The sequence below is a fragment of the Nelumbo nucifera genome, chromosome 4 (genome assembly GCF_055504915.1).
Source record: "Nelumbo nucifera cultivar China Antique chromosome 4, China Antique-T2T, whole genome shotgun sequence".
NCBI lineage: Eukaryota > Viridiplantae > Streptophyta > Magnoliopsida > Proteales > Nelumbonaceae > Nelumbo > Nelumbo nucifera.
The window spans coordinates 83,559,125-83,703,303 of record NC_142652.1 but is presented as its reverse complement, the minus strand read 5'-3'; the positions used below and the strand labels follow the sequence as shown (position 1 = coordinate 83,703,303).

Below are 144,179 nucleotides of genomic sequence, written 5' to 3'. Positions count from 1 at the left end.
ACGATGACCCGGTTAACTTTTTTCATTTTTTATTGCATTTTTTGCTGTTTTCTCTATTTTTTAATGAGTCGATTTTATTTTTGATACTCAGCATCAGAAAAACACTTCATAATTCACCCGAAAATGCAAAAAAAAAAATCACCTAATCAAATCTGTTTTTTCACAAGAAAAAAAAAAAGGAAACAAATACGTACCTAGTCTATGCAAGCAAATTAGAGAATTGCTGAGATTCTTCTTCCAAGCTAAATCACATATGCTCAAGTGAATTCGAATCTGATACTTGAATAAAGTCAGACAGAAAAAGAAGAAAAGAAAAAACATGCATGGGAGTCAAACGGTTTTTGTAGAAAAACTTGGAAGTCCAAAGTTCCTAGGCTTCCTATAAGATAAGATTTAATGGCAGACATGGGCGGGAGGGGCTTTGGAAGTCCAAACGTTCCCAATAGGGTTTCTTGCAAGGAGAAACCTACTGACATGGCAGGACCGTTTATATATATATAGAGAGAGAGAGAGAGAGAGTGAGAGAGGGAGAGAGAGAGAGATTGGCGTTTATTGTATATGAAACCATAGTGTTTGGTATGGCTTTCATTTGGTAAATTTGTTTATTCAATAAATATGTGTTTGGTTCCTGTTTATGTTTGGAATGGTCGAGGATAACACTATACTTCGCTTCCAGGATAAGTTGGCAGATGGAAGAGTCTGAGGGGTGCTGAGGCTGAGGACCTATGGGGTCCGTGGGGTGCCGAGGCCGAGGACCTATGGAGAAGGGAACGTTAGAGGCCCCAGGCGCTAGCCCGAGGCGGGGACTCCGATGGTCAAGTTAGTGAGGGCATAGCAAATAGGGCAGACGAGGCCTGAGTAGAGTAGCTTAAACGAGGTCGCCTATGAGCTAGAGAGCTTGGAGTAGTGGGCTTCCAGCCCAGGTTCCAAATGATTACCTTAATACTTGAGACTGCCTAGAGGTAAACGGGCGCGGACGATCAGGATGCGATCTGGCCCAGGGAGTGCAACCATCCGAGGTTGCCGTGTGTGGCCACGCCATTGGTCCCGCAATACGCACCGTCCTTAGCCGCATGTTGGCATGCTACTAGTCTGCCTAAAGGGCCTACATCATTTGCCCCTCACTCTCGAGTCTGCGGTGGAAGTCTTGGCTAAGGACCTCGATTTTCGGGTGAAGAGAGTGTGTCATCCTTGCTAGGAGGTGCCGAGTGGTCTTCTATGGCGAGGGTCTCGGCTATGGCTGAGTTGGTGAGAACAGTCTTCTGGCATGGAGGTGTTGGCCTCGATTTCAGAGGGCTACTGAGGCCGGGGACCTATGGAGTTTGTCCAAGGTTGGCCGGGGCCGAGGACTGCTAAGGTTGATGACTTGTGGAGCCCGAGGGTTGTTGAGGCCAATGACCTATAGAGCCTAGGGATGCTAAAGCCGACGACTTGTGGGGAGCCTGAGGGCTGTTGAGGCTGATGACCTGTGGAGCCCGAGGGCTGCTGAGGCTGATGACCAATGAAGCTTGAGGACTGTTGAGGCCGATGACCTATGGAGCCTGAGGGCTGCTAAGGCCAATGACCTATGGAGCCCAATGGTTGTTGAGGCCGATGACCTATGGAGCCCGATGGTTGATGAGGTTGATGACCTGTAGATCCTGAGGGCTGTTGAGGCGATGGCATGTGGAGCCCGAGGGCTGCTGAGGCCGATGACTTGTGGAGCTTGAGGGCTACTGAGGCCAATGATCTATGGAGCTCGAGGGCTGCTGAGGCCGATGACCTGTGGAGCCAAGGGCTGCTAAGGCCGATGGATGACCTATGGAGCCCGAGGGCTGTTGAGGCCGATGACCTATGGGGCCCGAGTACTATTGAAGCCGATGACCTGTGGAGCCCGAGGGCGGATGAGGCCAAACACCGTATTTTGCATGAGTACGAGGTGCGCGTGCCCCCAGTCGTGTGCTTCAGATTAGCTGATGAGTCCGTGTGTGGGTCAGGCGTCTGTCGAGAGGTTGGTAGAGGGGGCCGCCGAGGGGTGTGGCCATTGTCCAAAGTGACGATGCTCTGTGCTGAGGCGATGAGGTTTCAACCGAGGAGGGGTGCACGTTTATCGAGAGGCAGGCAGAGGGGGCAGCCGAGGTGTGGCCTCTGAGGTGTGACCTAAGGGGCCAGCGAGGTGTGGCTGATGTAGTGTGGCAGAGGGGTTGCCAAGGTGTGGCCGCTGAGGGGCTGCCGTAGTGTGGCAGAGGGGGCAGCCGAGGTGTGGCCACCAAGGTGTGACTATTGAGGTCGTCGATGTGTTGCCGCCGTCCATGGTGATGATGACCTGAGCCGAAGAGGTGAGGTCTTTGGCGAGGAGGGGTGCGCACCCGTTGAGAGGCGGGCCAAGGGGCAGCCAAGGTCACAAGTTGCAAAAATCCATCGCTCAATAAGCCATCTGCTCAAGCACCCAAGTGGGCAAGGCTGAGGTCGATCTTTGCCGCCGAAAACACGAGGCTCCTTTCCTTGGCGAGAAGGAAGGGAAGCCACACACCTTAGCTCTCCTTGCTACCCTTCCCACGGGGGTCAAAGCACGTGGACCCGTGCGCAGTCGAGGCCGTGTGGAGTCCGGCCAGGGCCGCTGAGCGCATGGTCTTAGCGAGGTGGCGTTGTTCCCTTCAGCATGTCTGTTTTACAATGAATTGTGCTAAGCGGAGGGCCGATACTGGCACTTGAGCCTGGATAAGAACTTGCTCACTAGGAGGGTCTCTCTAAGGCCGAGACCAATACCAAGGGTTGCCCCATCAACTGCGGCCGAGGTCCATTAGATCCCTTGTCAAAAAGGGGCAAGCAGGCGTATGGCCTCGAGAGGGTCGTATGCCTTGGGTCGATGTCCGGTTCGAGCGTGTAACCTTGGTGAACATTGTATGCCGCGACCGGTCTGTTGATCGAAGGGGACCTGGCAACTAGGCATATGACCTCTAAGGGCCGTGTGGCTTGGACTGAGGTCTAGTCCGAGCGTGTAACCTTGGTGAAGGTTGCATGCTACGACCGCTTGAGCGGGACGAGAACGTATACACTGAGGGTTTGAGGCGAAGTGAGAGAAACTTGCTTTAATACAAATTTTGGGTACTTCTACGCCTTCTTGAGGAACTCAGCCTTAGACTTTGGTGTAGTTTTGGCCACCGATCACCTAAGGGCCGAGCCGGGGAGGAGGTCGTTGATGGCGACGTGCATGAAGACCATGGGGTCGAGGTCTTGAACCTCAAGCTCTTCCTTCTTAAAGCAGTCAATGTAGGACTGCAGACTCTCTCCGTGCTTCTACTTGACAGACATCAAGGAGGCGACGCTCTTTTGACACCGTTTGCTACTAATGAAGTGGGCGAGGAAGAGGTTGGCAAACTACTCCCACAAGCTGATGGAGCGAGGAGAGAGACTTGAGAACTAGCGCCGAACTGCCCCCTTGAAGGCTGCTTGGAAAGTTCGAAATGTTAGGGCGTCAGAGTACCTGTGAAGAAGCATGAGCACCTTGAAACTTTCTAGGTGGTCATTGGGGTCGGTCATCCCATCGTACATTTCCAACGTTGGGGCCTTGAAGTGCAGGGGGAGAGGCTCGAAGATGATATTCAAGGTGTATGCATCCATCCTCCCAAATGGATGGCTTTGGCTAGCCAAGGCTTCAGCTTGGCTTTCCTTGACTTGGCGGAGCTCGTCCTTGACGGCTCTGAGCTGGGCTTGTAGGTCCGCGATCCATGGATCGAGGGGGGCCAGTGCTCTGTTCTTGGCCTCGTGGTCTCAGTGGGGTCAGCCCGGACCCCAGAGTACTCATAGGTAGGGTCGTGCCCATTCCTTCTGGCTTGTCGTTTGTTCATGAGGTCTTGGAGGTCCGAAACTTGTGAGGGAGAGGCGCGCCACCGGCCCTCGGCCCTTGAAAGAGGGCTGCGGTGGCTAGGGCGCCTGCCTTCGTCCCGAGATTCCTCTCTTCTTTGGTGGTGGTGATGCTGTTCGGAGTCCTGGCGATTGTCGCGGGATTGTGCCGACTCCTCCCCCTTCGGTTGGGGGGTCTTGAGGTTCTCAAAGGTTGACTAGAGCGTTGGCTGTTGCCGGATTCTGAAGGCTCGACCCGACGGGAGCCGATGGGGCTGAGAGCTGGCGGGCCGAGGTTCCAGCGAGGCGGCCATCTTGAGGATGGCCTCTTGCCTGGGGGTATGCCTCATCAACCCATCGGGCGAGGTGATCTAGCCAGTCAAGGACCGCTTGGAGTTGTTCTATTGTGACTAGGTTCTTGACGTTCCTGGCGTTCCTCACCATATCGGTTAAGGCTTAAGAGAAAGTCCTTTTAGTTTTAAGTTGAAGTGAGGGAAATCTTAGCGATGTTCTCGCAGACGGTGCCAATTGTTGATGCTTGGAATGGATGACGACAACACTGTAGCTTCACTTCCAAGAAGAGTTGGCAGTTGGAAGAGTCTATGGGGTGCTGGGGCCAAGGACCAGTGGGGTCCGAGGGGTGCCGAGGCCGAGGACTTGCGGATAAGGGAATGTCAGAGGCCCCGGGTGCTAGCCTGAGGCAGGGACTCCAATAATCAAGTTAGTGAGGGCAGAACAAAGAGGGCGGACAAGGCCTGAGTAGAGTAGCTCAGATGAGGTCGCCCAAAAGCTAGAGGGTTTCCAGCCTAGGTTCCAGATGGTTACCTTGAGGGTGGGTTGCCCCTATTTATACTTGAGACGGTCAGGATGCAATCCATCCCTGGGAGCGCAACCATTCAAGGTCGTCATGTGTGGTCGTGCCATTGGTCTCGTGCTGCACACCGCCCTTAGCCGCGTGTTGGTGTGCTACTGGCCTGCCTAAAGTGCCTATATCAGTTCGATGTTGCACAATCTAGAAGCTCCCTCATGTCAAGTGACTCTGACTTCGATCTTGACGTCTACTTGGCTAGGTCGAGTTGTATGGGCCGAGCTAAAATATGACGAGCTTATGTTCAGATGACCAAGTTGAAGTATGCTGCAAAGAGAAGAAGGTGAGAGTGTCCGAGTGTCTTTCACCCGGGGAGGGCACTCCAATGCTTAAGTCAAAGAGTGTTTGAGAGTTCTTTGGGAGATTGAGAAAGCTCTAGAGTACTTAGTGTGCATACCTTCTCAAGTGAGAATAGGTGTCTTTTATAGGCATCGGAGCTCAGGGCCTTCTTGGTAACAAGCCTGAGCTCCTCACAAAGCTATTTCCGTTTTATTTGGCATGTTAATGCATCGATTACGAGGTCCTCGTGGAGGTTACAGTCTGCCCGAGTAAAGTTGAGGCGCATGACACAACAGACTGTTCTAACGGTCAAGGCATTGGTGCTCTTGGCGGTGTACTACTGGGGACGATTAACGAGCTCTCCCTTACAGGTCGTCTTGGATCTCTACAGCTCGGCTGACTTTTAGGACAGGTCGCCGCAATCTTACGGGGTCTGCTAGCTCAGTCTTGCCGAGGTGGAGGCCGGCCCAAGTGAGGTGCTTTGAGCTAATTTGCTGACTCTAAGATGAGGTGTCGATCAGAGGCCACGTGTCACCATTTGACTGGGAGGACCAAATTACCCCTCATCAAGTTCCGTTTACGTTTTTTCATTCAAGCTACATTTGTTACCCCTCATCAATTTACCCCAGTTTGATTTTACTGGCATTAGATAAACATGTAATTTTACACCGAAAATCAGTGTAAAATTACATTTTGAATTATATTTACATCGATAATCGATGTAATAAATACATCGAAATTATTGATGTAAAAGGTAACCGCTCTTTCTTCCTCTCTCTCTCTCTCTTCTCCTTATCTTTTCTTCTTCTTCCCCCTTTTTTTTCTCTTTCTGTCACCGCCGCTGCAACCAGTTGCAGCAACAAATCTGAACCCACCTCCAAAGGGAGAGCCGGAGAGGACCCATAACAAAGATTGTCCTCGAGCAATACCCTAACCTTGTCCTCCAAAGGGAGAGTCGGAGAGAACCCAGATCTGAACCACTACAACCAATTGAAAGTTGGTTGAGGACTAGAAAATAGACGCCACCTCTCTCTCTCTCTCTCTCTCTATATATATATATATCTTATCCTTCTCTCTTCGTCTTCTCCCCCCTTTTTTTCTCTTTCTGTCATCGCTAGTTGCAGCAGTAGATCTGAACCCACATCCAAAAGGAGAGCCAGAGAGGACCTAGAACAGAGATCGTCCTCGAGCAGTACCCCAACCTCGTCCTCTAAAGGGAGAACCAGAGAGGACCTAGATCTAAACCGCTGCAACCAGTTGAAAGTTGGTTCAGGACTAGAAAACAAACACCATCTCTCTCTCTCTCTCTGATAAATCTCCCACTACAACAAACCAGAAAACAAGGTAACCTCCATTATGTTGATGTAACCAAACAAGATGATTGTAAAATGGGCACAATGGCCGGTCCGTATTTTACACTCTCACCGAACCATCGTGTCTCAACTCTATCGGTGTAAAAGTGCATTTACATCGGAAACAAATGCAGTCTCAACATTTGTATTTTATTTGCTTGTAAAACCGAGAAAGGTAATAATTACAACCGTTTATGAGTGGCACCACATCAGCATAATAGTGAAAAAATGCCTAACCATTGGGGAAGCTTTAAAAAATAATTTCCCCAAACGGTAGGTGTGCACAGAAACCAAAGTTACCTTTTCCTATTCTCAATGCATACGGAAGAGCATGAGAGGGGAACTATTGAAGTGGCGCCTATGTGGCAACATTTATTGAATAAACACCCACGGTTCCAAACACCCTCTAAATGTTTATCTCGGTTTATGTGCAATTCAATCATTAGGAAAAGCTTTATTTTAATGTTTTCCCCAATACCAATGTGTGTATTTTATTGTTCCACTTATGCGGCACTTAATGGCGTTGAGTGGCTCCTAGCTGTCAACAAACAATAGAAAAATGTTTACCAACCACCTTTCTTTGGTTTTGAAGACAAATCAAGTACAAACATTTTTCAAATAAATGGAAGACATACCAAACATCCCCTATTTGGTTTCACCAGTTATCAAATAAATACCGAAAAAAATTGAAATGCTTTGATTCTTGTGTATGGGGCATTTAGGAAAACGTCAAGTTTTCATTTCCCCCAACACCCCATTATTTCTTGATACAAAATGCTTATGTGGCACACTTTTATGGGTGTTAATATGAGGTGGAAGGTAAAAAATGTTTAAAGTAATACCCAACCAAACAACAAAAGTAAGAAATGTTTAAAGTAAAGTCGTAAAAATAAACATTTAAAGCAATAAATGACCCATCTATAAATGCCCACAAAACCCAACATATACATCGTGTTTGATTTTGTGCCCATTTGCCATTTATTGCCATATAGGCATTCAATTTTCAAGAAGTTACTTATCTGAGCAAGTATTTCCCAAAAAACACTAATACGAGTAAGTGCATTTACCCATGTTTCTTTACTTTCCAAGTAAATAAGAAAATGACAAATTCCTAAAAATACCCTTACGGTTTTAGCTAATTGACTAACTCTACCCTTACTATTTACATATTATCTTAAAATACCCCCAAGTTTTATGACAATTGCCATTGCCATTAAGTACTAACGAAAAAAGCCAAAATGTCAAATTTGCTCTCTACCCTATTATTCATCAACATCAAACCCAAATGTTGAAAGTTTTCAATAAGATGAGGAAGTTGATCATGTTTCATGTAACCATAGCCAAAGACTGGGAAGTGAAGGCAGATAAAACTACAGCTGACAATCAATATAGAGATGAAAATCAGGAAAATGGCATTGATCGCGGTGTGAGTTTTGAACCTGAAGAATCTCAGGGTAGCTCTTTTAAAAGGATATCAAATTTTGAGTTAGATATTGACAGTTTGGCATCAAGGAGAAATAAGGGTAAAACCCACTTCACATTCAGGCATGAAGCTGCAATGCATACCATATCCACTAGGTCTCTAGTCTTTTTTTATGAATAATAATAAGTTTATTGATTCAGAAGCAACTTTAGAGTGAGTTCATACATCATCCCAAACGAGAGGCACGAGCTGCAGCCCCTCCTTGAGTCTTACAAGTAAACTAGGAAAGAAAAACAATAATCACAACTGAGCCCAAAATAATTCTCCCCTATTTTCCCCTTGCTTAGCTAACACATCTGACAAAGTATTTGTTGATCTCCCCACCCACTGTACAGTGACCAACATATTCCTTGTCAACCAACTAAATTTCTTCATTTCATTCTTGTATCGCCACATAGCCTCCTCATAATTTTTCAACCAACCATTTTGGGTGGTTGGCATAATTCTTCTTAGGTATCAAGGCCAAGAAGGTGGCATTAATTCCAAAGCTTATAGTGTGATTGTCTGCAAATTCCTTAAAGACTTCAGCTAGATCCTCTTTCAACACCTTCCAACAGTCTTGATAAAAACCCATTGTAAAGCCATCTGGACCCGGAGCCTTGGATCTATCCATTATAAAGACAACTTTCTTAATCTCTTCTTCCTTGAAATCCCTTTCCAGCCACCTTGCCACTCCTTCATCAATTATTGGCCAATCCACCATTTTCATGATTGTTTTCTCTCTCAAAGGCCTTCTATAAATCGATTTGAAGTGGTCCACAAATTTTCTGGCTATGTCATCCTGGTTGGTAAACACCTCATCTCCTATCTCTAGCTTGGTCACAAAATTCTTTCTTCGTCTCCCATTAGCCAAATCATGGAAGAATCTAGTGTTCCCATCGCCTTCCTTAATCCACTTGTGTCTAGATTTTTGTCTCCAACTGATTTCTTCCCTCAATAACACCTCATCCAAATCCTTTTTTAATTGTCTCCTTAACACTCTGTCCTCCTCGGTCAGCCCATTGTGAGATTCTTTTACATCCAAGTTCTCTATTCGATGGATTAGACCCAATTTTTGCTCCTCAATTCTACCAAACTGATCTCTATTCCACTCTTTTATTTTGGCTCTCAACCTTTTTAATTTCTTGTGGAACTTGATCCCCTTCCATCTTACCCCTCTCCTCCTCACCCCACCACTCCTTCACTTTTTTCACAAAACCTGGATGGGTAAGCCACATATTTTCAAATCTAAAAGGTTTGGGTCCTATAGGAAAAGACTCAGTACCTATTTGGATAGGACAACGATCGGAGGTGACCCTGGGTAATGCCCTAGCAACCAAGTTTTCCAAACTATTCTCCTAGGCAAGGTTAAATAAGAATCTATCCAACTTCGAGCACAAAGGGGTTTCCTGAAGGTTGGACCAAGTGTAACTGGCTTGCAGCAGAGGTATTTCCTTCAGATCACAATCCTCAATAAAACCATTAAATTTTCCTCATGCTTGTTGAGATTACCTGTTGGGGATTACTAGTTTCATCAGAGAATCTAATGACGTTAAAATCCCCGCTCAGGCACCAAGGACCATCCCATAGCCCCTTGTTTGCATATAGTTCCTCCCACATCTCATTCCTCTCTCTATAGGAATTAGGGCCATAAACATTGGTTAAAACCCATACACACCCATTCTCTACATTCTTGCACTTAATGGAAACTGAGAATCTGCCTATCAATTCTTCCACTACTTCCACCACATCCTCCTTCCACAATGTTACAATCCCCCCCGAGGCTCCCCAAGAAGGAGCCAAGCTCCAACCTAAACCTCTAGACCTCCAAAAACTCCTCACCCATCTCCCATCTAAGTCCATCAATTTGGATTCTTGTAACAGCACAATATCAGGTTTTTCCCTTTGGAGTAGGTCTTTGATCATCCTTCTCTTCCTTGCACTCCCTAACCCTCTTACATTCCAGCTAATAATTTTCATCGAAACAAAGTAGCAAAAGAACCCAATAAGAGGCCACATTCTCCTTAATTTAGGCCCTTCCTCCTATCCCCTCTACCACTGAATTCTAAATCCCCCTCAATGTCTAAAATTAGCCTTTACACTTCAGATCTTTTTTTCTTATTTGTTCCTTTTCTCCCCCCCATCCTAATACAACAATCATCCTCTTTCTTTTCTCCATCCTTTCTAGCCAATGTCTGAGGAAGAATTTTACCCTGCTCACACTTATTTTGGCTACAACATCTTTCTCCAAGTCCCTTCTTTTTATTTTGTTCCTCCATCATTGTACAGATCAACTCTCAAATTCTATCCGCCTCCCCCTTACTACTTCCTTCCAACACCCTCTCTCCTCCATCCACTATCACCCTCTTTCTTACATCAGAACCTCCAGGATGGGAAACTGGGATATCTGTTACAGGTAGAGCAAACAAGTCAGTACCTAAAACAGAATTGACACCCATACCTGATAGAACGGGGGTAGGACTAGAATCACTGGAAATGATTTGCTGACAGGCGACAACTGGTTTTAAAGCCTTTCCCCTTTTTGGACAAGGTTGTGAAGTAGACATGGTGAAAGAATCACTTCCTGACGACCTACCCACTTGGAAGACCTTTCTCTGTGTTTCCGACACTGGAATACCCGCATCCATCCTTACAGCCGATTCATGTCCCTCTCCACCAACATCCTGTAGTTCATTAGACTCAGGGTCAGCTCCCTCGATGAAGGGAGGAGGAGTTTTCACAGCTTTAGAACCATTTTCTTCACCATTTCTAGCCTTCTCGCCACCTGCCTCTTCAGTCTCTTCCTCTAGAAACAACAACTCTGTATGCAAACTTTTTGTTTCAAAAAAATCATTGTTGCTTTTCAGAGACAGACTTCCCAGATTTAGCGTTTCGTCTCTATCAGAATCGTCATTGCTGTTTTGTTCACTTGACCAGTCTTCAATCCCTGTTCTGTTCTCATCATTAGGCTTGAGGTATCTCGGGTTGCGCCTATCTGGTGAGAGACGGTTCGCCAGGTTGGATGGGACCCACTATAGAGAGCCTCGCGATTGCGAATCTGGAGATTTTTTTGCGCCTGAACTGTTCGAACGAGAGGAGGGGTTCGGGGTAGAAGAAGATAGACGCTTAATTTCGTCTATCAGCTCGTCCCTCCTCCCAGCCACGTGCTTACTTAAAGTACCCCTCGGCCCATCTATCTTGTAATGGGCCTTGGGCTGAAGCCTATGGGAGCCCACCTTTACAGCCTTTAATTGAGATGCCTTCTCCGGCCCTTCATCAAGTGGATCCACTCGATTGGGCCCTTCATTTCGTCCCACGTGACCACTTAAAAGGTCACGCCCCCCTGATTTAATGGTCGAACTGGAAACCTTCCTTGTCTAAGGTTGCTTGTTCAGCCCTCTCCCTTTCGAAACTAGTGAATTTTTGTTTGTTTCCCCTGACACCACCTGCGCAAATGATCTGCCATTTGTCATAATTTTTTTTGCTTTCTCCAGGTTTGACCTTCCAACTGCCCCATAACTTTTTGGCTTCCTAGAATTTGTTGGCCCTTTTTAGTGAAACATCCCTTTCCATTTGAATTAACCACTCTCACAAGTCCACGTAGTGCTTCTTCTTCCTCCTCCCCTCCAACCATACGAGCCTCCTTCCACAGCACTGCTTCAATGGAGGAAGCTAACCATACAGAGACAAAGCTCCCCTTTGTTCATACCTTTACCTTTCGTGGAATGTCTTCTGGCTTCACACCACTTAGCAGGATTGCTACTAAGTAAAGATCTCCCCAGAAGGCACCTTTCAACACAACTATAGATTCTTTTATTTCTTGTTTCTTAAATGCTTCGCATTCTTGAAACTACAAATTTCCTTCAGGGCATTTTGGGTTTGGAGCCACAGGAGTACACAACCCATGCCGAAAAGCAAAGCTATTCACACAAAGGGATAGAGAGAACAACACAGAAAAGCATGAATGATGCAATTTACCACCGAAAAATAGAGCTATTCACACACACACACACACACACACACAGAACAACACCGACAAGCAAGAACGATGCAGTTTGCCAAGTAGATCGAACATGCTGTCAATCGGGAATATCAAGTAGATCTGCTTGGATCCGGGGTTGGCCATCCCACCTTGTGGTGAGTGCATTGGAGATAATGTTGGTTTTGATCAATTAAGCATGGATTTGGATGATCTCTAAGGTCATTTTTTATCTTTGAAGAAGAGAGAAAAATGGGTTCTCTAGTAGGAATCCTATTGAGGGAGAAAAAGTCATATGGACGAGTCAAAAGGAAGAAATTCTCCATTGATTAAGAGTTGAGACTGCTTGAAGAGGAGTCACATTAGACCGAGAACCACAAATGATAATCATGGAGGAAAAAATGAGCAACTAATAATAGCGGGCCTAGCAACCATTGTTTGGAGGGAGAGGGAGTATACAGGTGAAAAAGAGTTGTTGTCAACTGAGAACGTCAAATTTGCCCCAAGCCAATAAGCTTATTTACAAGGTTGGCGACAATGATGGCCTTGTCAACCACCCCAAGCTTCTTGGCTTCGTTGGAATCCAAATCAACTTCTCGTCTGTCAATTGTCACACTATTCTTCGGATTCAATGTATGAATCTTGTATTGTTTAGGGTTAATGCTCAATTATTATCACGATCAATAAGCCATTGTGTGTAGTTGCAGCCTCTTCCAAGGGCCGAAGGGCATATTAGTAGTCGTTGTCGGATTCATCTAGATCTTCATCTCCTCAATACTATTATCATCGTAGACATGGCCATAGTCCAATTAATTGTTATAGAAGGTCTCATTATGAATCAAATCACCATCATGATCGAGTAGAGTTGATCGATCATGCAAACCTTAGGAGAAGACCTAGGTCTAGTAGCTTGTCCCAATTCGACCTTAGCGATCACAAGGACTAGGGCACACCATTTCTTGATAAAGGTTTTATGAATAGTATTTTAGGAATAGAGGTAAAAGGGTATTCTAGGAATAAAGGTAAACAAGGTATTTTAGGAATTTTTAAAAAATATATCAATCATGTGATGTCACATGAGATGGAAAGTTAATGGAAAGGGAGGTTTTAGACAATTGTCAAAAAACACTTGGGGGTTCTTTAAGACAACATATAAACAGAGGGTAGAGTGAGTCAATTAGTTAAACCATAAGGATAGTTTAAGAAATTTATCCATAAGAAAATGACCATTTTAGCCATAAAATCTATTATTAAGAGGGATAATTTTATCACACAATTTTGGCAACTTTCACTCCAGGTGCGTAACTTTTCCATGGACCCCACATAAATATGAAAAAAAAACATAGGTACCAACTTTCCCCAATCTCAAAATCCAAAAAAGAACACACCCAAAAATTTATTTGCATGATGTTTGGTTCAACACCCGATTTTTGCTCGGTCCGCTGCTTAACCCCCCGATTCACTCTGAACACCTGATCAGACTCTTCCAATCTCTCTGAAACACCCCAAAACCCCTACTTTCAATCTAAAAGCCATCAAATCCACTGTTAAATATATCCTATACCAATCCGATGGCTCCAACCAACCCCCATCTACACTTTAACCCTAAGATCAGACACCACCATTAGACAAAAAGACCTACCAAAATACTTATCCAGCAAATCTCAACTCAAAATTCCTAAGTTTACCCTCTCATAAAGCAAAGATTCCATTTTGACCCCTTACGTTAACCCAAAACACTTATAACCTAAATCCCCTTGATCCAAACCCATATGAGCCAATCAAACCATACAATTGATCCCTAAACACACCAAAACGCCTATCCATAAACTTTTAACCCAAGATTCCTATAATCTTGACCCCTGAACCAATCAGACATTACCACCAGATCCTAAATACTCTAAAATACCCACATGCAAAATTGTAACCCAAAATACCCTTGTTTGCTCCTCTATACACAGATTCCATTTCAAGATTCTAGATTGACCGAATTAAACCCCTTTTCATTTGTCTAATCCGGGCCTAGTTAGGCCAATCTAACCCCACCAATCAACTCAGAATGTCCAGAAACCCTACCTTACCAAATTTCAGCCAAAAATACCCTATTTACCCCTTATGCAAAAAAAATTCCATTTCGACCAATCTCACTAGCCCACACATGCAAAAACACTATACACACTCAGACCCATCTCAACCCTTCACATTTTGACCCAAAATCTTAGCCATCCATCCAAAACTCTCGGTTTGACCCCCTACACCCAATTTGACCCAAATATCTCATAATTACAAAAATGTCATTCGGAGCCTCCAAAATTACGAAAATCCCATTATTCCCTATTATAAATACAAAGGTAAATTTAAATTTTAACCTAATGCACTGTTCATTTCCTCATTCCTTCGAACCGAATTGAGAGGCGGCGACGATCTCCTCCCTTAATCTCTTCCCTGTTCTTTTCCCCCATCTCTTTCTTTTTATTCTCCCATCTATCTCTCCCACTTTTCTGTTATTTTCTGATTTTTATTTTCCCCTTCGTTCTCTCCCTCTCTCCCTTCCCATGTTTCAATCACCGTTGCTTGCAATAGTGGATCTAAACACAGCTGTGGTGGAGAATCTTCCCTTTCCTCCAATCTTCTCATCTCTCTCTCTGTCTCTGTCTCTCTCTCCTCTCCCTCCCTCTTTTCATTACTTTCCATTGTCACCAATCAATCGAATCCCCATTTCTCTTTATCGTTCTCTGGTAGAGCTGAACCGATGGTAGTAGCTATCGCCCGAAGCATCTCTTTATCGTCGTTCTCAGTCATCCGAAAAAGTCAAGTTCGTGAGGCTTTCTCGACTTCCCTATACTAACAATGCTCCACGGAAGTTGACTCTGTTTAAAGACCCATAACCAGAAGTTGAAGCAGACTGAAACTCCTCCTGCTGCTAATTGTGTTCCCAGGCCACATCTCCATCAGGTAACACTCATTTTTTGCTCAATCGACAACTGGTTTTCATGTGTTTTCTTTCATTGTGTGCTCCCCCTTTTTTTATATCTACGATTGGGAGGAGAGAGATTGGGCTAATTCAGCTCTAGTAACTCTCTATACTAGCCTGGATTGGCTTATTCGATTCCACTCTTTTCTTTTACTGTGATAGATATGCAGATTTCAGTTGAACCCGTTGGTTTATTTTGGTTTTCTAATCGCTAATGTTTTCTATATTTCGCAATGATTGTTCTAATCAAGTCTATTTGTTGAATCTATGGTTTTCAGTTTTCCCGCTCATTAGTGGCTATCATTGATTCCATTCGTATTTTTTGCTATTGCTCTGTTTATTGAAGTTCAAAATCTTGTCAAATAGAATAGTTGAAGGTGTTGAATACTAGTAATCATTCCATGTTTCTAGTTGTTCTATTTATTCTCTGTAGCTTTATCAACTAGTGTTTGTCGTCATTGCTATGCTTAAGGTGTATGCAACGTGTGTTTGTGTTCTTTTAATCCATATTGTTTAGTTAATATTAGATTTTGTTATGAAAGTTAGACTGAATAGCTGTCAGGTTTTCCCTTTCTAAGATAGATGAAAATCATGATTATGTGTTGATTAATGGCAAAGAATTGTGTAGATTAGGATGAGAGAAAGGGTGGATGGTAGGGAATAAATAAGATCTGAAAATACAAGGAATAAAAAAATATATACGATGAAAAAGGTGGTAAGGAATGCAGTTGTGTTTTTATTTAGGAAGAAGGAAATGGGTTTGGGGATAAATCCAGATGCTTGAATTTCTATAATAGATAAAAGGGCAAGGAATCGATTAACAAGTTATGTCCAAAGAAAATAATAATAATAACAAGAGATAGTATAATCATAAAAAAATAAATAATATAAAAAGAAAAAAGGAAAAAATTGAAATATATAAAACATAAAATAAAGCATAAAGGAGAGAAATAGCAATATTGTAAATCCGGTGTGGTGGGTTCGAATCCATGGAGTTAGGTATTTAGCTTTATGAATTAGAATCTTTTTATAGGAAGAAATAAGCCTTTAAAAGGGAAGAAATAATAAAAGTAAAAGCATGGAAATAAAAATAAAAACAAAAAATGATGATAAAAATATGGAAAATATAAAACATTAAAAAAATAATTAGAGAATAAAAAACAAAAAAGTGATAAAAATAAGACAAATAAAAATTAAAGGAAGTTTCCATGAGAAAATAATACAAAAATATGATAAAATTAAAATAAAATAATAATAATAATAATAATAATAATAATAATAATAATAATAATAATAATAATAATAATAATAATAAAAGAAGAAAATAGAATAAATAAAATAAAATAAATAACAATATAAATAGTGGAAATTTCCAAGGGTGTTTTGTTCCTTGTTTGTTTTGCTTTATTATTCTCTTAGACAATTGGATCTTCGTTTATTTATATTTGTACTTATTGGTATTCCATGTGGGCTCCACCTATGGGACCCAGGAGAGGGATGCCTAACCCCTTCACCCAAATTGGTGTAGTTAGTGCCTTTGACTTTGGAGTCACTACAAACAAAAATGTTTTTTTTTTTTTTTTATGTCATTCTTGGAGCTTCCATCACCTCCATCATAGACTTATGCATCTAATGGTTTGTCTGTCAAACAACACCATATAAATGTTTATCAACCACTTTCTTATTTTTCAAGATACAAATAATACAATATATTTATTAAATAGACGCCCATAGTAATAAATTGACGTAGGGTGATCATTTCAATTCTTGAGAATTGAGGTAGGAATATCGAATATTCGAAATCCATTTCGATAGGTCAAAGGCACCATTCATTTTTGAGAAGATACTTATTCAAGTAAATGCATCAACTTAATGACCTGTGCATTTACCCATGTTATTTTATTTTCAAGGTAAATAAGACAATGATCATTTTAGTCATAAAAAATCCATTATTAAAAGGGGTAGCTTTGTCTCATCCAAGTGTTCTCAACTTTCCCCTATGTCAGAAAGTTAATTATTCACCTAGGAAATGAGTATCACTTACTCGTGTAAGTGATATCTAGGGAAAATGAATTTTTCATAATATCCCATATAAATAAAAAAAAAATAAAGAACATGGGTATCCAAGTCAATGAAAACCAAATCCAATTGACTTACTTCCCCTCTCCCTCTCAAAATCCAAAAAAAACAAACAGGCCCAAAGTGCAAACACAAAGGCCATGTTTGGGAATAGTGCATGTTAGGGTCATGCCTCAGTTGGTTGAAGTCGCCACGTGGGTGTTGTCGTGTCCTAGGTCAATCCGAGAACATCGTATAGTCCATTAGCGAGAACCTTGAGGAAGCGTAATCTCGTACAGATAGACACCCTTGTCAGGGAAGGTAGAGCCTTCCAAAGGCCTTGGTGGGCAACCTCTTCCCTAAAATCCCACAAGGAACATGTTTTGAGTGCACCACGACACTCGATTATTTAAAGGCATCTCCACCCCCCAAAGGTTTGCTATATTGAGTTCTCTCACTACTTTTTGCTTCCTTACTCTCATTCCTCTTCTTTGGCTCAAACCAGCTCATCCTTAACAACTCGGCCCAACCGATCTCACCATCCTTTATTAACTTGAGCATCGAAATGCCTTCCCCGAGACAATATCCTCAAGCCATTGGCATTGCTTTGCTTACAGATCTGTTCCATGCACAAATTCGTCCTTCCACCTCAGCTCATGGTATGATTACCTGTTGCATGTCTTCCTCAACTATAGCTCTGATCAGATATTAGTGATTAAGTGCATATATGCACCAGGTCCAATTTAGCAGGTACTTGGCAAGGATGTATTTATATATTGATAATAGTAGCAAATACAAATTCCAATACATGTTTGTATTCAAATGATTGCAAAGATGGATGCAAACTTTTGCACTCAAGTTGTTCAATGTAAAAAAATGTGGATTTGAGTCTTAGGATTCCTGTTTGTATCTATCACAATTAAAAATTATTTGACAAGAATACAAAATTAAACTGACTTTGTATTTTTATGAACCAAACATATTTGTATTTGTAATGATTATTTGTATATCTCCCAAATGCAATGAAAAAATCAACATATGGTATAAAATTATAAACCAATTAACCAGTATCATAGAAGTCCACCAATTAGGATCAAATTCAGTAAATGGCATATGCGATACAATTTGATAATATGTGATATTTCATAACTAATGGAACAAATCGGGTCGTAGCCAAACAAATCGGAGTATATCCGAATTCAATCAGTTAACTAAATAAACTAAGTTTTCCAATCTGACCCAATTTGTTAAGATAAAGGGAGATGTCTAAATTCGGCTCTTATCGGGTTGAATTCGGATTTAGAAAGGGTTTGATCCCACTTATTTGAAGTCGTACCACCAATCATGTATTATTCATCGAACTTCATGGGACGTTTCGATTGTAGAAAGCTATAGTGACATCATAGACTTATCTAATAATTTTAAAATGCGCAAATGATTAGGTGTAATTTGGTTGGTTCGGTTTAGTTTAGATGAAAAATTGAAACCTAATTGATAATTTAGCTTAGCCATTTAAATCAAACCAAACTGGATTCAACAAATCTCGCCTAACCAAATTCGAGCTTTTAATTGATTTGGTCCATTTTTGACGGGTTTTAATTTTAGCACTCTAAGCCCAACACATAAGTTCACATTCATAAATCTTTGAGATTAGGCCTAAAACAAGCAAGGCATCCCCTCTTTAGCTTGTAGTCCGAGTTCGGACCTCCTACCCACTAGTGTCATCTGGGTAGGTGTAGGTAGGATTCTCGTGGGTAAGAGATCCGGTTTATAGTAGTTTAAGACTGCATTTAGCATTCCTTATTTTAAGGATTTTATCTCATTTTTTGCAATTAGAAACTCATTGTTCAGAGACATTTTATTTGCAAAAAGGAAATAAATCCTTAAAATAAGGAATGCTAAATACAATCTCAGTACTTGACAAGTGATATTGTTTGTGCAACGTTTTATCATACATTTAAGAATAACAAATCTAATAATCTATAAATATATCATATATGTTTGTATATTACTATTGATTATTCAACTTGTTTTCGGTTCGATTAAATTTTGCCTACCTAAACTAGGGTTTTTTTTTTTAATTTCAAACCAAATCAAACCGGGAACTAAATAAATTGAACCAAATTAGCATATTTGGTTTTTCAGTTCAATGAATACATGTCAAAGGGTCGGGTCTATCAAACTAATTGAACAATACCGGATTCCAGTTTTGTATTCTAGTTATAATTGGGCCAGGTCAATTTTTGTTTTTTCATACAAATTTAAAAATCTGAATCAATTATATAATTGATAATATATAGGGGCGCACGTCTGAGGAGCCTAGGAAGTGCTCGAAACTATGTATTGGGCATAAGGGATGAGCCTTGTCAAAGCTTGGTGTCAACCTAACCTGTCAAATTCAGTCCCAAATCCACACTAAAGTTTGATGCATTCAAATTGCGTTTTTACATGGGCTTAGCTTAGACAATCAATCGACACTAAAATTTGATCCACTGAAGTTAGGTTTGGGCACGTGCCTAGCTTAGATTAAGTCAATCAACACATACTAAAATTTTATATATATATATGCTTGCATGTTGGCATGCATGTATGTAAGTATATATGTATCCATGTGTGTATGTAAGTATATACGTATTTGGGGGTTTGAGATGGGGTTGAGCTAGCCCTTAATTGGGCTTGGGCTATCTAAGGCCTAAGCCTGAACCCACCCAATGATAGAAAATTCAAGACTATGTGAAATTGCAAGTTGGATTAGTCAATTCTAAGGTTGGTGATATATATTCTTCATATACACAAACTGAAGACATGTTGGGTTGGGGTTGGATTGGATTGTCTAACACTTCAACCCTAAACGCTGAAGTTGGACTTATATTTTTTAACACTAACCCAAGCTTCAACTTGAACTCACCCAACCTTGGGTTGTGTTTGGTTTAAAAGAAAAGGTAGAGAAAGAAATAGAAAACTAAGGAAACCAAACACAACCTATGATACAAGAAGGATGGTGTTTGGTTACGTTGCCATTTATTTGAAAAATGGTGCAAGTCCATTGCCACATAGGCATTTATTATGAAATGTTAATTGTTTGGTAAAATATTAATTAACTAAATTTTTGTCTTGGTTTGTGTGAGAGATAACTCTTGGGGAAAGTTTCATTTTAACGTTTTTCCAAATGCCAATTTGTTTATTTACTATTCAGCTTATTTGACACCTAATGGCATGTAATGGTACCTAGTTGTAAAACAACACTAAAAAAACATTTATCAAACAACTTTTCTCGTTTTTCAAGATAAATTTTGTGAAAAATGTTTATTAAATAAACAACTTAAATACCAATCAGCCTCTAGGTTAGAATATTGTTAATTATGGCCTTTAGTGAACTAGAAGTTAATTGATACAAAGATGAATATTTTGAAATCATGCGACTTACATGGGAATGGGATTATAAAAAATTGATTTTGTGTAGAGAGATTTGACCGAATGGACCTTAGTTTGGCTCTGTTATTTATTCATTTTATTTCTGGTGTAATGGATTGTCTCTATAGGCACTTAACACACTTATTTCTTATGTTTTTGGGTCCACCAAACCAAGGGCACCCATGTAATTTCTCTTTCATTTGTTCTAGCGCTTATATAAAGGGATTAAAGGGAGTGAGAGAGGGATGAATTCCACTCTCTTATTTGCCTATTTGCTTCCAACTTCTTCTTTCACGTGAATAGCTCATTCCCTCTACTTCCTTCTTATTTTATTTGTTATACAAGTAAGAAATTGTTAGACCAGTTTTCTTTTTGGTATCAGAGCAAGTTCCCACTTCATGCTTTTCTTCTCTTAGGCCCGTACATAGTGTATATGGAGAAGTAAGCTATTGATTGATTAAAGATCGATGCTGCTCGGTCAGGGGAGACTTATGGAGAAGATTTATCACTTAGATTGAGGCCTAAGATAGGTCTTTGAAGATTTTTCTCGAAAACCCTAGCTAACTAGAGAAATCGGAATATGGAGTTTAGAGGTTTGGCCAAACCCTAGGACTACATATTCTCCTTGGGCAACCTCATAGGAATTTCACTAAAAACTGATTGGGTTTTCGAGTGTCAATTAAACCTCACAACCAATAATGCTTTTGAGAGTGCTTATAGTACCTCAACCGATTCAACTCATGGGTGTCAACCAAACCTGAGTTGTGTAGGAAAAATATTTTTCTCCCTCTTTGTGTGAATCTGTTAGGAAACAATTTAGTAGAGTTTAAACCAAAGAACAAGCACACAACCAAATTTACGTGGAAAAACCTTTCCGGTGTGGGAAAGAAAAAACCACGGTCACCTAAAAAACTTTCACTATCACGAAAGTGGTTGTACAAGGGTTTTCTCTAGATAAAACTAGAGGCATACAATCAACAAATCATCAAGAAAATATGTTTCTTGGAAATTAACAAATATCTCAAGATAATGGAGAAATCTCATCCAAAACGGATGTACTGTTCGCGGACTTAGATCTCACAAACCAGTGAGCCAAACCAGATCTCCACCGTTCAGATTGAAGAACCTTAAGTCACGAACATGCCAACATGCCTGCAAAGTTTCAGCTCAATCGGACCACAAACGACCTTCGATCGGAGCACAAGATGAAAAACTGCAGAGACAGGAATTTCAAGAATCCGCTCATTTTCTCTCTCCGTTTTTGCACGGGATTCTCTTCCTTTTTCTTTTCTTCTTCTCCCATTCTTTTTGGCAATTAACACCACTAAAATGTTATTTCCTTTTCCTATTTTCATTTGAACAAGAATACCCTCATCCATGGGCTCAAAAATACCACATGGGCTTCTTGGGCCATCCTCCACATAAGAGGGAAACCCAACAAGTTGTTGGTTTATGGGTGCCAACAATTAACAATACTTAAATAGTTGGCTTACAGGTTGTGAGCATAAAAAAATGGCTCACTTAAGTTGAAATGGAGTTGCCACCCATCAATTAAGGAAATGGAGGTGATGAGACCCTTGATAATGATTCTCAAAACGTTTTAGTGTTAATAGTGACTCAAAAACCCAAGGCACCGGCTAAACCAGCCTGGGTAAGACTCAAATGGAAGAGGGAAGGGGTAAGGCACCCATCTCCTAGGTCCAACTGGTGGGGTCCACATGGGAACTCAAGCATGACAATAATCACAAAATATGCGACCAACCAAGCAAAATAATAAGAAAACATAACAAAGAACATGATCGAAAAACCTTCCCATTTTATTTTATTTTATTTCATTATATATTTTTATTATATTTGTTAGTTTTTTTGTTCTTTTTCTTTTTATACATTTTTTTATTTATCTTTTTATATTTATTTTATTATTTATTATTTATTATTTTATTATTTTATTATTCTTCTTATTATCTTTACCAATTATTGACATGTTTACTCTTTTTCTCTAAATGTTTTATTCTCCCTCTTTTTAATCTGCATGTACTCTTTCCATCAAACAGACCCCAGGCCTCTTAATGAGTTAATCTAGGGCTGTTCACGGGTCGGGTTGGGTCGGTTTACTGCGGTTTTTCCAACCGACCCGACCTGGTTGGGTTACCTAACTTAGAAACCTAAATCGACCCAGTGTTAAGCAAAACCAACCTTGTCGGTTTGAGTCGGGTTGGGTCGTTTTGGTTCTAAGTTCATCCCTGTGATAAAATCTTGCTAATTTTAAAAACAGTCATAAATTGAACATCATTTCAGCCATCTCCTATGATAAAATTTAAATGAAAAGTTAATCACAAAAGTTGTTCATTAATCACTATTCACTAATCCAAAGTTTCTTGCAACCATTCAAAAACTATGTGGCCTAATGGGCTTTGGAACTTCATGTTTGAACTACAAACTAAGTCAGTTCAGTTCAGGTCGATTTTGGTTTTCTTGTGTGAAAACCGAAACCGATCCGAATCATCGGTTTAGGAATTTGCACAACCCGAAACCGACCCGTGCTGATGAAAACCTGGCCGACTCGGTTGGGTCGGTCCGAGTTGGTCGGTTTGGTCGGGTTGGGCCTTCTTATGAACAGCCCTAAGTTAATCCCATTTGTTATTGCACATGTTTTAGTTTTCTGTTTTCCATCCATTTTATTTTATAACTCATATTTTTATTCTCACTACTACTACTTATTTCTCTTGTTGTTTTATTTGGTTATAGATCTTTCCTTACTTCTGTTAGCAACCTCCCCTCAAATAAATCTTGATATCTCGATAAATAAGGGAAATCACCCTTTCAACACTGATCTTTCTTTTAAATACAAGGGAAAACATGTTCCATAAACTACATCCCTTTACCTTTTTCCTTGTCCATTAACATATCTACTACTTCCTATTTATTGATGAACATATTAGTAATTCAGATATGTACTCCCCCAAGAACCATATCCCCGGCATTATATATAAAACAGAAAATGAGTCTAGTTCACAAACGAACTATTAAAACTTAGCCAACTATAGCATGTGGAGCTTATCATATCATATCATAAGCTAATGAGATTCTAAAACAAACAACCCAACCCACTTAAATCTTATGTAGCCTAACCCCTAGAACAAGCAGTTCAAAACTGAAACAGATCCTAACTAATATCCAACTCATTATCAGCATTAATTTCAAAGAAAGAACAGAAAGAGAAGAGAACAGAGGAGGTTAATAGCAACATAATCCCTACTGACGCTACATTCATCAAATTCATAAAGCAAACATTAGACTTCAGGTTGGGTTGGATTGAAGATAAGATCTACGGGAACAATTCCGATGGAACGGTTTAGATTATCTAAACGATGTTTTCACCTATTACTTGGTGTTGTGAATGGGAAATGCACGTGAGTTTGATGTGCTCCATAGGTATGGGTTAGAGATTATGGTAGGTCAACTGAGTCTACTTCCATCTTCCAAACGTGAGTGGACCAACGATAGCTTCTGCAACTTGTTCGATTCACGTAAAGCCCGTGGAATAGAGGATGCATCGGGTTGGCTGCCAAAATGCTAAGAACTGAAAATACCACTAGGAAATGAACGAGAGATGAAGAGCTATGCAGATGACAAAGCTCTCATCAAATCTATTAAAAGATGAAAGTTCCGCCACCGACTAGGTGACATATTTTCCGCAGAGAGGGGGTGACAATGACTGGAGCAAAGAGGATGGGAAAGTGAAAGAAAATGTATCGGGAAGAAAGTGAGAGATCTCACCATTCCGCCGTTGTGTGTCAAAGGGAGGGAGACGATGAAAAGTGTATGTCCTTAAATGAAAATTTAGGTTGGTTTTTATATGTAGGGTTAAGGGCATTTTGGTAAACTTGGAAAAATCTAGGGGTATTTTGGTAATTTTAGAAAATATGGTCAAAACCGGCATAGGGGATCAAGCCAGGGGTTCTAGTTTGATGGTGGGGATTTTTGGGTCAAACAATGGAGGGTCAAGATGGGTTTGACCGCGAAGAGTGGTTTTGTGTATACGAGCAAATGAGTTTGGCTAAAACAAAATCTTTTTAGATGATTAGGTAAACAGGGGTATTTTTGGATAAATTTTCACAAGACATGGTTTTTAAGAACTCTTGGTCGATTGGTAAGGTCAAATTGGCCTAACTAGGCCCAAATCGGGCAAATTTAGAAAAGCATTGGTTTAGTCAATTTGGGGCTTCATAATGGAATCTAGGTGCGATGGAGGAGCAACCAAAGGTTGAATGTTTGGGTCAGATTGGCCCAACTAGGCCCGAATTTGGTAGATTGGGAAGGGTATTGGTTCGGTCAATATAAAGCTTCAAAATGGAATCTAGGTGCGCTAGAGGGGCAAACAAAGGTATTTAGGCCTGAAATTTCACGGGTAGGTATTTTAAAGTATCGGGGATCTAGTGGTAATGTCTGATCGGTTTAGGGAGGTCAAGATTGTGGGAATTTGGGTCAATAGGATGATTTGAAACAAAATCTTAGTTTAAAGGAAGGATAAATTGGGATATCTTGGATGTTTTAAGATCGGTGTGGTCTGATCGGTTTGGATGCTTTAAGATCGAGGGAATCTGGGTTTTTAGGTTTAGGATAATGGGAGGGCTCAAAAGGGGATCTTGGTTTGATGAAGGGTAAATAAAGGAATCTTGAGCCGATATTTGCTATGTAGGATGATTGAGGTCTAATGGTAGTGTCTGATCTAAGGGTTAAAGTGCAAACGGGGGTTGGTTAGGGCCATCGGATTTGTATCGGGCAGATTTAACGATGAATTTGAGGGCTCTTGTTGCAAAATTCGGGTTATTGGGGTTTTTCGGTTTTTTTTAGGGATATTGGAAGGGTTTGATCGGTGTTCAAAGTGAAACAGGGGGTTAAGCAGCGAACCAAGCAAAAATCAGGTACTAACATAGGTGCCAACTGCACCTATAATGGTATTCCTCTCATGAACACCTTAAGCACAAGAATCAACGTATATAACAATGTAAACATGAATACAATACAAATGCCTCTCAACATGTAGATAAAAACAAGTATGAATCGAATTATATCACAACAAGAGAATGCACGATAACTACAAGTCTACGCTATTGAAGAGATTCAACAAATATCAAAGATAAATAATAAAGCCAAGAATGCTAGTAATTTTTTTTTCTCATTATTGGCAAATTTAGTATAACAATCTCTTAAGAATGTTATCTTTAACTATTAGGTTTTTACTTATAAAATCCTTGTTTCTCTTCAAGCCAAAACTACTGGTTTGTAGTGGTTAAGAGCATATGACCATTGGATAGCCGTTTTGGCAATGAATTAATCCATCTATACCACTTTAAAAAGTAAGAATAACCTCAAGAATATTTCTGGAATTTTGTGATGACAAAATGTACCCCTCTGTATTTAAATTTATTGATAAAAAATGAGGGCAAATAGGGTAATTAGTTATTGATATTAAATGAGTTGAAATGAGTTAATTTTAAGATATTCAATTATCTCTCATTAAATTCAACATTTAAGGTATTAATTTGCATTCACCTTCATTGAATCATATATTTAAGGCTTCTTTGTTTCTTTTCATCATGAAATTCTATAATTAAATACATACGTAATAAAATAATAATTTTAATAACATAAAAACTTATACTTTTAAAATCTACTTGAAAAAGAATAGCGTTTTCATCTAGGTGGTGGTAAGAAGTTAAACCATTTGGGTCAAATGAGCCAATTCATGTTGCCACAATTAAATAATAAAATTAAAAAATATATAAAATACAAAAAGTATAGAAATTAAAAAAATGAGAACATTTTTAACATCATATATTTGACATTTTAAACAATAATAAGTATGATAAACAATATTTTAAAAACCAACCTGGAGGCCGACCCGCTTTTGCCTTTTTGTGTGTGTAAAAATACATATTTTATCTATAAATAGTATAATTATGTTTTACATATATCATAGTTATCTTTTACATATATTACATATAATATATGTATTATGTTACATTTATTTATATTTTTAATTCCATTTAAAATTTTTATTTATAAAAAAATATTAAAAATTGCAATTTGGGGCCAAAGGATGTTTTTTTTCATGAAAATATCAAGGCAAGGCGCATAATGCCCTTGGGACATATAAATCTTGAAAAGTTACTCAAAATTCAAAAAAAAAAAAAGAAAAATAGATAACCCCAATTAGACATCAGAGTGCAAAGTTATGGCTTTCAAAAGTTTGCACATAATTAAGAGTGCAACCTGCAACTTGGTTAGTAGGTTGAACGGGTCAATGGTTGCACCACCCAAGTTAGACAGTTTTAAACCAAAATGGGGAGTTTCAACTGAACCAAACCTAGAATCAAGGTCGACAGTTCGAACGGTTCAATTGACTAGGTCAATAATAAGTTGAAAACATTGATGATAAATAAGAAATGCTTTTATTAATGATGGAAATAAATATAAAATTTAAAACCAATTGGAAGTAAAACTATTTTTCTATTATCTCTCATTAAATCTCATATCTAATGTATATTCTTTTATTAAATACTATATTTAAGATATATTTTTCTAATCATTAAATTGAACTAAATAAATCCACAACATTAATTTTAATAATATAAAAATAAATATTTTGAAAAATAAAACCATTTTCTTCCCTCTCGATGGTGGGTAAGCAATTCAACCATTTGGGGTAAAATCCATTAATAAATATTGCCATAATTAAATAACAAAAAACTAAATAAAATAAAATATATAATACAAATGTATAAAAAGAACTGGGCATGTCATTAATATTGTATATTCATTATACAGAGCAAAAATAAGTATGAATTATTTTTGTAAATGATGAAAATGGAATGCCAAAATAAAAATCAACCTAAAAATGAAATGATGTTGATGAATCAATTTTTCTGTGAGGTATCAATTTTTTGTGCTAAGTACCTCGTCATTTGGTCTGAGCTGGGTGTAGATTAGGTGCCGAGTTAACTGGGCCGAGCTGGGTAGGTTAGGTGCCGAGCTACCTGGGCCGAGCTAGGTAGGTTAGGTGACGAGCTAGGCAAGTTAGGTGACGAGCTGACTAGAGTGTTGAGCTGCCTATTAGGTGACGAGCTGACAAAAGTGTCGAGCTGTCTATTAGGTGCCGAACTGACAAGAGTGTCGAGATGCCTATTAGGTGACGAGCTGACCAGTGGGCAGAGCTGCCTATTAGGTGTCGAGCTAGCTGGTGGCGAGCTGGATTGATTGTTGAGCTTCGTAGTTCTTTAGAGACCTGCGAGGAACCAATGTCAAAGGACCCGGGGTGGCTAACCCGGCGAGGTCGCTCCGATGCTTAAGTCAGTACTCTCATAGTAGACTGCGAGCTAAAAATCACAAAGCATGAGAGCTAGAATATGCTTATTTGCCCCCCCCCCCATGTCGTTGGGGTTGGTGCCTTTGTATAGGCATTGTTTGACGTGGGCTTCACGCACCATATCCGAGATTTCTGAGAAGTCGTCTAAGTGGTCCGAGGTTCCCTGAGGCAACCGCCATGCACGTTGACCACCCTCCGGATTGTTCAGCACGTGGGCCAACTTCCAAGGATCGTGGGAGTGTTTGAATATGCATGCCAAATTTATCGATGAGCACATCTCGTAGGTCGCCATGTTGGCGCCTGTGCTAGGCCGCCAGGTCGGCGCCTGTGCCAGGCCGCCAGGTTGCGCCAGGGCCATGCCGCCCGGTGGGACACCATCAACTTGGCTAAGGCAAGTTGTTGCCTAAGTGGTTTTGGGTGTCACCTAGTTGTTCTGAGGTGCCATGTGTCACAATATCATTGGAGGGCCAAATCCGCCCTCATCATTTACCCCCCACTCCCGAGCTGAAAGTAACTCGACGAAGGGAGTAGATTGCTCCTTTTGGCCTGAAATGACTAATTCGATGAGCTCGTAAGCATCGATTCAATTCCTTAGGCTCTGGGCCGAATTTGTCGGCAAACACGTCTCGCAGGTTGCCAGGTTGGCGCCTGTGCTAGATCGCCAGGTCGACGCCTAGGCCAGGCTGTCAGGTCGCGCCAGGGCCAGGCCGTCAGGTCGCGCCAAGGCCAGGCCGCTAGTTCGCGCTTGTGCCAGGCTGCTAGCTCGCGCTTGTGCCAGGCTGCCAGTTCAGCGCCAGGGCCAGGCCGCCAGGTCGCGCCAGGACCAGGCTGCCAGGTCGCGCCAGGGCCAGGCTGCCAGGTCACGCCTAGGCCAGGCCGCCAAGTGGGACACCATCAACTTGGCTAAGGCAAGTTGTTGCCTAAGTGGTTCCGAGTGTCACCTAGTTGTTCCGAGGTGCCATGTGTCACAATATCATTAGAGGGCCAAATCCACCCTCATCATTTTCACCCCACTCCTGAGCTGAAAGTAACTCGGCGAAGGGAGTAGATTGCTCATTTTGGCCTAGAATGACCAATTCGATGAGCTCGTAAGTGTCGATTCAATTCCTTAGGCTCTGGGAGTGACTTGCAATCCACTCTCCTTACCCTTGATTTTGCCCATGCCGAGGAGGCGATTGGGACTTGTATGCCCATGCCGAGGAGGCGATTGGGACTTGTATGCCCATGCTGAGGAGGCGACTGGGACTTATGTGGTGCCGAAGTCTTTTATCAGCTCGACACCTTAGCCCTTGGGCTCTGGGAGCGACTCGTAGTCAACTCTCCTTGATCTTTGATTTTGCCCATGCCGAAGAGGCGATTAGGTCTTATGTGGGGCCGAAGTCTTTTATCAGCTCGCCAATTCGCGCCTGGGCCATGTAGGCTCCTTAGAGCTATGGCTGCGCTACATCAGCCTCGTTAGTGACGTCGTTACCCACGCCTACAAGAAGCTACTAGGAGCTCGACCTACGGGGGCAGCACTACTAAATTTAGGTCACCAGCTCGCACGGGAGCCTTGGAAGGCTCGACCAGTAGGGGCATCCAGGCAGTCTGTTGGCCGCCTACTCCTACGGAAGCCATGAAGAGCTCATCTTTGTAGAGGGTACCTCCCGAAGAGGACTAATGAGGCTTTATCCGAGTTGAAATAAAGTTGGTAGAGCTGCTTAGTCTGTTGGCCATCAACTTCCTGCATAGTCTTTGAGTTCATAATAAATGGAAACTAGAAAGTGAGAGCTTTTAATTTCTAAAAGGTGAGAACTTAGCTTTCTAGAAGAAGAGGACTTAGCCTTTCGGAGGATGGGAACTTATCTTTTTGTAGCGTTTCCCACAGACGACGCCAATTAATGATTCAATTTTTCGGTGAGGTATCAATTTTTTGTGCTAAGTACCTCGTCATTTGGTCTAAGTTGGGGGTAGATTAGGTGTCGAGTTAAGTGGGCCGAGCTGGGCAGGTTAGGTGCCGAGCTGACTGGGCCGAGCTAGGCAGGTTAGGTGACGAGCTGGCTGGGCCGAGGTAAGCAGGTTAGGTGACGAGCTGACTGGGCCGAGCTAGGCAGGTTAGGTGACGAGCTGACCAGAGTGTCGAGTTGCCTATTAGGTGACGAGTTGACCAGAGTGCCGAGCTGCCTATTAGGTGCCGAACTGACCAGAGTGTCGAGCTGCCAATTAGGTGATGAGCTGACCAGTGGGCCGAGCTGCCTATTAGGTGCCGAGCTGTGATTGTTGAGCTTCGTAGTTCTTTAGAGAACTGCAAGGAACCAATGTCAGAGGACCTGGGGTGGCTAACCCGGCGAGGTCGCTCCGATGCTTAAGTCAGTACTCTCATAGTAGACTACGAGCTAAAAATCACAAAGTATGAGAGCTAGAATATGCTTACTTGCCCCCCCCCCCCATGTCATTGGGGTTGGTGCCTTTATATAGGCATTGTTCGGCGTGGGCTTCACGCACCATATCCGAGATTTCTGAGAAGTCGTCTAAGTGGTCTGAGATTCCCTGAGGCAACTGCCATGCACGTTGACCATCCTCCGGATCATTCGGCACATGGGCCAACTTTCAAGGATCGCGGGAGTGTTTGGATATGCATGCCGAATTTGTCGGCGAGCACGTCTCGCAGGTCGCCAGGTTGGCGCCTGTGCCAGGCCGTTGGGTCGCGCTTGTGCCAGGCTGCCAGTTAGGCGCCTGGGCCAAGCTGCCAAGTCGCGCCAGGGCCAGGCCGCTAGTTCGCACCTATGCCAGGCTGCTAGTTCACGCCTGGGCCAGGCCGCCAGGTCGCGCCAGGGCCAGGCTGCCAGTTCGCGTCTGTGCCTGGCTACCAGTTCGCGCCAGGGCCAGGCCGCCAGGTCGTGCCTAGGCCAGGCCTCCAGGTGGGACACCATCAACTTGGCTAAGGCAAGTTGTTGCCTAAGTGGTTCCATGTGTCACCTAGTTGTTCCGAGGTACTATGTGTCACAATATCATTGGAGGGCCAAATCCGCCCTCATCAGATGTCATAGTCAAATAATAAAATTTTTAAAAATAGAATTACAAAATAAATATTATACATAAGATATAATGTTATATATTTGAAAAAAATATTGGATATATATAATATTATCCATTCATTATATTGAACAAAAATAAATATTATACATAAGATATAATTTTATCAATAATGGAAATGTAATACAAAATTTAGTGTCAACCTATAAATCAAACTATTTTTCTTTTTGAATCATGGGTTAATGGTTTGGGTCAAATGAATTAATTGATTATATAATAATTAAATAATAAATATTTAAAAAATAATAACAAATATAAGTAATCAAAAGAATATATAAAAAAATATATATTAATTATGCCAAACAAAAATTAAGTGTGATAAGTAAAAATTATGTATATATTGTAGGTGAAATATATAATTTAAAATTGATCCGAAAGAAAATATATTTTCGTATTTAAATGGTGGGTCAATGATCCAACTTTTCAAAGGAATTCATGATGTCATAATTGAATAATAAATATTTAAAAAAAAGATAGAACACAAAAGATAAAAAATTATAGAGTTTTGTCAAAGACATTTTGGAACATTTCCAATGTTATATAATCATCATATTAAATAAAAATAATTGTTAGAATAAAAATTATTTTTATTTAAGAAAGAAATGGAATACAAAATTTAGTAATAATAATAATAATAATTATTATTATTATAAGTTAAAATTTTTGTAGGTGCACATTTAGTACAAGTATTTAAGTTTATTTATAACCATATTGTTACTTTTATTAATTTTCAATTTCTATCCTATTATGATATATCATATATCTAAAATTCAAGTAATTAATATGAAAAAAAAATCATATGTGCAACACACGTGCTTAATTACTAGTATTATGAAAAATAAACAAATTGAGTTTCAACAAGATAAAAAGCATATCATAAGAGGTAATGGTCACTATGCCTTCAATTTGTTGATTTTTTACAAATAGTCAACTACCATGAGCTAGTAGTTGGCTACCACTAGTATGGAGGAATCTTTTTTCTTTAGCATTCAACTAGTTCCCCCTGATAGTTGACTAGTAATTTAATCACAGTATTGGTTATGAGATATAGTCAATTCATGATTTAATGTGCACAATCTGGTCACTCCTTGCTAGAAGGTAGCTCGGACGTTGGATTGTTATGTGGCTGGGTCAAACTGCACGGCAAGAATATTAGAGCTCCCGGGGTACTTTACTCGGTGTGGGCACTCTGATGCTTAAATTAGCGAATGAGGTTTTGAGAGAGTTGATATCTTAGAGTAGTGAATTGCGAGAGCTAAATCGCGCGTACCTTGTGAGGTTGGAGGCAAAGCCTTTATATAGGTGAGCTACCGTGGGCCTCACGATGCATGTCCGGGTTCACTGGGCCGTCAAACCCAAAGTCAGTTTCTCACCCAAAGATGGACTCCTAGTAAGGTGATAAGGCATATCCAAGTCCATTTGATTCAGGCGGGATGAAGATAAGATCCATTGACATGTGTCGTGATCCTGAGGAGATCGAAGACAACTGGCTCACTTCTAGAAGGAGGCTATGTGGAACCTCGACAGGTCAGTGAGTATGGAGAGTTGCTCGGGCCCCAATCTAGGCTGAGTGGCATGAGGTGTCTAAGGTGACTAGGTCTGTTGAGGCGTCCAAGAATACTGAAGTGTCACTTTGTCGGTTTGTGGCTCCACGTGTCACCATATTATTCGCCGGGCCAAATCAACCCTCATCAATGCCTAATCAAAATAAGCCTCTCATGTTAAGGTCATCTAACTATAGGTTCATGGGTAGTCGACCACTGACAATATCTATACAACAATGGCCTTGACTATTGAGGGTAATTGACTATAGGTTTATTGGTAGTTGACTATTCACTTTTCTCAACCTTAAAAACTTAAACATTTCCATTTCAAATATCCATTTTTTTGGGATTCTAAGTTTATATTAATTAATTTTGAGTCCAAAAGCACTACCTAATATTAGAAATTAGACGCTAAGGTTAGGGTAACCGAAATTGTTAAAGTTTAAGGGTTGATTTGATTTGCAGGAATAAATGCTTTGAATCGAATTGAAAGGGCCTATTTTGATCCCAACCTTTTGGTTGGTCAAGAAAGGAATCCCATTCCCATTCCCATTCTTAGCGGAATGAGATTTCCCCATATGGGCAAATGGCCATTTGTGATCCCCCATTAGAATGCAATTCCCATTCCAACCTCTTTATTGTGTATTTCATTTTTTTTATAAAAAACCCCATTAATTCTGAAGCCCCAATTGACCCAAGTCTTGAGCATCTCCTTCATACCTTCCTCCATCCAAGTACCTGACTACCTGCTATAGACCACCTTCTCCAATGGGGTAAAACTATCGTTGACTACCATCTCTTTTTCTTCTTCATCTTTTTCCTCCTCCACTCTATTTTCTTCATTCCCCTATCTTCTCTCCCTCTTCATCCTCCCCTCAGTCATTGTTGTCGTTACTAATACCACTGGTGGTTGGTATTTATTCTTCTTGCTTTTCTTCCTTCAAATCAACTTTCCTTTTTTCTTTCTCCCATCATTATCATTATTATCATTATTTTTAGTTGAATCAAACAACAACAATCAAAATCCTATTTTGAACATAGCGGGTATGGGGCAGGGCACCCCCTCCCCCTCCCCGCCCCTTGGCTAAAATTCCCTAACTCATCCCTGATATCAAGGTAAAGATTCAACCCCCATCCTTGGGCTCGTCAGGTATGGGGAATTATCAACATATCCCCACTCTGTTGCCTTGTTTTCATCTGATGTGACTCGGATCAAACAACACTCCAAATTCGGGAGAAGTTTGTAAACTTCAGTCAGTTCAATGTGGTGGGGCTAAACCACTCTCTATGGGATTTTATTTTGGTCAATATTGGGTTTTGCTTCTAACTCTAACAACCCTTTTGCATCCATACTCAACTTTCCTTTCACTCGGACCTTATCACCTCGAGAATTTCTCATCTTTCTCAATTCCAATAATTTTCTCAAAAACTAAACACAGCCTAAGGGAGTTCGGATCTGTTAACCACATATTTTTTTCAATAACAAAACACAACCTAAAGCCTAAAGCCTTAAATAGTTAAATACATACGACAAAAATGATTATGGAGTAGAGGGAGAAATACAGGTATGGAGAAATGAGAGAGGGGAAAACAGAAAATGCCAGAACGGAGCCACCAGAAGTCTGGAACTGCTACAACGCTTGGTGGTCGGCGGGCGAACTAAGAGAGGAAAAACATAGCCAAAAGCGCAAGCCGCAAAGTGCAAAACCATATGTGACGGTTAGAATTGACAAACTGGAACTATGGAATTGTTGAACTGGAAATCTAGGAAGACTAAAGAAGAAGAGGTGAAGACAAATAGGAAGTTTGGAACTACCGAACTGGAACTCTGGAACTGAGAAGAGAGAGAGAAACCAAAATTACAAAAACAAAAAACCTAATTGGCTAACTCACATGTATATAAAAGGGTATTTATGTAATTTACAATCATGTTCAGGGATTTATGCAGACTCCATCCCCGCCCCGTCCTTGGGTTGGGGCAAAAGAGAAATCGCCGAACCTGACACATTCGCATTTATGATCGGGAAAAATCCGTCCCAATCGGGTAGGGTCAGATCAGGGGCCCGGTTTTGTGGGAAAAATTGCCATCCCTAATTCTCGTTTGAACCAAATATACATTAAGAACAAGCTAATTTGATTATGGTTCTTGGGGATTCCCATTATAATTTCAAATTCAATATTGAACTTGAACCAAATGGACCCTAAGCCTATGAAGTGCATCTTATGCAAATGGTTTACATCAAGTGCTAAAATACGATACAAAATAAACCACTAGACTTTAATACTTCCCTCTCTTTAGCTTTTAGTAGCAATGTTTTCAAAATCGGACTGGAAAAACTGATAACCAGTTACTTGATCGATTTTGTTTTACCCCATAATCGTCTTTTGGTAAAAACTGTTGATTTGATCAGCAAAATATAGACCCGAGCGGTCGAACTATTTGAACTATCTGATGGTTTTTGGCCATTTTTTTAATTTTTTATTTTTTTGTCAGAACGGGCCTCCATTTGGTTTGAACGGTTGGATCATTCGACCTAGGAACTAGACCCTTGAATGGTTTGTTGTCCAATTCAGTTTTAAAAGCCTTGTTTATTAGTATACTTCTTATTTTGAGTGATTCAAGTTAATTTGCAGTTGCCCAATGCATTTCATCTGTGTTTTGCTCATAGCAATTTGTTGAACATTTGTAGTTCAATGGATATAACTACACAGTTAATACTATTCATTAGCACTCTCAATGAGTTTGTTATCATTAAAACACATAAGGCTAACAAAATGGTGCTTAAAGAGGTCTATTAATATTACTAGTTTAAACCTTTAATTAAGAATTATATATATTTTGCTTACAACATTTGCATCTAAATGCGTGTAAATAGCTAGGCTCGAATTGGACTAAAATAGTTAGTGGCTCGACTATGTTAAACCAAACGAAAACATTAGGAAAGCCTAGACTTTGGGTTCAAACCCAACCTAATGACCACAACCCCAGCTTAATTCTTGAAAAAATGTAGACCAGATTGGTCTATTTAGGCCTGCCCAAATTGCACATGGCATGAAGTACAATTTCTATAACAAACACTTCATGAAAGGAATTGGGATTTTTTCATCACATCGACCTTGCGGCCACATCCCACCATATATTGAAAACATATATCATGAATTATAACATACAAGTATGAAAAATATTTCCAACGTGCGATTGGAACATGCTATAAAGTCGCTGTAAGGAGCAAAGTCAGACTCCTTGGATTTGATTTAGTCATCACAAGACCGTGCTCATAATTATTTGCAATCGTGTATTGGGAATATTCCCAAAACATAGCTACAAGTGGCTTAGTACCACATGAGCATGGCCTGATAATTACAATAATTACAGCCACTTGCAATTGTGTCACGGGGGTAGTTCTGCAACGGAAGAAGCCCGTGCGGCGTCCAGGCCAAGGCAGGCCAGGACAAGCCTTATGTGTGCTTGGGGCTAGGAGTTGCCCGATGAGATGTCTCCACCAAGGTCAATAGCACTGGATCATGACCTCAAGGCTCATGGCTAGGGCACTCTACTGGCTCTTGCCGGTCCATGGGAGGCGCCACTTACGTGCTAAAGGGGGATGTCCATGATGAGAGGTGACGTGACGCCGATGTGAAGGGACTCTTGTATGCCAATGATGTAGGCACCCGATGTGCCGCTGGCGATAGGCAACCGTTGGGTCGGAACACACCCGTGCGCTAGGGGCAACGAGATAGCTCATTCAACTTAGGCAAGGGGCTGGCGTGGTGAAGGGTCATGCTTAAGCCAAGCTTCCCTTGAGTGTCGGTGGCACAGTGCTGGTCCATACACTGTCCCCATGAGCATGCGTACGCCCATGAGGAACCCTGGCAGCCATGCTAGCCATTAACCAGGGCCACCCCACAAGGGATGTTGGTGTAGGAGTGCTATGGTTAGGCACCCAAGGATGTCGACCACCCCTCCTCAAGGAGTATGTTAAGTTTTTGGTGGTCTGCCTGAAGATGACATGAGATTTCCCAATAATCTTACTAGCAAAAATGATGGTGATGCCCTTAACGTAAGCCTGCCAAGCGTAGGCAAGGCTAAGCCTTTGTCAAATCGTGACAGGCTCCCCTACTCAATCCATTGTCATTATCAACAATGACTCTTCTTGTGAATGGGTGTTTGTGTCTCGTGCCATCCACTTGTGTGCCAGTTCTTGGGCTCACCTGGCCAACCTGGGTCTCACCTATGTTGGTGTCCATTTATGGGGATGGAACCATTTCACCATGCTGGCTTGCCTAGACTTCAACCCCTGTGTTGAGGTTACTCAAACCGTGTGATGGCTATGCCGTTGAAAGTGTGTGAGAAGGGCCCTCGAAGAAATTGGATGTGTGTGCTTTGTGGAGGTCTGCCCCATGTATCATCTTTACCTCAAGGCTCGACCGTCTTCTTGGTAGCTTTTCGGTGGTGCTACCGAACACGATGTGATAAGTCTACTCCTACTGTTGGCGATGTGTCCTGGGTACCCTTTCACCATACTAGCCTGTAGACTTCACCTCGCCGTGTGCGGGTTACTCAAACCTAGTCCATGGATTATACTCTCTTGGCCCTCGAAACTACACTTTGCCTCGCCGACTCGGGCTATCTCTTCGCTTCGAGGGGGCCCAATGTGCTGCTGCCTCAAGGAGATCTGACCGCAATGTGCGCGAGTGTGGCAGCTTTTACCCGTGATGTTTCCGAACATGCACTTGCCTTGTGATGTGTGATTGTTGTTGTGAATGTTCCGCCAGTGTGTTGAGCTGAGCATGTCCTCCGATGCTTTGCCGGTGTAGGGCTGCAATGCTCCAACGGCCAGTGTACCCACATACCTAACATTCCAATATTGTGGCTTCAGCCAATGACCCATTTTGTGCAAAAATGCCACTTCAGTGATATTCTTTGACCAACCGTTGACACCAACCAATTCCGGACTACTATCCCCGCCTTAGTAGTGCCTCAGACAAAGCTACGGAACAATGGCTCACCCGTCATGAAACCAAGATAAAGGCGCGCCGCTCACAACTCACTAAAATGAACAACAACTGATGTCCGTGAGGAAGCATGGCACTTCCCCACTCAAACCACCACAATATGCCTTCCAGGAAATGGTTCATGCGTTTGCCCCTGCATGAGCACAACGACCAATGCGTCTACCCCCACAAGGGCGCTGTTTTGGGGTCATTGGAATGGGGACACGATGAATGGCCTCTTGCCAGGCCTAATGTGTTGCTTGCTTGTTTGTACCCAAGTGGAAGTGCCAAGGTACCGCACCCCACGATGTGTTGCTTGTCATGATGACCGCTTTAATTGGATCTGTGTGCATTTTGCTCTGATACCAACTATCATAGGGGTAGTTTTGCAGTGGAAGAAACCCGTGCGGCGTCCAGGCCAAAGCAGGACAGGACAAGCCTTATGTGTGCTTGGGGCTTGGAGTTGCCTGATGAGATGGCTCCACCAAAGTCAGTAGCACTAGATCATGACCTCAAGGCTCATGGCTAGGGCACTTTGCTGGTTCATGGGAGGCACCACTTATGTGCTAAAGGGGGATGGCCATGATGAGAGGTGACTTGGTGCCAATGTGAAGGAACTCCTGTATGCTGATAATGTAGGCACCCAATGTGCCGCTGAGGATAGGCAACTGCTGGGTTGGAACACACCCGTGTGCTAGGGGCAACGAGATAGCTCATTCAGCTTAGGCAAGGGGCTGGCGTGGTGAAGGGTCATGCTTAAGCCAGGCTCGCATGCCAAGCCTCCCTTGAGTGTCGATGGCGCAGTGCCGGTCCATGCACTGCCCCCATGAGGAACCCTGGTAGCCATGCTAGCCATTAACTAGGGCCACCTCACAAGGGATGTTGGTGTAGGAGTGCCAAGGTTAGGCACCCAAGGAGGTCGACCACCCATCCTCAAAGAGTATGCTAAGCTTTTGGTAGTTTGCCTAAAGATGACATGAGATTTCTCAATAATCTTACTGGCAAAAATGACGGTGATGTCCCTTAACGTAAGTCTGCCAAACGTAGGCAAGGCTAAGCCTGTGTCAGACCATGACAACTATGCATTGGGATTCTCAATGAATGAAAACATATAAATAGGGAGATGTTCCCAATAGACGGTTGCAAGTTGATATGAGTACGGTGCGAGTATGATAGTAACTACTGAATATGATATTGGGAGAATTAGACGAGACCAGATTTGCTCCTCACACAGGGTGCCTCACTCGCACCTCACACGCACATCGTACCATGCATTGGGAACATCTCCCATACTTATGAATTATTATTCATGGGAGTATGGGAGATGTTCCCAATGCACAGTGGGTGTGCATGTGAGGCGTCCCGTGTGAGGAGCAAATCCTACCCTGATTGAGAACATCTCTCTTATAAGTTATTATTCACGGGAGATGTTCTTAATGCATGATGGATGTGCCTGTGAAGTGCCCATATGTGAAGAACAGGGAATGGGATCTGCTCCCCACACATGGACGTCTCACATGTAGATCCACCGTGCATTGAAAACATCTCCCGTGAATAATAACTTATAATTATGGGAGATGTTCCGAATGCATGATAGGATGTGCACGCGAGGAGCCCTGTGTGAGGAGCAGATCCGGTTTCGAGGAACAGATCCCGTTCCGTATATGAATGTTCCCTTCCCTTGGAATGTTCAGCATCCTTCGTTCGATGTACAAGCAGTTTGTACATGGTCTACACCGATGGTCGTAGACTCTTCTCTTACCGGTAACAACAGTCGTAAGTCGTAACCGCTATTTTGGAATTTTTTTATTCGGATTTGGGAACATTAAACGTCCTGGGGAGCCGTTGGTTTAGAATCAAAACGGCTTGTATATCGGGAATTGAGATTCCAAATCAATAGATTCTGATAATGCGTCGTCAGCATTAGCCGTATCTCGGTAGCTGCACTTACTGGCTATCGGGCACTTGCATTCTTTGTGAGTTTGTGACGTGTGCTTTATTACACGTGTAAACAAACAAATATATGTAATAGGACACCTGTCGAAAATTGAATGGAGGTGCACGATAAGTGCGGTAGATCCGAACTCTTGTCTGTCAGGTTTATTGTACACTCCGGCGTGTTTTAGTTTTTATCGTGAGCTCATTTCACTTCTGTCGTCGAGACTCGAGATAGAGAAAAAGGTCGGAACCGGCAGCAATAATACCCGGGAAGGAAAGAAGAGATCTTCTTGAACTTCTCATATACCTGCCGTGTCCGTACGGACCCGCCACTATAAATAGCTGTACGCCGAAAGTCAGAAAGCGTTTCGTTCGACCGTGCTCCGCTCCTCTTGTTGGAGTCTTTAGCGCTCCCTCTCCATCTCTTTGCAGAAATGGCGATGGCGAGGGCAAGCTCTGGCCTCGCTTATCCAGAGAGATTTTATGCCGCAGCTTCATATGCAGGGTTTGGCGGATCTCCGAGTTCTTCCAAAGGCGTGATCTCGAAGTTCCAGAACGACGTAGCATTGTTACTCTACGGACTGTATCAACAAGTAATCACTTAATTTCTGCGAAATATTTATTCTCTCACAGAGTTTCTTCCCTGGATCTAGTTTTCTGCTTCGAGAATTCCGGGATCGTTTACTAGTCTTTGCGTAAATGTAACTTTCAGGAACTTCGTTATTATCGTGTAGTATCATGCTGAAAACTGTTATTTCATGTCGGCTTGGGGCGGGCTGTTTTTTCCCCGTTGAGATTTAGGTAGATCTAGAATATGAATTGAAATTACAGTCGGTGGAATGTTGATCCAGTGTAGGCGAGGGCAGATCGGAAATGAATTAGTTCTGAGAATGAGGTTCTTGCGGGATTATGTATTGACTGTTTGTTAATTTGGGGCATTTCGTTGGATGTGCCAGGGAAACTAGGAAATTCCGAAATTAGGTGTCCTTGTTGGCTAATATTGTTTCAAACTGGGCTTATTTCAATGGTTCCTTAGTTTTAGCTTGTGAAGAAACACTGAAACAACTGAATTATTTTGAAACCACTTCCACTATCGCAGGCAACTGTAGGACCCTGTAATGTTCCGAAACCACGAGCTTGGAATCCTGTGGAGAGCAGCAAGTGGACGAGGTTTGTGTGCAGGATTTTGCATTGTTTTTTAATTCCGTTGTTTAATTTGCATAGTGTGATGTATGACGACCATGCAGACCTTCTGAAATTACTTGGCAGGTTAAGTTTTGAGTTCTTCTGGGGATAATTGTTAGACACATCGGTTTAATTGCCACTGTGCCGTTTATTCTGAAGGCACTTCTTGATTGACGGATTATTTGAGCTATGCAACATGTTTTACCAATTTAGAAATTTCTCTGTATTTTTCTAATACAAATGGGATTGGATTGGTTGGTTTACTGGTATTCAATCACTGCATTAAAAATTTAAAATTAATTTATTTTCACAAATAAAATTTCAATAAGTGGATCTTGTTTAAATGAGGTACCCCCGCTTCTGAAGAAGTTAGCGACCACTATCAAAATATGGAAGAATATTTTCACATTTGCTTTGGTGTTAAAGAATTATCTGATTCCAATTTCACTACTACAACCATCAAACCTCACGACTTATGCATTACATCAATAAAAAGGAAAGAACTTCTGTTTTGTGAACTGAAGTTTAAATTCAGTTAGAAAAGACCTTTAATATAGTCATTTCTCAATTCAGTGAATAAATGGTTATTTTGTTGACATTTCACCATCATAACATTTTACAATTCACCAATCACTAACCCTTAAAAATATTAGAATCCAATCATTGCATAAAAATTAATTCAATTTCATAAAATAGGTTTGAACCAGTGGATCATTATTGCCCCCAGGTCTGAAGAAGTTGTGTTGGTGATAAAGTCATTAGCTTCTGATTTTACTATTATAAATTCATGTTTTAGGCAATGTGTCAATGAAAAAGAAAAAAAGTCTGTTTTGTAGGATGAAATTTAAATTCAAATAGCACGCTTAAAATACTCACCTTCCAATTCAGTGAAGTGAATGCCTGTTTCAATGACATTTTATCGTCATATCATTTTACAAATTCACTAATCACTAACCCTTAAAATCAGCAATTATAATATTAATAAACCATATCATTGTAAAAAATGGCTGATAGAAGTTTTTTTTTTTTTGGTTTCTCTGTTCTGGTTATCCTCAATAGCTGAACAAAATGAAAAGCTGAATTTTCTTGATCCCTCCTGAAAAGTTTCCGCCTTTTCTATTGTTTGTTTCATTGAGTAATCAAATTGCTTAGAGTGGGTCACACATGGGGACAGCCTCTTAGCAGTTGAATATTGGGGATGCCTTAATATTGAATCTTAGTATTTGCACCTTGAATAGTGCTTGGCCTCTATGAAAAATTTTCCAAGTCCAAGCATCTAAGAAATATCTTCATGTTAAATAATGATCAATCGTTAAAGAATTGCCCAAGACATCCAACTATAGTACTTGGGCACATTGTGTACTTACTTTAGGGAATGCAATTTGCAATATTTATTTGACTCATGGTGTGCAATATCCTATCCCCAACATTTTTCTAATTTTTCTCATGAAATTTCCTTTTTAGGGGGATCCAAAATGTCTATGAGTTGGATTTTATATAGTTGTAGTAGATAGGTTGTTGCAATGGAAAAGGATAATGAGAGATAGTACAATGACTACAATGCCTTTAAACTATTGCGTGAAGTGCTATAATATAACAATATTCCCCTTACATCTACCAACACCATAGACAAGGTTTCCATAATTACATGATTTAGGCAAGTAGTTACAATATTTATACCAAAAGAATTAGGGAGTATCACAAGAAAAAAATGATCTGTTACAAACAAGAAGGCCTTTTTGGTGTTTGTCACCTCATGTTTGATCTTTGTGCCTTGCAAGTTAGAATCAATATGCCGTCTATTAATCTCCTGTCAGCTAGCAACTAGCTTTTGGGAGTGGGCTTTTGATCATTTTTGGTGGCAGGTGGAGAGAGCCTGACAACCATGAATCCCTTTTCAAGGGATCCCTCGCTCTTTCTCCCACCATGAGAGGGAGAATCATGTTGAGATGAATTAGGTTACATCTTTATGGACAATTTGGGAAGATAGGAACAATAGAATCTTCAAAGACAGGACAAGAACTTTAAAATTAATCAAGGAAAGTATACATACAAAAGCTACCTATTAGATCAAAGCCTTAAAAGTTGTTGAAGCATTTTTTATGCGTCTGTTCAAATATAGTTGCTAATGCTGTGTCTCCCCTACCAATACAAGAAGGGATCTATGGGCATTTAGAGCATGCGGGATTAGGTGAACCACTTCCAGGAATCAAAGGTGAGTTAAAGGGTCGTGACACACGACCACCATTGGCTACCTTTGAATAGGGTACTCGCATGAAGATTTTGTCTTGCCCACCATTGGTGACAGAATACTTCTCTGTGAAGGTGGGAACATGAGTTGAATTAGGAACTTGAAATTGGTGATACAATTGTTTGAGCAAATGTCAAATCTTAAGATGAACTTGGAGAAAAGTTGCATAATGGGAGTGAATGTGGAGAGAAGGGAGATTAGTATGCAGATACTCTAGGGTGTGCAATCTCGGAGTGGCCTGTACAGTACTTGGTCTTCCCCTAGGAGATAACCCTAGGAAGCAAGCTTCTAGATTCCGGTGGTGGAAAGATTTGAGAAAAGACTTGCTTCTTGGAAGAAGAATTATTTCTCTTTGCGAGGAAGGATCACATTGATTAGGTCTACACTAGCTAATCTACCTGTCTATTTTTTGTCAGTATTCTAGGTCCCAACAGAGGTCTCTAACAAACTGGAAAAGTTGATGACAAAACTTTTTGTGGGATCCAGGAGAGGAAAAGAGGGACCATAGGGTGGCGTGGGAGGTGGTTACTAGAAGTAAGAAACAAGGTCTTGGGATTGGAAATATAAGAAAAAAAATACGACTTTATTGGGGAAGTGGTTATGGAGGTTCCCTTTAGAGAAGGATTAGTTGTGGGCAAAGATAGTGGCTGGCATTCATGGTCGGGAGGACAATGGGTGGGATCCTGTAATTCTGGCAAGGACTACTTGTACTTCTCCGTGGAAAGCCATCCATGACCTTCTACTAGTAACCACCTCCCACACCACCCTATGGTCCCTCTTTTCCTCTCCTAGCTCCCACAAAAATTCCCTCATCAGCTTTTCCAGTTTGTTAGTTTTCTCCCCTTGGGTCAGGTATGATTTGAACTCAGGAAACCTCATTAAATTTTGGGAACAAACTTGGGTGGGGAATACTCTCTTAATGTACCAATTCCCTTCTTTGTATGCTCTCTCTGACTTGAAAAATGAGACCATTTTTTCCTTCTCAGTTCCTTTTGATTTTGCTTTAGGATTTGGGTGGAATTTGGGATTGATAAGGGTTATCAGGGATACAGATTTAGGTAACATTTTGAACCTTCTGGCCATCCTTGGAAACGTTTTCTTGGATCCTTCAAAGGAGGACAGCAGATTTTGGACCTCCTCACCCTCATACTCTTTTTCTTGTGCATCTCTGTTCAAAACCTTCACTTAGCAACCTGCTCCTCCTGGTTTGTCTTTCCCTGTTAAAGAGGTCTGGTGCAAGCCCATTCCTCCTCAGGTTGGGAGTTTTTGTTGGGAAACTTTCACGGAAAGAATCAACACAAGTGATCTGCTTCAAAGAAAGAGACTCAAGACTTGTTTATCCTCGCATAGGTGTATTCTCTGCAAGGCAGATGGGGAATTTGGTTACCACCTTTTGGTATCTTGCCACTATGCTAAAACTGTATGGGAGTGGGTTTTCTCACTTTTTGGGTGTACTTGGAACTAGGGGTGTCAATTGGACTGGATTTGGTCCGATCCGGTCCAGTCCAATGTGAGTCCATTACAAATGGACCTGGTCCAATCTAGTCCAATGAATATTTTGGACCAGTCCAGAGACTGTCCAATCTGTTCAAATTCCTATTAATTTAGATTGGTTTCAACTCAAACCTGGTCCATTGACACCTATGTTGTTATCTTCTATCAATGGACCAGATATTGGCTCAATCCAATATAAATTCATTATGGACGAACCAAGTCCAATCCAATATGTCATATTGGTCCATCCAGTCTGTCCAAATTCAATACGTCTTATTGGGCCGTCCTATCCGTCCAAATGGATTTTGATTTGGACGGAGTCCAACCCGAAACCGGTCCTTTGACACCCCTACTTGGAACCCCCCAATGAATGTACAAAGTTTGTTTTCCTCTTCTTCAGTTGGTCAATGAAAAGAGGAAGGATTATGTGGAGGCGTATGAGGGCTGCAGTGTGTTGGACCTTATGGGAAGAAAGAAACTCAAGAATTTTTTCAGAACATGAAAGAAACATTGATAACCTAATTGAGTTGATTCATATTAGGGTGGCACATTTGGTGAAATCTTTGGATTTATTCATAATAGACTTCACTGTGGATGACCTATTGAGAAGTTGGAAAGAGATAGCAAGTTCTGCCCAGGTTAAAAGGGACATAAGTCCCTCTTGGATACCTCCCCCATTAGGCTTCCTAAAACTGAATTTTGATGGCAACGGCCTTGGAAACCCAGGTTTGTCAGGTATTGGGGGAGTATTCAGGGATGAGGAGGGGATTGTTTCAGCTATCTGTTCTGGCCCTATTGGAGAGGGTGACTCTCCAAGGGCTGAGGTCTTGGTGGCATTGGAGGCAATTCAAAGAGCAAGGGAGTTGAACATTAGGAGACTGATAATTGAAAGGGACTTGGAGGTGGTAATAAGATGGCTAAGGAGACAAGACTGCTATGTGGAATTACAACAATGAAAGGAAAAAATTTAAATGGCTGGCAAAAGATATTGAGATAAAATTCAGTTGGGTGAAGAGATCTGCTAAGTAATTTGCGAATGGGTTAGCAAAGCAAGGGGTGATTAGGGATTCTTTGTTTTGGGCTCATTTCTAATCCTATAATTTTGTTTGTTGGTTGCAAGGGAGTTAAGATAGCTTACTTCCCTCTGCTTGTATGTATACTTCTTATTTAATCTTAATGAAATTCTTGGTTATTGATAAAAAAACAAAAAAAGAAAAAAGATCTTTTCTTGCCCAAAAGAAATGTCGAAGGAAGCTCAAGTTTGCAATGCCGAAAAGCACATTTGCAGGAAGGAGAATCAGTTCAAGAAAAGGAAATTCGGCAAGAAAAAGAATCCCGGGCTTAACAGACCAAATTTTAAAAGGATTGAATAACAGGAAGGAGAATCTCGACTGAGGCTAGAGAAAGAAAGGGAGAAAGATGGATCTAGGTGATTGCCAAGTTTGACAAAAAAGGTAGGAAGAGGATCATAGGTGGAGCACTAGTGACTTTTGACGATTACACTCATTCTCCCGTGACTCGCGATGCTGGACATTTTTCTCGGGTTAGTAGGGATCCCAATGGGAATCGTCGCTCCTCCAAACCCGGGGTTACAGTTTTGATTCCCCTAGAGGTTGGGTGTGAACCTGGAAAACCAAATCTGATGGCTCCAGAAGAGCTTGTCTCTGCGGAATCAGAGAGGTTGGAAGGGGGGGAGGAGGCAGTTTGGAAAAGGAGTGTTAGTGCCAATGTTGAACTGGGAAGTAAAGGTGAGGTTGGAGGAAAGGGAGTTTCAGATGGTGATGAATCCATTGAAGGGAAAGGCGAAAACTTTCTCGAGGATCGTATGCATTACGAGGAGATAAAGGTTGATAGGTTGGGTGTTGATTTGGGTTGAGGAAGCAAACTTGAGGGGAAGGAGGAGGAACAGACTAATGGGATAGTCTGCAAGAAATTAAGTATTTTGAGAAACCATAACATTGTACATGTGATAGCTTTTTTCAAGGCTAAAAACTCAGCTTGGTGGGGGCAGGACCTAAAAGAAATGCAAAGGGGTGTACGGGAGGAAAAGAGAGAGGCAAGGGGATACTTGGTATTGATCAAAGGGGGGCAATGAAGCAAGTTCAGTAATTGGTCCCCCTTTTGGTGAAGGAACATGAGGAGAACAAGCTGAGTGGTGTTGTGTCTGACCCTGATGAGAACAGGTTGCAGTAGAGTAGTGATATTATTGACAGAGATTCAGATGATGCAGGCTATGCAGCTTTCTAGAAAATAGTGGATAGAGAGGTTACGATTGGGAAAAGCCTGGGTCTGTTTTTCTGGGGTGGTGAGGGGTTTGCTAGGATGGCCTTTGAGGAATTTGAGAAGAGAAAAAAGGAAGAGAAATTGAAGAAAAAAGTCCATCCGAAAGGAACTAAGGGATGGGATGAGGATGTCTCAGCTCAGGAGGATATTCTCACGGATGAAGACTGAGGGTGGTGTTTCAGGAAGGGGTTTTGATTTGGGTCAGCTGATGGGCCCGTGGTCTTTGTTTCAATGGGGATCTGCTTTGGATTGGTTCCTGGGTACTTCACTCAGATTGGTTGGGTTTTCATGTTTGTAAGCTGTGGGGTATTTGGGACATCTTGGGTGTATGGGGCTGTTATTGTTCCTTGGTGATATCTTATCACCTCAAATGTATTTCTTTTCCTTTTTATTTTTAATAATTTTTTTATCTTTATCCTTAAAAAAAGATTTGATTAGAGGGTGGAGTACAGCTGCAGCTACTACTACCTGTAGGGATTTGGTCTCAGTGCATTGGGCTCCACCAAATGAAGGAAAAGTAAAATAACTTTGACAGATATTGGGTAAACACCGGAGAGTTGGGAACTGGGGGGGTTTTTATGGACCACAAGAGGGAATATTCTTGTCCTGTATTCAGGCCCTTTTGGGAAATGAAATTCTATCAAGGCTGAACTGAAAGCTGCATTGCAAGGCTTCAGATTAGTAAGAACCTAAACCCTAAGAAACTAGTTGTGGAAGGTGACTCAAAGGTGGTGATAAACTAGCTCAAATATAACAATGAAGGACCATGGCAGCACTGGAATTATTTAAAAGAATTAAATGTGGTGGAAGATGCCATGGCCAGATAAAGGGTACATAGAAAACAATTTATTTGGGGTACTAGAATGACGGGCAGGGGCCAGCCTCACTAATTGAATGTTGGGCGTTCTTGTACTATATGTAATTCAACCATTTTTTTTCTTGTATTTAATGAAATAAGTTTTACTGTTACTGATAAAAAAAAGGAAGTGATCTGTTACATGATGAAGGGTCCTGAAGAGCTAGAGGCATACCAAAAGGAGATTTGGTTGAAGGAATGAGAAATGATTTAAAGGCCTAAAACTTAACAATGGATATGGCACTGAACAGAGCAGAATGCTGGAATAGGATTCATGAAGTCATTCCCATTTAGTTTGGACAAGGCTTATTTGAGTTGAGTTGAGTGTTACAAGAAAGAGATTAGAAGACTGAAATTTATGTTATAATTATACTTTTTTTGTCTTTTAAAAGAAAAGAAAAATTTATTAATAATTAAAAGGAGGGGGGGGCATGCGACCTTACCCTTGAAACAAAAATAGGAGTCGGAGCTTGATACAAAGGAAAAGCTAAACAAACAAAAGAACAAAAGTAACTTAAGAGTAACGGGGGTGGTAATCTTTGTTTATTCTAGAGGATCTACGAACATTTCCTGATTGAGTTATCTCCTGGATACTCTTGGATTTAGAGTTATTTTTCTTCATCTTGCTTTCCACTGTCACCCAATCCTAATTTGAGCCATTTGTCTCCTTGGGTATATTTTTTTCAATTAGGTTCTCATCCATAGGATCACCTTTCTTTGCAGGACTGGCCATAAGCTTTGTAACGACAAGATCTACTAAAAAGGAAGTTCACATTGTCATGGATTCCAATCTCTTGATTGTCATGACTCCATTGGTTTACCCTTGGCTAAGGCCAAGGAAAATACAACCTTTCATCATCACATTCTTTTTCATTTTCTTGTTCCATTTCCATCATATCTTGAATTTTGTGTTAGAAAGCTTCTGATTACCTTCCTTTGCTTGATCTTCCTATTCCTTCTCTGTGCCCCTATCAGCATTTTGTTGAATACCTTTGTGCCAACCTCTGCTCTGCCTTGCATTGTTTCGAGACTTGTGTAAGTTTATCCTGATCTGCACCATTGCTCATAGATTCATTTTCCTGGACACCTGACATGTCCCCATGTATAGCAAGTCAATCCTCTGGAATATTGTCTAGGGATTTAGCAACAAATATTGGCTCTCACTCTCCCTTTGTGGTCTAAATAACCAGATCAGTTACAACAGTAGTAAGGTGATTCCATCTTTTACAACTTTGACCATCTGGATCTCATGTAGCTTTTATTCATTTTTTGATGCCTTGAATTTTTTTGATCATTAAAAGTTCAATTTTTATTGATATGGATGAAAGAATGGTACGTATATCATTGTACCTAGCACCATAATCCATGCTAGCCACCCCATTGCTTTCTTTGGGCATCAAACCCCAACACAACCAATACCTATTAGCACCTCCGATTTTGGAGTTCATTTATAGATAGTTCTTAGTTTTGTTCCATGGACCTGTCTTCTTCTTGCATAACCACTTGACCAGCAAACTACATTTTGAGTTCCCTTCTACCTCTCGAGTTTCTGTTATCAAGGATGAAGCAAGCCTCAGCCCACGTAGAACTGCCATCAACTCTGCTCTAATTGAGTTCCAATGTCCTATCGATCTTGAATATAGAGCCAATATGCTTACTTCGCTGTTTCTAAAGGCTTCCCCTATTCCGGATCTTTCTGTGTTTCCCAAACTGCAGCCATCAAATTCAGCTTTATGGAAATTCAACTTTTTTCTTTTGGGGTGTGGGGTGCAAAGGCAATTGGGAGGATTCCATTGAAGCATTGAAATTTATCTCAAAATCAAAATTCCAAACCTTTTTTGCCAGGTTCCCCAAAACGTATGCTAGAAGTATACCTATCTGCTTCCTGCTTAACAAACTACCAAACTCAAACTGAAGTTGTCCCATAACAAGCCTTAATCTGATTTTGAGAATCTTCACTGGCCTCTAGTGCTGAAAATACCTGTACTTGGGTTTATGACTCTTCTCCCCAAGGTAAAAACCTAGTATTCCTTCTCATGCAAACAGCTTAATGGTCCTTTGTAACCATTATTTAAATCTCATCATCCTGAACCTCTTTTTAGGAATACCTTGTTGCAAGTTCTAAAGTTGCACTCTGCTCTGCAACTCCAACAGCGCTTCTGTTTTATACATGATTTTTTCCTCCTAATATACCTTAGAGTATATTCTAGTCCAAGACATTCTCATAGCTTATTTTACCCACATATTATACTGGTAGAGTGGCTATAGGAACAACATAAACACCTCTTCCCAGATGTCTTTCTGATAATCTCCTAGAATTTTATTGGCTTACATGCAAAATAATTGTATGTTTGGAACTTTTTTCATGGACATAATTTTATTACTACAAGAAGCTGCAATTGATCTCATCTGACATGTTAACAAATGAGGTTTTGAGAATACTGATAAGAAAAGCTTAGAAAAATTATCTACTGAGTCTAAGTGGTGTTTTTTTTTTTTTAATTCTTCCTTAACTTTTATTTTTAAATGAATTTGATAACCATAATGCCTTTATATAATTTCTTCATCAAGCTGTACCATAGAAACTTTTATCTGACACTTGTATAAAGAGCATTGGTTTTAAAGTAAAAGAAGGAAAGGAATCATGTCTATTTACACTTAAGGTTCCATTGATCAATTAATCTTCATGTGTTTTTATATCTGCAATCATTATGTGTCTAATTCCTTCATCATTTTTTTTTTACTTTCTTAATTATTGAATTCTGAAAGATGTTTCTGTTGCTATAGTTGGAATGGGCTTGGAAACATGGCTTCAACAGAGGCGATGCGCCTTTTTGTGAAAATCCTGGAGGTACAGAAAGTTAAGATTCATTTTGTTGCAATGTATTTTAGACTCTCCAATAGCTGACTGTTTTTGTATCATTGGTTTGAGTAGGAAGAAGATCCGGGGTGGTATTCAAGAGTTCCTGAGTATGTTGTCGAGCCTGTTGTAGATGTGGAGATGAATGTGAGTTCAAATTTATACACATTGGACGTCCCTCCCCTCCCTCCCTCTCTCTCCACCAGAAAATAAACACAAGTTATGAATACGAGTTTGTGTTTGTTGAACTCGCAAAGATGACAATGGAGCTGCCTTGTACAAATATCCAAAATCTGGTTCTCTATGGGTTGCCCTTTCAAGTCTAGATTTATCAATAATCCGTAATGGGAATCTCAAGAACCTTATTGCAGGTTCTGTTTTACAGTATAATCTTATGATTATGGATTCATGTTAATAATGGAAACACCTAGAATGCTTGGTTTTTATCTATTTCAAGCTCTGAGTCATACATTTTATATGATTTTTCTTCTTGTTAGGAGATCCATGTTGGAACATCATATATCCTGTTCCCATGTTGTCTCCGGAGGAGAAAAACTGGTGAATTTGTACATTTTTATATGCTTTTCTCCTTGTTAGGAGACACCGTGTATCCTGTTCCCACATCTCCAGAGGAGCAAAACTGGTGAATGTGCTTGTCTAGTGCTCAAATAGGGGCATCTGTCTTTTGTATTTTCCAGATAATTCTCCTGTTTTCCAGTTCTTTTTGTGAATGCTTATATATATATATTTCCAATTCCATACCCTTCTAGCCAGGAAAAAGTGAACAAGGCACTATTAATTATAACAACCATGCTTTTAAGCAAACAATTTTTTTTGGTAGGGCTGCCTACCATTTTTCTGTTTTCACAGTGGAGGCCATATTTTACTATGTTTTGATTATTATTTTTTCAGACTCAAAAATTTGAAGTTGTCACTCAGAATGGGGACTCTTTTCCTGAGCCAAAGACTATTTCCGCTGAAAATGGGAGTCTATTGGAGACTCAAGATAAGGATGTTGTCTTGGAGGGCCTTGGTTCAGTTGGGGTTTATGATCAATGGATTGCACCTTCTATATCTGGTCAACGTCCAAAAGCCCGATATGAGGTATCAATCCTCTTTTGAGCACTCCTAATGCTCTGTTCATGTTCTTATTTATGTGCTGCTTTTGTATCAAAAAATGTGAACCATTCTTTTACCGAGTCCTTTCAATCTTTGTAGCACGGAGCAGCAGTGGTTCAAGATAAAATGTATATTTTTGGTGGAAACCATAATGGTCGTTACCTTAATGATCTCCAGGTATGCTTTCTATTTGCTTGTAGTGGTAGTTTCCTTTTTGCAACATTTGTGTAAATAGTGAGCCATTTTTTGAACTTTTTTAATACATATACATACATGTTTATGACCAGCTATTTGTTGAACCTGTATTGTCTCTTATAATGTATGAAGGACTTATATCAGGGCCTATTGTTAATGGGGATTCCATGAGAGCTGAATTGTCAGGGAACCAAAAGGTGGAAGGGGACTCTAGGGTGGTGGTGGGATGGATTAAGAACAATAGCCAAGAATTGTGGCAATATCAACATATAGGGCAGCCCAGTGCACGAGCCTCCTGGCAATGTGGGGTCTGGGGAGGGACAGATGTACCCTGGTCACCCAGGTTGCAATGGAGCAACCCAACCGTTGCGCCAAGGCCCACCCTCTGGCAATATCAACATATCACCCTGCACATACAGAGAAGCTGTTTCCAAGGTCCGAACCCTGGTCACCCAGGTTACAATGGAGCAACCCAACTGTTGTGCCAAGGCCCACCCTCTGACAATATTAACGTATCATGAGAGATAAAACACTTTCTCTGGAAATGGGATTAAAGGCCAGAAAATGGTTTTACTGCTACTTTGTCCAAGGAAAGGGTAAATATAAACACAATTACCTAATGTTGTCCCATCTATCTGGAGTCTTGGGAGGAGTAGACTGGATCCTAACCTTCTTCTTATCTTCTTCTTCTCTTCTTTTATTGTCACAAAGTGGTTACTCAGACCTGAACCCCCATTCATGCTTGTTGGCCAGAGATTTTACCATTACACCAAGGGACTGTTTGATAACAATTGAAGTTGATGAACAATGACTTGTTGGTTTGTCCTTTAATGATTAAATTATTAAGGAGGTCCTGAGCTCCTTAATGGCCATAACTGAAGTTGAGTGTTGACAAATATTTCGGTGGATTGGGAGATTATGTGGGAGGATCTTGTTTCCAAAGCATTGGTTAGGGTTACTTTGGATCATTGCCCTATTTGTCTAACCCAAGGAACATTGCTTGGTGGCCCCTCTTCTTTCAGGTTTGAAAACATGTGGCTAGAGGATCCCACCTTTGTAGAGAATACCAACTGTTGGTGGAGGGAGCTAGAGAGAGGATGAGGTAAGAAAGGGATAATTTCTTGAGGAGACTAAGGGGTTTAAAAGAGAAAGTAAAGGATTGGAACAAGAACCTCTTTGGGAAGGTGGAGGAGTCAAAAGGAAAAATTCTGTCAAGAATTGAGGAGTTAGATAAAAAAGAAGCTCTTAGATTGTTGAGTAGCGAAGGGAGAGAGGAAAGGTGGAAGCTAAAATATGATTTAGAAGAGATCCTTAGAAAGGAAGAGATTTTGTGGAGGCAGAAGTCTAGATGCAAATGGCTCCTAGAAGGGGATGGCAATACAAGATTTTTTCACTCCTTAGCCTGTGGAAGAAGAAGGAAAAGCCAGATTGATAGGTTGGAGGTGGATGGCATAGAGACTACCAAGGAAGGAGTGATTAATGACCTTTGTTGACCATTTTAAGAGTGTTTATCTGAACCAGGGGGAGAGAAGCCTATTGCCTCCAGATCTTCAGTGGGATAAGGTGTCTGAAGCTGAGGCAAAAGCTTTGGAGAGTGTTTTTACTTCAGAGGAAATAAAAGAGGCAATCTTCCCAATGGATAGGTCAAAGGCCCCTGGGCCGGATGGTTTCTCCTTGGCCTTTTTTCAATAGTGTTGGGAGTTGATCAAAAGAGACCTTGAAGTTTTCAATGAATTCTTTCTGGAAGGGGAAATCTCCCAAGGAATAAACTCAACTTTCATTGCTTTAATCCCTAAGAAGAAGGAAGCAAAAGTTCCCAAGGATTTCAGACCTGTTAGCCATGTGGGTAGTCTCTATAAAATCATAGTGCTAGCAAGGAGACTAAAGAGGGGGTGTTACTAGCGGAAATCTCACAACAACAAGCAGCCTTTGTTGAAGGGAGACAAATTGTAGACCCGATCCTGGTGGCCAATGAATGTGTTGTAGAAAAGAGGAGGAAAGGGAAGGGTTTGGTGTGTAAGCTGGACATAGAGAAGGCCTATGACTTTGTGGATTGGTCTTTCCTCTTGGTAGTCATGGAGAAAGTTGGGTTAGGGGAGAGGTGGAGGAAGTGGATGAAGGGTTGTCTAAGGTCTGTACAATATTCGATTTTGATTAATGGTGTGGTAAGAGATTACTTTCTGGCTAAAAGGGGATTGAGGCAAGGGGACCTCCTTTCTCCTTTTCTTTTCACATTAATTGTAGATGTCCCAAGCAGGATGATTTTGAAGGCAGATCAGAATAATCTGTTTAAAGGCTGGACGGTAGGAAGCTTGGAGGTTGCTGTAACTCATTTGCAGTTTGCTGATGATACCATTCTATTTTGTGAGGAAGGCAACCTTGAATCTGCTTTAAATCTGCGAGAAGTCATTAGTTCCTTTGAATCAGTCTCCACTTTGAAGATTAATTGGGTAAAGAGTTGTGTAGCAGGGATAAATCTGGATGATGAAAGTCTGAGGGTGATAGCAGAGATGTTAGGGTGTGAGATCAAACAATGGCCTTTAGAGTACCTAGGTTTACCCTTGGGTGGACACCCTAGATCAGAGGTTTTCTGGAAACTAGTGGTGGAGAGATTTATGAAGAAATTGGCTATGTGGAAGAGAAATTAGTTATCCATTGGTGGAAGGATAACCTTAATTAGAGCAACATTAGCGAACCTCCTCGTTTATTTCTTGTCCACTTTTAGAGTCCCAGTGAGGGTAGCAAGGGAGTTAGAGAAACTTATGAGGGACTTTCTCTGGGAGCCCAAGAATGAAAAGAGAGACCATCTAGTAAAGTGGGAAGAAGTTTGCAAGACAAAAGAAGAGGGAGGTTTAGGGTTGGGGAATTTAATTCATAGGAATTCTTTGTTGCTAGGAAAGCGGCTTTGGAGGTTTCCATTGGAAGAAACAGGCTGTGGCACAAGGTTATTGAAAGCATTCATGGGCTAAGAATAATGGCTGCGATGCAAAGGTTGCTTCGACATCTACCTTGAACTCTCCTTGAAAAGAAATTCAAGAGGTATATCCAACTTTTCTTAATTTCATTAGTCATGATGTGGGTTGTGGTTCTAGGGTTCTGTTTTGGGAAGACCTTTGGTGGGGTGACTCTCCTTTTTGTTCTCTTTTCCCCGATCTTTACTTGATTTTTGACTATAAGAAGAGACCTATCTCAAGTTTCATCACCTTTTCTCAATCCGGTGCGAATTGGGACTTTTGGTTTAGGAGAGGTCTAAGGGATTGTGAGTGTGAAAGGTTATTAATCCTTTTTGATAACCTCAATTCAGCTTTTCTAGTCCAATCTTTGGAGGACACTAGAGTCTGGTCCACTTCTTCCGATGTCTCTTTTTCCTGTGTTGCATTCTTTAACACCCTTCCCTTGTCCATTCTTCTGGGGGGGATTTTTTGGTGAAAGAGGTTTGGAGTAAGCCCATTCCACCCAAAGTTCAAACTCTTTGATGGAAAATGTTCCTTGGAAAGGTGAACACCTGTGATATGCTTCAAATGAGGAGGCCTCATATGTGCCTCTCCCTCATGTGTGCTTCCTTTGTTTTGTGAATGGTGAATCCCTCTCTCACTTACTGATCCACTGTCCTTGTGTGCTTTTTGTTTGGAAGTCTATTTGCTCTCTGTTTCGTTGCAGGTGGAGCTCCCCACAGGATGTAGTGAGCCTCTTCAACCCAAACTTCCTAAGGCAACCGACAAAGGGAAGAACAATGTGGATATCAGTGAGGGCAGCTGTGGCATGGATGATTTGGGGGGAAAGGAATGCAAGAATATTTAATGGAAAATGCAGACTATAGTCGTATGAGACTACTGACGGCCCAAGTCGTGTATAATCAACAGGAAATTAAGAGGATGAGAGGAGAGAATGAGAGGAGAAAGAGAAAAGAAGAGAAGAAGATTTCAAAGGAAGGATTTTAGAAAAGAAGAGGATGCTTAATCAACCGCCCCCCTCATTCTATTTATATTAATTCTGAAGTAAGGATAAGACTGCTTACATGGCAAAATTAAAATCCTAATAAAAGACAACAATTAAAGTCCTAATAAAAGACTAACAACTAATTGTGGACCAACACTTAAATAACTAGTAGTTGTATACAAGAACAATAGAAAGAGGTGGGAACCACATAGTAGTTGTATACGAGTACAATAGAAAGAGGTGGGGACCACATCAGTGGTTTCTACACTCCCCCTCAAGTTGGGAATAGATGTTTGTCATTCCCAACTTGCATAGATCTGCTTCTAACTTCTTCTTTGAAACAGCCTTGGTGAGAAGATCAGCAAGTTGCATGTTGGAGCTGATATATGGTTGACAAACTTCTTGAGATTCAACCCTTTCGCTAATAAAATGTCGATCGACTTCAATGTGCTTGGTTATGTCATGTTGTACCGGGTGATGAGCTATATTAATAGCAGACTGATTATCACAGTACAACATTAGAGGTTTCTCATAGGTAATACCCAATTCATCAAACAATGATTTCAACCATAGTATTTCAGCCACACCATTTTCCATGGACTGATATTCAGCTTCGACACTGGAACGAGAAACAACATTTTGTTTCTTACTCCTCCAAGAAATAAGATTACCTCCTACAAAGGCATAAAATCCAGAGGTAGACCTTCTATCATCAACACAACCGACCCAATCTGCATCTGTGTAAACTTCCATCTTCATGTGACTATTATCCTTAAATAGTACACCTCTGCCTGGACACCTCTTTAACTATGCCAATATCCTCTCAACAGCAAGTAGGTGGGTAGTTCTGGGAGAGTGCATATACTGACTAACAACACTGACTGCATAGCTGATGTCTGGTCGTGTAAGACAAAGATATAGTAGTTTACCAACTAATCTTTGGAACATAGCTTTATCTTCAAGAGGCTCTCCACCTTCTGCACTAATCTTGTGATTCTGTTCAATAGGTGTATCAGTTGGCTTAACACCCAACTTTCCTGTTTCTTCTAACAAATCAAGGGCATACTTCTTGTGAGAAACAAAGATTCCGTGCTTGGACCGAGCTACCTCAATACTCAAGAAATATCGTAGCTCTCTCAGGTCCTTTACCTCAAATTCTTGATGGAGAAGTTTCTCAAGAGACTCAATTTCGCTGTTATCACTCCCTGTTACTACAATGTCATCCGCATATACAGCAAGTAGAGTCAAGGAAGTATCAACTTTCTTAATAAACAAAGTGTGATCTGATTGAGCCTGCACATAGCCAAACTTTTCAAGGGCTTGTCTGAATCTATCAAACCAAGCTCTGGGGGACTGTTTTAGTCCATACAAAGCTTTATTCAATCGACAAACCTTCTTACCTGTCTCTGTACTATAAAAACCAGGAGGTGGCTGCATGTACACTTTTTCTTGCAAGTCTCCATTGAGTAAGGCATTTTTAACATCCATTTGGAACAAGGGCCAAGAGTAACCGGCTGCAAGAGATAATAACACTCTGATAGTAATCTATACCATAAGTCTGAGAAAATCCCTTTGCAACTAACCGGGCCTTATACCTTTCAATGGAACCATCGGCATTATGTTTCACAGTAAACACCCATCTACATCCAATTGGTTTTTTCCCTTTGGGTTGATCAACTAGCTTCCAGGTATTGTTTCTCAGAAGGGCATCCATTTCTACCTTCATTGCATCTTTCCACTCAGGAATGGTCAGGTCTTCCTGTACTGTTCTGGGAATGGGAATATCAACAATTGATGTAAGAAAGGACTTGTAAGAGGGAGACATGTGATCATAGGACAAGAATTGTGAGATACAATGGACTGTGGATGAGGTGCAACGGCGTTTGCCTTTACGGACTGCAATGGGAAGGTCAAGGTCATTCAATGGAAGTGAGGGCTCAGAAGATGGAGAAGGCTCAAGAGCAGAAGGCTCATTTGTAATGGGAGCTGGAAGAGATGTAGTACCTGGATTTGGATCTTCAGAAGGAATTGGGGCTGTTCTGGACTGTTGATGACCGAAATCAACCTGCCTCCATCGTTTGTGATAAACTCTCAAATCCCAACATTTTTGACAACTCTCCCCATTACATCCCTCTTCACTCAATGGAACAGGTAAAGAGACTTCTGATGTGTTAACCCCAATTGTACTACACTCCCCCTGAGAAGAAACCCTAGAGTAATAAGGTACATCCTCAAAGTTACATCCATGGATACAAATCTCTTTCCTGAAGCAGGTTCGTAGCAGCAGTATCCTTTTTGAGTTTGTGCATAACCAAGGAAAATACATTTTGAGGCTTTAGGGTCAAATTTGGAACAGTGAGGGCCAAGAGTTTGCACGAAGCAGGTACAACCAAAGGTTTTAAGAGGGACAGAAAACAACTCTTTATCAGGATATAAATGAGTGAATGGGGGTTTCATGTCAAGAACCCGTGAAGGAATTCAGTTGATGAGATACACAGCTGTGAGAATGGCATCTCCCCTGAAATTTATAGGCACATTGGAGTTGAATATGATACTTCTAGCTACTTCCAATATGTGCCTATTCTTTCTCTCAGCCACCCCATTCTGCTGAGAGGTATGAGGGTAGGTACTCTGATGGATAATCCCATGGTCAAGAAAATAAGAGGCTAGTGATGTTTTAAAGTATTCTCTCGCATTATCGGATCTGAAAATTTTGATTTTTACCCCAAACTGGGTTAAAATCATCTGATGAAAGGTCTGGGTTAGGGTAGGGACCTTATCTCAAGAACGCATCAAGTAGACCCAAGAAAATCGGGTGTAATCATCAACAAACAGCAAGAAGTATCTGTACCCCCCATAGCAGTGATGTGATATGGTCCCCAAACATCGGTATGCACAATGTCAAAAGGAACATTATTTCTCTTATTACTTAATGAATAGGTTGTTCTACAATGCTTTGCAAGCTCACAACTTTCACACTTTAAACTGGACATCTGGATAGATTCAAATAAACTAGGAAACAAGCTTTTCAAAGACCTAAAGGATAAATGACCCAATCGGTTATACCAAAGCATGGCTTGACCAATAGGCTGAGAAACAAAAGACCCTGTAACTTCACTACCGTCCCACTGTGAACTTCCTCCAAGCAGATAGATTCCATTTGTCTCACGGCTAGTCCCAATCACCTTCCTTGTCTCCAAGTCCTGAAAAACATATCGATCAAGAAAAAGGTTATTGAGCAATTATGGGTTTTAGTAATGCTGCTATCTGAAAGTAAATTGGTGCTAAGTTTAGGAACATGCAGAACAGAAGATAGGGAAATGGCACTAGACAACTTGATGTCTCCCTTGCCAGAAATGGGAACAAGTGATCCATTAGCAATAGACACCTTGTCTTTACCAGAGGATAAGTGATAGGTAGTAAATAGTGAAGGCAAACTGGTCATATGATCAGATGCACCTGAGTCTATTACCCAACAATGTTCAGTGTTACTTGGAGCTGAAGCATGATAAGCTGAGGCCCGTGTACCTGAATGAGCAAATGTTGAGGTGGGAGGAGCTGATGTTGTGACTGGTTGAGATGATGATGCTGAATTACCAACCTCCTTTTCCAACTGAGTCAAGGCAACTCGGATAGCAGCTAGAGTGTCTAGTGGTGCTGCTCTTGTGCCTGATGAGGTTGCTCAATCAATAGTAACAGCTGTATTAGCATTCCCCTTTTTGTTCTTGAGTTTTGCGGGAACTAGATGAGGATGTAGCTTCCAACAGGTTTCTTTGGTATGCTTAGGTTTCCTGCAATGTTCACATATTAGGTCCTTCTTGTCTTCCTTCTTCATATCTCTCTCCTTATCCCCCCCAAACTTGGGTTTAGTTGCTGCCCAGGCTGATTCAAGTGGCGAATGCTGTAACATAACTTTCATTCTACTTTCTTCACTATGCACTAGAGAGTAAGCTTGTGATAGAGTCACACTGTCTCTTGTCAGAAGCTGTTGTCTCATAATGTCATACTCAAGAGTTCAGACCAGCTAGAAACTCAAATACCCTATTGGTTTCAACCTGCTTTCTGTAGGTTTGTGCATTCTTCTGGCTTTCCCACTCAATTGTTTCTAAGTGACCAATCTCATGCCACAAGGATTTCAAGGTGGAAAAATAAACCGAGACTGGCTTCTCTCCTTGCTTAAGGTTATTCACCTTACATTTTAGCTCATAGGCCCTAGCAACATTGAGGGGTTGGGAGTAGGTTTCTTTCATGATATCCCAAATTTCTTTAGCTGTTTTTGCCCATAAATAATTTTGGCTGATATGTGGTTGCATGGAGTTACACAGCCATGTCATAACCAACTAGTTCTCCTGAACCCATTTGGTATATATTTGGTCCTCCTTGGATGGTCCCTTGACATCTCCCAGTAAATAACTTAGTTTTCCTCTACCCCCAGTAGCCATCATGGCTGATTGGGCCCACTCTAGGTAGTTTGACCCATCAAATTTTATAGTGGTAATTTGAAAACTGTTCTCAGGTATGCTACTAGCACCACCAGCCCCTAAATAGTTTTCCCCTTGGCTCTTAAACTCTATTCTTTGTCAAGAAAAGATTAACAAATGCCTTTTGTATCACTGAGACTGGGTAATTACAATCAGCCAAACCTACTTTATCCTTCTAGGTCGGCAATCCACTCAAAAAAGATAACCTTAGAGTGCAGGGCTGAGAGTGCAAGGCTGAAACTAACAGCAGCCCTAGAATTGGCGACAGTCAAGAAACTAGAATCTTGAGCCTAGAACAAAGGTCAAGAAACAAGCCAAGAACACAACCAGTTCAGCCGCACCTCTTAAAGTAACAAAAAAACTATTCTTTTAATGTATCAAGAACAGTTCAGGAGGAAAAAACTTTCAGTCGAACCTTTTGAAATAACCAGAAAAGGTAATCCTTTTAATAGAAAAGATTGACTTACTTCAGCAAAACTCTGGCTGCAACCTTCAAAGATAAGTCTGAACCCTAATCTTGAGGGTTCTTCCTTCTGACTTTATGGCCGCAACCTTCAAAAACAAGTCTGAACCCTAATCTTGAGGGTTCTTCCTTCTAACTCTTCCTGATTGCTGGTCATCCTCTGATGCTTCACCAACAATCTCCAAGACTCAGCCGATGATCCTTTTTGCTGGAAATGTTCCAACCCTAGGAAATTCTTATGCAGCCGGCCATGTCAGACTATCATAAGATTTCCTAGGTTGGCTTTGATACCATGTAGTCGTATGAGACTACTGATAGCCCAAGCTGTGGTGTATAATCAACGGGAAATTAAGAGGATGAAAGGAGAGAATGAGAGGAGAAAGAGAAAAGAAGAGAAGAAGATTTCGAAGGAAGGATTTCAGAAAAGAAGAGGATGCTTAATCTGCCGCCCCCTCTTTCTATTTATATTAATTCTGAAGTAAGGATAAGACTGCTTACATGGCAAAATTAAAATCCTAATAAAAGACAACAATTAAAGTCCTAATAAAAGACTAACTAATTGTGGACTGACACTTAAATAACTAGTAGTTGTATACGAGTACAATAGAAAGAGGTGGGGACCACATCAGTGGTTTCTACACAGACCAAAAGAAGAGTTGGTGGAAGCTGTAAAGATAAAAGTTGCTCATTGGATAAAAACACTCAAGCTGTTCTAAAGCTTCTCTGTGGCTGATATCCTGTGGGCTTGGAAAGAAGTGGCATGTTCAACTAAGAAGAAAGAAAAGATGGTGATGGAATGGAAACCCCCTGCCAATAAGTTAAAGTTTGAACTTTGATGGCAGTTCCATAGGGAATCCGGGATTGGCAGGTATAGGGGGTGTTTTCAGAGACTCAACAAACAAAGTTCTGGCTATGTATTCAGGGCCTATAGGGGAAGGTGACTCCATAAAGGCTGAGCTTCATGCTCTTTTGCAGGGATTAAAACTAGCCAAACAAGCAGATTTTAAAAATTTGGAGGTTGAAGGAGATTCAAAACTGGTGATTTCTTGGTCCAGTTTCAGAGGTAACGCTCCCTGGATTTATAGACATTCCTTGCGAGAGATTGAAAGTTTAGCAAGGGAGCTCAATGCCACTTTCACTTGGATTAGGACTGCAAATGGGATGCTGACTCGCTAGCAAAACAAGGAGTGTACAGACAAGATCTATTCTGGGCAGTTTTGTAATTCTTTTCAATTGTTGTGTTTGTATTCTCCTGCTGGCTGTATTTTTTTTTCAACTTAATAAAATTTATTCTTCTTTACTGGTAATATTTTATTAATTAATTAATTTAGTGAATGACAAAGCAATCAGTCATTCAGTTCAGCCACTTCAACCTTTATTGAACGGCCCTCAGACAATGGAGGGTACAGTTATATACTCACTAATAGTAATCACTACAGGAAGGGGCTAGGTGGTAGTAGAAGTTAGCCACTTTCTTTTGGAGTGCTTGGTACTTTTTGTACATAACACATTCTTTTTCCACAAATGAATAAATTTTACTGTTGGTTTCCAATAAACAAATGTATGAAGGAACTATTGCTCCAGAATTATTATGTACCGGATTCCTGTATTATTGTAGGAGATTCTCAATGCACACATGCACAGATTTGTGGTTGTAGATAATTATTTTATTTACCTTGCCTTTTGGCCATATATGATACTTGGATACCTATACAATGGTGTCATGTCACGTCGAGTTAGATACTTCAAGTTTTAGTGTAAATTCTATATTTTGTCTAGTTGTGTTCTTGCCATATTTGGATAGCATAGGTTGCCAGTGCTAAGTTAACTAGTTTTTCAGTTTCGCTTATGTGCCCAGGTTGCCATAGATAAGATTTTCCTTCAACTTTGGGTGAATGCAGGTTTTGGATTTGAGAAGTTTGACATGGTCCAAGGTAGAGATTAGGGCGGGAACTGAGTCTTCAGAATCTTCATCTCCAGTACTATCGGCCCCATGTGCTGGTCATTCCTTGGTTAGTGTGTTATGAGGTTTTGAATTTGCTATTATGGTTTTCTAACTTACATGTGAGGTTCTGCAAGGAACTAGTAAATCAGTTGTGTGTAATACTCAGAATTCAGTGTGATGCCAATGTCCACTTTTAGTGAATGTTTTTGACTGGTACATGACCCTTTTTTAGTGGATAGTGGCATTAGTTCATCATTTCTTTTTCCTGTAGATACTGTGGGAAAATAAACTTCTTTCCATTGCGGGACATACAAAGGACCCTTCTGAGACTGTAACAGGTAATCATATTGTTTTCTTGTTCATATAGTCATATTTTAACTTAGCAACGTGTCATCTTTCTTATGCTTTTTACTTATTCTAATTTGTTTTCTCATGACAGTGAAGGCGTTCGATCTGCAAACGTGTACGTGGTCAACCTTAACGACTTATGGAAAAGCACCGGTATTTTATACACATTTCCCCCCTCCCCTAACAAAAAATAATAATGGAACCATATGAATTGTAAGTATGGCTTTATCAGGGTTGGATGATTTCCCACTAACATCTAGAGTTCAGGATCCACTAAAAACATAATTTTGATAAAAACTTCAAAATGCATGATTAGATTTTAAGTATTTTGTGTGCTGTTTTGTGATTGCATTCTTTACAAGGAACATTTTTATTTCTTGAAGTACCATCTTGCCTACCTCATTTCACTTGGTTTGTTATTTCTCTGTTTCCATGATATTTTTGTTTATTTCATATATATTTACTTACATTTTACAGGTCTCACGTGGTGGTCAGTCAGTCACTCTAGTTGGTACAACATTAGTCATGTTTGGTGGTGAAGATGCAAAGAGATCTCTCCTGAACGATCTGCATGTTCTTGATCTTGAGACCATGACCTGGGATGAAATTGATGCTGTGTAAGACTCTTCTCTTGAATTCAAAAACTCACATTTGTGCCCCCTATTAGAAACCAATGATATAGAATGAGTTCAGAACAAATTTGTCCCATATCTTCAATGTGTTTGAAGTTTGAACACTTCCACCCCTTTATTAGCACAATGTATGATGACTGTTGCCACTCCCTTATAAATTGATGTGATTTTATCTATTTATTTGCCTTTTCTTTCTCCATGTTAATCATATATCTACTCTTATTGTCTTCAAAAATTACTCTTCTCAAATATCTTCTTTATTTGTACCTAATACAAACTTCAGACCAACTCATGGAGCTAATTGTACCTTGTAAGAGAATGACCATATTAGGTTTTAATTTCAATGAAACTGGAATCTTACTTACCTTCATTATTTTGTAGGGGAGTCCCTCCTTCTCCAAGGTCAGATCATGCTGCTGCAGTGCATGCAGAGCGGTACCTTCTTATCTTTGGTGGGGGTTCACATGCTACATGCTTTAATGATCTGCATGTTCTTGACTTGCAGAGTGTAAGCTATCTGCTTTCTCTGGCACCTGTCTAATTGCATTTTATGGAATGTTATCATTGACAGTGTTCATGTTATGGATGTTGCCAGATGGAATGGTCAAGACCAACTCAACAAGGTGAAATACCTACTCCACGGGCTGGACATGCAGGTGTTACAGTTGGAGAGAACTGGTTCATTGTTGGTGGAGGTGATAATAAGAGTGGTATGTTATCGTGTATTTCGATTTCTGGTCATGAAAGCTTTTGTCTTTTTGTATCATAGGACTTATTGGTAAATGATTGCTGGTTCTTGACAAACACACTAGTGCAAAAAGATACTGTAGACATTGCTGTTTTTTTTTATATCATGATGTGTGTACTGTATGTCTGTATCTATGGTGTTTCATCTGTAAGCTATGTATCTTTATCTCTTTGTTTTGACTTGCTTTGATTGGAGGGGTCTTATAACCTTTTATTTTAACAATAGGCTGCATTTGAGAGTGCAAAAGCAGAACTAAAGTGAATTTGCACACTATGGTTTGGTTTTTCTGGCTTTTGATAAGCATGTGTTTTATACTTAAAATGAAGATAAATTTGTTTTTGCACTCAAAATGAGAGCAGAGTTTGCTTCCAAAAAATGGAAGCAAACTTTGTACTCAAAGTTAAAGTTGGTCAAAGTAAAATATGTTGATTCCAGCCTTGAGATTCGTATTTGCACCCATCAGAACCCAACAAGACACTGTAAATTTATGAGTGCAAAACTGAACTGGGTTTGCATCCTTCTTTTTGAACAAATTTGCATTTGCATCAGTGCATGGTGCATTCACTTTTGCACACTTATAAACACAGCTATTACTGTATTGAGTTTTAATAGTAAGAAAAAAGGAAAAGTTTGCCCCAAGGTTTATGAATGTTCAGCTGTTTGTTCCCATTTATAAGGTTATGAACATGAACTTTCTATCAAGAGATCTTCGCTTGATTCTGGAAGGTGATTCGAAGGTGGTGTTAGTTGGTTGAAGACAGAGGACAGTGGTTTGTGGAACTTTAACAATAAAAAAAAAAACAGTTCTTATGGCTGGGTAGGGACATTGAGATTCAGTACAGCTGGGTGAAGAGGAGTGCCAACTCATTTGCGGATGGGTTGGCCAAGCAAGGAGTGAATAGGGAAGCTGTTTTTTGGGCTAGTTTTTAATATTTTTCTTTGCATTCCCTGTGTTTTCTGTTTTTGGGGAGCTAAGTTATTTTATCTCCCCCTTTGTATACTTATTCCCTCTCTTCTCTTAATTTAATGAAGATGATGTTATTGATAAAAAAAAAGAGATCTTCGCTTGACAGTAAATTTTGTCGATAAGAACCAATACCTCTTCTTTATCATGTTCCAATGGGCCCGAGAAAGCAAAATAGTTTATCAAAGTTGGGTTTGGTTGCCACTGTCTAGTAATTCCTTAGCATATCATCTGATGGAACCGATCTCATTCCTTAGTTGCCACTTGCCACCTCTAAACAAGCAATTCTGACCTTGATTCTTCCAGTTAAACATATTCTAGAAAGTTTCTTTTTTAATATAGTTCAAATTAAAGTATGCATTGCAATTATTGACATTAAGTATGCTCCTCTGAGCCTAGAAAAAGCTACCATTATGTCATCATGTCAGTTTTTTAAGAGGAAAATGAAAGTAATTTCTAAAACCTAAGAAAGTGGGAACAAATCATCCTAGTTCATCACATTGAATGAGTAAATAGATTCCTTACCTCTTGTATTTACAAACAAATGTGAAGGGGAATGACCTAGGGGTGCATGAGGAATCTTAGCTCTACAAATGACCATAAAGAAAGATTACCTGCTTATCCCACTTTCCAATTTAAAAGAAGAAAGCCAAATGTTATTTACATCCCAAGGAATGCCAAGGCTTAGTTAAGTTGTCAAACAGAGTTCAATTTTTTTTTTGTTTGTCTTTGGTTATTGAACTTTCTGAATGCAAATGTGTAAATGAGTAGTGAGGGAAGGCAGAGCTAAAAATGTCAGCACTTTTGAGTTTTGATTCTGAGGAACTACGCTGCATTTTTATGTTAACACTTGAAATTTATACTCATGCCTTTCACTTTCTTGTAGCAGGTGTCTCAGAAACTATTGTCCTTAACATGTCTACACTTATTTGGTCAGTTGTAACTACTGTTCAAGGTCGTGTGCCGCTTGCTAGTGAGGTATGTTCCTCTAAATCTCTTTCCCTTTTGGTAAGGCTGCGTTTGGAACTGACGTAAAATGTCATCGGTGTAAAAGTACATCAAACTGTTGGCATGTGACTGCTTGAATTTTGTAAAGTGTGACGAGAAAAGCAGAATTTTACATCGATTTTATCAATGTAGTATTTACATTGATAATCAATGTAAAACTCTACTTTAGATGAAGTTTTATGTCAATTTACGATCTAAAACTCCACTCCATCCTAACACACACAAAACCGAACCAGAGTGGAGTTTTACATTGATCTTGATTTACACTCCTTCCAAACGCCAACAAAACCAAACCGGTGTAAATATTTACATCGTTCTTGATTTACATCGCTTCCAAACACAACCAAAGGAAAAACAATTTAAAGAGAAATGATGAGGAGATGGTGCATAGCAAAGACGCACTTATTAACCTGAGTCAAGCAAAATTTTAAATGTCTTTCATCTGAATAGCTTTGAATAAGAAATTCAGAATCATCAAATTTAGATGAATTAAAAGCATATTTTATTACATAAATGTGAATTTATGGGAAGGAAAAGAACTGGAATGAGAAGAGTCTGCTAACTTTTGGAACCAGAGCAATGAGAAGAGGAAGTTCAAATGGTTAACAAAAAACATTGAGGTGAAGGTAAATTGGGTTAAGAGAAGTGCTAACTCCTTTGCTGATGGGTTAGCTAAACAAGGGGTTTATAGGGACTCTTTGTTTTGGGCTATTTTGTAACTGACTTTTTGTTTTGTTGTTTTGTATGGTGAGATAAGAGTGTTTATCTCCCTTCTCTTGTACCTGTGTTTTTTATCTATTTTAATAAAATCTGCGAGTTATTGATAAAAAAAAAGGAAAAGAATTGGAATGGAACTTTTGTTTTTTAATAGATCATATTATCTGCCGTGTGTGAATGTGCATATATAATACGTTCCATTGGAGGTCACATCCTAATTGTTGCAGTGTGTACAAATATGTTCCTAAAGCATCATATCACCGTAAAAATTTGTTTTGATTTTGGATGTCAACTACTTGAAATCCTAATTGCAGTATGCAACTTCTACAATGCAAATGCTTAGGGACTGCACATTCTGGTTTCATAATGATTTTTTGTTCTTTGCATTTATATTTTTTCATCAGTAATAAAGAATGTAATTAATTTAATGCAATAAATTGGATGATAAATGATGAATATACATGACAGCAGGTGTCTCCAAAACATTGCCATTTAAGTACCATCAGGCTTGAGATTGGGATAGCTGAGTTACATGCCCTGATTTGAAATAGATGCTTAACTCCTAAAAACAAGCTAAAAATTTTCAAGTGCATATGTTCAGAAAGTACTCATTAACTCTCCCCAGAAGACAAGACTTGAGTGAGCATAGTTGTAGAAAGCCACAAGGCTACTGGACAATGTATAATGTCACAGAAAGATTAGCATGGGAAGATAATCCTCCAATACAACTCAGTATGAGTGACTCCAGCCATGACCATATCATCTGTTAATGAACTATCCTACCTTTGGATGCATCTGAATGGGTTGCTCATTCTAGGTGCAAATGCTCTAGCCTTTTTGTTGTGATGGCGCCTGATTTTGGGCATTTAGATGATTCTTTCTCAGAACTGATCTAACCTTTAAATGGTCAAGGACTATTTAATAAAAGTTACAGAGTTCAAATATGAATGAAGACCTTTGTTTCTAAACATGGCTTGAACTGTTACCCTTGCTTTATTGGAGATCAACATGCATTTTGGAAAGGACTAACTTACCCTGGTTTGCTAGAATTATCAAATTGTTTTTGTTGCCAGCAGTAGACTTTAAATGTTGATCCATTATTAAGGCTGCTAGTCGGGTTGCATGACTTGAAAATTTTCAACTATATTGGGCTTGGGTTAAGGTTTGGGCCTATTGAAAAATTGACAAATACCTATCCCAACCTGACCCTAATTGCACCCCTATCTATTATAGCTGAAATTTTCTCTTGTTGTAGGGACTGAGTTTGGTCCTGAGCTCCTACAATGGTGAAGATATTCTTGTGTCATTTGGAGGATACAATGGGCGCTACAGCAATGAGGTTAGGAGTAACTATGGTCCATTTGTGTATTGTGTCCTTTAACTTAATAAATTGATTTCTCTCTTTCTAATTTCTGTGCTGATTGTTAGGTTCATGTTCTAAAACCAAGCCATAAATCAACCTTGCAATCAAAGATAATGGAGAGCCCCATACCAGACAGTGTTGCTGCCCTTCACAATGCAACAAATGCTACCAGAGATGTGGAATATGAGTTTGAAGCTGGTCAGGAAGGGAAAATACGGGAAATTGTAATGGACAATGTTGACTCAAATCCCATGGTAACATGATATTGCAGAATGCATTTATTTTCTAGTCTTTTCTCATGCTTGTGAAATTAGTAGATAGTTAAATGCAGAAATATAGAGAAAATAATTAAACATGTAATTAGAAGCAGAAATATTTCTGAAACTTGGATCTTCTAGATATATTTCTATTAGGGGTGCAACTTTAGCAGGTTAGGGTTGGAATTTTGTCAAAATTTCAATGGGCCCAACCTGAAGCCCGAGCCAAAAACAGTGTAAATTGTTAACTGGGGCCAACCCGAGTTGCACCCCTAATTTCTATCCCTGAATTCATTGGTCAGTAATGATCAATTTGGTTCAATTGGGAGTAGTTTCTCTCTTAAGTTACTATTCTCCTCTCAAATTCTAAGAATCTCTTATGCAGAACATCAAAAGCAAAGAGAGCAGTGATCAGCTTATAGCAGCCTTAAAAGCAGAGAAAGAAGAATTAGAAGCATCACTCACAAAAGAGCAGTTACAATCCCTTAAGTTGAAGCAAGAGTTGACGGAGGCTGAAACACGAACCACGGACCTTACAAAGGCAAGTATTATTAAATGTGGATATATTTTCTGGTGAAGGACGAGTAAAATTTTGTTTTGTTCCTTAAGTTAGAAACTTGGAATATCTGGTTATATTCTCCTGTTAATCCTACTTCGTTCCTCCTTGGCTGTTTCATCATCAATTTTTAGAAGACAACAGTTAAGTTGTCACTGTATACAAGCATATGTAGGGTTTTAGACTTTAGATTCTAACATTCATAGGGATCTAAAAAGTTGATCCTTTGGATTAGTTGAATGGAAACAATGTAGTTAAATTAAGAATTAGGTAAGTTAACGAAAAGCAGTTACTTATAGCAAGGTTCAAAGTATCGACACGTATCGGCCCGTATCAGCCAATACGTATCATTCCGGGACCCCTCTGATTCGCCCCTATAGTGGGTGTATCGGAGGTCTGACCGGTTCGGGGGGTAGAGGAGACCTAAACCGCCCCCCCTGAACCAGTTGCGAAAAAAAATAAAAAAAAGGTGTGAAAACTGTATCGATTCGCCCGATACGCCCATACCGGCATATTGGGCGTATCGGTATTTTGAACCCCGACTTGTAGACTGTAAGGTTACCTTCATTATAAGCTTCTGGAGTAGCATGGGTTGGGGCACTGTGATCTGACCAGACTTGTAAAACACAACATCAAATCATCCATGTGCAAGTTTTGAAAACATCTATAGCAAAATAATTGCACAAGTAACCATTGGTTTTCCATTAAATGTCATTAATGCCATCATTGTATTTTGTAGGAGCTTCAATCCGTCCGTGGTCAACTTGCTGCCGAGCAGTCAAGATGTTTTAAGCTTGAGGTAGGTGCTGACTATGTTAGAACTTATTGTTCACTACTTTTTAGTTAGATGTTGCTTGATTCTAGTGTAGTCATGGGAAATTTTCTTTTCTCACGGTAGAAGCATCTTTTAAGTGTTCTCTTCATTTAACTTTTATTGGTACATAAAAAATTACAACAATTACCTGTTTTGACAGTTACCTGTCGAAAATTTTGGTGTCTTATTTTTATCATGTAGCAGCTTTAGTTAACAAAACCAACCTGAAGGTCAACCCAGAAAGTGACTGGTAAAAGGGTTTCTGGCTCAATTGATAGGACTGGGATGCAATGCTAACAGGATAAATATGATTCAAAGAAAAAAGCAAAATAGTACAAACTATACATAAAGAAGATGGCCCTTGCCCATAAGATAGATAGTAAACAACAGTGGATCATTGGACAAATTGGAATTTGAACTTATGGTTATATTTGTTTCTTTGTAAAATGGATGTAAAGCTTTTCAGACTGAAGTATTTCAGTTACTATATTTGTCCCTTTTTATGGCAAAAACTTTGTTTTCAACCCTTATAATTTTTTTGATGTAATAGCAAGGTAAACAAAATGTTTTATTTTTTTTTGATCAATAACATCAATTTCATTAAATTAAGAGAATAGAGGGAAAAGAATACAAAGGGTGATAAAATAACTTGGCTCCCCAAAAACAGAAAGCACAGGGAAAGCAAAGAAAATTAAAAACTAGCCCAAAAAACAGCCTCCCTATTCACTCCTTGCTTGGCCAACCCATCCGCAAATGAGTTGGCACTCCTCTTCACCCAGCTGTACTGAATCTCTCTGTCCCTTCCCAGCCATAAGAACTGTTTTTTCTCATTGTTAAAGTTCCACAAACCACTGTCCTCTGTCTTCAACCAATTAACCACCACCTTCGAGTCACCTTCCAGAATCAAACGACTAATATTTAGATCTTTTGCTCTTCGAATTCCTTCAAGCGCTGCAAGGATCTCAGCCCTAAGAGAGTCACCTTCTCCAATAGGGCCAGAGAATAAAGCAGTAACAATCCCTTCCTCATTCTTGAAGACTCCTACAATCCCAGATGGCCCTGGATTCCTTACACTACTGCCATCAAAATTCAGCTTTATAAAGCCCAAGGGGGGAGGGGACCAGAACGGACAAAGAGTCTTCTTGCATCTAGCAGTGAAAGCAATCTCTTTCCAGTTTCTTAGTAAGTCATCCATAGGTAAACAAAATTTTTGGGGGCTAAAATATAGCTAAAACCAGTGTTTTCAACCCGTCATTGACCCAGCTGGTTGAACTGTTCGAACCGTCATCAGGCTAGGATTCCAGGTCCAGTACTGTCAAAATCCGTCAGGTGGTAAAAAACTGTTGACTTGGTCAAGAACTGTCCGACCTAACCAGTTCAACCGTTGACCCGGTCATTGGGTCTAATGTTTCACACTCAATGCATGCGAACTTTTGGAGGCCATAACTTTGCACTCTGATGTTCGGTTGGAGTGCTTTTTTTTTGGTAGCTTTTCGAGATCTATATGTCCCAAGGTGCCTGTGCCTTGCCCTGCTATTTTCATGAAAAAAACCCCTTTTTGGCATTAAATTATAATTTTTATTATTTTTATAAATAAAAAAATTAAAAACTGAATTGAAAAACATAAATTAAATATAAAGTAATACATATGACGTCTAAAACACGCACACACACAGATCTATATATATATATATATAGATCTGTGTGTGTGTGTGTGGCACGATCAACCCAGACGGCCAAACCAATGACCCAGGACCAAGAGGAAAAGACGATCTGGCCTCCGGGTTGGTTTTTAAAACCTCGGCTCAAACATCCCAGCCTGATTTTTTTAGGGCCCCCTAATTATTACTACTACTACTATTACTGGTCTTTTGTTTTACTAGTAAAACCTTTGCCTGACCACAATTTTGGTTTGGGTAAACCCCCAACTCTCCGATAGCTTAAAAACTGTTGATCCACTTATCCCAGTCAATGGATCATGGATTATAAATATAGACCATGTTGATAATGTTGGTGCCAGCATGTACCAAACAAAACTTCCTATGTGGCAGCACTGGTTCTAAACAAAAAAAGTAAGCACTATTTTCTAAGAAAACGGTGCAATGTTCTCAGCACTGATGCCAAAAAGAACTGCGTTTTTTTTTTTTTTTGCCTCAATCTCAATTTTTTATATTACTACATCTAGAATGTGATTCTATATTGTTTATTATATATAATATATGTACACACAAACGGTGTTATACACATGATGTCGTGGCACGATCTGACATGTCCAACCTAGATGGTTGAACTACCCGTGATCCATTCCAGAGGGAAAAAGCGGTTCAGCCTCATGTTAGTTTTTAAAACATTGGTTTTATAGTATGTTTTAGTCAGTTTGAAGAAAAGGGATGAACCAATTTTTGAACTTTTTAAAACAAATTAGGTAATGGGTTACAAACCTTCCAAACCAAAGATTGTTCAGTTGAACCAACTACCAAGTATCAGATATGTCTTAAGCTTCTAAATGGTGATTCTCTTGTGCAAGACTCTTATAAACCAACATTTTTGAATAACAGGTTGATGTTGCGGAACTACGACAGAAGGTTCAAGCAATGGATACCTTGCAGAAGGAACTTGAGTTGCTCCAACGGCAGAAAGCTGCTTCTGAGCAAGCTGCCTTGAATGCGAAGCAGAGGCAGAGCTCAGGTGGGGTTTGGGGATGGCTTGCAGGAACCCCTTCTAACCAGAAAATTGTTGACATCTAAAAGTCTCAAGCACATACATGGTAGTCTCTTCTTTCATTTTCATTTTCATTTTCCTTTTTCTTCCTTTAATATCTCTTTTTATAACTTGGTTCTTTATAGTGATAGCAATAAATCATCAAGTTTTCAGTTTGTTAGCTGGAAGCCTAGGGGAATTTGCTTCGTCATATTTTATTAGTTAATCTATAGTTGTGATGCGGAATTTTATTATTTTTCTTCTTGTTATTCTAATACGATTTGTCATCTATTGGAAGAGCATTCGAGTGAAGCAACAATTCTTGTTTGTCTGTTTCTCCACCGGGATTGGATGAGGAAATTTATATTTGATTCGAAGAACGTATTTTAGTATTATTATATGCATCATGTTCAGCAAGGAATAATTTGATTTACCTATTACCATCAGATGTTCAGCAATTCCGTAGATCAGTTTTCAGGCTTAACTCGTGATAACAACTGAGACAACCAGGACGTAGTTAAGGGGGATAAGTCCATGAATTAATGTGGTTGAAGCTGTAAAATTCCAGTTTTTTTTCCCTTTCAGGTCAGAGTCCAACAACCCCATAATAGTTAATCGGAGAATAGCCTCAGGTCGTATATATTCTCCAGGCAACCTCAGCTATTCGTGCAATGGCCTTGAGCATATAGACGATCTGAGGTTATTCTTGTGATTCATCACTTCCATTTCTGTAGATCTTGAAACATAATTACATTGGCATGAATGTTCTTGTACAGGATGTTGCGTGCTCTAGGAGAATTCACCCCTAAAACCTAACTGTTAGAGGGTGGGAATCCAAGCACATACCCCACAACAGCATATATACCTCGTATTAACATCTCATACTATCAATACAAGACAAATGAATTGTAACATTCCACCATGTTCCACAGTCCTGGTACCCACTTAGTCTCGGTCAAACACTGCAATACCGATGTCATCACCTAGAATTCATCCCTAAAAGCCAACTGTAAAAGGGAACCCAAACACAAATACCCCCCAATAGCATCCCATACTACACATTAACATCGCATACTACCAAGGATCGTAACACAGGATCAAATCAAAAGGTTAATATCACTCGCTGCTTTAGGTTGCAAAATTCCACAATTGCATTTGAAATTGTGTATTATATGTGTTTAATGGCATTAACAATTCTGGGATAAATGCAGGTCGTATGTCGCATTTTTCTACCTACTTTTATTCCTTTTTTCCTCGGAGTATCTTTTTCTTCCCATGGGTTGTATCATACTGAACAAAAAATAGATCAAATTGAATAGACATGGATATGCCTTTTGCCCTTCAAATGGGCTTCATTACAACCGAAAAAGAATGGTAAAAGTCAACCCAAAAATGGGGGAGGGAGGAATATGGTTAGCTTCATGTCAAAATGGACTCTAACCAGTCTGATGTGTACTCGTATGCCACAAAAGTAACAGCACCCGCTGGGGCAGCTTTGACAATGGATGGGAAAATACCCTTGTAAAGGCCAGACCAACCCTCCATCTGCAAGATACGGTGTACGGCGTCATACATATTTCTATAAGCACGGTGCTCAACTCGTGCCCCATACTTAGGATGTCTTTGGAGCCCTTCAATCTGCAAAAACCAGATGAAGATTATGCATTGGCAGTAGACAGGCAAACGAAATAAAACTATCAGAGTAGAGGCACCAGTACGAATCCATTGACTCAATGAAACTGCCATGACTAGGGAGCTGTCTAAAACGCTGAGAATTACAGGAAATTTCCCTACCCTTCGGCCTTATAATAGGTCCTCTTTGCTCATTAGATATCCAAGTAATTGAATTAAGTTAAATAAAGAGTCATTTTTGGATTGCCTTCATAATTATGTCTATCTGATCTTTTATCCCATCTAATGGTGATAAGATACGAATTCAGTTCTGCTAGCATCTTCTAGTTAATGATAGGGCCATATCTTTTGTTAATTTGGAATGTCAATCAATATGGATCATAAAAGGTGATCAATTAATGGATAACAGTTTCTTTATAACTAGCAAAAATGTAGCAACACAAGTGGAAGACCAGTGCACGAAACTTTACAAAGCCAATAACCCTTTGAACAACTACTAGCACCAAGCTCAATAAGAGGACTAAAAAATCAGATGATCAGGTCATGAAAATATGGCAATCTAAAAGAAGAGGCTTCTTCGAAAATTTTCAAATTAGAATACTAAAATAATAAAATACCCTTCTCACTTGCTATTCCAAACTGGACATAAATTTTGGGTGTTTACTCATCATCATCATATCCAAGCCTTGTTCCAACCATACACTTTTGGGGTGCTTACAAAAACAAATATGACATATATGATCTATAGAAGGAAAAAATGGCATACTTTAGCCCAAGAAGGAAAGATCAAATTGAATACATTTATCTCCAAACTTCAAGTAAAACTATAATTTCATGATGTCAAGCAATAATTATTCATAGTGGTGCCCCACTGCCAATGGATTATTAAAAATGCCGGTTTATCAATCATGTTAACCATAAAAACTTTCCACCATTGACAATGTATGCAAGCAAGCAGGATGGGCAGATGCCACAGATTCAATAGGAAGGTCCCAGCTGCTTTTTCTCCATGTGAAAAGAAATCCCAGTTAAATCATTCTTACTACCCAAGAATTGTATCACACCTCACCCTAAGAAAAGCAATTTTTAAGACTTCTGGGCGAAGTATGGGTAAGGATATCAAGTGTTCACAACTACAAGGGTAATAATCATTCAATCTAATAAAACTGGCAACCACAAAGTAGGAATCCAACCAACTCTATTGCCTTGTGAAGGTTTTAGATGTATAATGATGTTGGCAGACTGAATTAAGTATCTTCCGGATTTAGATGTTCTATTTGGAAAAGCAGTACACAACATGTTTGCAGAAGATATAAAAATCTACCAGGAGAAATAGAAGCCATTGGGTACCCCCCCTAACTCATACAACAGTCCTAGAAAAAGAAAATTTAAAATAAAAGAGATTTTACCTGGAACCTCTTCTTGACCACATCGAGTGGGTGACAGACAGCTTTAGCACATGTACCAGCAGCTAAACCACAGAGGAAGAGCTGGAAACTCGAAAGACTATCATCTATCTGGCTTGAGGCAATATGAAGAGATCTATATCTGTTCCATGACTGAAGTACAGAAACCATCAGACAAAAGCAGAAGTTAATCAAGTAAAAGTAATCCATAAAAAAATAAAGAAAAAAGTTAATCGAGTGAAAAGGATGGTGGAATAATTGTTCCAGTTGAAAACCCTTAACCTTTTCTTGCTATTATTATGATCAGTAATCCAAATGTGTAACAAGATACAAGATGTGACTTTGCATCAATCTAAAGCTTTAAAGGCAACTTTGTTAACAAAACAGTATGATGACAAACATAGATTACATTAGGACATCAGTGCATCCTTGTTAATCCTACTCTTGCTAGCAAATTGGCCAAGTCACATTTCAAGAACCAAAGAGATGAGAAAATTCATTCTTGACCCCACTAATGTCCTTTCTGTCAAATCTAACACTCGTAGAGTGAGATGAAATAAGGCAATTCACACAGAAAAAACATCAGTTTAAACAAGTCTGCAATCTCATCTCATCTTCACAAAGGCAGGGCTCATTGAAGTAGACATTGGCCAATGACATAAGATTGATGAATGTGACTTGTAGTCTCTGGAATACAGTGTTTTAACTGCCTTGTTTCCTCTTCTCAGAAGATTGATGTTCATTGTCATAGTCAACATGAGACTGGATCATCAATTGTGTTCTCTGTCACACCCTCTGGATAAAGACACATCAGTATTTGACAGGAAAGCACACAATGAAGATCCAGCACATTTCACAAAGAGGATCATACAGTGTTTCCCTCATGTAAAGACCCACATGAAGAGCACTTGATCTTCCCCATGCCTTCACTGGTGAGATTGGAATTTCTGTCTCATGGACACAATAGAGAAGCAAAACATATAATGCAAACTCCATAATCATCATCATCTGCCTTGTCCCACCTAAATTAGGTCTGGCGGCATAAATCCTTCTCCTCCATTCAGCTGTAAGGGCATATCCACTACTAAAGAATGAAAAGAAAAGATCTGTCTCCTTTATCTAAATATGGCCCATTCTAGAGTTTTGGTTTCTCATGTTAGAACTTAGAATTGAAGTTATTTTGTCCGATTATTTTAAAATTTGGGAAGAAAATACCAATAAAAAGTAAATTTTTTATTGGGATGTTCTTTATAGGGGTGAAGAAAATACAAGAAATTTTTTTATGAAACTAGAAGAAAGAAAATTAAGCCTCCCAAACTAGAAGAAAATGCAAGAAAAATTAAGCCTCACTCTTCAAACTCAGACTAGGCATGCTTATAATTGTATTATTATTTTTATTTTTTCAGGTAATGGATTAGTTGGGAGGTTAATTTCTTTTTAATCGAATTTTGTATTATAGAATTTGTTAGGTGATACTGTTGGAAATTTTTGTAATGGGAGTTTTCATTAGGGTTGATGTGTCCATTAAATTGTAGCCTTTAGTTTCTTCTCTTGTTGATGTCTTATCAACAGCGCTTGTATTCTCTTTATTTTAATGACAATTTCTTTTATTATAAAAAAATAGCATAACTCATAATACATTAAAGGTGCACATTAACCTACCATGGTCCACCGCTTGAATGTGTCATAGGTACCAAACTGTAGGCCTGCATAAGGAATGATCTCAACCAGTGTTGGTGACAACCCAGCATATAATCCTCGAAAGCCACGATTTCTTACTATGTCAATGAATGCAGACCTCATGGAAGAGTACACCTGAATAAGTTGGACAATCTCAGTGAACTTGCAAGAATTTCCTGTTCCTCTAAATGCATGTCCATATAAGCATGCCAAGCATTTAACATAGTAAAAAAATTCACATATTTACTTTCACTGGTTTTCAAATTTCTTTTGCACCATATTATCGAAAGATCATAACAGAGTAGACCAAAAGAATAGTAATAAATGCAGCAGTACAATGATAAAGAAGTATGGGGCCTCTTTATAAATTTGCATAAACTGAACATCGAAAGTTCAAATCAGGCAAAGTCAAAGAAAGACTAGATGAGAAGGCAGGATGATCCTGAATAGAACACGCGCTGCTTTTCTTTATTTAAGAAAAAAAGACTAGAAAAAAGAAAGAAAAAAAATTCCTTTAGGAGTGTAAAAGAAGAAACCATAGAGAAATTCCATTGTAATCCACCCAGATCCCTAGACAGTCACATTCTAAGCAACCACAGAGAAATGGTGGAGTTTCCAGAGAAAAAAAAGTCCCTCGCTTCAACAAGGCACACAAGTTTCAAAGATTTCTTACACTTCCGACCCAACAAAAAGATTAGACTACATGTCATTTAGGGCAGTATCCAACCTTGCAGTTAAAAAGCATTTGGCTTTGGGTTTTAACAAGGTGATGGCAAATGGCAAATGGCAAATGGCTGGCAACATCTTCAACAAGGCACACAAGTTTCAAAGATTTCTTACACTTCCGACCCAACAAAAAGATTAGACTACATGTCATTTAGGGCAGTATCCAACCTTGCAGTTAAAAAGCATTTGGCTTTGGGTTTTAACAAGGTGATGGCAAATGGCAATGGCTGGCAACATCTTCATCTAAAAGTGGATTCCACCAATCTTGAACACGAAAAAGCTGAAGTTTGATGACTGCAGTAAGGAAAATCCTGGTGATTGGTGAATCAGGGATTTGTGACATGTATAGGGATCATATATGTGGTTGTCCCACCTATATGGGGTTGGTCACATGAATCCTGTTCCGCCATTCTATTTTTTTTTCACTGCCATATTCCTTTTTAAATTATGATCCCTTGAATTGTTTCTTACCAATGCAACCTATGCCCTTTTTAGTCTGTTCCTAGCTCTTCTAGCCCCTTCAACTTGTAACAGATATCACTTACTGGTGCTGTAGATGGGTCATCCTTGGAATATCATGGTCCTTTATTGAGGACCTAGTGGGAAAGGAGATTCAACTAGAATAGAGCTGTTGGCAGTTCTTTAAGGGTTGAAGTTGGGAAAACGTTTTAAATTACAGGGAGGTTGTAGTGGAAGGGGACTCAACAGTCATAATCATTGTTTAGAAAGCAGACCGGACCAGCTGGTCAGACCGGTTAAACCATGACCCAGGGCATTGGCCAGTTCAGTTATATGCTGAAACCTGTAACTCATGAAAAACCTGTCAAAACCGGCTGACTGGCCAGTTTAACAAGAAAACTGGTGAACTGATCCCAATTTTAAAAAACTGCCCAGTCACCAAATGACTAGAAGTTTCAAAATGTCAAAAGCAAGACTTGAACCCATAACCTTTTAATTGTGTATATTATTTTGTTACCACTAACCTATCTCTTTATTTGTGTTTATTTATGTCTCTATAATGTATATATTGCTTTAAAAATTAAGGTTCTAACCATTTATCCATCACATTCAAGTGCAATAACATTTGTACATATAATATAGTATTTATGTAACCCAAAATATATTTATGTGTGTTATGTTATCACGGTTTGATCGTGGTTGAATCTCTCCCTTTTCCAGTTCTATCCCCAGTCCAGTTCTCTGAACAATGATCGTAACTGACTACCTTATAAGTTATAAACAACAATTTAGGTACATGGTAGTACAGACACAAATTCAGAGAGGTAAGAAGTTTGGCTAGGGAGGTAAGAACCTTGTTCAACTGGAAAGAGAGATCAGCAAACAGCTTGACAGATGCATTTGGACAGACAAGAATTACAGTCTATTTGTAATGGGGGGGGGGGGGGGGGGGGGTTTACAGACCAAGGGGGATGGATTGACATAAATGTAAATGAAGGGGACTATGAGTGGACAGAAACTGCTCGCCTAAATCAAAAGGGGTGTAGGCACTTTGTTCTTGCATATACTCCATTTTTTCTTATAAACTAATACAATTGAACAATTACCATTCAAAAATAAGCAAATATCAAGTAATCATTCCTTTCTGTCACAATATCTCTAACACCAAAATGAGCCGGTGTAATAGACTTTATTTATGGCAAATGCCTACAAGGGTGGGCTTCATTCGAGGGCTTGACAAAGAACATACCTTGTAAACATGGTTTAAAATGTCCCTAATTTCCCTAATATTTCCACAACATTTCCATTACCATGGGTAGTGACACGAAATTTTACCAGAATTGACATTTCCCCGATGAACACTACCAGCACTATGTGGAGTACAATAGACAGTTTTCATGACATATTTCCATTTCCACTTCCATGGGTAGCGACATGAAACTTTACTAGAACCAACATATTCCCCACTAAACACTACTGGTACTATTCGGCCGATACGTATCGTTCCGGGACCCCACCAATACACCCTATAGTGGGTGTATCGGGGGTTTGACTGGTTCAGGGGGTAGATGAGCCCTAAGCCGGCCCCCCCTGAACTGGTTTCAGAAAAAAATATTAGTCTTTTGTTTATTTAATGGATTATTTGGTTAATCTATTACAATCATTTACATTTTCTGAGTTAAAACTTTGCTTTAACTCATTTTATCATGAAACTCTAAATCTTAAGGTTTACAGGGCAACTCCAAAATGTATTATTTTGTCTATAACCTTAGTTTCTTAGCTTTGTTTACTGATTTGGAACTAGATAATAGTTTAAAAAGGTTTGCCTATGCTTCTTTTATCATTTCACAAGATATCATTCTATAATTTGCATATTTTAAAATGTTTCCACCATGTCTATAATTTTTACAATATTTCCATAAGATATTTCTGGCATGTTACTTATATTTGAATGACTGACATTGACATTTGAACAACAGTCCTCTGGGCCTGACCTTGTCACTGTCCAAGCAATTGATTAAAGCTCAATCCTTTTGCATCGTTGTAGTGATGGTATGTTAAAACGCTTCAAACGTAAAGTGATGCAATGGTCTCTGCCCACCTAACTCTATGTCAATATGCACATATGCAGGGCTTTTTTTTGAAAAGTAAAATATCTTTGAATTCATTGAAATAGGTAGGAATGTTAATGGAGCATGAAACTCCAATACTCAAAATTTGATTGTCTGGATTCAGACGATCCATTAATTAAATGAATATAAATGTTATTTCAGAAGTTCAATCAGTTTATTAATCAGATCAAATATATACATGCAATTATATGAAACTTGGATTGATCAACCAATAGATTTCAATTTTCAAATTGAATTCAGTAATGGATTTTTTTTTTCTAATTAGAACAAACTCAGTAGTAACTGGTAACTGGATCTCATCTGAATACGATCCAAATACAACTAGCATAAAAGGCCCCTAATTGTTCACAGATTGATCACAAAATCCATTAAGATTCAAGTGTCAAGACCATGAATAGCCCACTCTCATTGTCCCATAGCCCAGATAGATTTAGCCATTCGCCATTGCCTCATCTTCAAAACTTGTAGCCCACTCCTGCAGGCCAAATGACCAACATGGAAGAAAGCCCACTCTCATTTGTCTTTATTTGTTTTTTTTTTTTGGAAATGATTTGTCTCCTGAGTAAAACCAATACTCCATTGTATAATGCTACAACATATTTGTCATCCTGAGCCTGCAACATGCTTGTCTTCTTGCATGGACAGATTGCTAAACTGGTGGTGAGACACCATCAACTCCTTGCTTTAGGATTAATGAGATCAAACCCCAAGGTCGGAAAGGGTAGTTAAAACTAACCCATAATTCCACCTTTGACATTTCTTATTTTGTTCTCTTCTTTATTTATTTCTATTTCTATGCAGAAAACCATTAAAACCCTCCTGCAAGTGCAAGTTTAAAGATACCCTTCAAGACCATCACACGTTAGGCTGCTCCTAATAAAGTATAAGTGAACACTTTGCATATAACAGAGTGACATCATAAATGATGTCAAATGCACAAGTCTAAAGAAATTCTATATTGCATGCTTATTTCTTATCAATTGTCATTCTTGAAATGAAAACCCTGGCTCTCATAACTACTGCACAGAGAGATAAAGTCAGAATCAGTGTTTTAAAAGCGCAAGGCGAGGCATGCACCTTTTTGAAGCAAGGTGCAAAAATACAAAAAATAATATTAGACATATTATTAATAAAAATATAAACCTAAATATTAAGATGAATGTTTAAAAAAAACTATTAACTAAAATTAAAATACATAAACATAACATGTAAAGTGTATTCAAATGAAAATTTAAAAATAAAATCAAACATATAGAACATTTTTTTTTGATCAATAACACTTTCATTAATTCATCAATAGAAGATTTACAAAAGGAAGACAAACACGCTTATCTTCCAAGAGCAACAAAGAATCTCAAGAAAAGGAAAAAAGAAAGAGAAAAGAAAGAAAACACACTAAAGTTACAGCTTGGCCCAAAAAAGTGAATCCCTTTCTGCCCCTTGTTTAGCTAAACCGTCAGCTAGGGAATTAGCCGATCTTTTAACCTAATGTATCTTAACCTCCACCTCCCGCACTAGCCACTTGAATTTCCTCCTCTCATTATTGTACTTCCATAAGCCATTGTGATATTTAAGCAGCCACCCTATCACCACCTCTGAATCCTCTTCAATTAAGAGTTTCCTGATGTTCAACTCCTTAGCTTTTTGGACTCCTTCCATAACTGCAAAGATCTCAGCTCTAAGGGAGTCAACCACTCCAATTGGGCCTGAGAGAATGGCAGAAATGACCCCATTTTCATCCCTAAAAACACCCCCAATCCCCGATTGTCCCGGATTTCCCCTGCTACACCCATCAAAGTTTAATTTCACGAATCCACTAGGTGGAGGGGTCCAAGCCACACTCATTACTGACTTAGTTTGTGTGCAACTTGCAATTTCACCCCACTTCCTCAACATGTCATCCACAGTGTAATCTGTGAAAAGCTCCAAAGATTTCAGCCACTGTACCGCCCTAATATGAATGATAGCCCTCAGATCTGCTGCTCCTCTCTGAGCTTCTGAGAATATCCTGGAATTTCTTTCTTCTCAAAGTGTCCAACATACTGCAACCCTTAGTCCTCTCCACATTGTCCTTCCCCTTTTTATCCATCACCTGAAAAAAGAAGGGGAAAAAAGGCCTTGCAAGTCTGATGGGGGGTTCCAACAACAACCAAATAGGGACAAAGCCCATTCCCAAATTGACCTCGCAAAATGGCAAGACACCAGTAGGTGAAAACCAGTCTCCCCATCCGCTTTACAAAGAACACACCACTGAGGTGATAAACAAGTATTGGGTCTCTTCTTTTGGAGTAAAGCACCAATGTTGATTCTTTCCAGATAGACTTCCCAACAAAAACTACCAACCCTAGGAGGTATTGCTCTGCACCAAACCTCATCAACAGGAAAAGGAGGGGAGGTAGGACTGGTGGACTGACTTAAGACTTTGAAGAAAGAAGCACAAGTAAAAATGCCATTGGGAGAAGGTGTCCAAATTCTAGAGTTCGCCCTAGTGGGGTTTAAGACAACGTTATCAAGAATTGCAATAAGGCTCAAAATAATGTCAAAGTCTGAGTCCCTCAAATCCCTTCTTAGACCCAAGTTCCACCCAATCCTAGAAATGGAAGAGGACGGGGTGGTAAAAGACGAGATTGGCTCATTTTTCAAATTAGAAAGAGCAAACAAAGAAGGAAACTGATCCTTTAGAGGGGTACTTCCCACCCAGGTTTGTTCCCAAAATTATGGAGTTACTAGAATTCAAATCATACCTGATATTAGGGGAGAAAACTGGTAGTAGGTCATGAATGGCTTTCCAAGGAGAATTGCTTGTGGTCCTAGCTCTGATTCCAGCGTCCCATCCATTACGCTCCAGCCCATGAATACTTGCCACTATTCTAGCCCAAAGCTTCTCCTTCTCCAATGGGAATCTCCACAACCACTTTCCCAACAAAGTCATATTCCTTCTCCTAATATTCCCAAGCCCCAAGCCACCACAAGTCTTACTCCTACAAACTATCTCCCAGCTAACTCTATGATCCCTCTTTTCCTCTCTCAGTTCCCACAGGAAATCTCTCATTAACTTCTCCAATCTATTAGCAACCTTCATTGGGATTTTAAACACCGACAGGAAAAAGATAGGTAAATTAGCAAGCGTGGCCTTAATAATTCTCCCACCAAGAAAGAGGTAGTTCTTTTTCCATGACACCAGTCTTTTTTCGAACCTTTCCACCACCGGGTTCCAAAAGCTCTCTCTCATGGGATTATCCCCTAAAGGCAACCCTAAGTAGTTCAAAGGCCAACCTGAGACTTCACACCCCAATACTTCAGCACTCTCCCTGATCTCTCCCTCCTCCAAATTCACCCCCACAACACAACTTTTCCCAAGGTTAACTTTCAAGTTGGATATTTGCTCAAACAGTTGTATCACCGACTTCAAATTCCTAATAAAGCTCACATTACCGCCTTCACAAAAAAGAATTGTGTCGTCAGCAAACTGCAAGTGAGTAAGAAGGGTTTCCGCCCTCCCAACTCTCCAACCTCTAATGAGCCCCCTAGAATATGCTCTGTGAATCAATTTCCCCAAAACCTCCGCAATTAGAATGAACAAGAAAGGAAAAAGGGGGTCTCCTTGTCTTATACCCCTACTGGCTGGAAAGAAGTCTACCACTGTCCCATTCACTAGCACTGAGTAATGACAATTCCGGACACAACCCATGATACACTTACACCATCTAGCCCCAAACCCAAATTTAGTCAAAACTTTCCTCAAAAATTCCTAATCCACCAAGTCATAAGCCTTTTCCAAGTCCAACTTACAAACCACTCCCTTCTTCTTATCCCTCTTAAAGTTCTCCACACTCTCATTAGCAATTAAAATATGATCAGTGATTTGGCTTCCATTCACAAAAGCTCCTTGGTAGTGTGCAATGATATCTGGCAAAACCTTCTTCAGCCTCAAAGACAACACTTTTGCAATGATCTTATACAAGCTATTAACCAAGCTAATTGGCCTAAAATCCTTTGGGTGGGAAGCATCTTTCTTTTTTGGAATTAAGGCTATAAATGTGGAATTCACACCCGGATTGACAATTCCCCTCCTGTAAAACTCCTCAAATACCTGCAAAAGATCATCTTTCAAAATGTCCCAACAGTCCTGATAAAAACCCATTGTGAACCCATCCGGCCCTGGGGCTTTTGTTCTATCCATAGAAAATACAGCCTCCTTGATCTCTTCTAAACTAAAGCTTCTCTCCAACCTTCTCCTGTTCTCCACCCCTACATCTGGCCAGTCCAAACCTTCTACCCACACCCTTCTCTACACACAGCCCTTCTTAGGATAGATTTGAAATGCTCCACACAAGCCCCGACAATTTCCTCTTGATGCACTAGCTCAACTCCATCTACTACCAATTTGGAGATCAGGTTCTTCCTTCTCCTGCCTTCTGCTAGAGAGTGGAAAAACCTAGTGTTTCTGTCCCCCTCTTGCACCCATTTACACCGAGATTTTTGCCTCCAGCTAATTTCCTCCTTGTGCAGGCAATCCTCTAACTGTCTTCTTAAAACTCTCCTGAGCTCAATGTCTTCCTCTCCAAGTTCTCCCCTTTCTTCTTTAGAGTAAAGGCTTTCAATCTTATCCAGCAGATCTCCCTTTCTTTTTTCTATCCTCCCAAATTCCACTCCTTGATTTTTGCTTTCAAAAATTGAAGTTTCTTATGGAATTTCATCCCCTCCCATTCCACCAATGGGTTACACTCAAACCACCACTCCCTCACTTTGTTGTTAAACCCTGGGTGGAGTAACCACATATTTTCAAATCTAAAAGGGGTAGGACCTCCACGCCTTCTTTCCTCCTTACATAACACTATGGGCCAATGATCGGAGGTCACCCTTGGAAGAGCTCTAGAAGCCAAAGTTCCCCAATGGACTTCCCAATCCAGAGAGAACAGGAATCTATCCAATTTAGAGCAAATGGGTCTAGATTGGAGATTTGACCAAGTAAATGTCTTATGAGCTAAGGGGATCTCTTTAAGCTCAAAGTCCTCCACAAAGCTATTAAACTTCCTCATGTTTTTTGTCACTCTCTGGTTAACCTTACTGGATTCCTCCGAGAATCTAATCACATTGAAGTCCCCACCCAAGCACCAGGGCCCATCCCACAACCCTCTAACATCCGCCAATTCCTCCCACAACTCCTTTCTCTTTCTGTAGTCATTCGGTCCGTAAACATTTGTGAGAACCCACATAAAATCACCCTCAAGCTGCTTAAACTTCACAAAAACCGAGAACTTTCCGATCAACTCCTCCAGGCCTTCAACCACATCCCTCCTCCACATTGTTACAATCCCCCCGGATGCACCCCAAGAGGGAGCAGCCACCCAACTGACCCCCCTGGCTTTCCAAACACTCCGTGCCAATTTGCTATTAAACTCCATTCTCTTAGACTCTTGCAACAGCACAATGTCTGGGTCAAACTGTTTTATTACCTCTTTTATTGTCGCTCTCTTCCTTGCACTCCCAATTCCCCTCACATTCCAACTGAGTATCTTCATTCCACTTCTTATTTAAACCCCTTGCCACCTTCCACTACTTTCCCCCTTTCCTCCTATCTCCTTTTACCCCGAGATTGTTGTCTCCTACATCTCTCTTCAATCTCTCAACTTCACTCAATCTCCTCTTCTTTGTTCTGATCTCCTTCTTCCTCTTCTGTAAACTTTCTTTCAATACATTCAAATCTTCCAACCTACAGCCCAACTTCTCTATAAATTCAGCTAGCAAGTCTTCTCTCACTGAGTCCTCCACCCCTACCCTTCCTACAGAAACCCCTCCATCTCTGCCCATCTGCCCGTTCTTCCTCTCCCCTGGTCCCATCTTTGTTCTTTCCTCTCCATCCAACCTCCCTCTCCTATTACTTCCCTCCTTCCCTGTTCCTTTCCCTTCATCTCTACCCTCAAACCTTTCCCTCCTCTCCACTAGCCCCTCCCATCTTCCTTCCTCCCTTTCCCTCCTCCAAATCAATTTTCCTTCCACTTCCTTAAAACACTTTTTCAATGATTTCCCACACTTTTTCACTCCTAAACCTTCCTTCCCTCACCTTCCCACTTTCCTTCATCCCCTTCTCCCCCTCCTCGGAGGGCCCGCCTTCTAGCACGACTACATATTCATGGGCTACAGGACATGGAACAGAAACGGAATTTGGAACCAAGGACACAAGAAACACATTAGTAGCACAAACCGAATTCACTGGGTTACCTGGGATTGGTGGACAGGCTAGAAAAGGATTGCTCCCGGCCTCCCTCTCATGTTCCAGAGGTTGGTAAACATCTGTCTCCCATAGTTGATTGGAAAGTATTTCTGTCCTTTGGCCAACCTGGTGATTTTTCCCCTCTACCCCTGGTTCACCCCTAGATGGTGTGTTCCTGCTCAGCTTCCTGTTCTCCCGGTTTACCCCTTCTGATACTCCTTGCACACTCTGTAGACTTGGAAATGAGTTGACCCGATTGCAACCTACACCCTGAAATAAGCTAGCAATATTCCACCCATCCACGTCACCACCAGCACAACTACCATCGTCGTTTACACTCCCCACACTAGTACCATCAGCAGAAAGGTCCTCCGCTTCTTCATCTCCTTCACTGCACTGTGCCCATCCTTCATCCTTCTCTTCCCTCTCTTCAGTTCTGTCCCTATCGAATCTTGGATTCGGCTTTTCTGAGGAGCGTCGTAGTTGGCTATGCTCCTCCACACATCGCCGGGAAACCCACTGCAACACCAGTTTCTTCTCCAGCTTCTGCCTCCCCCTTTCAGTGTTACGCCCACTCGACCTGCCCGCGTGACCTTTTAAGTTGTCACATGGGCCCTTCCAAATCTGTCCCGGCTCAACCTTCACCCCGCCCGACCCACCCGCCCAACTTCAACGGCTCAGACCAACCCTTTCGGCTCCCCAACCCACCCTGCCCTTTCGCCACGTCAGCAAAGGAAGAGAATCCCGCCATTAAGTTGCTTAATTCAAACCTATTTGTAAAATTTTCCTTAATGGGATTTCTTGTCATTTGGTTTTCCCCAACCGGCTCAGTAACCCCAAAAAAACCTTGCATCTGCTCCACCTTTTTGACTCCCAACAAACGCCCTCCACGTGTCCACCATCCCGCCAGCTCATCATCTTCTACCTTAGGAACACCTCCCCCCCACGACCATTCAACTTCAGAGGCCACCCACACCTTGTACCAGGCATCATCCGAGCATATTTCAATGACCCTCAGCAAGTTCTCGTGCCTTACACCAGCAACCTGTAACTCCACGGCACCCAGAAATCATTTATCAGCTTTCATCAAGATGCCTCCCAGACAATGCACAATGTGTTCAAGAATAGAGTTCCGCCAGAGGTGAAATGGAAGGCCTACAAGCTTCAGCCGGATACAACCATCTTGGACTTCGACTTCATTGCAAAATGAACTCCAGTTCTGAACCTGTATCAGAACTCCATCCACCACTACTGCTTTAAACTTAGCTCCCGGTCGCATACATCAAGCACAACTTTCGTCTCTGCAAAAGGGAACAACAAAGCTTCACTCCCAGATCCTAACTCCCCTGCCACAGTACACAGAACCCTTCTCCAGTCTGTCACTCCTCTATCGGCCACTAAAACCCTTCTTTTCTTCCACTCATCCTTCCCTGCTCCTACCAATAATCTTCGAGGACTAGACGCGCAAGCAACCACCACTTCCGTCGGAGTGCCTTGCACTTCTACGCTCACAGAGGAACTAACCAAAAGTGCCCCTTCCTGAGCTTTTTTACCCTGGTCTTTGGAGAATTGACCAGTTCTCTTCACCCCCTCTGCTCTCTTCACTTCCAAGGCTACAAGAAAAGACTGTAGCACCTTGACAAAATCCATCCACCCTTTCCGTAGCCTCCCTTCTGGCACACACAGTAGTTGCTTTCCACTTGTTCCGAAAAACTCCACCACAGAGATAAACCAACCCTTTCTGTTTCTTTTCACTTCTGTTACATATTTCTTACCTGGTACAGCCAAAGAATTTGTCCATCCAATCACCTTACCAGAGTTGATGGCCCCATCTATGAAACCTTTCAACCAGACTAAGACCTCCTTTGACACCAACACAGTCGCTCTGTTATTCTCTCTGATTTTCAAAACATCCTCACCTTTGATCCTTTCCTCTTCGAACTTGAAAGTCTTGGCTTCGATCGACACCTCACACCTCCACCTTCCTACTACTCTAAACCTGCTCTCGTCCATTCCACCTTCCTCAGCCCTCCCAAAATCTCACAGAGTTACCAACACAAACAACATTATAGAACATTTTCAAGCATGTAAAATCCACAATCTCTTTTTTACATCAATTGCATTACTTCAAGCAGCTAATGTGATGTAAAACATATTGCATTCCTGATTCTACGAGCAGCCTTTGTACCACACCCCTTAAGGCATGCCCAAACAAGTCTATGTTAGGGTCTTAAATTCTTAATTCTCACACAAAAACTAATGATTTATAATTTTAATTGCCTTTTAAGAAGATATTTTATTAGGATGAATGAACGAATGTTAGCAAATAGGGGGTTCTTGGAGCTTCAGTGAGCAAGCGAAAAATTTAAAAAGGTGCACACCTAGGCTGAGGTGCAAGGCACATCAGGTGTGTGTCTTTTGGAAGTGCTGCACCTAGGACCTAGGCGGGATGCATACCCTAAAATGCGCCTCACCTGTGCGCCTTTTAAATCACTGGTCAGAATGCAATGTGTATGGACTGTTAGATTCAGTGATAATGGAGTATGATTCAGGCATCCAGTAACACCATAGAGAAGCTTTTTTATTGGAGATAGTAGAACATATAACAATCAATATATGCATGGAAGCAAAGAAAGAGGCCAAAAAGAATAAAGAATATTTGGATATTCCAGGAGAGCATAAGTTGACACAGGTGAAGATGTGCTCAGGTGCTTTCCCTGTTAGAATAACCCATAGCAGCATTTCCAAGAAGTCTATAAGGAGAACACAGTTGCCAAACATATAATATTTAAAATGAATGATTTGGGAGTTACAACAGACACCTTACAGATTCTTGAAATTTACTGCCACTAAAGGAACTTGAACAAAATATTACTGGATTACTGAGAATAGATATATTCAACATACTTAAGAGGGCATACCTTTGGCTCACCCTGTGAAGCCAAAATGGTTCGTAGAAGATCAAATGGATATGATCCAACAGTAGCTGCACATCCTGCTAGCGCTCCACTTACGTAAGACAAGTAAGGAGTCAAATTAATGTGATCCTCTGCATTTTTAACAAAAATGGAAGGAAAAAACAATCACAAAAATAAGAAATATCTAATTGAAAAGTTGAAATAATTCTCGTTACTCAATATTCCAGTGATGTCTTCATAGATATATGAATAGTTACAAAGAAAATACAAAAAATGAAGATGATCAGTTAACAGTCATTACAAGGAAGCTATTTAATATTTTGTTAGTGTCGAGTATGTAGGGGTATTTCTGTCTTTGTGCTTATGTTTAGGTGCTGATGTGTAAGCTTGTGTTAGATCTAATGTCCCTAACTTAAGTAGGGGCACACATGACTTTTCCACAATATTTTTAGTAATATAAAACAAATCTGGCCGAATGGGAGGGTTGACTTTCTCTCATTCCAACCAGACCTTTTCCTCGTCTTCTCTTCTACTCTTCTCCTTTCTCTCTCTCTCTCTCTCTCTCTCTCTCTCTCTCTCTTCTCTTTTCCTTGACTGTTATCAGTCTAACAGGCAGGCTGAACTCTAATATGGTATCAGAGCTAAACTGAACAAATCGGATCTGCCCAGAATTCTGTTCTCTGCGCACCCAGTCTAGGGTTTTCTCTTGCTTTCTTTGCCATCAGTTGGAGATAATGGAAAGGACTGAAAAGGAGTGATCACCCTCTTCCCTTGGAGATTTCTATATCTCCAGTTGTGGTGTTCGTGGTCGGTTGCTGCAGTTTCTAAGAAGCTCTCCCCTAATCGATGAAGAGAAGAGGGCTGATTCGTGTGGTGCAGTGGGTGCCTTGTGTGGTCTGATTTTCGGGTGATCAGGTAAGAGGTTCTATGCATTTTCTTGGTGTGGATTAAATGATAAGTCTGTTTCAGACTGTATGGTGGGATTTCAGATTGTAGTGTGCTAGGGTTTGTGCATTTTTCAGTGTGATTCGAAGGGGAAGTGTTCCTCAAACAGTGTGGTGAAGTTTCAGGTAGTCGTGAGGTAGGGTTTGTGGTGTAAAGAGTGCAGTTTACAGCAATATTAAGTGCTGAAATCAGTGTGTAATGTGGTCTAGTGTGCCGAATTCAGCAACACCAGAATTCAGCAATGGGAGACAACAATGATAACAAGACTAGCGTGATGGTTCCTACTGACTACCTGAATGTTCAAATGACCTCCATTAAGCTGAATGGAGAAAATTATGTACATTGGGCTAAATCTGTAGAAGTCTTTCTTAAGGTAAAGAAGAAGGTGAAACACATAAGGGACGAAAAACCCTCCACCGATTCTCATGAGCATGATGATTGGGAGCAAGCAGATGCACAGATTATCACATGGTTATGGAATAGTATGGAACCCAAGATTAGTATAAATTTCATGTTTCTTGATACTGCTACAGAAGTGTGGAACCATGCTAAGAAGCTGTCTTCGGGCCAAGACAATACAACCAGAGTATATCAGTTGTATCAGGAATACCATTAATTATTGCTATGATTTGCATGGTCCACCCTCAACTTGGGCCAATCATGCCGTGACTAGTGACAGTAGCTTCAGACAGGAGTCATTCAGCTGATTAGATACCTTCTACATCCACAGGTGTTACTGAGAATGAGATGATGAGTATTCCCTGTGATGAGTATGAGAGGTTTGTTCAGGCCACATCTCAACAAAACACGACCACTCTCGCACACTCGGGTATGGCTTGTCTGGCATCCACACCCAATCCCTAGATTATTGATTCTGGAGCCTTCGATCACATGACTGGAACTCCAGGTGTGTTTTCTTCCCTCTCTCATTGCCCAACATCACAATCTATTACCCTTGCTAATGGTTCCACATCTTCCATTTGTGGTGTTGATAATGTTAACAAGGATCCTATATCCTTATCCTCAGTTTTGTATGTCCCTAAATTTCCTTTTAATCTTATGTTAGTAAGTTGACCAAGTCTCTTAATTGCTCCATTACCTTTTACCCCTCTTCGTGTGTTTTTCAGGATCTCAAGACGGGGATGAAGATTGGTAGAGGGCATGAAGCTAGTGGATTGTATTATCTTGATGGTGGTGGAAGTACATCAACAACTCTCCAATCGTCTCTTTCTCCTCTCCAGTGGCACTGTCGATTTGGTTATCCTTCACTGAAAGTTTTGAAGTCTTTGGTTCCTTCATTGAGTCATCTGTCTGTTTTGGATTGTGAGTCGTGCCAGTTGGGGAAACATCATCGTGTTCCCTTTAGTCCTAGAGTTGATAACCATATGTCGAATCCTTTTTCTTTGGTCCATTTAGATGTTTGGGGTCCTTATAAAGTAATGTCATACAATGGATATAAATATTTTGTCATTTTTGTTGATGATTATTCAAGGATGACGTGACTCTATTTAATGAAAGAAATGAGTGAATTGTTTACCATTTTCCAAAAATTTTATGTTGAGATTCGCAACCAATTTGGTGTTCACATTAAAATTTTTCGTTCCGATAATGGTCGTGAATATTTCTCTTCATCATTTCAAGAATACCTGGACCAACATGGTCGTGAATGTTCACAAATCCTTTTGGAGTGATGTAGTGCTTACTTCTTGCGTCTTGATTAACAGGATGCCCACGTCTATCCTTGATGGTCATTCTCCATTCACCACATTGTTTCCAACCTTGTCTCTGTTTCCTCTTTCTCCTCGGGTTTTTGGGTGTGTTTGCTTCGTTCATAATTTGGGGCCAGGAAATGACAAGTTAGATGCAGTATGTTGGACAATATGGGAAGAAAGAAACTTCAGGATATTCTCAGCGACTGAGAGAGGGGTGGAAGAACTAAAGGCTATCATTCATTTTAGGGTTGTACAGTGGCTGAAATCTTTGGAACTATTCACAGCTTACACAGTGGATGACATGTTGAGGAAGTGGGGTGAAATAGCAAAGTGCACACAAACCAAGTCAGTAATGAATGTATCTTGGACACCTCCACCTACTGGGTTCATGAAATTAAATTTTGATGGGAGTAGTAGGGTGAACCCTGGACAATCAGGGATTGGGGGTGTCTTTAGGGATGAGAATGGGGTCATTTTTGCCTTGTTCCCAGGCCCAATTAGAGTGGGTGACTCCCTTAGAGCTGAGATCTTTGTAGTTATGGAAGGAGTCCAAAAATCCAAGGAGATGAACATCAGAAAACTCTTAATTGAAGGGGATTCGGAGGTGGTGATAGGGTGGCTGAATGCAGACAATAATGGTTTATGGAGGTACAGTAATCAGAGGAAATTTAAGTGGCTGGTGCGGGAGATGGAAGTTAAAATGTATTGGGTCAAAAGATCAGCCAATTCTATAGCTGATGGTTTAGCTAAACAAGGGGCAGAAAGGGATTCAATGTTTTGGGCTAAGTTGTAATTTTTTGTCTCTACCTATTCTTTTGTTTTCTTGATTGTACTTGGAAGATAAGTGTGTTTGTCTTCCTTATGTAACCTCTTTGGTGAATTAATCAAATTGTTATTGATAAAAAAAAGGACAAGTTAGATGCACGATCTATTAAGTGCATATTCCTGGACTTAGAAACGATATAAGTGTTATCATCCTAGCTCTCGACGTTCCTTTGTGTGTGCTAATGTTACCTTCTTTGAGTCTACTCCATTTTTCTTGGAGTCTGGTGATGTTTTTTCCTCTTCATCACGTCCTCCTCTTCCTCTTTCAGTTGTGGATTCTGTTCCTCTTGTTCTAGTTGTGACCACGTCCTTGCCTCTGGTGCCACCACCTGTTGAACGACCACCTATCCATCACATGTATACACATTGCCCACATGTACCGGCTCCTCCTCCAGCTCCATCATCGTTGACAAATCCGGCAGCTGTTACCACACCAGCCCCAACCCCAGTATTTGATCTTGATCTTCCCATTGCCTTACGAAAAGGTAAACGCAGTTATACCCTTCATCCTATTTCTAATTATGTTTCACTGACTCACCTTTCCGTTTCCCATCACCAGTTCATCTCTTTGTTATCATCTGTTGTTATCCTTAAGGATGTCTAGGAAGACCCTGCCTCTCCAGGATGGTGTCGTGCGATGGAAGAACTCTCAGCTCTGGCCCATAATCGTACATGGGAACTCACCACTCTTCCTCCTGGTCAGCAAGCTGTTGGTTGTAAGTGGGTTTATTCGGTTAAGCACTTACCTAATGGTGTAGAGCGGCTGAAAGCTAGACTAGTTGCCAAAGGGTATTCTCAAACCTATGGTATTGATTACATAGACTTTTTCCCCGATTGCTAAGATTGGTTCAGTCCGTGTTGTTGTTTCTCTTGCCACGATGTATGATTGGCCCCTCTATTAGCTTGATATCAAGAATGCCTTCTTGCATGGTGATCTGCTCGAGGAGGTCTATATGGAGCAGCCATCGGGGTTTGTTGCTCAGGGGGAGGATGGTAAGGTGTGCCGACTAATGAAGGCCATTTATGGGCTTAAACAGTCTCCTCGAGCATGGTTTGGCAGACTTAGTGAGGTGGTAAAGAAGTTTGGTATGAAACAGTGCCAAGTTGACCATTCAGTCTTCAGTCATGACTCTCAGGTAGGGAAGATCCTATTGGTGGTGTATGTAGATGATATTGCCATTACCGGAAATGATAAAATGGGCATTGACAGTTTGAAGATTTTTCTGCATAAACATTTTCAGACAAAGGACCTTGGTAAATTGAAGTATTTCTTGAGGATAGAAGTGGCAAGGTCTAAGCATGGTATTAACTTGTGTCAGAGGAAATATGTTCTTGATTTGCTTGAAGAAACAAGTTTGTTAGGTGCTAAACCAGCTGAAACACCTATAGAAACAAACACTAAGCTAAACAGTGATATGGGTGAAGTGTTTGAAGACCCTGGTAGATACCGGCTGCTGGTAGGTAAACTGAACTACCTAACCATCATTCGGCTAGACATTTCATTCCTAGTTAGTGTGTTATGTTAGTTCATGCAGAAACCTCTGGTTCCACATTGGGATGTGGTTCTAAGGATTGTGAGGTATTTAAAGGGGGCTCCTGGTCGTGGTTTGATATACAGAAGTGGTGGAAAACTTATAGAAGGATATATTGATGTTGATTGGGCCGGTTCTGTATCTGATAGGAGATCTACCACAGACTATTGCACTTTTCTTGGGGGTAATCTGGTGACATGGAAAATCAAGAAGCAGACGGTTGTGGCAAGAAGCAATGCAGAGGTAGAATATAGAGCTATGGCACATACTACTTGTGAATTAGTGTGGCTAAGGAACCTTCTATAGGAGATGGGATACACTGTTGATAATCCGATGAAGCTCTACTATGACAATCAGGTTGCAGTTCATATTTCCTCTAATCCGGTGTTTCATGAGAGAACCATGCACATAGAGGTTGACTGTCACTTTGTTAGAGAGAAGGTGCTGAGTGGAGTGATAGACACTGCATATGTCAACACAGGGAACTAGTGGGCAGATTTGTTTACTAAAGGATTGAGTCAGGGTAGAGTGGACTACATATGTAACAAGCTGGGATTATATGATATATACTCTCTAGCTTGAGGGGGAGTGTTAGTGTCGAGTATGTGGGGGTATTTCTGTCTTTGTGCTTACGTTTAGGTGCTTATGTGTAAGTTTATGTTAGATCTAATGTCCCTAACTTAAGTAGGGGCACATGTGACTTTTCCACAATATTTTTAGTAATATAAAACAAATCTGGCCAAATGGGAGGGTTAACTTTTCTCTCATTCGAACCAGACCTTTTCCTCCTTGTCTTCTCTTCTACTCTTCTCCTTTCTCTCTTTCTCTCTTCTCTCTTTTCCTTGACTGTTATCAGTCTAACAGGCAAGCCGAACTCTAATATATTTCAACAAGAAAATAACAAATGAAAATTCATCATGGAGTTGTAACTAAACCAGAAATTAATCTAAACAATGTAAGGAAGAGGAAACAGTCAGTTGTCAGCATTCATGCCTGGTTGAACATGATGAAATAATTATTAATTAATCTTCAATATAGAGAACAAAGAAAAGGCATCATACAATTAAATGTTCAAAAACCGGCTCAGACATCAATCCTGAAAGCCATTCAGAAGGCAGGCTGAACAGTTCACCCGGTGAAATGATCAAATGGATTGATAGACCAGGTCAACATGGTTTGAAGACACTAATAAAATATCAAACTTAAATGATCCAGATTACTGCTCTGAAATTTGAAGAATGGACCAAGAAAATCTTATATGAAAGCCTCAAAGAACATGTTCTAGAAGAAAGCATACCTGTCTTTGAAGAACCTGCTGCAAACGTTTTCAGTTTATGCAACACTGTAAATTGTATGGCAGTGTAAGGCATAACCATAAGAAGTGCTGGGACATTACCTCGCCAAAATCCCTGTCATAAAAGATTTGTTACACAAGACATGTTGAATATGTAAAGATGCCAATAACCAAATATATAGTTCATTTGAAAGGTTGTTGAATATATAGTTCACATCATAGCTAAAATACTATATAACGGGATGGATTGGTGTGGTTCTTCTACGCCTAGAATACCGGAATATCGAGCTTTTGGTTTTTTTCATGTTGTCAAAGAGTTGAACAATGCAATGTTTTTTTTCGTGTTGTCAAAGAATTGAACAATGAACAAGATATCACATTGTTCGAGGAACCCTAGATGTTGTCGGAGTAAAAGATCGTCAACAAGGGCGTTCTAGAGAGTTGTAGATTCTTATCCAAGACTTGTATCATTTGATGATACCATGTGAATCACTAGAAACATGTGAAGTGTATGGCTAACCCAATAACGAAAGTTTCGTAAGGGGACTGGAGCAGGCTACGAATGAGACAAAAGATCTTCTTTCTGAAGAGATTCGATTCGGAACTATTATATGTCCAAGGTTCAATATTGAAATCATTTCAGAGGTTTTCCCTAACTTTGTCTGTGTCAACAAACAATTCAAAATACCTCGACGTTTTTAGAACAGGTCTGAGTCAAATAGCAATGATTTGAAGCACTTCTTTTTACACTATTTTGGAAACCCAAGGACTCAATCGTATGGATATGTAAAATACAGGATTTCCAAGTCTCCGCTATGACCATAAATATTTTTCTAGATGACCACCCAAAACTTGCCATTTTTGAAAGGAGCAATTGCATTATTGTATATGTAGCCACCTCGAACTTCAAGTTGCATCACTTTCCAATAGGATATCCAAATCCTGCAGAGCAAAGCATGTCCAACTCCAAGACTAATAAAAAAGGTATATCTAACATTCATGGATAAAGATGAATCTTAGAACTTCACATACAAATGAGCAATCCCTCCTCCCTTCTCTCTCTACATCTATCATGTCAAAATGACCATCTCAATTTTTTTCGATAAATGATGAAATTTTATTAAGAATGAGGAGTTGCATCAAAATTTTACAAGACAATCATTCCAATAGGATGCAAGGTGAAACCCCAAACAGAAACAAATTACAACTGAACCAAAAATAGTTCAGACTTACGCACTCCCATCTTTGCAAAGTAATCTGCCATCCCATTTCATAGTTTTCAAGGCGCCAAGGTGAGGCTAGGTGACAGGGGCGCCTAGGCGATGGATTTTTTCTTTTTTTTTTTAAGTAAAACCATATATCCTAGGGTAGTTCCCTAGGTTCCATAACCATCTTTTTTTTTGATCAATTAGGTTCCATAACCATCTTTCCTTAATAAAGATTCATAATTTTCATAAGAGAAGTATAAATTTCATGTTTAAGTCTAGAAAATCAACATTTATTAGAAGAAAAAGAACAAAGTAAAGAAAATTCAAAAAATATAGGGGCTGAACCCCTACTTTTGTTATAGGAAAGAAGAAAAGAAAAGGTGGAGGAAGAAGAAGAAGATGTGGAAGAAGAAAATGTTTAAGTTCTTCCCTTGCTTATTGGTTCAGGTTTTGAATTTTTTGAGGGTTCAATCAAGGATCAAAATTTCAATACGATACGCCCCATATCGGGTGTATTGTATTGTATCTTTGGGGTCCCAATACCTATTTACAGGTTTTTTCGGGGACCCATTTTTTAAATAATATATATATATATATATTTAAAATTGAAATTGAAAACCGAAGAATTAAAAAAAATAGGGGGAGTATCATTGTAAGTACCGATACACCTCTGCCAATACAGAGGTGTATCGATACTTTGAACCAAGGGTTCAATACAGAAGTTAGCAATGTTTGCGTTGATTAAACCCTAACAAAATATGAAAATAATAAAAAGAAATTAGTATACATATAAAATGAATATTCTAGTTTCTATTTTATAATTATAATGTCAAAAAATTAAAAATAAAGTATTTTATAACCCAATGCACAAAACTGTTTGGCGACTTGGTGAGGTGAGCCTCCAAGGGCGCCTTGTTGCCTAGGCGTCACCTTGACAACTATGTCCCATTTGCCAATTGTCATCCCCATTGAACAACTATTGTCATATCTAACCATCCATTTGAATATTTGCATAGATTCCCTATACTTCCAAATTACTGTTTCCGGTTCCTTAGCCATGCTACTATCAATTTAGAATCACCATCGATTAACAGTCTGTCAAAGTTTAGAACCTTTAGATCTCTAGCAATCTGTACTCCTTGCAAGACTGCTTGGAACTCAGCAAAAACTGTATCCCCTATTCCTACCGGACCTGAGAATACAACAACAATATGCCCTTCATTGTTTCTGAACACTCCTCCTATGCCAACCAGACCTGGATTCCCTAGACTGCTACCATCAAAATCCAGTTTGACAAAACCTTCATCAGGGGGTTTCCAAGCTAGAACTGGTTTGCTCCTTACAGTAGAACTTCTTGCTACAGCATCCCAATTTCTCCACAAATCATCAATGAAGAAGTTTGAAAAAAAATCCGAGGATTTAGCCCAATGTATAGCTCTATTTAAGATACATTCCCACACTGCCTCCTCACTCCTTTCTTTATCACTGAAGACTGCCATTTCTCTCTTCCAACACCATCCATATCAAAGCAGCCTTAGCACTTCTCCACATGATTTTCTCTCTCTTCTTTGGCCAACTAAAGGTCGTAGAGTCAAAGAGGCTTCCAATCTGAAGAGGCACAATCCACCTGTGACCAAAAAGATAAAAAACCCTTTCCTAGAGGCCTACAACATAAGGGCAAGAGATTAGGAGGTGGTAACAGATTTCTCCACTTGCTTTGCAAAGGATACACCAGTTAGGGGAAAGACACAGAAAAGGGTCTTCTTTTTTGTGAATGTAGTTGTTTTTCCATGAAAAAATTCCCGACACAAGGGCTCAACCTTGGGAGGAATAGGTTAGACCATATTTATTTTACCTCTCTTCTTTGGCCAACTAAAGGTCGTAGAGTCAAAGAGGCTTCCAATCTGAAGAGGCATAATCCACCTGTGGCCAAAAAGATCAAAAACCCTTTCCCAAAGGCCTACAACATAAGGGCAAGAGATTGGGAGGTGGAAACAGATTTCTCCACTTGCTTTACAAAGGGTACACCAATTAGGGGAAAGACACAGAAAAGGGTCTTCTTTTTTGTAAAGTATCCAATGTGTTTGTTTTTCCATGAAAAAATTCCCGACACAAGGCATCAACCTTGGGAGGAATAAGTTAGACCAAATTTATTTTATAGGGCATGGATAAAGGTTTGGAGCTGAGCACAAAGAAGAGAAGAAAGAGGTATAAGAGAACAAACCCTTAGGGTGCAGAGTCCAAATACGACCATCTTAAAATTTTAGTTCATTTATTGTCCTCTCTTACATTCTTAGAAAAGACGATTTTAGAACTTTAACATACAAATGAACAAACCAAACAAAGAAAATATGCTTGAACAGATTCTGGAAATAAGATTCTAGAACCTGCTCTAGAAATGACACCTACCAAACCATGTGGAAAGGGACGGACTCTTTGATAAATTAATGAAAACCAATACAAAGAAAATATTTTCCATAAGACATTTTTTGAAAAAGTTATTAAGTAAAATTTATCAAAAGGCAAAATATCATTTCTTTTTAATAGATAAAAAAAATTCATAGAAGAAAAATAAAAGTTGGACTGAAGCCCCTAAAAGTGGTTGGGAAGGGGACCAAACAGTGGTTATACTGACCTGGAAACATGTTTACTACAGAATGCAGATACTTGTGTTTGGTTAAAATTTAGGCTATGTTTGGTTAAAATTCTGCTCCAAAGAATCACTATTTGAAGAACGCGCTTTGAACCAAAATTGAGTATTTTTTGCATTAAAGTTCCAACAAAAAAAGGGAAGAAGAAGATAATAGGAACACCTTAAAGGCAAAACACAAATTGATGATAAAAAAATAAGGCAAAACACAAGTTGTATTCAATGTCCAAAGATGATTTATTACAAAGCTCGGCTTGCAGCTTGGATTATACAATGCCAAGAGAGAAGAAAAGGATTACAAACTTAACTAAGAACAGTCCGACGGGAGAACATGAAGGAGAAGAAGGAGATGGAGTTCAAACAGTCTTCCACCTGGAGAAGATTTTTGAAGGGCTGAAGGCTGAAGCAAAAAAATCTGCTCTTCGAGAAAACCAGGATGCAAGGTAAACTTTCATTGAAGATAAGGGAGATAAAGAAAGCTATAGTCATATTGGTAAGGTATGATGTAGTTGAATGGCTTCAAGGTTGTTTGGATGGTGCACTTTCTGCCAACAGAAGTACAGAGTGGAGAAGTCTGAAGGAAGGGGATAAGAGGAGGTATACAGCAGAGAGAAGAAGCAACACCAAAGGCAGCTTTTGTGGCTGTGTTGGAAGTTTTTGGGGAAAGGAAGAAACAGTTGGTTTGTTTGCCTGAAGGAAAAAAAGGTGCAATCTGGAGGGAGATTAGAAGCATCTTGGAGGAGTTCTTGAAAGCGCAGAAGGAAGAGGAAGTTCCAAAGATTTCTACAGAAGTAGTCGAGAACTTTGCTTCTGAGAAAGAAATGGGGGTAGTTGAGAGTTTTGCCCCTGAGAAAGAAAGCAGGGTCAGTTTGATAGTGAATGGCCTAGGTATTAGAAAGTTAACCTGCAGAGTAGAGAAGGATGAATGGGAAAAGAAATTAGTAGCGGTTGTGAAAACGCTACCAGAGGATTGGAGAAGGTTAGCAGAACACCTAATCAAAGTAATGAGATTGAAGGGTCCTGTCTTAATTACACCTTTTGAAGACTGCAAAGCTGTGATAGACTTGCTGGAGGATGAAGTGGAAGTAAAAGCATTGAACTTCCTAGATAGCAAAGGAAAATGTCACAGTTATGAAATGGTCCCCTAGCTCAAACTCAAAGGATTTGGAGTTGATGGATGGAGTCACGGTCAGAATTGCTGGATTGCCTTTCCACCTATGGAAGAAAGAGTTTTTTGAGTCCATTGCTTCATTGTGTAAGGCCCAACTTGATGGTGTTTTCATATTAGACCTTCGGTCAGCAGCCATTAGACTGAGTGGTCAGGGAAATGCTTAGAAAAGAGAGACCAGATACAGTGCTGATCCAAGAATCAAAGCTGTCCAATGTAGATAGGAGATGGGTGAGGAGTGTCTGGGCTTCTAGAGGACTAAGTTGGGCTTTTGCACAGTCTTGGGGGGCCTCAGGAGGAATTCTGACAATCTGGAAAAATGAAGAGTTGGACTGTTCTGAAGAACTAATTGGTAAATTCACAATTACAACAAAATTTAGGAGGAGAGAGGATGGGTTGGAATGGGCCTTAACAAATGTTTATGGTCCAAATTCTTACAGGGAAAGGGAGGAGCTTTGGTAGGAGCTAGCAGCTATAAGGGGACTTTGGGAGGGTCCTTGGATTCTGGTGGTGACTTTAATGTGATTAGATTTGTAACTGAAACAAACAACACCAACCATAGGATCACCTCAAGCATGAGAAAGTTCAACCATTTTGTAGACTCCTTTGAGTTAAGAGAGTTGCCAATGCTACAAGCTAATTTCACCTGGTCCAACTTTCAAGAAGAGCCCCTCTGCTATAAGTTAGACAGATTCCTTCTCTCTTCTGATTGGGAGGAGGTTTGGAGAGGGTTGGTTGTCAAAGCTCTACCTAGACCTAGGTCGAATCATTGCCCAATTAGGTTGTCACAAGAAAAGATTGGGAGGAGGTCAGTGCCCATTCAGATTTGAAAACGTGTGGTTGCTTCACCCGGAATTTAAAAGAAAAGTAAAAGAATGGTGGATGAGGACCAAGTAGTTTTTTGATGGAAAGGTTACAGATTCTATAAGAAGCTATAAAAGCTGAAAGCTAGAATCAAAGATTGGAATAAAGAGGCATTCGGTAGAGTTGAAGAAAAAAAGGAGGCCATCTCATTATCAAAAGGATTCAAGATTTAGACCTAGTGGAAGCAAGTGAAAGTATGAGGGCAGCAAAAAGGGAAGAGAGGTGGAAATTGAAACTCGAACATGAAGAAATCCTTAAAAGAAGAGACAAGCTGGAGATAGAAATCAAGATGCAAATGGTTGAAGGAAGAGGATGGTTATACAAGATATTTTCATAACATGGCAAATGGTAGGAAGAGGAAGAACTCCATAGCAAGTTTGGAATGGAATGGAGAAGTGCTAACTAGAGAAGAGGATATTGCAAGAGACCTAGTGGAGCATGTTAAATCTATCTTTGACAGCCCTAATAGTTTGAGAGAGTCTCTAGCTGATTTTGAGTGGCAGATTGGTAATAGAGAGTTGATGAATCCCTTGGAGAAACCTCTTGAGAGTCGGGAGATAAAAGCGACACTCTTCTCTTTGGATAGGAGACAACAGCCCTGGGTCTAGATGGTTTTACAATGGCCTTTTATCAAGATTGTTGGGATATTTTAGGGGAGGATTTGGTGGAGGTCTTCTCGGAATTCTTTGTAAGGGGAAAAATTAATTCGGGTGCAAATGCGACTTTTATAGCTTTGATCCCTAAGAAGGTGGATACACGCCATCCTAAGGATTTTAGACCCATCAGCTTGATTGGGAGCATGTATAAGTTAATCTCTAAAGTTCTTGCTTTGAGGATCAAAAAAGTACACACATCTTTAATTCCACCAAATCAAGGGGCTTTTGTAGATGAAAGACAAATCATCAATCAAATCCTAATTGCCAATGAGTGTGTGGATTACAGGAAAAGATGAGGAGAAAATGGCATGATTTGTAAACTTGATCTAGAAAAGGCCTATGACTTGGTAGATTGGGATTTCTTGTTAGATGTTTTGAGGAGCAGAGGTTTTGGTGAGAGGTGGTGTAAGTGGATTAAAGGTTGTATAACTACATGCCACTACTCCATTTTGGTTAATGGAGTAGCTAGACTTCTTTCATGCTAAGAGAGGCCTCAGACAAAGAGACCCTTTGTCCCCCTTTCCTTTTACTCTGATAGTGGATGTTCTAAGTGTGATGATTTCCAGGGCTGACTCAAAAAATCCAATCAAAGGTTGGAGAATTGGGAGACATCAAGTGGTAGTCACACACTTACAAACAACTAAACAAGGGAGGAGTTGTTGTTTTGTTTAATGTAATAGAGAGAATAGGAAAAAATGAAATCATTGCCTCTCTTCTTAAAACCTTTTGATCTTTTAAATTTCTAATAGTAAAACTTTAAAACAAAGTATAAATGATATATATGGTATATAATAGAATGTATTTACACAAATATTTACCAACATAGCAACATGAATGATATTATAATAAGGTGGGTGCCTTGTTGCTATAAGTCAGGGTGCCTAGCCAAGGCACCTGCTTGCCCAGTGATGTCTTGACAACTATGAAGGAAATGAAGAATAATTAGAAAAGAAGTCAAGAGTTCCAGAAGGAAGGGAGGAGGATTATAAAGTTAGAACTATTACCGAAAAACCTTCCTCCCTAAAGATGTCCTTGGATGCTTGCAAGATACCTGTATACTTTGACGTCCTATACAGATCTTTCCGAAGCAAAGCCCATGAAGAAGTGGGCTCTAACTGAACCTGTCAACAAGTCATAAAAAAATAATGAATGAATGAATCTATCAATAGGTATCAATATGGAATCACAGAGATACAGAATGCCCGTATTCATGATATAGAATTGTAGATCAGATCAAAACCAGTGAATCTTAAGGGAAGTCACTATAACAGCACCACTTCCCTATCAGAGCAGATAATTTTGAATCCAACTGCTTTCATAATTTTGAAAGTTGGGCAATTTCACAGTTTCACTTTCACATATTACAGACAAATTTAAGATAAAGCATCTAGGAAAAAACTGGAACACCTATTCTTGTTCTGTCTTCTTTCATTCCTACTCTTTAATTGCATTATCTTCCACCAGTTTAGCAGTAAGCTGATGTATGGACAAAAAAGGTTAACACCTATTCTTGTTCTGTCTTCTTTCATTCCTACTCTTTAATTGCATTATCTTCCACCAGTTTAGCAGTAAGCTGATGTATGGACAAAAAAGGTTTAGTCATAGTTCTTCTTGCAGGTTTGCTAAAATCTTTCTAATGATGGGAACAGAATACTTCAAGCATTTCTTTTATGTCCATCATAGCATATAGAAAATTGACTTATTGATTAAAAAAAACATAGAAAATTGACTTTCCAACATCTAGAGCAAAGATCTTGTTCAGATGAGTAGACAGGTCTGCACACTCTCTTGTATCTAGAAAGAGGGAACTATGGCTGCAATTTGGGTGGAATCGGGTTGAGCATTTATTAAAATTTGAATGGGCCCAGTCCAAGGGCCTGAGCCCAATGAACTGATGAAGTGTAAACTCTTCAAGTTGGGTACCTGATTCGCACCCCTAGAGAAAACTTCTATTGGAAAGTATCTCAATCAGATTAGTGCATTTGCTCAACAGTCTGGTCTCTATGCCGTGTTTGTGATGCATTTTGTTGAAGATTAATTAGTTTTATGATGTTTTTCTGAGTAGATGTTTTATGTTAGTTGTTAGATAGGAGGTGGGGACCACAGTAGTTATGTGAGTCCAAATTTTATTATGTTTTTTGAGTGTTATATATGCTGATTTATGTTTTGCCGCCCTATAAGGGCATAGTTGTCTTTGTACTGTTCTATTATTTTAGTATAAATAATAAGTGAAGGGGGCGGCCAGGTTAATTGCTCTCTTTTCTTTCAACTTCTCTTCTTCTCTTCTTCTCCTTCTCTCTTCCTTCTCTCTTCAAGAAACTACTTTCTTCCATATTTTTTAATTCAGCAGATTTTTACTTGGTATCAGAGCATTGGCTAGGGTTTCTTGAAGCATTCTCATGCAGCCCTAGATCAGCCGACTGCATGAAGTAGTAAAGGGCTGATCGATCTGCTATAGATTGCCTAGTTCTTGGAGTTTTTGGTGGGATCTAGACATCAGGAAGGTGATCTACTGTTCGGCATCAAAATTAGGAAGAACTAGAGTATGGGGGGAAGAGTCTCAGAAAAGTTGGACTCTTTGTTTTTTATCTGATCTTGGGCACCCAGGTATTGTTAGTTTTCTTTTGATTTTCTGAAGAGGGCGGTTTGGTTTCTGAAATTTTCTAGGCCTCCCGAAGTGATCGATTCACTTTTCTCTCTGTTGGGAGGCGTGGGAAGGAGAGAGATTTCCCTCAAGCTAGGGTTTTCTTCTTCCGGAAGGATTGGTTTCTATGTGTGTGGTATTAAATTATTTTTTGAAGGTCTCCAATCTATTTTTTCTTACTGTTGAACTGTTTGAAGTAAAATGGAGAGTTGGAATACCAAGATGAAATATACTAGTACTGTGGGACTGGGTGTTGGAGGTAATAGTGATATTTTTTGGTCTGGGATCATTACTATAGTAAAACTTGATGGTACAAATTATTTGGAGTTGGCACAATCAACTAAGATGGCTATTGGTGCCCGTGGAAAATTAGGGTATCTCACTAGGGAGGATAAGAAACCTGATACAGACTCTTCCCGATGGGTGCAAGAGAATTACATGGTAATGTCCTGGCTGTGTAATTCTATGTTACCTCATATTGCAAAAAATTTCCTATGGGCTAATACTGCTAAGGAGATTTGGGATGGAGTGACTAAAACCTACTCTCAGAAGCAAAATCAAGCCGGAGCCTATTTGTTAAGAAATCAGGTGATAAGTATGAAACAAGGAGAAAAACTTCTTGTCGTGTATTTCTCCATGCTGAAAACCTTATGGCAGAAAATAGATCACTTAGAAACTGTGGTATGGGAAAGTGTAAATGATGCAGCAACTTATCACAAACTGGTAGAGAGGAATAGGGTTTTTGAGTTCTTGGTAGGGCTGAACCCTGAATTTGGCATTGCTAGGCAGCATATTCTTTCTAGGGAGGTTGTGACACTCTCTCAGGCCTATGCTTTGTCTCTGGAGATGAGAGTAGGAGGAATGTAATGCTGAGACAGACTGGGATTGACCAGTCGACTATGGTTGGTACAACAAAACCCAAGTCGAATGGAGACAGGGGGAGTAGTGAGACTAGAAGGGAAGATAAGAAGGACTTGGTGTGTTATTATTGCAAGAAGCCTAAGCATACCAGGGACACTTGTTGGAAGCTTCATCCAAATCTTATGCCTGCTCGGATAAAAAACAAGAAGGGAAATACAAATGTAGCCACTACAGGAGACTCTTCAGCCCCTCTCTCCCAAACTGATTGAGAATCCATTGCAGTAGCAGCAATGAGAACAGAATTGGAGAGGTTTGGACAACTTATGAAGAAAGATTCACCCAGCTCTAGCCTTCCAGATGGACAATAGAATGCAGGAGCCAACTACACCACTTCCTTTGCACATACAGGTAGTTCATATGCAACTGCGAATCTTGCATCCACTTCAGGTAAGGAGGGACCTCCCTGGATTATAGACTCAGGAGCATCTGAGCATATGACCAATGCCCCTACCATTTTCAGTTCCTATCAGTTGTGCTCTGGTAGAGACAGAGTCTCTACAGCAGATGGTTCACATATGCCCATTGCTGGGAAGGGGATAGTTAGAGTGACCAATGATATAACTCTGTCCTTTGTTTTACATGTCCCTAGACTTCATACCAACCTATTGTCTATTAGTTCTTTGACAAAAAATTTGAATTATTCTGTGACCTTTCTTCCTGGTAATTGTGTTTTGCAGGATCTGGAGTCAAAGAAGATGATTGAGAGTGGTCGTGAGGTGAATGGAGTCTACCTTCTGGATGAGATTCCGAGACATCAGGGCCATCATGTTAGTAGCAGCAGTAGTAGTGGGTCAGAGTCAATAAACCAGATTATGCTTTGGCACAATCGCATGGGACATCTTTCTTTTAGTTCTTTGAAATGTCTTTTCCCAAAATTGTTTGAGTTTGTTCAATTATCTACTTTAGAGTGTGAGAGTTGTCAGTTAGGAAAGCATTATAGACAGTCTTTTAAATCAAGTAATAAAAGAAGTACTTCTGCTTTTAATATTGTTCACACTGATGTATGGGCGCTATATCAAATCCCTTCCATGGGAGGGTTCCGTTACTTTCTCTTGTTTGTGGATGATTATACACAATATTCTTTGATATATTTGATGAGATCACGCAATGAGGTTCCTAACTTAGTACGACAATTCCACCAGATAGTTCTCACACAATTTGGAGTGAGAACTAAGGTTTTAGATCAGATAATACCAGAGAGTACTTTGAGAAGGACCTAACCACGTATCTCTTAGAACATGGTGTAGTTCATCAGAGCAGTTGTGCATATACACCGCAACAGAATGGAGTTGTTGAGAGGAAAAACAGACACATTGTGGAGGTGACAAGGAGTCTTATGGTGTGTGCTTCAGTTCCTGTGCAGTTCTGGGGAGATGCAGTTCTTACAGCCGTACATGTGATTAACCGTATTCCTTTACGGACTTTGGGGTTTAAGGTGCCATTTAGCCTTCTTTTTTCAGATGGAGAGATATTTCATATACCTCTGAGGATTTTTTGTTGTGTTTCTTTTGTTCACATTCTTGGCCCTCATTGCAAGAAATTGGATCCTAAGGCCAAGAAATGTGTTTTTCTTGGATATGCTCAGAACCAAAAGGGGTATTGCTGTTATGACCCAGTGTCGAGGAGCATATTTGTCACTATTGATGTTACCTTTTTTGAATCCACATTCTTCTTCTCGAGTGGTTCTCCTCAGGGGGAGAGTTTTGGGGAGGAGAACTCACAATCTGTTCCTCTTCCTATTTCTGTGGTGCCTTCATCAGTTCAGCCACCACCTGCACCATCAGTTCAGCCAGCATCGGTTCAGCCAGCACCTGCACCTCCAGTTTCATTACCTGAGCCACTACGGGCAGCCTCACAGCAATATCAGCGCCGACAGATGATGGTTGATTCCACACATCCTCGACCCACACCACTCTCTGTCAGTCCTTCTGAAACTCCAGATTCGGCAGATACAGTTCCAGGTATTCCTCTTGAGCCTGAGCTTGTTATGTTTTCTGATGATAATGTTTATGTCCCTAACACCATTGTTGCAGATGATCCCACTAACCTTGATCTTCCCATTGCACTTCGTAAGGGGAAGAGAAAGTGTACAGCCCACTACATTTCACACCATCTTTCCTACAGTGCCTTATCACCCTCCTACCGTGCTTTTCTTTCTTCCCTGGATTCTATGTCTATACCCAGGAATGTTACTGAGGCTCTCTCCAAACCTGAGTGGAAAATAGCCATGCAAGATGAGATGGATGCTTTGGTCAAAAACCAAACTTGGGAAATAGTTGATCTCTCCCCAGACAAGGAGACAGTCGAATGTCGATAGGTATTCACAGTGAAGTATAAGGCCGATGGCAAGATAGAGAGGTACAAGGCAAGGTTGGTAGCAAAAGGGTAATACTCAGACCTATGGTGTTGATTATCTGGAAACCTTTGCACCAGTAGCTAAGATGAGTTCAGTTTGTATCCTCTTATCTCTAGCAGCCACCTATTCATGGCCCTTGTTCCAGCTTGATGTCAAAAATGCTTTCCTCAATGGTGACTTACAGGAGGAGGTATATATGGACATTTTTTTGATGAATAATAATAAGTTTATTGATTCAGAAGCAACTTTAGAGTGAGTTCATACATCATCCCAACGAGAGGCACGAGCTGCAGCCCCTCCTTGAATCTTACAAGTAAACTAGGAAAGAAAAACAAGAATCACAACTGAGCCCAAAATAATTCTTCCCTATTTACCCCTTGCTTAGCTAACACATCTGACAAAGTATTTGCTGATCTCCCCACCCACTGTACAGTGACCAACATATTCCTTGTCAACCAACTAAATTTCTTCATTTCATTCTTGTATCGCCACATAGCCTTCTCAGAAGTTTTCAACCAACCCACCACCACTTTGGAATCCCCCTCGATTATTAGGTGTTGTACCCCCAGCTGGTTTGCAAATTGCACCCCTTGTACAGCAGCTAAAAGTTCTGCCCTGATGGAGTTTCCAATTCCCAAGGGACCTGAGTAGAGCAACAAAATCTCTCCCTTCTCATTTCTCAAAGCACCCCCCACTCCAGATAATCCTGGATTACCCATGCTGTTTCCATCGAAGTTCAACTTTATTGAGCCTTCGGGTGGAGGAGACCATCTTGTAATTGATTTGTCCTTTAAAGATGAACACCTTGCTACTGCTAACCAATTTCTCCAAAGGTCATTAAAGGAGAATTGATGGAAGATTTCCAAGGTCTTCAGCCAATGTATTGCCCTGTTTAACACACAGTCTTTCAAATCTTGGCTATTCCTTTCCTTGTCTTGAAAAATTTTGAGATTCCTTTCTTCCCAAAGAGTCCAAGTCAAAGCAGCACGAGCACATCTCCACATAAATCTCCCTATTTTTGTAGGCCAATAAAAGGTAGAATGGTTGAAGAGCATGTGAACTTCTGCTGGTAGACTCCAACTACTCCCAAACAACGAAAGTAGCCAAGCCCAAAGGTTTGCAGAAAAGGGACAAGATACTAGTAGATGGTAACAATCCTCACCGTGAGCTCTACAGAGGATACACCAATTAGGAGAAATACAAAGAAAAGGCCTTCTCTTTTGTAGGTTGTCTAAAGTGTTTACTTTCCCATGGAATACTTCCCAACAAAAAGCCATAATTTTTGGGGGGACTGGCCTACACCAAATTTCTTTTGACGGAAAGGGTTGGTGAGTAGAAAGTTGAGAGATGGACTTGAAGAAAGAAGCACAAGAGAAGGCTCCATTGGGTCTAGGAGTCCAAACTCTCTTATCTGGCTTGGAGGGATCCAAACAAACCTGATTAAGACAACCAAGCAAAATAGAAAGAGACTCAATTTCAGCATCCCTAAGTCCTCTACGAAACCCAAAATCCCAAGTAGGACCTAAGGGTGTTCCCAAAGGTGAAACAAATTTTGAGACCACCTCTTTTTTGTACAAAGAAATAGAAAAAAGCAAAGGGAACAAGTCCTTTAACGGTGAGTCTCCTACCCAAATATCCTCCCAAAAAATAACAGAGTTGCCAGAACAAACTTCATACCTGATAAAATTGAGGAATTGAGGAAGGGTGTTGTGAATAGCCTTCCACGGTGCTGCTAGGTATATATGGGCATTCCACTAGGCTTTTATGAAAATGTTGGTAAAGGAAAGGTGTGCAGACTCAGAAAATTTTCTATATGGACTGAAACAGTCACCTAGGGCTTGGTTTGATAGGTTCAGAGGGGCACTCATCCGTTTTGGATACACACAGACACAGTCTGATCACACCCTCTTTGTGAAGAGGAGAGATGCTTTGGTGCCAATTCTGATTGTGTATGTGGATGATATAATGGTGACAGAAAATGATCTGGAGGAGATTGATGATCTCAAAAAATCATTGCAACAAGAATTTGAGATCAAAGATCTTGGTGAGCTCAAATACTTCTTAGGGATTGAAGTTGCAAGATCCAAGCATGGGATCTTCATTTCACAGAGAAAGTATGTATTTGACCTACTGTGAGAGACTGGGAAGCTGGGGACCAAACCAGCAGACACTCCTATTGATCCAAATCACATAATTAATGGTGTGGATGGTGAATTGTTAAAGGATGTGGGGAGATATCAAAGAATGGTGGGCCGACTACTGTATTTGTGTATGACACGACCAAATATTTCTTTATGCTGTCAGTGTTGTGAGTCAATACATGCATGCACCTCGGGTTCAGCACTAGGAAGCTATTGAGAGAATACTTGCATATCTGAAAAAGCACCCTGGCAGAGGCATTCTTTTCTCAAATCATGAAAATTTGAAACTAGAATCCTATACAGATGCAGACTGGGCAAGATGCTTAGATGACAGGAGGTCTACATCAGGAATGTGTACCTTTGTTGGTGGAAACTTGATCTCCTGGAAGAGTAAGAAGCAAGCGGTTGTGGCAAGGTCAAGTGCAGAGGCCGAGTATAGATCCATGGCTCATGGTGTCTCAGAACTTCTTTGGGTTAGATCTCTTTTGAGTGAGATTGGGGTGAAAGCAAAGGAACCTATGATGTTATACTATGACAATTAGGCTGCAATCAATATTGCCCACATTCCAATTCAGCATGATAGGACAAAACACATTGAAGTTGATAGACACTTTATAAAAGAAAGGGTAACAACCGGAGAAGTTTGTTTGCCTTATGTCTCTTCAGAGTTGCAGCTAGTTGATGTTCTCACTAAAGGGGTGGCAAGGAACAAGCTTGAACATGATCTACGCAAGTTGGGAATGTGTGGCATTTACTCCCAACTTGAGGGGGAGCGTTGAAGATTAATTAGTTTTATGATGTTTTTCTGAGTAGATGTTTTATGTTAGTTGTTAGATAGGAAGTGGGGACCACAGTAGTTATGTGAGTCCAAATTTTATTATGTTTTTTTGAGTGTTATATATGTTGATTTATGTTTTGCCGCCCTATAAGTGAAGGGGGCAGCCAGGTTAATTGCTCTCTTTTCTTTCAACTTCTCTTCTTCTCCTTCTCTCTTCCTTCTCTCTTCAAGAAACTACTTTCTTTCATATTTTTTAATTCAGCAGATATCTACTCATTTTATTGTTCTGATTACTTTCTTATAGGGTCTCTAAGTAATAAACCCAATTGACCTTATTATTAATCAGGTTTATTGGGTCTGACCTAATAAGACCTTATTATAATTGATAGGCCTTTAGCCTGATAATTTGACAATAGTTGTAGTGCAGACACAGAGGTAGGGCAAGAATCCTAGAGAAACAAACCACTTTTCTCTCATTTCCTCATCCAAGGCTATTTCATAATTTTTGTGTATTTTGGATTTTGGTACTTTTGAGTTTTTAAATTTATTTTCTAGTTTGTGACCATCTGAGAAATAGATTAGTCATTCTAAAGAGTCTTAGTTTATCAAATCTAATAGGAGAGCATTTGAAAAGTTGAAAATGCAATCACGCCATTCTTCTTTCATCCTACTTTTAAGAGGCCAAAACTTGTCTATTTTATATGCCTTTTGGTGTCATTAGATAGATAATTAAGTTATCTATATCCAGCATGATCAAGATCTTGTAAACCCAATGTATTTTGACTTGCCAATCTTTATTGCATGCTTGTTACTTTATATGGCTCCATGGGGCTACACTATAGGGGGTAGTCTATCACCCAAACCCATAACCCACCCAACCCTGGTGTAGGCGTGATTTGATCCCAAGCCTCCACTACAACCAGTTGATATGGCCTTAAGCCTTATCGTCTGTCCAGTTGGCACCTTGCTACTTCAATTATATTTTGAACATCTTCATTCCACTGCTAGTTTCTTCATCACTTGGTCATTTTCCTTTAAATTCTCCTAAAATGTATTTTGCTACTTTTTTTATAAAGATGGTCATTTCAAGCCACATATCATTAGTCTCTTCATCTAAATTCTATGTTCCTTCTGCTAATAATCTGCCTCTAATTGTACTAGCTTTTCTCCGTTTAGATTAGCCCACCCAATTCTTGGGCACCTATGTTCCACTCTATTTCCCTTTCTTGTTTTTAATACACACTTCTACCACCATTAATTTATGTTGTGTGGTTAAGTTTTCCCCTTGAATAGCTTAATTGTTCTATTAAATACTAATTATATAACAATGTTGTGTTTGAGATGTTGAAATTAATAATTTGCCATGATTTGAGAGAGAGAAATAATGTTATTAATAAAGAGAGAGAGAGAGAGAGAGTTGCTACTTTATTTATAAAAAAAAAGAGAGTTGCTACTTATATGCTGGTCATACGGATACTTGGGATTGAATCTCGCCTACACTTGGGTTGGGGGATGGGCAACCCCCCATTGTGTAGCCCTTCAAAAAGAAATCAAAAGAAAGTTGCTACTTCTCACATTCTATGCATGTGGGTTGGTATATAAAACTAAGAAATTAACCTAGAATATAGTTTTATTTCCTTTGCAAAATTCTATCGCCTAGGCAATGCTTATGTGACCAAGCACTCCCCTATCACCTAGAATCACCTATATGCCTTGACAACCAGGATAGATGGAGCAGTGAATGATATTATGATAATATAATCCCAATCAAAATAAATAATTTGGAATCTTGAACCTCACAACTCTGTCAAAATGGAAAACTAGGGCAAAGTTTTCTACACTCATTCTTTAAGGCCTCATTCATTTTCTAGGAAATAGGGGCAGGTAAGTTGGTAGGTCCCATGGAAAAGAAATAAACCCATGTTTGTTTTCCGGTATTAGTGGGTCCTACAGAAAAGAATCTCATTTACCTGGGGAAGTAATACTCTCCTTAGACTTTGGTAAATTACTTACCCATGTCGAATATCGCTAATACATGATGGGACAATATTGCCCCTTCAATAATGTTATTTTTTTGGATAAATCAGTCATTGTACACTTTTACTGGGGAATAAAAAGAACACTGATAAGTGATCTTATCTAGGTAAGTATTTCCCAAGAAACACTTGTGCAGATAAGTGCATTTACCCAAGCAAGTCATTTAATGAGAAGCAAGCGAGGCCTAATTGGTAACAAATTAGAAAGTTTTACTAAAAATACAAGAAGAGCATAAGCTTACAAGAGAAATTCCACCACAAGAGGAAAGGTTGGGCCTATATCCCCCCCCCCTTCCAACCCAAGGTACAATGCAACCCAATAAGTCTACACAAGTAGAGCAAAACCCCAATGCAACTCAAACAAATGTGAGTTTATTGAACACTTCAAACACGATGGTTTTCATTGTAGAACTTTTATTTTCATAAGAATAAGATATGGTAATTATAGTCCTTCACATAGTTGTCAAGGCGACGCCTAGGCGGGCACCTAAGCAACAAGGCGCCCTTGGAGTCTCGCCTCACCTAATCGCCAAGCAGTTTTCGATAGCGTGTTATAACAAACTTTTATATTCTTAATTTTTTTAGGTTATAATTATAAAATAGACATTTTTAAACTAAAATTATTCATTTTGTGTGTTTATATACTAATTTCATTTTATTTTCTTATTTGTTAGGATTTAATCACCACAAACATTGATAAATGCTGTATTGAACCCTCAAAGACTTCAAAACCTGAACCAATAAGTAAGAAAAAACATAAAATGTTGTCCAATCAACACGTTTCTTTTCTTCTTTTCCTATAACAGAAATAGGGGTCCAGCCCCTATATTTTTCAAATTTTCTTTTCTTTCTTCCTTTTCTTCTCATGAATATGTTGGAATATGTTGATTTTCTATACTTTAACATTAAGTTTATACTTTTCTTATGAAAATTCTGGATATTTATTAAGGAAATATGACTATGGAACCTAGGGAACTACCCTAGGATACATGTTTTTACTTAAAAAAATCCATCACCTAGACGACTAGGCGCCCCCCTGTCGCCTAGCCTCGCCTTGGCGCCTTGAAAACTATGTTCCATAAGATCTCACTCTAGATTTAAAACAATATCTCCCTCTTCTGCTCATAACTTGAACCCAGCAAACTTCTTTCCACATCTATTAGTGCACTATCTTATTGAACTATGAAAAAGTTTTATTGGATCCTTAGAAGGTTTAAACACCATCATTGATAGTCTTATGAAATATGCGATTGACAGGGCATTTTTTATATGACAATAACTTGATACTGGCTAGTGCTTCTGATTTGGTTGAGCTATCTGTTCATAATTTTTGTGTATCACCATACTCTTCTCATGTACAGTTTTTCTACATAAATTATTATTAGTACACTTAACATCCCCTACCCCCCAATATGGTTGAATTTTCAATTAATAGCAGTTTATTGATGAATTCCCCCCCCCCCCCCCCCCCCCCCCCCCCCCCCCCCCCCCCCCCCCCCCCCCCCCCCCCCCCCCCCCCCCCCCCCCCCCCCCCCCCCCCCCCCCCCCCCCCCCCCCCCCCCCCCCCCCCCCCCCCCCCCCCCCCCCCCCCCCCCCCCCCCCCCCCCCCCCCCCCCCCCCCCCCCCCCCCCCCCCCCCCCCCCCCCCCCCCCCCCCCCCCCCCCCCCCCCCCCCCCCCCCCCCCCCCCCCCCCCCCCCCCCCCCCCCCCCCCCCCCCCCCCCCCCCCCCCCCCCCCCCCCCCCCCCCCCCCCCCCCCCCCCCCCCCCCCCCCCCCCCCCCCCCCCCCCCCCCCCCCCCCCCCCCCCCCCCCCCCCCCCCCCCCCCCCCCCCCCCCCCCCCCCCCCCCCCCCCCCCCCCCCCCCCCCCCCCCCCCCCCCCCCCCCCCCCCCCCCCCCCCCCCCCCCCCCCCCCCCCCCCCCCCCCCCCCCCCCCCCCCCCCCCCCCCCCCCCCCCCCCATTCTGCAATAAATTGTATCCACTTTTCAGAGCTAAAGGTTATCTTCCAGAAGTATTATAAGATCATATTAAATTGTGAATGAGGCAATCATGAGGTTAATGGCCGTGAAACTGAAGGGAAATGGTTCCTTTGGTAAGAAAAGAAGAGAAACTTTTCTTTTAGGGGAATGATGTAGTTTCTGGACTAAATTATAGGAAAAGACAATGTTCTATCTTCCACGTGGTAAACTTTGTTCTGAACTGCACTTTCCAATTTTTCAGCTCTTGCCTATGCTGCTGCTATTCTTTTCTTTCATTCCTTCTTGTTTCACTTTATTGGCAATATTAAAGTAAATTCCCAATTTAGTTGTGCATATGTATGAATAGAATAATGAAAGAACACTTTAATCAATCAACACAACTTACCTGAAATCTAATCTTGATAACATCAAGCGGCGATGTTAACGTCCGGGAAATGCCGCCGGATATTGCACCCGCCGTGGCATCTATCAACGCCCGTTTGAGCTGACTCGGCTCTTCCATCAACCGAAAACCAAACCAGATGAGCTAAAACTTACTTCCCATATCAAAAGCAGAGCCGCCAAAGAACGGTCTCGAATCACCAATTTAAATCAACGAAACGAAAACCTAACTTTGTTCCAAAAGAAAACAAAAATTAAAAACACAACAACAACATGACCCAAATTCACGCCGTTAAGGACAAAAGAACATGAACTAATAACGGTCAAGAATCCGGAATATTTGTAAAAACGAGAATTAGGGTTCCACGAGATACTCATGAATCGTGAAGGGCTACTGAAGAGTGAAGATCGGTGACGGTGAGATGTTGATAAAGGAAAGTGAGAGCAACCATGTACCCTAATAAACGCGCAATGATCGAAGGAAATACATGATCCGCCATTAAGGTGAGCAGAGAATCTTTACTTGCCGCCTTGAACGCCGACGAGAAAGAACCCCGACCGAGTTGGATGTGCTTAGAGTGAGAGGGGGAAAATAATAAAAAAGAACGCCGGGAAAATGAAGAAACGGTGACCGTTTAAAGAGAAGCAAAGGTGAAAGGACTACTCTTCTCTGTCTGACGCTCTCTCTTTGTTTTATCTCAACGTTGTCTGCTAACGGCTTGTTTGGATCACTTCTTACATTCTTACCCAAAAAATTCGGCCGCGTTTGGCAAATCTTTCCGCGCGGGCTTGAATTCTGGGCATTTTCTGTTTGATAATAAAAAGATCTATCGATAAAAAACTCCAGCCCATAAAAGATGCTAAATCTCTGAATTTGGGCTTTTTAGTCCCGGTCACACTTGGGAAAATGGGTTATCTTTTCACAAAAAACTATTTGAATGTGTAACCGAGACCTAGCAATAGAATGTAGGGCCTATTTTAGAAAAATGTATATAGGATTCACCTTAAAAAATGTATATGAGTCCATATACATGTCCACACATGGACCCACATGCATGTTTAATGGTATGTTGGACCCATCTTGTAAAATGTATATGGCCCCTGTATTCCCCGTATACATGTTCACCAATAATATATAGGATCCACCTTAAAAATTGTATATGGGCTTCACATACATATCCACACATGGACCCCACATGCATGTCCATAAAAAATAGAACACTTTGCAAGTTCCTCGCAAAACGTGAAGACACCAGGCGTCCCCGTAATCATGTGAATTACATATACACGAGTGGAGAGCCTTAATTGTCGTTAGTCACCATTCCGTTAGCCCCCACCACCCACCACCACGAGTATTCTTCCTCTGCAAGTCTTGGCGCCCTCCACGAGTTGTAGTATTTTCTCCGACGGATGGCGATTTCATCTGCGATATACGAAGTCTCCCTACGATCACAGACGAAACGTGACTAACAACTCTGTTGATTTCTCTTTTACTGCTTAAATTCTTACCCCTGTTCCTTTTCACGAAGGACCCAAACTAATAGATAGCAAAGCTACGATTCCTCGTCGTCGTTGCTCTGCTAGAGACAGAGTCGTCTATTCCATTGTCCGTTCTATCGATATTTATTTACTGAGATAACAAAGCTAACAACGACAGATTTTCTTTTTAAATAAAAAATAAAAAAAATAAAGAAATCCCACATCTCTTTTCTTCTCAAGCTCATCATTTCCTTCCTTCCCGCATCAAACCAATCATTTACAATCCCAAAGTCCCAACTTGACCAAGCTTGCTACTACTACTACTTCTCGATTTGCTTTGCCAAATTCAACGTTTTTTCGGAACACCAGCCCTAATTTTCCTTCTGAAACTCTTCCTACTTGTCTTGTAATTCTTATGGCTCAGCTCTTCAGATCCAGGTCTTGTGGACCTGGACGGATATCGGTGTTGGAGTTGTCCCCTCCGACTCCGTCATTATATCTAACTGAACGAAGACGAAGAAGGAGAGGAAGATGATGACGGTGACGATTACTTTGCAAATCCAATATCCACTCCATTGATAATTCCTGCAGGGAGAGAGGGAGGTGCCAGAGATGAGCGCCATCATTTCCCAATTCTGGAAATTTTGCTAGCGGCGTTAAAGAAGTCGTTGGTGACATGTAGCATGGAAAGGGAGGATATTAGCTGGCCTACCAATGCCAGGCATGTCTCCCACCTTACCTTCGATCGCTACAATGGCTTTCTAGGTTTGCCCATTGAGTTCGAGACTGATGTCCCTTCCAGGGTCCCCAGCGCCAGGTTTCACTCTCATACTCTGTTTGTGCCTCTATTTGTTTGCTTCTTATGCTCAAACTCTGCGTCTTCTCTTTACAAAAATCCTAAAGCTATAACTGCAGTGATAAACATTCCATGCTTTTGGTTTATTGTTTTGTCATATTCCAGTAGTTTTTGCCAAAATATTTCCAAACTATGTAATTTCTCTTTCCTTTCGGGTACAGTTGTCAGTCTCGTTTCGTCTGTGTTCACAGGGAGACTTCGTATCATCGCCGGTGAAATCGCCGTTCACCAGTACTACTAGGGTTTAGTAGGGACTTAGCGGGAAACAACAAGAAATTAAAAATAAGACTTGCAGAGGAGGAATACTCGGTGGTGGGGTGGGGGTTAACGGGATGGCTCCTAACGACAATTAAGGCTCCCACTTTCACGTTTTGCGAGGAATTTGCGAGGCGCCAGGCAATGAGGAGCAGATCCGGACTCATAAAAAATATATCAACCAAAGAGTTTTTGGTTTAATCAACCAAAGTTCATCCTGTCGTCGGATCAGATCTTGTAATAAATCTTCTGCAAAACAATTGCCAAAGAGGCAGAAGACAAGGGCCAAAAAAATCATTTTATACGGATCAAACAATTGCCAAACAGGCAGAAGACAAGGGCCAAAAAATCCATTTTATACGGATCACGTGTTCAAATTTGATTGTATCAAGTAGCCCGTTGTACTTGTACAGACCTATTTATAGCAGAGTCGATGTGCTCACGGGAACGTATTCACACCGTTCGTACAGTCCCTGACGGTTTTGTATTGAGAATATCTCCTGTTTTATAAGTACGGAGATATTCTCAACGTACCGTGTAAAAGGCTGTGCGCACGGTTTATGAGCACCGAAGCCGCTCTCGATTCGAGTGGATTCACATTGTTGCATAAAGAATTTTAATATCGCCACGTGTCTTTACGACATTGGAAGCTCCTTACAAGATAGCAACACGTGTACGGCTGAAGTTGTTAAGTAAGTAAGGGCCCATCCATTATTTGTCATGGAATTTTCTGCCCACACTTCACCAAATAAAAGGTCGCTGACATATTACACGTGCTTAGCTTTGACAATTTTCTCTTAGACAATAACGTCCTTCAAACGAGTCGGACGGAATCCGATATATACCTATACAAAAATATACAACAATACTAATCTTACAAAAAATACACATCGGATTCAACTATTAATCTATCATACCGGAAAAAAAATTTACCGCTAATCAAATCGTATAAGGTGGTATTGCCCTCAAATTAATGGTTTTATTTTTTTAATTTTTGGTAATTTATCATACTTATTAGAAATTATGTTAATCCATTTTTGGTAATTATGAAAAAATTATTGCTACTTTATTTTGGTTATTTTCTTGGCTAATCTCTGTTCATTAAATGTAATTTTCTTATTTATAGCTTAAATTATATATAAATAAAAAATTAAATATAATTACTTTTAATTATAGATTAAAATTTAATTATATTACTTACAATTTCAAATCTAATTTAATTAATATTTAAAATAAAATTTAAATTATAACTTACATTTATTAACAAATTAAAAACTGGTAATTAATGAACAAAGAAAATATTAATATTATAAATACAGTATTTTTATAAACACTATTAATTAATAAAAACTGTAATTAATAATATTGCAATTATTGAAAATACTGTAAAATATGGTTAATTATTAATATTGTAATTATTAAAAGTACTATATTAATTAAAAATATTATTAATTAATAAATTCAGTATTTTAGTAATTACTTATAATTAACTAATAATACTGTAATTATTAAAAATACTATATTAATTAAAAGTACAGTTAAAACTGTTACTTATTAAAATACTGTAATTATTTAATTACTGTTAATTAATAAATATTGTAATTGTTAATACTGTTTTTAAATAAATTATAACTTTCATTATATTAATTAATAAATACATTATTTAGTATTGTTTTTAATAAATATTGGTAATTATTTAAAAATACTGATAATTAATAAATACATTATTTTTAATAAATATGGTTAATACTGTTAATTATTAAAAATATTGTAATTATTATTAATACTGTAAATTTTAAAATAGAGTACTTATTATTACTACTCTTTTTTAATTGTAATATAAATGCATTAAATTAAGAGGCCTTGGAAAACCAAAAGTCTCTCTCTCTAATAGTGTGCAGCTTTATTAATTCTAATCAAGATAAGCAATGATTACTTTTTTATATTGAGAAAATAGATAAATAGCTTCTCTCAAAAAAAGTAATTTTAATGGTTATATTTTGTTTAGTTTTTAGTAATTTGTCATGTTTATTGGAAAATCACGTTAATCCATTTTGGTAGTTTCTTGGATAATTTTTGGTAATTATGACTAAATTATTAGTACTTTATTTTAGGTTATTTTTTGACTAATTTCTGTTCATTAAATATAATTTGTTGCTAGTTATAGCTTAAATTAGATTTAAACAAATAATTTAAATAATACTGTATTACAATTTCAAATATAATTTAAATAATATCTAAAATACAATTTAAATTATAACTTAAATTAATTAACAATTTAAAAAGCTTTTAGTTAATGAATTAATATAATATTAATATTTTAATAAATACAATATTTTAAAAAACACTACTAATTAATAAATGCTATAATTAATAATACTGCAATTATTGAAAATGCTATAAAACACGATTAATTATTAATACTGTAATTATGAAAAATACTGTTAATAAAAAATGTATTATTTTAATAAATAATGTTAATTAATTAATTAAAATACTATAATTATTAAAAATGCTATATCAATTAAAAATACTGTTAATTAATAAATTCTCGAGGCGGAGCAGTAGTGGAGCGAGGGGAAGCTAAAGGTAAGGAAGCAAGTATGTGAGTCAATTCCCATATCCTTCTCTGGGTCTTTGTTTTAGATTTTAGTTATACGATTCTGGAATAGAGGCTATGCAATGTCAGGCTGTTTGGGTTTATCTTCCTTAAGGCTCATTGGAAAGAGTACAAATAAAAATATATAAAATGTAAATACATACAAAATATAAGGTTTTGCATCTTACATATTTGTATTTTTACTCCTTCCAAACTCAGCCTATCGGGGAAAATCAGTTATAGATTCAAAAAGATGATTGATCAAAGAACCTAAAGATTATCCACATTTGGATTAATGATTGGCTGTGTTTGATAGCAATGCAAATAAATTTGCACTGATGCAAAATCATAACAGTGCAAATGATTTAAGTGTAAATTCTGCTCTATTTTTGTTTCAAATTTTAACTTATTTTGTTTGAATGCAATACAATTTATTTGCACTGCAACGAAATACAGGAATTTCATTTTTTACATTTTGAACAGTCGGTTATGAATTTTTAAATTTGACAAATCAATCAACCCCATGCATTATTGCTATTTTTTAATTAGGTGTGGTTGGTTATGGTTGAATTTTGTTATATTGTCGTCGTTGGGACCACTATTGCCTCAATCGGGTTAGGAAGACAAGGTATTTGGATCGGATATATCATGGGTTACCCAATTCGAATCTAGACCCCTTGGCCCAAATAATTAATCTAAGACAATTACACTTAATTACAATTAATAATCAGTTAATTAGTTTAAGTGGGTAATTAATAGTTAAATTACGGTAATTTAATTGCTATCACTAATTTAAATAACTAATTATTAATTTATGTAATTACTGAAATTTTTGTGAAGCAGTGATTTTTAATTTGTAGTAATTAAATTACTGTAAATAACTAAAATTTTAGTAATTTACATAATTAAAAACTATTAATTTACATAATTATTGAAGATTATATAACTTTAATTAATGAAAATTATTTTAATTTTAAATTTCTTATTAATGTAAAATTAATAATTACTGAAAATTTTAATAATTTCTGTAATTATGTAAATTGCATAATTTTCAATAAAAGTAATAAATTTTAATGTATGTTTTTCAATTACTAAAAGTTACATTATTCCAATGTTTATGTAATATTTAATTATGTAAATTATTGAAATTACCATATTTTTATTATGTAATTAACTAACTTATTGAAAATTATCATCATTTATGTAAATAACTAAAATTTATCATAACTTATGTAGCATAAAAATAATTGATGAGGGATAATTTGGCCCATCCAATGATGTGACGACACGTGGAGTGACGGAATGATGTGATGATACCTCAGCGATCCTAGTCACCTCGGGACACTTTGGGTCACCCAGCTAGATCGAGGTCCGAGTAGCTTAATTGTATGCACCGACATGCCGAGGTGCCACACAATCTCTTTCTAGAAGCAAGCCAATTGTCTCCAATCTCCTTGGGATCACAGCATACATCAACGGATCTTATCTTTTCCCCGCCCAATTCAGATGGACCTGGATAAGCCTTATTAGTTTACTCGGAGTCCATCTTCGGGTGTGAAACTAACTACGGACTAGATGGGCCAACAATCTCGGACACGCATCGTGAGGCCCATGGCAACTTGCCTATATAAAGGCCTCACCTCCAGCCTCACAAGATACGTGCGATTTAGCTCTCGAATTCCCTTACAATTAAGCTCTCAGCTTTCTCAAATCTCCATATCGCTAACTTAAGCATTGGAGTGTCCACACCAGGTATAGCACCTCGAACACTCTAATAGCCTTATTTTGTAGCTTGACCAAGTGACATCACTAGCCTGATGTTTGAACTGTTCTCCAACAGGGAACTACTAGATCACGCTACATCAATAATTGTTGTAATTTACTTAGTTCATGAATTTTAATTGTCTTGCCTTGGACATTTGACAATGATCAAGCAAAAACTATAATCTTTTCACTATGTGGACATTTTATTTGTAAATAAAACTTTTAATTGTCCTGCACATAATGTGGCTCACCAAGCAAAACCCCATTTGTAGGATTGTTTTACTACACAAAATCCTTTGTTCATGCTTTTTAGTCCATTCTCCTTCTTTTCTCAGCAACCATGCATTTGATATGAATTAACCCTATTGTAGTTCCCAAATCAATTGCATTATCTGCATTACCAGTAACACATACCTTTATTCATCTTTGTCTCATATTTGTCCTTACCATTCCAAGAACAAACTTAATTTGCCTTTTTTACTAAAACATTTTTAAGTTAAAAGATTAACTAAATGTAAAATCAGATATTTTAGAATATTCCTATACGCATTCCTTCCATGGTTTGACAAATAATGGGTGTCTTTGATACCGGAAGCAAGGAGAGAGTGATAGAATAGGAAAGAGTAATTTAGTCATATAAAATATTAACTTTTTGTCCCACCATTGTTTTTTGCAATTTGATTACAAACGTATTTTTCAATCAATGAAACATTGTTAATTTTGGGTTTTTTACAAACTAAATAATCAATGTGTCATTTGACAAGTCTTTTTTGAAAGATCTTCTGGTAGACCTGACAGTCAAAAGACGATGTGACCTTTTGCATTAAGATTTTAGCAGCCAGGAGACCGTTTTGTTAAGGCACATCTTCCCATACGTCTTTCCGCATGAAGACGTGATGAAAAAAGTCGAAAAACTCCATTTGAAGCTTCCCAAAAATAGCCCAAAATGGGTTTCGTGAGTCTTTTCGGGGCATCAAATTTTGGCAACTAGATTTTTTCCCAACCAAACGGGAAAAGACCAAAACACAATCTGTCAGGCTTCTAAACATCCGAAAGCCCATGCGAAAAGACACGCCAAATGGGGCCCAAGTCTGGTCAATTAAAATAAATGACCAATGAAAGCCGAAAACATTGATTTTTTATAACCAAAACACCCTTTCTTAAACTCCCACCAATGCTCTTTGTTATTTCTTTCTTCCATAGTCTCTCTTCAGTCTTCACAAATTTGTCTTATTGTTGCAACCAGTGTTTTCAACCTACCGTTGACCTGGTTGGTCGAACTGTTCAAATCATCACCTGGTTTGGATTCTAGGTCTAGTTCAGTCAATACCCACCAGACGGTAAAAATTTGGTGATTTAGTCAAGAACCATTCAACCTAACCGGTTCGACCATTGACCCGTTCAACTCGATGACCGAGTCACATGTTGCACACTTAATGCATGCAAACTTTCAGAGGCCATAACTTTGCACTCGGATGTTTGATTGAGGTATTTTTTTAATACTTTGGGTAACTTTTTGAGATCTGTGCATCGCTATTTTTGCAAAAAAAAAAAGAAAACCTTTTTGGCCTTAAATTGTAATTTTTAATATTTTTATAAATAAAAATTTAAATTGAATTAAAAGTATAAATTAAATATAGAAATACATATAATATATCTAAAACATAATTATACATTATTTATTGATAAAATATATATTTATACACACACACATGTAAGAATAGGGGAGACGGAGAGTTCAGAACAACAGGTAGGTGGCGATATGAATTAGTGATTGAGGCAAAGATGCTCAGGTTTGATCCAAAGGTAAGAATGTATTGAAAATTAGAGAAGGTAGTAGGGCAACAACTTTCTTACCAAAGGATGCAACTTTGCGGGTGAAAGGATTTGTCAATGGAGCACTTAACTCCATTAAGGAAGAAGGCTAAAAAAACTCCATCACTTTACCTGAGAAGAACTTTGAAGTGGAACTGGGGAGGAATGGAAAGGGCTAGTATATAACTATAACAAAGCTTTTTGGCACTAACAGAAGACGGAAAGTTTGTGTGCCAAAAGGAAAGAAGCAGATGGGAAGGATGGCCTTTGTTAAGAAATTGTAGAATTTCCTTATAGTAGCAGCGTAAAAGGAGATAGAGGAAGGGGTTGTCCTCGGTGGAGGCAATGAAGAGAATGGTCAAAAGGATTAGGGGGAGTCAAGTAAAACTGATGCGCTTGAGAACAATGAGGAGCAAAATCTACCACCCTTTGGTTTTTCGGTTGTTTACTCAAATGAATAGTGCAAAGTAATGGTCGATGTTGGAGTTGATAAATGGAAGAAACAGATGATTCTAGCGGTAGACAAGGGGGTGAAGGACTGGACGAAAGTACTGGATGCGGTAGCACAAAAGGTTGGAATTGATGTTGATGCAATCTTGATTCCATTCACAAAAAGGAAAGCAGTTCTTGAGTCGGTGAAATGATGGTTTGATCCAGATCCAAAATTGGACTCAAATTTGCATCGAAGATGAACTCAAAGAAGGATGTACTTCGTTGAAGTTGGGGATTCCCTTCAACTTGTGGTGCAAATATGCCCTTGAATACATCGTACAAAGTTTGGAGAAGTTCTATTGGAAGTGAATCAAAGGAACTTGGGTGTAGTTGAGTTGCGAATTGTAGGAATCAAGCATGAAAACCTACCTCAATCGCTTGAGATCTGCTCTGAAGGCATTTGGTACCGAGTGTGGATGGCTTTAAAAATTGAAGCATTATTATGGGGAAGGCAACCTGTGGTTGGAGACGATGCTAAGTTGGTAGGTTGGAGAACACGTGGCCGTAGGGGAGTGTGAGAGAAGACTGACATGCAAGAGAACATAAAATTAGAAAAGAAGTAGTCAGCTGGGGTAAACCAATCGACAAGCTAGCCCCTTAAGGAAATTAATTCAAGATTTTGAACTAAATAGAAACCGAGTGAGCAAACTCTCTTATGCTGATGTGGCAAAGAATTTTTGTGGCCCTAACAATTTAAGTTGAGTTGCTTTGTTTGAATTGGCTGGGTTATGGGCGGTTTAGTTACTGAGCCAACTAATAAAAAAAACCAACCCATGTGACAACTTAAGTGGTCACGTGGACCGGGGCAAGACAAGGGAGATGAGGGAGACAATAGATAAAAAGTATCATCTATCATCGTCTAAAACGAAGGACGGTGAAGGAAAGGGGATGTAGCAACGGGAACCAGTTTGAGAAAACTCCTTGTAGTGGGTTTCTTGCTAGAACTAAGATGAAATCGATGTCAATCATTGTTCTGTCGAGCACCCAAACACTAGATACGCAAGGAAGAGGACTGAAGAAAGGGAGGAAGCAGATGAAGGATAGGTGGACTGTAGCAGGGAAGAAGAAAATATTGATGACAACTCAGTTGACGCTTTTGGTATAGGAAGTGTAGGTGATGGAGGTTTTTGCAATGAGGAGCATGTCGAAACTTTAAATCTTGAAGTGTTCTCCAGTGGTTCAACCTACGTAAAGCACTGATAGAGGAGCGAGTTTGGATAATTTGAGGCAGAACAAGAATACATTGAAAGGGGGTAAACTATAAGGTGGAGGAAAGGATCATTGTATTGACCAAGTGATAGGATTGTTTTTTTACCAATCCAAGGAGATAGATAGAAACCAATCCTCGAAACAAGTTGGATAGTTGAAATCAACAATCCCTATCCACCTTCCACCTTGCGGACAAATCCAGGTAACCAAGTGAGTTCAGTTTTTGCTACAGATGAGTGCTCTGTGTCTTGTATTCCAGATTCCCTTTTCATCCCAGGTTCGATAGCCTAAGGAAGAGAAGCCAACTTAGTAGAATGTTATTCTAAGCAAAAGGAGGTGAAAGACTGGGGGAACTGGTGGAATAAGTGGATAGAAATAGGAAGGTCTGGGAAATCATTAAAGAATAATGAGAGAATTTGAGGAGAATGAGTTACAGAGGAAGGACATAAATGAAACAATAGGGAAAGATTTTGGTGAGAAGGGGATGGGAGGGAAGAGATAGAAAGAATAGTGGAGGAGGCCTTTGGAAGAGAGGAATTAGTGGCAAATTTGTGAGAAAATTAGGGTGTAAATTGAAAAATCTAAATGACTTAAAAGTTTTCCAACAAAAGAAAAAAGAAGTGCAAAACTAAGAAGAGGAATTTGAGTGAAGTAGAGAAGTTGAAAAGAGATGTGGAAGGTGACAAGCAGTTTGAAGTAAATAGAGATAGGAGGAAAGGGGTGAAATAGAGGCCACTTGTACGAGGGAGCCAAGAACAAATGTTAATATGTGAATTCTTAGTTGGGACATGAGGGGTTTGGGAAGTGTGAGAAAAAGAGCAACAATTAGGAGGTATGACCCAAATGTGGTGCTGATCCAAGAATCCAAAAGAATGGATTTCAATAGCAAATGGGCAAAGAGTGTATAGAGAACCATGGTGATTAATTGGGTGGTTGCTCCATCTTAGGGATCCTCTGGTGGGATTGTAACAATGTGGAAGAAGGATGTGCTTGAAGGAATGGAGGAATTAATTGGCAAATATTCAGTGTCTTTGAAATTCAAGCAAGTAGAGAGTGGGTTTAAGTGGGTGTTAGGGAATGTATATAGACCAAATGATTACAGGGAAAGTGGAAATGTGGGAGGAATTAGGTGATGTTAGGGGACTATGGGAAGGGCCTTGGTGTGTCGGTGGGGACTTCCGTGTGGTTAGGTTCATAGAGGAAACCAATAACCCTAATCAGAGAGTGACAATAAGTATGAGGAAATTTAATCTTTTTGTGGATGCTTTTGAGCTTAAAGAAATCCCACTAGCTCACAAGATGTTCACTTGGTCCAACTTAACATCTAAAGAACTTCCTAGGCTCACTTAAAATAATCGGTCCATAGTAGTTTGCAAGGAGAACCAACAGAGAGAGGGACCTGCTCCAATTCACAAGAAACTCCAATTCTTGAGAACAAAGATTAGGGAGTGGAACCTATTGGAGTTTGGGAGATTAGAAGAAAGGAAGAGAATATTGATGGATCAAATTGAGGCTTTGGATTTAAAAGAGGAAAGGGGAGAATTTGAAGTGGGAGATAAGGAAAAAAGATGGGGATTGAAATGACAGTTAGATGATTGCCTGCACAAGGAGGAAGTGAGTTTGAGACAAAAATCTTGATGCAAATGGCTAAAGGAGAGAGATAGAATTACTAGATTCTTTCATACTGTGGTGAATGGTAGGAGAAGAAAGAATTTTATTTCCATATTGGAAATTGAAGGATCAATTTTGACCCAATAGGATGAGATAGTAGGGGCTTTACAGACCACTTTATGTCCATTTTTAGAAGGCCATTAAATGGGAGGGTCCGATTAGAAGGGTTGGATTGGCCAGTGTAGGGGCTGAAAACAAACAAAGATTAGAAATGAGGTCTGAAGTGGTTGATCCCTGAGAAGAAAGATGCGTCTTATCCAAAGGATTTCAGGCCAATTAACTTGGTAAACAGTTTGTATAAAATAATTGAAAAGGTATTGTCCTCTAGGTTAAAGCAAGTCCTGCCCACTATTATTGCACCAAAACAATGAGCTTTTGTGAATGGAAGACAAATAGCTGATCAAATATTAATTACCAATGAAAGTGTGGAGAATTTCAAAAGGGTAAAAAAGGAGTGGTGTGCAAATTCGACCTAGAAAAGGCCTATGACTTGGTTGATTGGTCCTTTTTAAAGGAAGTGATGGTTAACTTTGGGTTCAGGGAAAGATGGTGCAAATGGATAATGTGATGTGTTAGGAACTTCTATTACATTGTGTTGGTAAATGAAGTAGTGGTTGACTTTTTCCCAGCTATTAGAGGAATAAGACAAGGAGATCCAGTCTCTCCCTTCTTGTTTAACTTGATTGTATATGTGTTGGGGAGATTGATTCATAAAGCAAATTTGACATAATTCTTTTTCTATGAAGGTGGAAACTTGAGATGGGTTAGGAACTTGAAATTGGTGATATAACTTTTTGAATAGATGTCCAACCTTAAGGTGAATTTTGAGAAGAATTGTGTAGTGAGAGTGAACATGGAAGAAGGGAAGATTAGGGAGTGCATAGAGCTTTTGGGGTGCGCTGTTCCAAGTTGGCCCTTGAATTATCTAGGTTTAACCCTAGGAGATAACCTCAAGAAAGGAAGTTTTTGGAGTTTGGTGGTGGAAAGATTTGATAAGAGACTTGCCTCTTGGAAAAAAAACTATATTTCTCTTGGTGAGAGGATCACACTAATTACGGCTACCTTAGCCAACTTACCTATCTCTTTTCTATAAGTGTTCAAGATTCCAGCGGAGGTGTCTAATAGATTGTAGAAGATGATGAGAGACTTTCTATGAGAGCCAGGAGAGGAGAAGATGGACCATAGAGTGGGTTGGGAGGTGGTGATTAGGAGTAAGAAGTTAGGAGGATTGGAGCTTGGGAACATCAGAAAAATGAATGTGGCCTTATTAGGGAAATGGTTATGGAGGTTTTCTTTAGTAAAGGAGAAGTTGTGGGCTAAAATAGTGGTTAGAATTCATAGGCTAGAGGACAACGAATGGGATCTTGGAATTCTAGCAAGGATTACAAGTGCTTCACCTTAGAAAGCCATTCATGACTTGTTACCAGTTTTCTCCCCTTTAATCAGGTATGATTTAAACTCAGACAATGCCATAAAATTTTGGGAACAAATTTGGGTGGGGAGTTCCCCATTGAATGATCAATTCCCCTCCTTATATGCTCTCTCTAATTTGAAGAATGAGCCAATCTCCTCCTTTGTTGTCCCATCATCTTCAAACTTTGGGTTTACTTGGAATTTAGGTTTGAGAAGGGTTGTTAGAGATATAGATCTGAACAACACTTTCACTCTCTTGGGTATTCTTGAAAATATTTTCTTGGACCCCACAAAGGAAGACAAAAGAATTTAGACCCTCACCCCTTCGGGTTCTTTCTCTTGTACTTCTTTCTCCAAAGTCTTATCTCAACCATCTAACCCTATAGTCTTGTCCTTCCTTATTAAAGAGATTTGGTGTAAATCAATTCCTCCTTAGGTTGGGAGCTTTTGTTGGAAAGCTTTTTTGGAAATAATCAACACTAGTGATTTATTTCAAAGAAAGAGACCTAAGAATTGTTTGTCCCCTCACCGGTGTAGTCTCTACAAAGCTGATGGGGAGACTGGTTATCACTTATTGGTATCTTTCCAGGTTGCTAAATCAATTTTGGGAATGGGCATTTTCCCGTTTTGAGTGTAGATGGACCCCCCCTTTGAATGTGTTATTTTCTTCTTCTTTCTTTATGTGGCACTTGAAGAAGGGAAAGACTATGTGGAGATGTCTTAGGGGTTAGGGATGCTATATGCTGGTCATTGTGGGAAGAAAGGAACTCGAGAATCTTCTCTGAAAAAGAGAGAGGCATTGAAAACTTGATAGATCTGATTCATATAAGAGTGATTCAGTGGTTGAGGTCTCAGAGTTATTTACAGATTTTATAGCAGATGATCTACTATAAAAGTTGGGAGAGATTGTTATCTGCATACAGGTCAAAATAGGTCTAAATTTGTCTTGGAGTCCTCCCCCTCTTGGTTCAATAAAGCCAAACTTTGATGGTAATAGTAGAGGGAACCTTGGGCAATCTGACATTGGGGGTGTGTTTATGGATTAGAATTGGTATTTTAGTTATGTTCTTAGGCCCAATTGGGGTAGGTAATTCTCTTAGGTTTGAGATCTTGGCGGCCTTGGAAGGTGTTCGAAGGGTAAAGGAAATGAACATTAGGAGGCTTTTAATTGAAGGGAATTCAGAGGTGGTAGTTGGGTGGTTGAAGGAAGGCATGGTTGCGTTATGGAACTATAGCAATAAAAGGAAAAAAATTAAGTGGTTGGTTATGAACATGGAATTAAACTATAGTTGGGTGAAGAGATCTACTAACTCGTTTTGGGTGAGCTAAGCAAGGGGTGGTTAGGGAATCTACATTTTGTCCTCAATAATAATTCTAGTTATATCACTTTGGAGGTCCTTACCTCTGTTGGGAGAGTTAAGAAAGTTTATCTCACTGTCTTTGTAATTAATTTTCTGTTTAATTTGTTTTGTCTATTCTCAATTTTAAGTGGGTGTATTTTTGGGTTTGTGGGTCTATTAGGCTTAATTTCATTGGTCTAGGTGTTTGAACATGTGAAGAATGAGTCTTACATCAACCATCACCTTTTTCAGGTTTTAGGTTGGGAAAGATGATGTGGCAATTTAATCTTGTGTGTCGAAATAACATCTTCCAAGTTTAATGGTCAAACATGTGAATTAGGATGTAAAATTTGATGTGCTAGGTTTTTTGGGTCAATGTTTTAGCCAATGGTTTATTAATTAATGAGAAGGCTTGAAATGGAATCTCACTTTCTTAATTGTCTATTGGAAGAGTTTGGTCATGAAATTATATGTGCTAGGGTTTTTTGGGTTTCCAAACATAGTGGTGAGATTTGATTGGTCAAATGGAGCTGGGATGGTAGATGATAAGCTCTAATCAATGAGATTTGCTGAAATAGGATCTAGGCTTGATGGTATATCAAACAAGAGAATTTTGGGTTGAAATTTGGTGGGTAGGCATGGATGGACCAAGGTAATGAGTCAAGTGAATGGTTCTGAACTAAGAAAGAAATGGTGAATCTATGTTTTCTAATTCTAGTTGTGTAAGGCCATCAGAATGAAATTTTGGCGCTTTTAAGGTTAATCGTTGTAGACTTATAGTGGGATTTGCTAGTTGATTGTAGGGGTGGCCACGAGCTGAGCTCGAGCCTAGTGAAGCTCGACTTGTGAGCCTAACCAAGCCTAGTATAATAAATAAATAATTTTTTATTTTATACATACATACATATACATATACATATAAATATTTATATATGATAAATAATTTTTATTATAATAGTATTTATATATGATATTTTTATTGTTTATATATAATAGTAAATAATTTTTATAATTTTCATTTTTGTATGTAAAATAATTTTTTTTATATGTATATTTTTTATTTTATATGTTGAAAAAACCTTGGCTTACAGTTAAGCTCAAGCCGAGCCGAGCTCAAACTTGTAAGCTTTGAACTAAGTCAAACTCGAGCTCGAGCTTAACACAATTTCAGCGAATCGAGCTTAAATAGCCAAGTATTAGGCTCACAACTTGAATCCATCCCTACTTGATTGTATCCTAGTGATCTTGAGGTGATGAATGTATTGGATCAGGGCCGTTAGAAAGGAAGTTGGCATAATGAATGGTGGATGTGTGACTAATTTTTAGTTTACTTAGTTTATAGGCTATATTTGATTGGACATTGATGTTGATATCAAGGTTTTCATTTACCTTGTGGATTGTGTCAAAAGAGGGAATTTTGGCTTTGGAAAGTCTTAATTTGATTTGGTTTTGTTTTATGGTTTTGGGGTCTAAAAGTAGGATATGAAAATGTATGAAGAAGGGACTGAGCAAAAATTGGGTGCTGACATTTACGATTTTTGGTTTTATATTATGTTATAATTTTATTTAAAATATTAAAAAATAGTTTTCACCAAGAACACCACTGTGTATTCTTGTTCTTCAAATCACAAAAATAAAAGGAATGCATAGAATGGAAAAAACAAAAGCATTAAAACAATATACACTAGATTTTTGAAAGAAAAAAGGGGAAAACATAAACAAGATTTACCTTTAAGAATAAGAAAGAGTAACCAAGAGTTGCTAGAGTAGAGAGACAATGAGATAGAGAGAATAATGACAAGGCAACAAGCCAACGACCAACATCCAAAAACATATCGTATGGTACTGTGGTGGAGATGAGAGAAATAGGTTTTAAATCAAAGGAGGTGAATCTTCCATTTAACAATTTAGGTGCTCCTTGTAGATAGATATACACAAAAATCAGGTACTAAGATAGAAAATCTAAGATCAAAGAGAGAGATAGAGTCTTCTCTATGCATTTACTATTAAGGGATGAAAATCGTTGTTCCAAACTTCAAATGTTCCATGCTAGATAGAGATGGGAGGGAAAATAGTTATGAACCTAGGGACTAATTAGGGTTTTATTATGACTTTTAACTCTTGAGTGGTTAAGATAATTCCCCAATTTGGGTCAGTGTCAAGGGGGGGTGGAAGATTCCTAATTCGGGGGGATGTTGTTTATAGGGGAGCGGGGAATAAGGGAAAATAATTTCCCAATTCTAAATGAATATGGGAATAAATGAATAAGTGGAGTGGACTTTAAAAAGGCCTATAACAAAATTTGAATTAAGAGGAAAGTCTTAATAGCTTAAAAGTTTATTAAAGGTTAAAACACACACACACACACATCTCTCTCTCTCTCTCTCTCTCTCTATATATATATATATATATATATATATATATACACACACACACACACACACTAGGCCATAAGAGGAGGAGACGTGGTTGCATGAGAAAAGAGTAAAAAACATCTACACATATGGGGTTTGGGGCAATGGTAATTTGTCCTTTCTCATTTTCACTTTATCTCATTGGGTTTGATTGAACTCGACTGGTTGAACCGCTTGAATCGTCATCCATTCAAGATTCTAGGTCCAGTTTGAGTAAAACCTAGAGGAAGATAAAAATCATTGACTTCATCAAAACCATCCAACGTGGATGATTGGACCGTTGATTCGTTCAACCTAGTGACTGGGTAATGAGTTGCACACTTCGAGAGGCCTTAACTTTGCACTCTGATGTTCAATTGAGGTGATTTTTTATTTTGGGTAACTTTTCGAGATCTATACGTCCCAAGAAGCCAAAAGGTGCCTTGTTCTGTTATTTTTGCCAAAAACCCTTTTTTGGCTTCAAATTACAATTTTTAATATTTTTACAAATAAAAAATTTAAAACCGAACTAAAAAATGTTTAGGGTTGTCAATAGGTTAGGCTTGGTTGAACTTAACTGGTTGAACTGCTTGAACCATCACTTAGTGAAGATTTTGAGTTCAATTTGAGTAACCCGAACAGTTGGATCATTGACCCGTTCAACCCAGTGACTAGGTCACAGGTTGTATGCTAAATGTGTATACGAACTTCAAAATTTTAATATTGTTTTATAAATAAAAAATTTAAAATTGAACTAAAAAATATTTAAGGTTGTCAATAGGTTGGGTGTGGTCCAATTTGTTAAACTGCTTAAACAATCACCCAATCAAGATTTTGGGTCCAGTTTGAGTAAAATCTAGTGGGAGGTAAAAATCATTGACTTGGTCAAAAACTGCCGGACCCAAATGGTTGGAGCGCTGCCCCGTTTGACCTAGTGACCATGTCTCGGGTTGCATACTAAATGTGTATGCAAACTTTGGGAGGCCATAACTTTGCACTCAATGTCTGATTAAGATGATTTTTTTTTTTAAATTTTGGGTAACTATTTTGGCCAAAACCCCTTTTTTCCCTAAAATTGTATTTTTTATTTTTAAAAATAAAAAACTTAAAACTAAATTAACAAATATTTAGGGTTTTCCAATGGATTGGGTTTGGTTGAACCCGACCAGTTGCTCTACTTGAACAATTACTCGGTCAAGATTATGGGTTTGGTTTGAGTAAAACCTGGATGGAGGTAAAAAATCATTGACTTGGTAAAAAAATGTCTGACCCACATGGTTGGATTGTTGACCCATTCGACCCGGTGACCGGGTTATGGGTTGCATACTAAATGTGTATGCGAACTCCAGGAGGCCATAACTTTGCACTCCAATGTTCAATTGAGGTGACCCTTTTTTATTTTGGATAACATTTCTAGATCTATGTGTCCCAAGGAGCCATATGTGCTTTGCACTTCTATTTTCTCAAAAAAAAAAACTTTTTTAGCCTTAAATTGCAATTTTTAATATTGTTTTTACAAATAAAAAATTTTTAATATAAAATAATACATATATTACATGTAGAACATAATTGTACATTATTTATTAAAAAAAGCTTGTTTATACATACCTATACACACACACGCACAAATGTTTGAATTTCCATATGGTTGACATGGCACAACCTAACCCATATGTTTGAATTTTCATACCTATACATAAGAATGGCAATGGGGCGGGGATTATATTCCCTGTCCCCGACCCCGATTTTGAAATTAACCCCCATCCCTGTCCTCGATCCCCGTTGGGAAAAAAATTTGTCCTCCATCCCCGATCCCCGATGGGGATGGGTTCCCCATGGGGACCCTAATCCTTGAAATGTTTTCAGATAAACATATATATTTTTTTAAAATTATATAATAGTATATTTAATATAAATAACATTACATATATAATCAGGGTCAGGGTGGGGCGGGGATCTCAATCCCCATCCCCGCCCCGCCAAAACAATTTCCATCCCCGGTTGCATTGGGTCGGGGAAGTCAGGTCCCCATCGGGGATGGGGAAAATGCCATCCCTGCCTATACATACCATATGTTTGAATTTCCATATGGTTGACGTGGCACGACCTAACCCATTTGACCCTGACAGTCAAACCAATGACTTGTGACCTAGAGGAAAAATGGTTTGACCTTTAGTTTGGTTTTTAAAACATTGGCTTGCACCCCAGTTCCAATAAAGTGAGGCTTGGTGTTTTGGGCCCAAGCCTGAGTTGAGCCTAAAGGCCTAAATTCTTATCTAAGCCCGACCAAAATTGGGTTTGGTAGCTTGACAGCCGATTGACAACTCAAGCTTGAAAAAAAAGTCAGGCTTGGTGTTTTGGGCCTGAGCCTTAGCCCGAGGGCCTAGATTCTTATCCAAGCCCGACCAAGAGTGGGTTGGGTAGGTCGACGACTTGTTGACAACTCAGGCTCAAAAGAAAAAAAAAAAAAAACTTAGGCCATGTGTTTTGGGCTTGAGCCTCTAAGCCCAAATTATTGTCCAAGCCCAACCAAGAGTGGACTGGATAGCCCAAAGACTCGACCTAGCCTGTTGGCAACCCTTAATTAATTTGTTGTTGGGACGAGATTGGTGTAGGCTATCTCAAACCAGACTCAACCTATTGATGACCTTACATATTGGGGCATTGGGCTTTGGAGAGAAAGAGATAAATAAATAATTTGCTAGTAAATAAATTACTATTTAATTTAATAATTTAGTAAATTCAATAAATAAAAAAATGATGGATGATAATTTACTTAATTTATTAAAATAAATAAATGACTAATTTAATTTAGTAAACTAAATAAATAAAAATAATTTATTATTGGAATGGGAGAGGTACATGTTATACCAACTAGACTTATCATGGATTGGGTAGCCCGATAGTTTAGCCCAACCTATTAATAACACTAAATTAATTAATTAAATAATTTGAGATAGCGCTTACCAATCTTGTGTTGATAATACATAAAATTTTATTGATTTATTTACTTATTTTAATAAATTATTTAATTAGTTAATAATTTAGTAACCTAACAAATTATTATTGCTAGAAAAGTAAGACATAGAATCGTGTATATATTTATATAAATTTACTCTTTCATTTGATTGTCTATCTATCTTATTTATTTTACTAAATTTATTTATTTATTAAATTAAATTAATTATTTACAACTATGCTATTATATAAAACAAAAATACAATGACAATTATTTATTTATTGTTTTTTTGTTAAATTAAATAAATTATTATTCCATAATTTTTTATTTATTTTAAATAATTTTTTTTCCAATAAACTTTTAATTAAAAAATTTACCTTTCTTAAATTTTTTGCTATACAATAATTTACTTTGACAAGCCACTTACCGTCATGCAAGGCCCCTCGTAATATATAAACCTATATGAAAACCGAATTTTTGGAAAAAAACCGAAACCAAACTGATCGTTCGGTCCCATGAGCACCCCTAAAATTCGGTTTCCCCTTTGAATCATTCGTGTTATTTGAAGAGACAAAGTCTTACGATGTAGGACCGACCTATCTAAATGCGTTCGAAGTTTCCAAATGTCAACGAGAATCGTAGCCACGGCCACCTCGGAGAATGAAAAAATTTATCAATCTGCCTTAACCGCGGTTGAGTTTGGCCATTCTGTGGTTACGAGTGTTGACGGGAGTTAGCTCACACGCTTTGTACGCGGATTCTACATCAACAAGACAACAACCACTTATAAGACAAATTTGCCCTTGTCTGATTCCAGAATGACATCAATACCTAGAATTTCAAGGGACTCTCTCGAATCTCGACTGGTGGTGGACCCTGGACCGTCCTCCAAGGCTCCAACCATCCAGACCTAACAAGGGCAATTTGGTAGATTCTGTTAAAAACGCGGCTGTTTTGTCTTATCTACAAGGCTAAAACCTAGAAAGTGATGACGCCGGACTTTTTATTCGAGAAGCAACCGTTCGAGTCGGTTTCCCGCGAAAGAAGCTTCAATGTGCCTTCTCTAAAACCGCATCTATATACATCTACCCTCACCGGACTTCTCTTTTTCGTTCCGAAACTATTCTTTCCTCTATCTCTCCGATCCGTTTCGCCGTCGATAATTCTCTGAAGTCTGATCCAAACATGGAATACCGGACCTTGGATATCACCGTCATCTCTGCAAAAGATCTCAAGGACGTCAATCTTTTCTCCAAAATGGACGTTTATGCCGTCGTTTCCCTCTCCGGTGACTCGCGGTCAAAGCATAAAACCCCCATCGATAAAGACGGTGGTACGAGCCCCTCTTGGAATTTCCCCATGAAATTCACTGTCGATGAAGCGGCAGCAAAGCAGAACCGTCTGATGCTCGTCTTTGAACTCCGATGCGATCGAAGCCTCGGCGATAAAGATATCGGACAAGTCCATGTACCCGTCAAGGAGCTCCTCGATAACACCGGAGACGGGAAGTCCGCCCAATTTGTTAGCTATCAGGTTAGGAAACCGTCTGGAAAACCCAAAGGCACGTTGAATTTCTCGTATAAATTCGGCGAGAAGGTCACCGCACCCGTGACGGCTCTCAAGGCAGAAGAACCCGTTACGGCGTACCCGGCTGGGACAAGTGCGCCTTATCCACCTCCGGGGCCGAGTGGGGGGTATGCGCCTCACGGCGTTGCAAGTTATCCTCCACCACCGGCGGGGCCGTATCCACCACCGGGAGGATATCCGCCGCCTGTGCCTGGGTATGGGTATCCGCCACCTGGGGGGTATCCACCGCCTGCGCCTGGGTACGGCTATCCACCGGCCCCGGGGTACGGGTATCCGCCAGTACAACAGCCACCGAAGAAGAAGAATAAATTTGGGATGGGATTGGGAGCGGGGTTGCTTGGAGGAGCACTTGGTGGGCTCTTGATCGGAGATATGGTCTCTGATGCGGCTTCTTACGATGCTGGGTATGACGATGCTGGTGGTTTTGATTTTTGATATTGTTTTTCTTCTCTGGTCTTAGGCTCTGTTTCTTGAGTATGTAATTTCTTCTTTCTTCGTTGAGCTTGTTAATTAGAAAAACCTCGCTTTGGTACACTGTAATTACAATGTTCATTGATGACTTCTATTTAACCTTTGCCTGCGTAAACAGTTGCGACGACTTTGGACCCTTTGAGGTCGTCAAAGTAAAAAACAAAGAAAAATGGCTGGAATGCTGCATTATTACCCTCCTATTAAATGTCAATTTGAACAGTTTGGATGGGCATGGGCTGATGTTTTCTCAAACAGTTCAGAATTCAGATGGGGCTTTTCTGTTCGAAGCACCCCGACTTGGGGATATATATTAATTTCGGCAATTGACAGTAGCTTATGAGTTCTGACATTGATGAGGCATAAGGTCGAACAGAAAGGAATCAACTTAGAGGTTGCTTTGCTCATGCACTTGATTCATTCATTTAAATTCTTGAAGAGGTCTTCTTAACATGTGATATTGGTAGATTGACAAAACAGAAGGGCCCTTGATGTTTGTCCTATAAATACTCTTCTGGGTTCCAGTGTTCACTGACACTTTTTTTTTTTTTTTTTCTTCCACATTTTCCGTGGAGCCTGACTTGCTTGAACCGAGAACTTGTCAAAAGTTTTATCACTTACTAATTGCTATTTGCTAATGACCCAGTAGCTGGTTCTGTCCTCAGCCACATTGCCGTTGACACTCCCTAATAAGTTTTATATTTTGGGGGGAATTCATGAACTTCACAAATGCTACATCGAAGTCTTAGTTTGGGAAGAGTGGAATAGCAAAATATTTCTGACCTTGCATTTTTACTCACTCCGAAGGAGTCTACAGGAGTAAAAATACAAATGTGGAACGAGTACAAAATATAAATATCTACAATATAAATACATAAAAATAATACAAAAATACAAGGTTTGCGCATCCGGCTCGTCCAATGGCGGGCCTACACGTGCCAGTCGGCGCGGTTCAGGGCAGAACCAATCAGGGCCCAACGCAAAGCTGAATTCTGCGGGCCTCGTGGAACCAACTGCGTGGGGTCACTTGGCAGCCTTAGATGGCTGCCTCCCCGTGTACGAACTCCGTCAAAATCTTGACTGTTTGAGTTCTGCCATGATTAGACCTGTTCATGGGCCGGGCTTTGCTTGGCTCGGGCTTTTGCTCTTTATTAACATAAATTTTTTAAGCCCGAGCCCGGCCCGAAAAAAAGCCCGAAGTTTGGGTCCGAGTTCGAAGCCCGACTTGGGAGTCTGAGCGCCGGTGCCGTCTGAGAGAATGGTGCCTGTTGAGTTTGCCGATTCTAGAGAGTCTAAGAGTGAGAATAGAAACCTAGAAAGTGAGAAAATAGAAGATGACAATAGTGCCGGAGAGAGAGAGAGAGAGAGACGATCTAGATCTGGTGGTGCCAGTTGTCAGTGCGGTGGTGCCTGAGTTTACAGAATGAAAACGGTGCGCCTAGGTTCTGGTGGCACCGACTGGAGAGAGAACTGAGAAGATAGAAGACCTAATTCTAAGAAGAGAGAGAACTGAGAATGAGAAGAGAGAAGATGAAAACGGTGCCAACTAGAGAGAGAGAGAGGGAGAGAGAGAGAGATCACCGCCAAAGAGAGAGATGACTAGTTCTGGTGGAGTTGGCCGTCGGTGACTGAGTTCGCAGGTGCAGTTGGGTTCACCGGTTCTAAGAGTTGAGAGGGAGAAATGAGAGCCGCTTCTAAGAGTGAGAGTGAGAAAGGAGAATGAAAAGAAAAAATTTAAGTATTTAGGGTTAGGGTTAGGTAGTTTAGGAAAAGTCAGGCTCGGGCCAGGCTTTTTTAACAAATCCCGAGCCTAGCCCGTAAAATAGTCGGGCTCAGGCTTTTAGGCCCGAGGTCAAACCCGCGGGCTAAAACACATGCTCAACAAGCCCATTGTTCTCATAATATCTCAGGATGCAAAATACTATATTCCTTTGGCTCAATTTAAAAAGAATACAAATATAAATATGTATAGTATAAATGTATATAAAATAATAGAAAATATATGGTTTTGCACTATATATTTGTATTATACTCCTTTCAAATTGAGCTTTTCTAAGAAATAGATCCTATGCAGATAACGTCTGCTTGCTTATCACAAAAAACCTGCAATTACGTGGATTTGTTCCCACATCTATAGGGCTGTCAATGAATCAGGTTCAGGTAGAATCAGAACCGACCCAATAAGAAATACTAAGAGCCTGGAACTGAACCAGACCCAATAAGGTCAAATATATAATCTGAAGACAAGAATTGGGACAATCTTGTTCCTGTAATCAGAACCGAACCCGATAGGGTCATATATAATCTGAATATAAGAATTGGGACAATCCAGTTCCTGTAAGAATTGAGCTCGGATCTCCCATCCACATCCCTACCTAACTACCCACGTGACACTACAGCTTCGCAAGTTGACTTGGTCATGGCTCTCAAACTGTCAAACATCCGGCATGTAATCGTTTCCTTTATTATTATTAAGTTGGAAAAACTTTGGCTGTCGGGGCCAACAGCCTTTCCTATTGAGATTCTGGGAATGCCACGGTAAATTAATAATTGCTTTTTAATTTATTTTGAGTAAAAACAAAAGAATCGGTATGAATAGATGAACTGCCGTGAATGTGCTGAATCTAGAAGCTTTCTCAATAGGAAAAGCTGTTGGCCCCCAACAATCAAAGATAACTCTTTCTTTAGGCTGTGTATGGTTTGAAGCAAAAGGTAGAAAAATCATACAAGGTTTGTATAGGTTTTTCTTCATTTTCCTACCTTTTCTTTCAAAGAAAACACAACCTTGTTTCTTATTTCCTAAAAAGATATCTTAAGCTATTTAAACTACATTTGTTTGGTTACAAGAAGCTCATCTTAAACTACATGTATGGCCTATGCTGATCTGTCAGAGGTATGGTTTAAAAAAAAAGAAATGAAAAAATATAAAAGTTAAAATAAATTAATAAAATAAATAATAAATTAAAAATCTTAATTAATTTTATTCTATAATGAATTTTGATGTATATAATTGTTTGTATATAAAACAATATCAGTTTGGACAATATCTATCGTATTAATAGGCAAGTGAAACATGGAAAACACTTGTCCATGTAAACATATTTAGCTAGTTAAGTGAAAACGAACGAGAATACTAACATCCTTTAACTGCCCTCTTGTTATGTAGCCCGTTTTGAAAGCAATTTATACTTTTTTTATTTGGTAATAAACAAAGACATTTATACTCTGGCTCCATATTTTGAGTTTCAGTTTATTAGGAGTTCGGATTTCTTGCACATGGCATCCTGCCCAATAGCAGCGTGCCACATCAGCATTGAATCATGTGTATATTTTACACGTTCAAGGATCATAATTAACAGACGTCTTAACCTTTTCTCTTATCTTATTTTTTGACTTATTGGGTGCTTTGGCACGGTTGATGGAGTGATCTCTCCGTTTCCCTGGAATAGTATGAAGGATGTGAAGGGCTGAAATAGTCTGTTACAAAGAAAAAGGGGCAAAGCGACCCAATCGATCCATGAGAGATGGGTTCTTATTCTTTGTTATGATTAATAAAGTATTGTTTCTCCAACAGTACTAATTAAGTTTTACTTTCTTGAAGATAGAAAATTAATCCCACTCAAGCGATGTTAAATTAGTAATAGAGAGGATAAAGAATTTGAAGTGGTTTTTATTTTATCAACACTGATTTTGCGGAAACGTAGAAATGGGAACATGATTTTGTGACAAAAGAATGAAAATTTGGAAAAGAAAATGAAAGATAATAAATAAGAAGAATAATTCATAACAGAAAAACATGATTTAAGGCTGTCACATGTGACGTATACATATGATTTGATGTTATGTTTGGTTTGAAGGAAAAGATAGGGAAAGAAAGGGAAAAGTAGGGAAACCTTCCCTTCTCTATTTTTTCCTTGAAACCAAACACAGGATTAAGGCCTTGACTTGATGCCCTGACTTGAATGTTGATGTGATGACTCTCTTTGTCTTCTCCCTGCTTAGGCGAGGCGAGGCTAATTGTGGTTCTCATACGCTCATTATATGCCTAAGGTCCGGACCTCTTTCATAGTTTGATGAGGGCAGATTTGGCCCTCCAGTGAAATTGCGACACGTGACACCTCGTGACAACTAGGCAAACACCCAGGCAACAACTAACCAAGTTGGTGTCCCCTCGGGCACCAGTCTGGCTGGCCTGGCGTGACCTGCACGCGGCCAACGAGCGGCCCGCGCGACCTGGCACGGCCTGCGCGACCTGGCCGGATCAGCCTGCCACAGGCGCCGACCTGGCAACCTGGCTCGGACACAGGCACCGACCTAGCAACCTGGCTCGGACACAGGCGCCGACCTGACAACCTGGCCCGGACACCGACCCGCCGACAGACATAGGCGCCGGCCTAGCAACCTGGCCCGGATACCGACCCGCCGACTGACACAGGCGCCAACCTGACAACCTGGCCCGGACATAGGCGCCGGCTTGGCAACCTGGCCCGGACACCGACCTGCCGACTGACACAAGCGCCGACCTGACAACCTGGCCCGGACACAGGCGCCGACCTGGCAACCTGGCCCGGACACCGACCCGCCGACAGACACAGGCGCCGGCCTGGCAACCTGGCCCGGACACCGACCCGCCGACTGACACAGGCGCCGACCTGACAACCTGGCCCAGGCGCCGACCTAGCCGCCTGACACAAGCGCCAGCCTAACAACCTCGAGGAGTTCATCACCGTACCCCGGTTCGGACGGGATATGACGTCTTACTGTTTGAAGGCTTTTCACCCACCTAACCCGCGAGGGCACCACTATATAAGGACCTGACCCCCAAAGCCAAAGGGGAGGAAGAAAGGATGGTAACCCCCTCTCTCTAGCTCTCTCATTTCTCTCTAAGCCCTCTGTAATCAGAATGCTAACTTAGGCATCGGAGAGTCCCCGCCGGGAAAATACCCCCGGGTCCTCTGATTCAGTTCTCACAGGTCCCTCAGCTCCCGCTGCCTACAAAGGAGAGAAAATCACCTCACGCGGAGGGTAGTTGGGTTGCGCTGCACCAGGGAGCTCCACCATCCTCTGAGTTGCAGACCGCCTAGGAGCAAGTCAAGTGACGAGTCCACCAGGCAGTTCGCCACCAAGCAGTTCTCCCCCAGGGAGTTGGCCACCAGGCAGTTCGCCACCAGGCAGTTCGCCACCAGACAGTTTGCCACCGGGCAGTCCGCCACCAGGCAGCTCGCCACTAGGCAGTTCGCCACCAGGCAGTTTGCCACCAGGCAGCTCGCCATCAGGCAGTTCGCCATCAAGCAGTTCGCTATCAGGCAGTTCGCCACTAGGGAGTTCACCACCAGGCAGTTCGCCACCAGGCAGTTTGCCACCAGGCAGTTCGCCACCAGGCTGTTCACCCCCAGGCAGTTTGCCACTAGGGAGTTCGCCACCAGGCAGTTCGCCCCCAGGCAATTCGCCACCAGGGAGTTCGCCACCAGGCAGTTCGCCCCCAGGCAATTCGCCACCAGGCAGTTCGCCACCAGGTAGTTCGCCACCAGGCAGTTCGCCCCCAGGCACTTCCAGAAACTCTCACAGCAGGAAAGGCCCCAACAGCCAAAGTCTTTCCCTTGAATGTTGACGTGATGACTGTCTTATCTTCTCCCTGCGGACAGCTCACTGAGATGGTGAGCTGTCCGCATATTAAATGTAATTGGGCCCGCGTAGTGAATGCCAATAGGCGTGGCTAAATGTGGTTCTCATACGCTCATTATACATCTAATGTCTGACCTCTTCCATAATTATCAAGCTTATTACTTCTTTCGTTTACCAATACCTTAAAAGCTGATTCTTGAATCAGGAGTCTGCTTCTGAAATGGAAAGGAATTGTTTAGAGGTAACCGTTGTTTCTGCGAGAGATCTTAAGGGCGTAAGGAAATTGTTCAAAATGAAGGTCTACGTCATGGTTGTCCTGGCTAGCAGTGACAAAGAGCACTTCAAAAGAACCCCCATCGACAAAGAAGGCAGGACGAATCCCAACTGGAATTTCTCCGTGACGTTTGATGTTGAAAATCACTCGGATGTCCAGCTGAACGAGTATACGCTCACCTTCAAGCTCTTTTGTAAGCGCAAGCTGGGCGACAAATACATCGGAGAGGTGAGCGTGCCTATCCAAGATCTCCTTAGAGCAGCCTCCGGCGGCACCGACAGTAATTCTCCACCAGTCATCACCAGACCAGTCAGGCTCGAAAGCGGGTATACACAAGGTGTACTGACTTTCTCGTGTAGGTTTCATGAAGGCTCTGTTGTCAACGACTCGGGGGTGCCGCAGCCCCAGT

The 144,179-nt window shown here is 39.9% G+C and overlaps 4 protein-coding genes and 1 long non-coding RNA gene across 11 annotated transcripts in view; 4 read left to right on the top strand and 1 right to left on the bottom strand.

Moving 5' to 3' along the window:
* Positions 1–14,142: 14,142 nt before the first annotated feature.
* LOC148800792 (uncharacterized) lies at positions 14,143–17,604 on the top strand. The gene is made up of 2 exons (XR_016085358.1): positions 14,143–14,720; positions 17,415–17,604. It is a non-coding gene; the product is annotated as an uncharacterized LOC148800792 (long non-coding RNA).
* A 21,724-nt stretch (positions 17,605–39,328) lies between these two features.
* On the top strand, positions 39,329–72,726 carry LOC104606108 (acyl-CoA-binding domain-containing protein 4-like). 4 transcript variants are annotated; one of them, XM_088903901.1, is made up of 18 exons: positions 39,329–39,728; positions 40,235–40,305; positions 49,992–50,055; positions 50,140–50,211; positions 51,004–51,168; positions 51,283–51,360; positions 62,163–62,273; positions 62,478–62,544; positions 62,646–62,707; positions 63,032–63,171; positions 63,568–63,694; positions 63,782–63,896; positions 65,788–65,876; positions 67,879–67,962; positions 68,052–68,240; positions 68,629–68,784; positions 69,539–69,598; positions 72,172–72,726. In XM_088903901.1, exons 1-18 carry the CDS (start codon positions 39,570–39,572, stop codon positions 72,358–72,360), a joined length of 1,998 nt encoding a protein of 665 aa, XP_088760027.1. In that variant the 5' UTR covers positions 39,329–39,569; the 3' UTR covers positions 72,361–72,726. The 4 variants fall into 4 exon arrangements, with proteins under 4 accessions (XP_088760027.1, XP_010269463.1, XP_010269462.1 ...); XM_010271161.3 differs by having other exon boundaries at positions 65,785–65,876; XM_010271160.3 differs by having other exon boundaries at positions 50,977–51,168.
* Positions 72,727–73,415: 689 nt separating this feature from the next.
* Positions 73,416–116,245, bottom strand: LOC104606109 (mitochondrial thiamine diphosphate carrier 2). Of its 4 annotated transcripts, none has more exons than XM_010271162.3 (8): positions 116,028–116,245; positions 115,576–115,797; positions 103,342–103,458; positions 95,795–95,906; positions 89,487–89,614; positions 77,014–77,166; positions 75,355–75,504; positions 73,416–73,951 (listed from the first exon to the last, which is right to left on the bottom strand). In XM_010271162.3, the coding sequence occupies exons 2-8, from the start codon at positions 115,690–115,692 to the stop codon at positions 73,733–73,735; spliced, it is 996 nt and encodes a 331-aa protein (XP_010269464.1). In that variant the 5' UTR covers positions 115,693–115,797; positions 116,028–116,245; the 3' UTR covers positions 73,416–73,732. The 4 variants fall into 4 exon arrangements, with proteins under 4 accessions (XP_010269464.1, XP_010269465.1, XP_010269467.1 ...); XM_010271163.3 differs by having other exon boundaries at positions 115,576–115,801; positions 116,028–116,242; XM_010271165.3 differs by having other exon boundaries at positions 115,946–116,179.
* A 20,572-nt stretch (positions 116,246–136,817) lies between these two features.
* Positions 136,818–137,989, top strand: LOC104606111 (protein SRC2). The gene has a single exon (XM_010271166.3). It carries the CDS (start codon positions 137,002–137,004, stop codon positions 137,836–137,838), a length of 837 nt encoding a protein of 278 aa, XP_010269468.1. The 5' UTR covers positions 136,818–137,001; the 3' UTR covers positions 137,839–137,989.
* A 5,497-nt stretch (positions 137,990–143,486) lies between these two features.
* LOC104606112 (protein SRC2 homolog) overlaps positions 143,487–144,179 on the top strand; it is an 833-nt gene continuing 140 nt past the window's right edge. The window contains exons 1-2 of the mRNA XM_010271167.3: positions 143,487–143,528; positions 143,702–144,179. The exon at positions 143,702–144,179 is cut by the window's right edge and continues 140 nt beyond it. Of these exons, the coding sequence (XP_010269469.2) occupies positions 143,487–143,528; positions 143,702–144,179 (520 nt within the window). The remainder of the gene's footprint in view (positions 143,529–143,701) is intronic.

Coding starts and splice junctions, on each gene's coding strand:
- LOC104606108 (XM_010271159.3), top strand. CDS start 39,570: ATGGCGATGGCGAGGGCAAGCTCTGGCCTCGCTTATCCAGAGAGATTT. Junction 40,306..49,991: donor GAGAGCAGCAAGTGGACGAG/GTTTGTGTGCAG, acceptor CTGTTGCTATAG/TTGGAATGGGCTTGGAAACA. Junction 51,361..62,162: donor GTTACCTTAATGATCTCCAG/GTATGCTTTCTA, acceptor GGGTGAATGCAG/GTTTTGGATTTGAGAAGTTT.
- LOC104606111 (XM_010271166.3), top strand. CDS start 137,002: ATGGAATACCGGACCTTGGATATCACCGTCATCTCTGCAAAAGATCTC.
- LOC104606109 (XM_010271162.3), bottom strand. CDS start 115,692: ATGGAAGAGCCGAGTCAGCTCAAACGGGCGTTGATAGATGCCACGGCG. Junction 75,505..77,013: donor CATTCAAGCGGTGGACCATG/GTAGGTTAATGT, acceptor TCTGTACTTCAG/TCATGGAACAGATATAGATC. Junction 73,952..75,354: donor TGGTCAAGAAGAGGTTCCAG/GTAAAATCTCTT, acceptor TGGTTTTTGCAG/ATTGAAGGGCTCCAAAGACA.